This window comes from Sapajus apella, unplaced genomic scaffold (genome assembly GCF_009761245.1).
Source record: "Sapajus apella isolate SASKATOON/1434 unplaced genomic scaffold, GSC_monkey_1.0 scaffold5, whole genome shotgun sequence".
Taxonomy (NCBI): Eukaryota; Metazoa; Chordata; class Mammalia; order Primates; family Cebidae; genus Sapajus; species Sapajus apella.
The window spans coordinates 14,436,332-14,580,510 of NW_022436945.1; the positions used below are offsets into that span (position 1 = coordinate 14,436,332).

Here is a 144,179-nt window from a genome sequence, read left to right on the forward strand (position 1 = left end):
CCCACATCCTTCTACTTGTATGACTTAAGGAACCAAAGACTACCTCTTCACCCACTTTTCTTCTTAAAAACTTCCCACTGCACTACCTGCTGAGATGGCCTTCCTACCCAACTTGGCTGGAAAACTCCTACCCATCTTGTGGAATCCAGTTCAAAAGTCACCACCTCTGAGAAGCCTCCCAGAGGCCCCCAGGGAGATGGGTACTAGGTACTACCTGCTCTGTCTTTCTCCAGCACAGGCCCCATCCTCACTCACTGGATTGTGCTGGAATGACTGCATGCCACGTCTGTCCTTCACTGAACTCCTTATGCAACAATCACATATTGTATGTCTCCTATTGCCAGGTGTGGGCCCAGGTGCTGGGGATACCGATGAATAAAACTGAGTTTCTGTCTTCAAGAAGCTCCAAGTCTACTGAGTGTAGCAGAGAACGGGGAGAAGTCACTTCAGGCAGAAGGCGTAGCACATGCAAAGCCCAAGAAGGCAGGACGGAAGCCTCAGGGATGTCTGTGCGGGAGGATGGAGGAAGAGGGGGACAGGAGGCCAGGCGAGGAGGGGAGGGGCTGGTCCGGAAGGGCCATGAGACACCCCTCATGCTCCCTGAGACCCCTCCCCGGTATGGAGACAGGACTGGAAAGCACCATGATCATTTGTGACTCAGATGCCTGTGGGTGTCTTCAGAGTGGGTCTCACCCATTTTTACAACCACAGCACCTAACACAGTGCCCGGCCCACAGCAGGCCTTGGACAAACGTTTGCAAGAATGCATATCCACTGGGTCAGGAAGCCCCTTGGGGACTGGGGGGAGGAGTTGGCTCTGCGACGATGGGGTCCCTGAGATTTCATGTTTCAAGAGACTAAGCCTCACTCCGCCCCCATCTCGGCGGGGGCGTCCCGCAGGTGCCCGACCAGGCCATGCTGGCGCTGCTGTGTTCCTGCCTGCTCCTGGCAGCCGGGGCCTCGGACGTCTGGATGGGAGAGGACCTGGTGGAGCCCAGCTTTGACTTGGCGGAGCGGATCCGAGACATGCACGCCAAGGTCTCGGAGATCTGGCAGAAGCTCACGCAGCGGCGGGACGACGACGACGTGCTCCACGCCACCTGCCAGGTGCAGCCCTCGGCCACGCTGGACGCCGCGCAGCCCCGGGTCACCGGCGTGGTCCTGTTCCGGCAGCTCGCGCCCCGCGCCAAGCTCGAGGCCTTCTTCGACCTGGAGGGCTTCCCGGCCGAGCCGAACAGCTCCAGCCGCGCCATCCACGTGCACCAGTTCGGGGACCTGAGCCAGGGCTGCGAGTCCACCGGGCCCCACTACAACCCGCTGTCCGTGCCGCACCCGCGCCACCCGGGCGACTTCGGCAACTTCGCGGTGCGCGACGGCCGCCTCTGGAAGTACCGCGCCGGCCTGGCCGCCTCGCTCGCGGGCCCGCACTCCATCGTGGGCCGGGCCGTGGTGGTCCACGCCGGCGAGGACGACCTGGGCCGCGGCGGCAACCAGGCCAGCGTGGAGAACGGCAACGCGGGCCGGCGGCTGGCCTGCTGCGTGGTGGGCGTGTGCGGCCCCGGGCCCTGGGCGCGCCAGGCGCAGGAGCACTCGGAGCGCAAGAAGCGGCGGCGCGAGAGCGAGTGCAAGGCCGCCTGAGCGCGTGCCCCCCGACGGCGGCCAGGGACCCCCGGCGCCCCCCTCTGCCTTTGAGTTTCTCCAACAGGCACCCTCCACCCTGGGGTCTCACCTTCGCCTTTGCTGAAGTCTCTCCGCAGCCCTCCCCAGCCAGGTCTCCCTTCTGTGCGCTGAGACCCTCCACCCTTTCCATCCCGAGAACCGCCCAACCCTCGGGGCCCCCCACTCAGTGGGTCCAGGGCCTCCATTTGTACTGAAACACCCCGTCCACGCTGACAGCCTCCCAGGCTCCCGCAGGCCTCTTTCCACCCGGACCCTCCTCCCCCAACCCTATGAGACCTGAGTACCAGCCTCTGACCCTCCTCCCTCCACCCCATAAGGCCTGAGACCCCACCTCTGACCCTCCTCCCTCGCCCTAAAAACCCTGAATCCCCGCCTCTGACCTGACAATCTTCTCTCTTCCCGCCTTCAGATTCCTCCTAGGCGCTCGCTCCTAGGCCCCTCTGGGGGGTTACCTAGAGTCCTCCTCCCCCTCCCCACCCACCACCGCTCCGTGGCCAGCCGGCCGGTGCAGCGGATGTCAGGCCAACTGCCCGGCGTCCTTAGCTGTTTCCCATCCACCGCCACCCCACTGAGAGCTGCTCCTTTGGGGGGATATTTGGCGGTCTTCATATTGCACATTAAAAATTCAGCAATTCAGTACTGCGTCGGGGCCTTGGTTACTTTTTTGTTTTAGGCTTCTCTCCCAGGCTCAGTTTTTTTTTTTCTTTTTTCTTTTTTTAAGTGGCAAAGCTATTTCCCAAATCCCTGCAGGACTTCTCCTGAACCTCTGCCCCCACCCCGCTAACCCTACTGGCAACAACGCTCAGCCAGTTTGTCTTGCCCTTCAGTGTGGCTCCAAGAGGAAGGTCACCAGAATCACTCAGGGAAATTTTTAAAAAATACAGCTTCCTGGGCTAAATCCCAGAGCTGTGGAATCCAAAGGGAGAAGAGAAAGTTTATTTGCAACAAGCTTCCAGATGATTATGACACGGGAGACTCTGGCCTGAGTGGAGGAGGCGTTCTATGTCACCTGGGCTGGTGGCTTGTCACATCTGCCTCTGAGTACAGCGTTAGGTCCATTTCCCAGATGTCAGAGACAGTGCCAGGGAAGCCACGTGACTGGAATGGTGGGCTTGGAATGTGACTTTGTTAGCATCCAGCAGGACCAAGATCAGAGGCAAACGGAGGCAGCGGGATGAAAAGGCGGCTGATTTTGATGAAGGCTTGTTGGGAGTTCAGCTTTCTATCGAACTGTATAATCTATAACCAAGCTAGAACAGTCTTGCGTATTCACCTTCATTCACGGAATAAACGTACTTGTGATAACTTTTTACCTTCCCAGGGTAGCCTCACTTCCTAGCCTTGGCTTTTCTGCCCCGGTTACTGGGAGGCAGCTTCTATCTCTCCCAGACTCCTAAGGCAGTGCGTCAAACTGAACCGCAGCCAGAAACCTGTCCCCAGGAGCTATTTTTACCTCTAACTAGGACTAACTTGTTATTTAAAAATTTTTCCTTGAACCCAGGTGACAATGGGAGAGAAAGGCTATTGCCTGGTGACTTTGCTCCACCAACTGGATCTTACTGGTTTGAATACTAACTTGAACTGTAGGCACCAGCACTGAAAGGGAATGAGTTAACGATGTCTCTAAGTCTTCCGATCCTGATCTCAAATATCCCCCAATTACAAGTTGCCACGAGGCAGCAATTACATGGGGGCTCAGGATGGAGAGGATTAAAATCCCCAACACCCACCTTCTACTCTGCTGCCTGGATTATGGTGAATTCAGGATCATCAGGAAAGGTGTGGATCCTTTTTTTTTTCTTTTTCTTTTTCTTTTTTTTTTTTCAGAAGGAGGCTGACGCTTCTTGTCAATTGCATTCGGTTCTTAGTGTCTCTCTTCACAACCCTTGACCCCCTAGACAGGGCTGGAGAGACACCCTAGCAGACTCACTCGATTTCTGTTCCAGGAATAGGATGGATAAAATATCCTATGGGCCTCCAGAGCCAAAACCAAACCAAATAAACAAAACAAACTCCCAAAACAAAACAAAAAAAACAAAAAACAAACAAGAAAAGAAAAAAAAACAGGAAATAATAGGAGGACAAATTACAGTTAATTGTAAGGGCAAAGATATGCATATAGCATGGTGGTTAACAGGTCAGATTCAGGTAGAGAGCTCCATTTGAACCCCAGCTCTGCCACACTCACAAGCTGTGTGACCTGAACAAGTCCCTTAACCTCTCTGAGCATGGGTAAAATAAGATCATCATACCAGATTGTTTTGAAGATTAAATCAAGCATTATTCATAAGAGGTGCATAACATAGTATGCACAACAAATAAGGACCTAATAAGTATCTAATTAATAACAATGATGAAGATTTAAAAAAATAGCTACTACTAATAAATAGATGGGGCTGCCTTGTAAGGTGGTAAGCATCATGCAACCAGGATTCAAATGAACGAAAGTTGCTACCTCTGAGGTTCCCGTGAAGGATCTCTGCATCCATTGAGAGACTGGATGACATGAACTCTGCGATCCCAGCTCTCGTGGGGAGGGGATCTAGGATGAAGGGAGGATTGTGGGTCATAAAGGCAGACATCTGGTTCTTGGCACAGAACCATATGTGTGCCACCAAAGCCACCCATCGGACCCCACTTGGCCCCTGGAGTCTATTTTTACTTCTCTCATCTTACAGATCTATTTTGTTAATGTCCTTATATTTGCTGTTTTGACTTCACAGCCAGCTTGCTAATCAGTTTGCCTGTTTGACTCACAGGGTTTGCATTTGTCACTGGGACTGAAACACACACTTGTTTTGATTTCTTTTTGTAAAATTAGAAGCGTTTGATGTAATGACTCTACCTAGACACAGCTGGTAAAGTGAGAATAATGCTCAAGTTTGCACAGTTTAAACACAATGTAGACAATAATTAGAAATGCTATCTTTGGATGTTTAGGATAAGCTTTTTCTCAGAATTGCACTGATTTTTTTTTCCGAGTGGGGCTTTTTAGTGCATATATACAGAAATACTAAAAACGTAAGAAAATAGAGCAAATCAGTGAGTGCTTTGGTCAACTTGAAAGACTGCAGGAAATAAACCAACTGATTTTAGATCTGCCTTTTTTTGACTGAGTGCATAAAATCTTTACATTCTCCATATTTTTCATGACTACCATATGATCAAATAGTTTTAGGTGACAGATTGCAACTGGTAAGTTGCTGCAATATGTTAGCAGTCATGGTCAGCCTCTGCTTGCTCTGTGCTGAGGGTGGAATATGAAGCAAATAATAAAGATAATTAATCATCTCTACCAGGAAAATTGCCACATTTTTATTTCAGGTAACAAAAAAGATACAGTTATGATACACAATGACCAAAGAATCCAATAAAGCGAGTTCTGCAGATGAATAGAAGGTACTCTTTCTTTAAATGAAACTACAAAATAGCAGCTGGTTTTAAAAACAAAGCCAATTGTTGTTTTACATTTAATAGGCTACCACTGGCCTCTGCTAAGATCCCCAAATATATTCCTCAGCTCACACAGATTCCAGAAAGTCAAACTTTTCAATATTATGCACACTTTCCCTTTGCATCCAAAAAAATTCACATTTCATAAAGCGGTGATATGAAATGTAAAGCAGCATGTCCAGATCTATCATTTTAAATTGCCTTCATGCTGTATCAACTTGTTTGGTGTTGTTTTTGGAAGCGACCATAATATTGAGAGACAGGTCTTTCCTATTTTTTCTGCTTCTCATTTCTAACTAGATTCACTATGGAGCTCCCAATTGCATCTCTCTGAGCTGTAAGTTTTTCTCTGTTCAGGAAGACACCTGGAAAGAAGGGAGTACATTAAAGTAGTGAGCTGGGGGCAATGCTTTGGCCTTTTGACATCCTATCTAGTCTGAAAGGACTCTCACTATTGCTAAGGAGGAGGAGTGTTTTAAATGGAGTCTTCAGAATGAAAGCAGAGGAAGAAGGTGCTCTCTTTTTCAGAAAGAAGTAGGGTAGAGGTTGGGTGCAGTGACGGCTCATGCCTAGAATCCCAGCACTTTTGGAGGCTGAGGCAGGCAGATCACGAGGTTGGGGGTTCAAGACCAGTCTGGTCAACATAGGGAAACCCCGTCTCTACTAAAAATACAAAAATTAGCTGAGCATGGTGGCACATGCCTGTAGTCCCAGCTACTCAGGAGGCTGAGGCAGGAGAATTGCTTGAACTCGGGAGGCAGCGGTTGCAGTGAGTTGAGATCATGCCGCTGCACTCCAGCCTAAGTAACAGAGTGAGACTCTTAAAAAAAAAAAAAAGCTGGACGGAGTGGCTCATGCCTATAATCCCAGCATTTCGGGAGGCCAAGGCGGGCAGATCACAAGGTCAGGAGATCAAGGCCATCCTGGCTAACACAGTGAAATCCCCTCTCTGCTGAAAATACAAAAACTTAGCCGGGTGTGGTGGCATGTGCCTGTAGTCCTGGCTACTCGGGAGGCTGAGGCAGGAGAATCGCTTGAACCCAGGAGGCAGGGGTTGCAGTGAGCCGAGATCATGCCACTGCACTCCATCCTGGGTGACAGAGCGAGACTCTGTCTCAAAAAAAAAAAAATTAGTAGGGTACCAAGCCACGTACAGGGCTATGGGAAAACAACAAAGCCAGGAGGGCACCCCATTTTTTTGGAGTGAAAACCAAGAGGGGCAAAGGCATGCTGTAATTTTAAAGAGACAGGGAAGATCACCTCAATAAGTAAGTAACTGGTCTTTGCCATTCCTTAGAGAGGAGACAGAACTTTTCATGCCATATGGTGAACTGGGGTGCAAAGGCTACCAGTAGGTATAACACATCAAAATATTTACTCCAACATGTGAATAACTGATAGCAGAGCCCTTTTCTAGAACTTTGTGTCGTGATGGTGGTGCATGTTTGGGAGGGAGGTCCCTGAAGAGGAGCAATGATGGGCAAACTCATTTTGCTTGCTTAAGATTGCCAAAAGGCGGAAGGGTCCAGCCAGCATTGAGCTGAAGCCATCAGGAGCCTCTCTGCCAAAGAGGCTTTGGGAATAGCTGCGGGAGCAAAAGAAGGAAGGGGAAGAGGACAGGAAGGCGGGCAGAGAAGGTGTGGAAAGAGGAAGAGCAAGACTGGGGGATGAGAAATGCCTGGTTAGAAAAACCAATCCATTTCTAGGGCCTTAATTAAAAGAAGGACAAACGCTCATATGTAAAAATCCACACCTAGAGGCTCTCAGGTACAGAGCGATCACAGGAAAGGCAGGGTGTGCAAACAAGCTTTCATTAAGAGACCTGTCAGCTCTGTTTCATTTCTCCAGACTGCTCTGCATTCTGCTGGCAACCCAGCTGGAAAAATAATGGAAGGACAAACACGCCTGAAGAGACAAACAAAGGTGGGAACACTCCACCTACAAAACAGGACAGTTCAGAAGGACGCCAGGGAGGGGATGAGATGGCATTTTTCTGAGCAAACAACCACAGCCCCTCCCCTTAACTCCAGACTCATTAGAAACATGATTTTCTGGCTTTTCATGCAGCAAAAAAACAACAACAAAAAAACCCCACAAAGACATGGGGTTCAGAGACAACACACTGCTTGTCTATTCCCAGATCTCTTACACATCCCAAGATATGATACTGTTTTGGTGTTCAGGCTTTTAAAGTCTGAATATCTAAGGACAGGGCCCTTCTTCAGTTCTTAAGGGTGAATCTTGGTGAACCTAAACGGATCATGGTAATAGCATCTCCCTTGCTAAGGATTGGTTAAGACATCATCATGTGACATCATCATGTTATAAGGTCACGTGGGACAAGCCCCAGGTGATCATTCTGGCCAATCAAATGTGATAGGGGCTGGGTTTTTGCTCTTGAAACACACACACACACGTATGTGGGAGAAACTTCCTTCTGTCTTTGAACAGGTGCATCCATCTCATTATCATGAGAAAGCAGCTGACACAGCAGGAGAAGCAAGAAGACGAAAACTAGAACCTTGATGACTTTCTTGAATGTACAGCCCTGGAATGCCCTACTTCCGAAATTCCTGTTATGCAACAGAATTCATTTTCCTACTGTTTGTTTCTATAAATGTGGCTTGGAGCTGGGAGGACCATGACTGATGCAGGGTTATCTAGTGAAATAGGGGAGAGAATGCTGCCCCCTAAACAATGATCCTAAAAAAGACAAAAGACAGCTGTAAGTGATTGCAGAACTCCCTTTTAATGTCTATGGAAAAGAAGAACCATATTGGGCCGGGCGCAGTGGCTCACGCCTGCAATCCCAGCACTTTGGGAGGCCAAGGCAGGAGGATCACTAGGTCAGGAGTTTGAGACCAGCTTGGCCAACATGGTGAAACCCCGTCTCTACTAAAAATACAAAAATTGGATGGGCATGCTGGCGCGTTCCTGTAATCCCAGTTACTCAGGAGGCTGAGGCAGGAGAATTGCTTGAGCTGGGACCTGGAGGTGGAGGTTGCAGTGAGCCGAGATTGCACCACTGCACTCTAGCCGGGGTGAGAGAGCGAGACTCTGTCTCCAAAAAAAAAAAAAAACCACATTGGATGGAGAAAGCAGGGGCAGGACACATGTGTCACATATCCATGGGGTGTTATCATGGTTACATCTGTGACAGGATCAACTTACTCACTGGCTCTCATTTCATCTAATAATATAAGACCCTCCCAGCTGACTACATGACTACACACAGTTTAGGTTATAGCTCCCTATGAGTGCTGCTCCTGCCCTCACCCCAGATCCTCTGGGACTCACTGCAGTTTTCCTGACACTGATGGAATGTGCTGGAGTCTGTTATGAGCCCTGCTTTTCAGAAGGTGCCAAACAGGCCCTGAAGAGGTGCATCTGGCCGACAGTGTGTCAAAACCAGAGTTCTGCAGGGTGAGTTGTTCCTTCTATTATTATATTAAATTTGGCTGTGTTTTCCTTTGGTGGCTCTGGTATCCTATGCAGTTGTGCTGAACATTTGCAGGCAGTTAAGGCCCAGTCCAGCAGGAAGAATGATTTCTGTGACTGCTGGTCTGTGCAAGCCCTCCAGCTGCAGGAGCAGCCTCCCCTGAGGAGAGGCTGTCGGGGTGGGCCTGGTGGGGAGGGAACGGGCTGGGACACAAAAGGATGAAACATTAGAGCCGGTGGTAGGTGGGGTCAATGGTATGTCCTTCTCACCAGGAGCAACAGAGCCCGGACAGCAGCATGCTCCCTTTTCAACTAAAGTAGTGGGAGGCCCAGCCAGTGTGCATCAGACAAAGGCCTGGGTCTGTTTGGGCTCCACTTGGGCCTACTTCAGAGGAGCAGCACAGAAAGTGATAGGGCTACCATTCTGCTCGCAGAGGATTCCTGGAGATGCAATGTGGGAGGGATGTATCTGTGTGGCCGGCCCCTCGTGTCCAGATGTCACATCTTAGTGCCACAAGCCTGGGATAAACATCGAATTTCTAGGATGCATTTTCACTAAGAGAGGCTGCCGCTCTGGGAGCCTCTCTTTTTCCTGCAAGGAGGGTCTCTCAAAGGAGTGATTCTGGTTCTCAGAGGCATTCTGAGCTTTGGGATCTAGTCTCAGGCTTTCCAGGGAAGGAAAAAGCTATGGCTGGATGATCTTTCAATTTTCTGCAGTGCTGGATGCCATCTAGAAAATCTAATTTTTATCCGAAAGGAAAGAACCAGGTGGCACTGACCATGGCCTCCTTTCCCAACCCTGGACTGTGCCCGTGGTGCCACAGGCCTCCTTGCCAGGCTCCAGTGAAGCTGTTTTGTTTTCCTCTCTCTTTCCCTTATAAGGTCACAAACTCTGTGTCTGGTCTTTAAAATTCCAACACTTGGTGGCACAAATGAGGCAGCCTCAACATTGTTGAAGGAGTGAAGAAGGGTTTGGAAGTTCCAGGTGGTCCAGGAAACCAGACTGGCTCCCGGCAAGTAGATCTCTCCCAAACCTAAACTGGCCATACAATCCCAGTGTGAGACAGGTTGAATGCAGAGACCGAGCACTTCCAGGTTGTAGCTCTCATCTCATCTCACCTCACAAAAAACCAGATCACCACTGGGAGTCCTGATCTCCAGCGTTTATGCCTACCCCTCCCAATCACTTCAGATCAGTTAATTCTCCGGATTTACAAGCTGGAAAACTCAGCTCTGGCACTCACCACACAGGCCTCAACAGGGGCCGTGGATCAACCCAGAAGCCCAACCTTCTCAGCCTGCTCAAGGTCCCTTCCACCTGCCAGTCTGCCCCACGACAGCAGTGCCGTGGGCACAATGCCAGGCACACCCTTGCCAGGTGGTCCTACTGGGACCTAACTTGATGGGCTGCGAGGGCCCTCTGAACACATTCTGCTCAATTACACTTTCCTCTCCAGCTGCCTAACCTTGACCAAGTCAGGGACCTGATTAAAAACCCCATCAGTTTCTAGCTCTTCCTGTAATTTTGATTGACGACATGAAATGCTAATACAAAAACATCTTATCTCTGATAAAACAAAAGCTGACAGAAACACGGATGCTGAAAACCAGCCATACGGCGGACACAGTTCCTGGGCCTGGCCCTGTTCACAGTAGCGCTCTTCCGCAGAGAGATGCCATGGAGAAGCTTTAGGACCTCCATTTAATAAATCAAACTGTACCGGCATCATCGGAATATTCATAGTTTGCAACAGGATCAGAGCGTTTTCTCACTTGCAGACTCGGAGGTGTTTCAGAAGGCGACGTGGGCACGCCGTTCTGATGCTTCCTTCTTGACCCTCTCTGGGGCTTTCAGTGTGTCACTGCGTCAGATCCCTCTCCCCTTCAGGTTTTCACGGTGCTCCTCGTGCCTGTGCCCTCTGGGATCCCTTCGCCATCTTCCAGTGAGGGAGCTTCGGCTGCTGGCTGGCTGGCCTCGAAGGAGTCCAGGTGAGATGTGGGGAGCTCCCCGGGGGCGGCCAGGCCCTGCGGGGCGGGCCCCGTCTCACTCCTCTGACCCTCTATGGGACTCTCTCTTCTGACCTCTTCCAGCTCTGCAGCTGCCTGTTCCTTTGTCAGTTCAATTATTTCCCTTCCAAGGCTGTTTACTTCTTCCTCAGAAGGTAACTGGGGTAACGGAGAATGAAAGAGCTTGCTCTGGTCCCCGCAGCTCTGATTTGGTGGGGAGTTGACAGTGGGCCTCCCAGCATCCTCAGGCGCTGTCAACGCCTCAGCAGCGGCACAACTTTCATCTCCTTCTTGCCTCTGAGCCTCCCCTGGAAACAGAACGAGGACAGCGTTAAACCTCTGGCAGCAAGTCAGCCCTCACCGCCCCTCTTCTGCCAGCCTCCCGCCCAGCCTGCCGGCACGGGGGCCTCTGAAACAGAAGGAAGACTTCGTTTTGGCTCCCTGTGCAGGGCACTGGAGCCGGAGAGGAACATAGGACCCAGGCGAAACCAGCGAGCAGGCACTCTAGCGATTCCTGCATTATTAATGGAGGGCAAGGGAGCACTTGGGCCATGTCATAACCCATCCTTTCCAGACCCCTGGTCAGCTTCTGTTCCAGTCTCTAATGGCTGCTCCTTGTGCCCATTAAATATTTAAGCTGAGGACACAGGTTTTGTTGGTTCTGCAGCTCAGAGCCGGGGCGCGTTAGGAATGAAAAAACGTTCCGGCTGCATCGAGGGTGGGAAGCGGAAGGGCAGTTCCGGAAGGACTTCCGGCCACCCCTTCTCCGCGATTCTCCATCGGGTCTCATTCCTTAGTGCAGACGCCTGATGTTCCTCAATTTCGAATCGATTATATGCAAATGCAGCTTCAAGCTCCCTCCCCCGTTGAGCTGTTGTCCCTAAACCCCTTCTCTATAGAATGGAAATTCTAGCACTGCAACAGGAAGGACATGGGAAAGAAAGGGGAGCCCCAAAAGGGCTGATGTCCAGCCCTCAACGCCCTACTCACTTGCTTGGTGATCGGGACGGGACTCTCTGCTGCCCCTTCTGGACCTAACCAGCAATGGTTGCTCTGCGTGAGTGGGGAGCCGCGTGGTGGAGCCAGTGCTTAGTACCTGGGCATGTGCATTCCACAACAGAGGCTGAGTTTCCCCAGAAGCCAATTTCTCCTCAGCCCTAGGGCTAAGCAGTGAAGAAATGTATGATAGAGCCACAGCGGGGCTAGGTTTAGCCTGGGCGCAGGTCCTGGACCAGGAATGAGGGGCCCCCAGGAACACTTCCTGATCCCTGGATGGAACCACAGCAGAACCCTACTGTATGTAGTTGGGCTTGCCATCAGATAGGTGCAGGTGTGTTTTCAGGCTGTGAGTGGGACCATGGGGAGCTGGAGAACTGCAGCAGGTTAGAAAGGATGGTGAGCATCATCTGGCTATGCCTTTTTCCTGCTTCAAACCTTCTGCTGGAGCCTTGTCACTTTCAGGATACATTTCCTTTTGCTTAGGACCTGACAAGGTCTTGCTGATGTGCTCCTGTTTCACTCTGCAGCCTCATTTCCCACCGTTCCATCACACGTGTCTTCCCAGCCATGCCACGCACCCGTTAGGTCTCCATATGCACCGATCAGTTTCTCCCCTGTCTTAAATAAATCCTCCCAGCTAATGCTTGTTGGGTGCTTTTCCATGTTAGGCACTGCACTAAATATTTGACGTGTTTATCTCATTCTAAATTTAAGTCCATGAGAACAAGAGCCTCATCTGACTCATCCAGTGTCTGACACATTCTAAGCATTCAAAAATATTTAAAAAATAGTTCCCTTTCTTTTATAAATGGAAGTAGAATATACATGAAGAGAAGTGCACAGAACTGAAGTATCCAGCTGAATGAATTTTCACAAAGCGAATTCACCCACATAACCAGGATGAGAAACAAAATATTACCAACCTCTGCAAATACGTCCTAGTCCAATACTCCTAGACCCCCTTTCTAGTCACTTCTCTTCTGTCAAGGATAACCACTAGCCTGTTTAAAATGCCAAACTGCAGTCTGCCTGGTCCTTGAACTTTATATCCAGGAATCTTACTGTGCTGGGTCCTTTTGCTTCACATGATGTTTGTGAGATTTACCCACATTTTGAGTATAGAATTTGTTTATTTGAATGCACCACAATTTCCAACATGTATGTAAACATTGAATGAAAATGGGCAAGCCAGAAACAGAGAAATGGAGAGCAGACGTATTAAACGATTCACACCATCACTAAAAAAATGCAGAAATCTAAGTCACAAGGAGATGTAATTTTTCCTCTATCAGAGTAGCAAAAATGAAAAGGTTTGACAAAGCTCAGTGCTGCGAAGGATGCAGGGAAACAGGTACAGTCATGCGTTAATAGAGAAAATAAAAATTAGTAAGACTCTTTTGTAGGCCATTTGGTCACTATCTATTGCAACTTTCACCATATTTACCCTCTGACCCAGTAATTCCATTATTAGGAATCTACCTATGGATATTAGCCCAGATATTTGAAGACACCTTGTTCTTAGATACTCATTGCAACACTGTTTTTAATAACAGAAGTCTGGAAAAATCCAAGTGCCCACCAACAGGGAATTATGTATACGGATTTACTGGCCAAGTTGTGAGATTCTTTCTGATAACATGCACTAAAAATTGAAGGTTGTCTCTGGAAAGTAGATTGAGGACCACAGCAAGAAGCAAGGGTGGAGGAAGTCTTTAATTTTCCACCTTTCTGTGCTGTTTTCATTTTTTAACATGTGCTGTATTTCTATTTTATAAAACAAGATATGCAACCTCCAAGATTCTACCATCCACCATCACCTCATCTTTCCTTTGCTACACTGATCTGTAGAGCTAGGAACCCATATCCACTGCTTCCACTTCCCAGGGCTGCTTCACACATTCCATCCTTCAGTCTGTCCTGCATCCTCCCTGCCTGTGAGGTCTACGTCCCCCTCCCCAACCCATAGCATACTTTCCCATTGGCCACATGCTCCTCTCAACCTCTTTCCCCCATGGTCTCTGGTTTCTCCTTCAATCTAGTTCTGTGAGCATGTTGTATTCATTCCCTATGGCTGCTGTAGCAAATAGCCACAAACTTAGTGGCTTAAAAAAAACACGTGTATTCTCTTATAGCTTTGGAATCAGAAGTCCAAAAACATTTCACTGGGGCTAGGCACAGTGGCTTATGCCTATAACTCCAGCATTTTGGGAGGCTGAGGTGTGCAGATCACCTGAGCTCAGGAGTTCAAGGCCAGCCTGGCCAACATGGCAAAACCCTGTCTCTACTAAAAATACAAAAATTAGCCCTCTGTGGTGGCACACACCTGTAATCCCAGATACTCGGGAAGCTGAGGCAGGAGAATCGCTTGAACCCGGGAGGCAGAGGTTGTAGTGAGCTAAGATTGTGTCAATGCACTCCAGCCTGGGCAACAGAGTGAGACTCTGACTCAAACAAACAAACAAAAAAATTCTCTGGGTCAAAACCAAGGCTGTGCTCCCTTGGAGGCTCTGGGCAGATTCCATTTCTCTCCTCTCCTAGTTTCAGAAGGCTGCCAACATTCCTTGGTTTGTGGCTGTATCCTTCCTATCTCTGCCGCTGTAGTCACACTTCCTCCTCTTTTTCTGTGTGTGCAGAATCTCTCTCTTTCCTCCCTTTTGAAAGGATAAATGAAATTGCATTTTTGGCCCACCCGGATAATTCAGGATAATTTCTTTATCTCAAGATCCATAAATTAATCATATCGGCAATGTCATTTTGCCATATAAGGTAACGTTTACAGGTTTCAGGGAATTGGACCTGAAATCTTTGAGGGCCCGTATTCAACCTCCTATCTATGCCTTCCCAGTTTCCTTTGTTGACTCTGATACTTCCTTCTAGCCCCTCTGCAGGCACTTCCCCAGGGATCTGCCATCTGTTTCTCTTCACTTCATTCATTCTCACTCATTGGCTATCACGTGACCTTAATTCCTGCCTCTGAGTACAGCTCCCAGATCTATATCGATGGCTCTGCCCACTTCCTGTAAAAGATACAAACCCATGTTTCTGGCTGCCAGTGGGATCTTCCACCTGGAAAATCTGCTGGCACTTTCCAGAAGATAGTTTCCCCCATACAGTCCCTCCTGTTTGCAGTTTCAGTACTGCTTCATGGTCATACGGGCTTAAGACCTTGAAGACCAGTCAATGCCAAATCCTGTTTTTGTCCCTCTATATTAGTCTGTTTCCATGCTGCTAATAAAGACATGGGGTAATTTATAAAGGAAAGAGCTTTAATGGACTCACAGTTCCACATGGCTGGGGAGGCCTCACAATCATGGAGGAAGATGAAGGAAGAGCAAACGGGGACATCTCATGTGGCGGCAGGCAAGAGAGCTTGTACAGAGGAATTCTAATTTATGAAACCATCAGATCTCATGAGACTTATTTGCTACCAAGAGAACACTATGGGGGAAACCACCCCCATGATTCAGTTACCTCCACCTGGCCCCACCCTTGACACATGGAGATGATTACAATTCAAGGTGAGACTGGGGTGGGGACACAGCCAAACCATATCACCCTCAGTGCTATAGACTGAATGCTTGTGTCCTCCCAACATTCATATTGAGGCTCTAATCCCCAGTGTGATGGTATTTGGAGATGAGGCCTTTGGGAGGTAGTCAAGTTTAGGTGAGTCACGAAATGGGTCCCTCATAAGGGGATTTGCACCCTTATGTACAGAGGAAGGGACCAGAACCCCCCCCTCTCTCTGTTCTTTGAGGATACAACAAGAAGGCCACCGTCTGCAAACCAGGAAGAAGGCCCTCATGAGTCACAGAATCTCTTAGCACCTTGATCTTGGATTTCCCAGCCTCTGGAACTCTGAGAAATAAATGTCCACTTATTGTTGAAAACATTCAACATGGTAGTTGTGGAATGGTAGTCTGTTATAGCAGCCTGAACTAAGATACTCAGAAATGTTCCTTGCATCTGCCCACTCTTCTCCTTGCCCAGTACCAAACATGGCTTGGATTTCTAAGGTTTCTAGATAAACTGCTGAAGCATATTTCCCCAAGGTTCAGCTGGATGTGACTTTCAGACTATCCCCTCAGCCAATGAACAGGTAAGCATTCAGAAGGCAGCGGCAAACCATGCCCAATGTTTCTGGAACTCAGACCCTGGCAGGTGGCAATTTATAAGATGAATTTATAAGGATTATTTATACAATTTAGAAAAAATGTATATTAAAAACACATTAAGTCTAAGCATGTGGTTAGATACTTCAGGTTAAATACAACCTAAAAAGGAAATATAATCTAACAAGTTTGAATTAAAATGGAGCTTAGAATTTCTGCAGCATGTAACAGTGTTACTACATCTGTGATCTGTTCTAATTTTAATACAACATAAGAGTATTGATACGACATAAAGTATTGATCAATATGCACGGAATGTGGTGTTGAGCATTTCTTAATTACATAACTGAATAAACTTTTGAGCATTTATTTACATAATCAGATGTTTTTAAATGGCTGAATCTTGGTAAAAACTCTGAGAAGCTCTAGAAGAAATGAAAGAATGAAATCAGATGGACTTTAAGACTAAAATGAAACACCAAGATGAAGGGTGGGGCACAAGGAAAGAAGAGAAAATGATCACAGACAGAAGCATCGATGCGATAACAAACATCAGTATCAACAGACAAGAGTACTGTGGGTTTCAGCTGAGCAAGGCGGGTCTTGGCTTCTGTGACCACACCCCATAGGTCTCATTCTCCTGATACAAATTTGCTTTTCACATTCAAAATAAGTTTCCACTGTCTTTAGCCTTTTTGATGACTATAGACAAATCCCAGGGACAGAATTTTGACCAAATCTACTTTACAGTTTCTGAAGCCTGCATTTAGTCACGGACAACTATGTTTATTCTCCTAACAATTAACTGGCCTCAGTATTATATCCGCAAAGGAGACCATTACTTTCACTTACAATGAGTACATAAATGTAATAAAGCAAGCCTTGATTTAAAAAAAAAAAAAACAACAGCTATTCAGATCTGTTCAGCCAGGGTAAGGTATGTTAGTTCCTAATGTGCAAATATATAAATGAGTAAATCAAGCCTTGATTTTGAAAAACAAAAACAAAAACAAAACAACTATTCAGATCTGTTCAGCCAGGAGGTGGTATGTTAGTTTCTAATAGGTTCCTTTGATTCTAGTCTCCTCCTGCACTAATCCAACCTGTCGGGAGAGGAACTTTCCCTAAGGCTTTGCTACCCAAAGTGTGGTTCATAGACCAGCAGTGGCAGCATCACCTGGGGACTTATTAGACATGCAGGATCTCTGGCTCTACTCCAGAACTACTGGTTCAGAATCTTCACTTTAATAGGATCCCTGGGTGATAAGGTGTATGCTTCAGTCTGAGCAGCACAGCAAGTTGAAGCACAAATCTCACCATGACTTTCCCCAGCTATACATCATGTAAAGGCTGTCAGTGTCTCAGGAACAAAGCCTAAGCTCATAACCTGGCATTCAAGGCCTTCCATGACTCAACATCTATCTACATTTCTACCTGGCAAACCGACTCCTCTCCTTGTTCCCTCTACTCCAGCCACACTGAGACCTTCCTGTCGCCCACCGCTGTCCCCAGCACCTATGCTTAGAAAGTTGATTCCTCCATGACTGTCATTCTCTTGTATGTCCCAGGGATGAATGTTGGGTCAGCTCTACTTCCACCTCTTCCATGATGCCTACTTGATTACATCTGGCCAGAAGTAATACTCCCACCTTAAATATAGAATCTTGCCTGATTAATTTTTTAACTTTGTTCCATAGTAGGGATTCAATAATAAATAGCTTATGAAATGTTTGAATATATGAACAACATACATGAATCCATGAATATATTAGTACATCTCTTTAAATACCATTTGTTAATATATGAAAGCAATCCTTGAATTTATGGTAGTCATTTAAGGTTGTATTCAGGCTGCTACTCTAAAAGTTTTGAAAATGGTACTTTTTGATAAAGAAAGATAAAGATTTCTGACTTGCACAAACATTTATCTACATCTAAGGTAGCTCAGGGAAGCAATCACATAATTTTCATACTAACGGATGAAAATTTTTATAGTGGTCGCACAGAGGACATGAGAAACAGCGGGTCAAAATGAGCCAGTTTCCAGCATGGTGGGGAAGCTTTATTTAAAAGGAGTAAATTATGGTACTCTCAGCAGCTAAATTTTTCACCAACGTGAGACGAATAAACTCCTTCTGGAAATTACTCTTATGAAATTACTTCTTCCAGGACACTTAATAGTATATTCTGGTACCCCTGAAAAATTAATTAACCTTACTCGTAACAACCTAACTCCTAAACCATCTGCGGTGTGTTTTTACTGTAGGCCAGGTTAATCTTCTCTACCTTAATTTACATCTAAGTGAAGGTGGTCTAAATTACACAGGGGACTTTCCCTTGCTGGTATTTTGCCTTGTGCCATTTCGCTAGATGACATTCTGCTCATGTCCAAATGTATGAGTCTCTTTTAATATGGTAAACCTCTGAGATTAACAGGGAGAACTTTTTAAGCAGGGGGTGTGGGGGGTGCATGTGGGGCCGACACTGCTATCCTCGTTGGAGGTTAAAACACAGCCACAGTAAGGAGAGGAATGAGCTCAGGCTGGAATCCTACTCTGTTTACTTTTTCTGAGAAAGGCTAGATTTTCAGATCCAAAGGATCACAGAGCACAGGAGCCAGGATCTAGAATTGGACTGTAACAAGTCAACAGGAGGATTTACCAACCCACTCCCCCACGTTTTAAATTTTTTTTTTTTTTTTTTTTTAAGGCAGGATCTCACATTGTCCCAGGTTGGAGTGCAGTGCCACAATCTCAACGCACTGCAGTCACAACCTCCTGGGCTCAAAGGATTCTTCCGCCTCTGCCTCTGGAGTATCTTACAGGCATGTGCCACCATTCATGGCTAGTGTTTTAAATTTTTTAGTAGAAATGCGGTCTCGCTATGTTACCCAGGCTGGTGTCAAATTCCTGGCCTCAAGTGATCCTCTCACCTCAGCCTCCCAAGGTGCTGGGATTACAAATATGAGCCACCCCCAGCCTATTTTTTTTAAACCCAAAAGATACTGAAAAATTAGACTCAAGTCATTATCAGGAGACAAAAAGTAGTTACTAAAAATGTCACAAACGTTGAGCTGTTGGACCTCTGGTTACTTGCTGTGGGAGCAAAATCCTCCTTTAAAAATTCTGCAATCTTAACTCTTAAGCTGTGGGCATTTTATTTTTAAGGACAGACACATAGCATTGCTATTTCTATAAAAGATTTCTGAACCAACCAAAAGCGGGAAAATATTACAAATAATAGTAATTATTCTATGTTGTTTTAGCAAACAGAATTATCGTTAATACTTATTAATACACATATCAACGATAAGAAGGCAATCAACTGATACAAACACATTATCACACAAATAGTGTGGAAAGAGAAAGATATTTTCTCTAGAAGATAAAGAAACAGTATCTCTTTGTTTAAAAGATGGCTAATCATCCAAAAATGTGCCTCCCCTCCACCACTGGCCCGAAGGGGAGATTCATCTTCCTTCGTTAACTGCTTTCTGATAGGCTTTGTCCTCCCAAGTGTGTGCCGCTTTCAGTTGGAATTGATCATAGATGTGACAGTGATGAGGCCATCCCCGATGCTGACAGTCACGGTGTAAAGGCCTCCTTGTTCCCACCCAGCACTGTCGGCGGACGGGGTAGGAACAACGAGAGCTAATGATACAACTCTGGAAGCTATCATTTTGAATCGGTCCACTACTTACACCGCCCTTGTGAAAATCAAGCCAGGCTCATGCTCCATTTCAGGTTAGCAGGCCCAGGTCCACCCTGAGGCTCAGCAAGTCCAGAACAGACAGAACGCTTTGGATCTCCATGTGGACACTGGATCTCGGCATGGTATAATCACCAGCCAAAACATGTTCCAAACCACACAGTGGGCCACGGTGTTCCAGGCCAGCCTCACAAGCAGCCACATGAGGCTGGCTGCAAAGACTTGGCCTTGCTTTCAGGCCGATGTGGAATTCATTAAAGTCAAGGTCTTTCTCCAAAAATTCTCCCCACATGTACTTGGTGGGAGTAACATTTCTGTTCAAATTTCAGCTATGTCCTGGCTTCTACCACTCCATGCACTATTACGGCCTTATGTAAGATCAGGCTGTCAAACCTGTTTGTTGGCTCATCTGAGTCTTCTTACCCAGTTATAAGAAGTGGTCTTCTTACCACTCCATGCACTATTATGAGTGATTTAAAGCAACAATTATGTTTTATTTTTCATGAGTCTTTGGGTCAGATAGATGGTTCCAGTTCTGCTAATCTAAGCTCAGCTCTGCAGGGCTCCCTCATTCATATGCAAGATAGAGCCTTGCAGAGCCTCGCTTGGATTAGCAGAGCCACCCACCTGACCCAAAGACTCATGAAAACAATACATAGTTGTTGCTTTAAGATCTATATTTTGAGTTGGTTCGTTACCCAATAATAGTGAACTGATACAGCTGGTTAGTCCATTTAGATGAGAGCACAGTTTTTAGGGCAGACAATCATGAGGTGGAAAGGTAGGCTAGGCCAGGCTGCAGAGTTGAGATGTTAAGTGGAAGATGGTGGAGAGCCACTTGGGATTTTTGAGCAGGACACAAATGTGATGCAAACAGTACTCCAAAAGCTTTATTCTACGGTAGCAAGATGAAGATGGAAATAAAGCAAGGAGAGTCAGGGAGGATGAAAAACCAGGAGAGGAGCCCTCCCGACAAGAAAATGAGGGCCTGAACCATGCCAGAGGTGGCAGGCCTCCAGGTGTGAAAACAGGAGAAAGGATTGAGTGAAAGACCACATGGAGCTGGAGACGGAAGGTTGACAGTGGTTGATGGCTCCAAGGTTTCGAGCCCGAGAAGCTGAGAGGGTGACAAAAACAGAAGGAAGAAAGCAGGAAGAATTGGTGATGTTGTGCTTGAGAAGTCCACAGAGTATTCAGGGCAAGGCAAGTAGGGGCTCTGGGAAATGTGGGATGTAACTCTGCAGATGGAACCCTGTGGGGGAAAAGTACTTTGCGAGTATTTTTTTTTAATTTATTTTTTATTTTTTAAATTGAATTTTAGGTTTTGGGGTACATGTGAAGAACATGCAAGATTGTTGCATAGATACACACAGGGCAGTGTGATTTGCTGGCTTCCTCTCCATCACCTATATCTGGCATTTCTCCCCATGCTATCTCTTCCCAACTCCCCACCCCCGCTGTCCCTCCCCTATTTTCCCCCGACAGACCCCAGTGTGTGATGCTCCCCTCCCTGTGTCCATGTGTTCTCATTAACACTCGCCTATGAGTGAGAACATGTGGTGTTTGATTTTCTGTTCTTGTGTCAGTTTGCTGAGAAGGATGGTTTCCAGGTTCGTCCATGTCCCTACAAAGGACACGAACTCATCATTTTTTATGGCTGCATAGTATTCCATGGTGTATAAGTGCCACATTTTCCCTGTCCAGTCTATCATCATTGGGCATTTGGGTTGGTTCTAAGTCTTTGATATTGTAAACAGTGCTGCAATAAACATTCATGTGCATGTGTCCTTATAGTAACTTTGAGAGTATTTTTATGGAGGTAATGAGTAAATGCAAGAGTCTGAGCAAGAGAAGATCGAGAAGAAATGTGGATGTATATTGGTTATCTATTGCTGTATTACAAATTGCATCAAACCTAGCAGCTTAAGACTCAGGAGCCTGGGAACAGTTGAGCTGGGTGGTTCTGGCTAATGGTCTCTCATGAGGTACCCAAGAAATGCTGACCAGGGCTGTTGGCATCTGAAGGCTTGACTAGGGCTGGAGAATCTCCTTCCAGGATGGCTCACTCAAGTGGCTGATGGCTGGAGGCCTCAGCTCCAGGCCACATGAACAGTGTGGATAGCTGCTTGAGTGTCCTCATGACATGGCTGCCAGCTTCCTCCAGAGTGAACAACCCAAGAGAGAGCCCAAGGCACAAGTCTCTTGTCTTTTATGACCTGGCTGTAGAAGTCACATACCCTCACTTTTGTATTCTATTCATCAAACAGACCGATCCTGATACAACATGGAAGATGGTTACACAGGGGCATGAATACCAAGGGACAGGGAGAATTTGGTGCTTTCTCAGAAGCTGGCTGCCACAATTGGTGTGGCAGAAGAAGACAAACAAAGTTTCAGAAGATAAGAAGTTTGTTGGGGAGACAAGACTCCCACATGGGAAGAGATCAGGCTCTCAAACCTGTCGGCTCATCTGGGTCTCTATATGGGTCTTTGATCCCTTTCAGAACACCCTGCCTCCAGAACCGTCTGTTTGGTAGAGGAGGAGCTTTTCTCTATTCTACTGCTTCGCAGACTTCCCACGTACCAAGCAATGTGCAAGATTTCCCTGAGGTTGGCATGATCATGTCACTGTTTTAAAGGAAAGGAAACTGCGGCTGAAGTCTCCAGCCCAAGTTCTCATAACCAATGTGATGTGGAACTGACTGTGAACCCAGGTTGCTCAACTCCAGGGTCCTCACTCTGTATGTTATGTAAGTATTTATGTATTTACTTATTTGAGATGGAGTCTTGCTCTATTGCCCAGGCTGGAGTGTGGTGGCACAATCTTAGCTCACTGAAGCCTCTGCCTCCCGGGTTCAAGCGATTCTCCTGCCTCATCCTCCTGAGTATTTCACCATATTGGCCAGGCTGGTCTTGAACTCCTGAGCTCAGGTGATCCACCCACCTCAGCCTCCCAAAGTCCTGAGATTACAGGTGTGAGCCACTGTACCTGGCCCAGGGTCCTCTCTCTTAACCTCTCTGCCACCATGCCCAGAGAGTAGGGGCCTGCGTTTTTCAGTTAAAATTTCCCAACAAGATAAACCCATATAAGCAACAAGAGGAAATCTGAGGAATGTCCCAGTGATGCCAAGGCAGCGGCAGGAAGGGGAAGGGGAGGAGACTGATGTCCACTGAGTCACTCCTCTGTGGCAGGCACAGTCCAGGTAAAGATGGAGAAATCGAGGCATGCTTACCATCTTTGGGGTCCACTCTGTTCTCAGAGGGCTGCTCAACAAACTTCAGCAGTGGGGATCTTGACCTCTGTCCACTAGGAAGAGTGGGGTCACTGAATAGTATGGTGTCCTTGCTTCCTGTTGTGGAAAAGGGGGAAATGGATATCTTACATCATCAGTGGAGTCGGGTTACATTTAGTCCCACACACTTAATTGGCTCAGGCTACCACTAAAGGGAAGCCTGCTATGACTGCTGACACCCTCCATGCTTCCTTACACTTTTGCACCCACTCTAGCCCTAACCACTGCACACACACACACGCACGAAATCTTTATCACTAATTTAGCACTGAATTATAGGCCATTTTTCCCTTTCCTCTCACTGCTTGATGTGTATTCATCTTGCCTCCCTGCGTGGACTGTAGGCTCTTGTAGAGGGCGATAAGCATGTCTAGGATGCCTGGTACAGAACTGAATTCACAAAGTCAGTGCTGAAATGTTGAAAGGATACCAACGCATCAGTGGGCTGATTACTGGAAGAGACATGGATTCTTTCCAGGTGATGGTAAATGGGGGAGAGTTGGCAATTCTTTGATGTCATTGGGATTCTGCTCTCAAGTTGGCTAAACACTATGATTTGACTCCTACTTGGGGAAAGAAAGAAGAGGAAGAGGAGGAGGGGGAGAAAAAGATGTATTGCATCTTATTCTACGATTCACTAGTTTAAATGGAGTCACAAAAGACAATGAGCAGACAGAAGAGACTGATCTGATTTACACTAGAAGAGGCTCTTCTCCCTTTGCTTTCACCATGGTTTGAAAATATCCTAACACGATTCTTCATCATAAAATCCTTCATCACTGCAGGAGGGCAATGCTATTGCCATGACATAAGCTGTCTCAGATCTGGGGAGCTGCCACTCTTTTTCCTGTCCTCCCACTTTGTATTTATGTGGAGACCGGAGATTACAACACACAGGGCCATAGCATAAAATTCATTCAGCCAGGCCCCCAAAGCTAATTTCATCCTTTAATATTTGTTTTGTACTAATTGAATTCTCTATTTCAATTGACAATTCTAATCAGAAAAGTTCAAGGAAAGGTAGAGAATGCATTTCTACTTATTTACATGCAGAGACAACATAAAGCACTGCTGATATTCGCCACAAAAACAGAGATTTTAAACAGAACATACTCCCAAATCCTACTGAAACATTGTAGCTCAGGCCTTCAGGCAGCAAAAAAAAAGAAGGAAATAATTGTTATTGCATAATGGCCATTTGAAGTCGTACCTAGACCAAACAAAACCATAGAAAATTCTCAGCATTTGTTCACTCATGTAACTTCCATCTTTTAATATAAATTGTAGAAATGAAACAGTGAGAAATTTCACCAAGTCATTCTGAGAAAAAGAAAATCAAAATTGTACCCCCGTACATGCACAGAAATGGCAGTCTGACTGTACAAATACATGATCAAGTTACCCAACTGTGTTGCAATTCAATGCAATAAAAGAAAGGCCTTCATAGAAGATGAGGTTTTAACGGCATCAAAAGATTCTTGTGCAGAAATGGATCATTCAAATGCCCAGGACTGTATCTGGCACTAATTAGTTCTGTTAGGTCTTTTGACATCAAGTTCAAGGAATCACTGCTAAAAATTCCAATTTATGAAACACATGCCAGGTGCAGTGGCTCACGCCTGTAATCCCCAGCAGTTTGGGAGGCTGAGGCGGGTGGATCACCTGAGGTTGGGAGTTCGAGACCAGCCTGACCAACATGGAGAAACCCTGTCTCTACTAAAAATACAAAATTAGCCAGGTGTGGTGGCGCATGCCTGTAATCTCAGCCACTTGGGAGGCTGAGGCAGGAGAATCACATGAACCTGCGAGGTGGAGGTTGCGGTGAGCCGAGATGGTGCCATTGCACTCTAGCCTAGGCAACAAGAGCAAAACTCCGTCTCAAAAAAGAAAAACACACATAAAGGCAACTTAAGGCAGCGATTCAGGTTTATATTTCAGAAAACATGTCGTCCGCCTACCTCCCTGTGCTAATTTTTACTTATTGTTCACTCCAGGGAAGCATCCATATGATACAAGAAGGAAGGAGACTGGTTTGTGCAGAAGGTTAAGTAATTAAAAGTATATGTACAGCATGGTTTCCAGGGAAAGGGGAGATGGTGGAAGTGGTAAATATATGTTTCTGAAGAGTAAAATATCAACGGGGAATGGCTGACTGGGGTCTCACAAAAGGAGTAGTTTACCAAGACAAGTGAGATAAATACAGCTAATTAAAGTGGAACACCAGAGCTTCCAAACACAATGTACAGCTGAAAAAAAAATCACAGAAAATTCAGATTTTCAGGCTAAGTAAAAAATGGGATGGGGGAAGGGAAGAGAAGGAGGTGGTGGGGTACATTTTGGGTTAGAAAAATTGTTGGTTTTTATCTTCATTTTTAGTACTGGTGATTAAATTGGACAAATCTCTGTATGTTCTTACGTTCAATTTCAGGACTGGTGATTAGTGTGCACAAATCTTTGTTGAGTTCTTATATTCAGTTTTAGGGCCAATAATTAAATTGAACACACTGAATAAATCCTTATAAGATATCTACAGATTAAAAGAAACAATTCACTACATTCACGAAAGTTAAAAAAAAAATACAGACACAGTGACCATTTCAGAATTCAGGTTTGCAAAACGTTATCGTTCCACAGATGAGATCCTGAATATTTATTGCATTTTTCCGATTTCACCCCCACCCCGCCATGTCAATTTCTAAACTTAGAATACTTATAGATCTTTTCAGCAATGATCTACAAATAAAAGAATTTTAAAAAGGTAGCATATTCTTATAAATTATGTGGGGACTTCATTTCTTTACAAAAAAAAACAAAAAGGAAAATAGTTTTCATAAAGTTCTGTTTACCTGGAAGACTCCACAAACCAGAAACTTCCAGAGTTCTTAACTTTTTTTCCAGCTCAGCCACCCGATTCCCTAGGATTCTGAAAGAAGGGGAGAAAATGACAATCAATTATTGAGCATCCTGTCAGCCCACAGCTCCAGGAATCCCACTAGTGCCCTAATAGAAAAGTGTTGAGATTTATGATATATGCTAAGGGCAGAGAATTTGTATGTATATGTGTGTAAATAATATGTGCTCTACTGAAAGTACATATGCAGATAGAAAGTACAGTGAATGATTAAAAACAATACTAGAATGCCATGAAAGTGAGTCCTCTGTCCTAAAAGGTAGTTCACCTGGGAAACTAAACAATGACTCCATTACTGCCCAAAGCATTAGATGGAATTTCTATTTGAGAAATGCTCATTGCAAAGATGACAATAAATGTTGAATACCCTTAGTAGTACCACACCTTGATTCTTTGAGGGTGGATCTGATTTTTGGAAAAAACCAGGTCTAAAAAATAAGATGGATGGGCATGCTTGGTATTGTTATTTTGAGTCAATAAATAATACCATCAGCCTTCTTAGACCCCTGTCTTACTGATGTCCATATTCTTGATGTTTAGCACAATGCCTGATACATGGGAGGTGTTTGATAAATATATTTTATTAAATAAATGCTTTTCTTTTTTCATGACTCATAATTAGCTATGAGAAGAATGAAAAAGCAGTATTTCAAAAGAGTTTTCAGTAATTGCAGAATCGTTAGAATAATTACATTGCTTTCCAAGGTGACCATGCTGAGTCGCTAAGATACATCAGTTTTAGAACGTGTGTATTTGAAAAGACCATACTGTTTACTTGGAAGTCAAACTTTCACTACATGCATGGATAGACATGTGGGCATAATACTCCCACTTCACTCTATAAAAACTTAAATATAGTTGAGAAATGATTTAATAGTCATCTAAAACTTCAATCACTTTCCACTGGGCTGGAAATTGAAAAACCAGTCTTTATTTTATTTGGGGGATTTTCTTGGCACTGCTGTGCTAAAACAATGTGGAATTCCCCTTAATAGCAAAGTTTCAATTCCTTTCAGCAAGATAAATCAGAACACTAGAATTATTCTCCTACCTCTCTTTATATTCCAGAGATAGCTACACACACCCACATACACACAGAGACATGAATATGCATATATCTGCACATATATATGGCTGTGGCTTCATCCTTGTTTTACCTGAATTGACTTGTACCATCTTAATTAATATTCCCTTTGAGTTCACAGAAAACTCTGGAATTACTCTATGTGGTTTTCTTCCATCTAGGTACTTAGAGCTTTTCTTTTGTTCTTTTCCCTAAGTCTTAAAATTATGCATGGTCTTTATCAATTACTTTCCATTTTCATTCCATTGGTTGGGTCTCTTTTGCTTTCATGTCCCTGACCCTTCAATAGACACTATCCTTTGTAATCTTGCTTTCCATATTTTGCTCAGACCTTCTGATCCAAACTCCCTTTTCACCAGTTGATGGGTTTGCGATGCAATCACAATAGTGTTCAAGTTGATGCCTGTTTCCTAACGAGATCAGATCATCTGTAGGTGGTTGCTTCTTGGAAACAAAAGATAAGGCTTAACTGTTCCGTGGAGACTGGGGGATGCCGTCTGAGCTGCATCTGAAGGTGTGGTGAAGAGATATTGGGTTATATTTTTTTCTGATGTTTTGGGATAACACAGACATTTCTCTCAAAAATGTAATGAAGTGAATGTGCCGGTGTCCCCCTCAATCTACTTTTAGGGCCCCTGCCTACGTTTGTCAGCTTTCTTCTCTGACCTGACACTTATCAGCATCTGATGCAGGGCTGAACGTAGTAAAATGGACTCGGCAGTAGTTCTGATAGTAGAAATAATAACAATAGTACCATTGACAACAATAGCAACTGCACTACTGTCAACACAAATAGCCAGCTAATCTTTCCTGAGTCCTTAATATGCCTCACAGACCACGCTGAACACTGACCTGTTATCTCATCTAACCTGACAAAAATGCTGTGGTATACATGGTGTTGTTACCTTCCTTTTACACATGTGGACTCTAAGGAACAGAGAGGTTAAGCAACTTGCCCAAGGATGCACAGTTTATCTCAAAGTTCTGTCTTTCCCCAGACCCTAGCAATCTCATCCACCATACGCCCACCTTCCCATTAGGAAGCTGAGGAACAGAAGTTAGTTAACTTGACCAAAACCACATGCAAGACTCAGCTGGTGGTGAGGCTGTATTGGAATGTAAACCTCGATTTCCTTCTGATTATGCTCTTAACCAGTAACTTGTAAAGGCACTTTAAAACAGACCTTCTCAGCTGGGCACGGTGGCTCACACCTGTAATCCCAGCACTTTGGGAGGCCGAGATGGGCTGATCATGAGGTCAGGAGTTCGAGACCTGCCTGGCCAACAAGGAGAAACCCTGTATCTACCAAAAATGCAAAAATTAGCTGAGTGTGTTGGTACATGACTGTAGTCCCAGCTACTCCGGAGGCTGAGGCAGGAGAATTGCTTGAACTTGGGTGGTAGAGGTTGCAGTGAGCTGAGCTCGCACCACTGCACTCCAGCCTGGGTGACGGAGCGAGATTCCATCTCAAAAAACAAACAAATAACAACAAAAACAACAACAACAACAACAACAAACTTTCTCATCTTCTTTTTCATGTCTGCATGGAATGCTCCTTAGAAACTGTTCAGGTTGAAATATGGATGTGGCCACAGGTGACTTGCAAAATACAAGCCACAGTGCTTCACATGGCAAAGAGAGTCTCTGTTAGCAACACACTGAAAGAACATGGCAGGGGGCCCACTGAGCCTGGTGTGACGCAGACCAGGGAGAAAAGAGTGGCTATTTGCGTCTTAGCGGCCAGCAGCACAGATTGGTGGAGAGAGAAGAAGTAGGAGCCGAGTCCATTCAATTCAGTTTGACCAATTCAGCAGACAATTCCTGAGATCCAACTCTGCAAAGCACTATGCTACAGGCTGTAGAGGATAATGGGGAGGAGGGTCTGTCCCTGCATCGAAAGCCTGTCCCTGTCTGGTGGGAGACAGAGCGATGCAGATACACAAAAGCATACAAGGACAGTGCGGTGGAAGGCTTTAATAACAGCTGGTACGTATGAATCACTTGTGTACCAGGTATGCACACACACTTCTTGGTGCCCTGCAGCAACTGATGCATTGGTTGTAGATGAGAAAACAGACTCCGAGAGGTTACCTAATTCACCCAGGCTTACACAGCTGGCGAGCAGAGCAGCCAGGCAAGAACACAGGCTTGAAAATACACACATGCTTATTAAAACTGTAGAGCAGAAATGAAGAGCTAAGCGTAAGATCAATCTAGAGAGACTGGTAGGAACCCAGACCGTGAAAGACCTACCTACTTCATTGAGAACATTCAGACTTTTCTATACGGGCAATGGGGAGAGAGTGAAGGGCTTTTTGTTTTTTATTATTTTTTTATTTTTTAAGAGACGAACTCTCACTCTGTCACCCAGGCTGAGGTGCAGTGGCATGATCTCAGCTCACTGCAACCTCTGCCTCCTGGGTTCAAGCAATTCTCCTGCCTCAGCCGCCTGAGAAGCTGGGACTACAGGTGTATGCCACCACATCCGGCTAATTTTGGCATTTTTAGTAGAGACAGGGTTCACCTTATTGGCCAGGCTGGTCTTGAACTCCTGACCTCGTGATCAGCCCACCTCGGCCTCCCAAAGTGCTGGGATTACAGGCGCGAGCCACCGCACCAGCTGAGTGAAGGGTTTGAAGCAAGGAAGCAGCATAAGGATGTTTAGGCAAAGTATTCTTGATGCCTAGTTGGAATGGAATGGAAGGAATGTGAGTAGAAACAGATTAGTTAGAAGAGCATCGTCCAGGTGGGGGACCATATGGTCCAAACCAAGCCAGTGTGGATGCAGGGGTGCTGCAGGAATGGGGCAATAGCAAGGAGGTAGATGAGTCTGAGATGCCTGTGAGATATCTGTGCAGACAAGCTGGATGCAGGAAGAAAGGCAAAGCTCTGAGAGGGCAGGCTGGGGGAGCGGAGCCAGCAGCTCACCACCAGAGGGTGCGGAGTCAGAAGGAACAGGGGAGGGGGCAGAGGACAGTCAGGACAATGTGCCACCTTGGAAGCCAGGGGGAGAAAGGTACAGATGAGAAGGGATGATCCGTATCGTCTTATTCTAGAAAGTGGTCACGCAGGATGGGAGTTGAGAAGAGGCAGCTTAGACGATGTGCCTGACCTTTGAAGGAGACATGTTTCAGGACAGTAAACATCTGTCCTGGGATGAAATCCGGAACCCAAGGGACAGGGCTGAGACAGAAGCATACTATGGGAAAAGTGAATAGAGCCGGCTCTTCCAGTAGCTTAGCAGTGAAGAGCAGGAGACAACCAGGGCAGTAGCTTGAGGCATACTCAGGCTTCAGCGATTTTGGTTTTGTTTTCTTTCAGGACGAGGGAGATTTTAATGTTTTAAAGTTTTTATTTAGCTATGGGTTGTTCTGGGGGAGATTTTAGCATATATCTACCTAGTAGTCTAGGAAATCTCTCAGGACGCTAGGCCTCCAGATGGCTTCCCTGCAGTGGTTTTAGATAATAATGACATCACTGAAGGTGGGATGAGGAGTCTGCGAAGACAGAACTCACACAGAAACTGCGCTACTGTGCTTGCTCTCTGGACGACACAGACAGCAGGAGTACCTGAGCGAGGGTTTTTAAGGAAAGCTGGCTCTAAAGGGGAAGGAGGAAACTGTGTCTCTATACACCTGGAGACGCCCCCGCCTCCTCCCACCCCAGGTAGCCTCCTTTTGCGTTTCTGCTCTGAATCCATGACACCGTCTTGCTGCTGCTCCCCAAGATGCTGAACTTCCAAGCTCATTTACCATTGGCCAGGGAAAGAGAAGACGAAACAGTTTCAGGCATAGCAGGAAACATAGCAAAAGGCCAATATGTTCTCCTGTGTTCACCACCACCCCCAGCCATGGCGAGGCATGAGCCTGGGGGGAAGGTCGGGAGAACTAAATGTGGTGCGCAGTGAAATGCCACGTGAACACCGGCCTCTTCCATGAATGCTTTGCCACCCAGTTCAAAAGACAAATGAGCCTCACATCCGTTCTTTCTCCATCACCAGGCAACTGCCAACTCGCTGGCAAGAAGTATCTCAAGCAAATTGTCTATTAATTGAACGTCACTCAAGATGTAAAGTCCTAGGTTTCTTCATCAATTCGGTGAGATGGCTCCCACTGGCGCCTCTCAAGGGCGGTAACTGTCAGGCAGTGGAAAAGCAGCAGGGGAGCGCATGCTGCCAGGAAGGACACCTTCCCTACTATTTACAACACTTCAGCAAAACAAAGCCAGTTCTTTTCTTTTTTTAATTAATTAATTATTATTATTTTTTCTAAGATGGCAATTGGGACATGCACACAGAGACCAGGGTGGGTTCCAGTGTATTCCAAAAGCTATTGTATTATTTTAGTTATGTAAGGCTAAATCGAGGGGGAAAATGCACACAGACCAAGGTCACATTCTACTCAGCCCTCATTCCATTTGTAGTATAATTAGTTCCCTTACATGCCCCCAAATAAAACATTTATTAAAAGTATGAAACAGAAGACCTTCTAAGCATTAAAGATGGCACAATAGGCAACTTATATACTGATATGAAGCAATCTCCAAGATCCATTATTACAGGGGGTATAAAAATTCAAGGTGCAGAACAATGAAAACATAAACCTTTTTAAAAAATGAATGCTGGCTGGGTGTGGTGGCTCACACCTGTAATCCCAGCACTTTGGAAAGCCAAGGCGGCCAGATTGCCTGAGCTCAAGAGTTTGGTGACTAGTCTGGGCAACAAGGTGAAACCCGGTCTCTACTAAAATACAAAAAATTAGCCAGGCGTAGCGGTGTGTGCCTGTAGTCCCATCTGCTTGGGAGGCTAAGGCAGGAGAATTGCTTAAACCTAGGAGGCGGAGGTTGCAGTGAGCCGAGATCATGCCACTGCACTCCAGCCTAAGCAACAGAGTGAGACTCTGTCTCAAAAAAAAAAAAAAAAAAAAAGTTACTATTTGTAAAAAAAAAAAAAAAATATATATATCTATGTAAACATATGAGTGTATGTATGTACACGTAAATGTATTGTGCATTTGCTTACACTGTCTAGTCATCCTTGGGAAGAATACATAAGAAATGAGGAATGGATGTTTCCTCCAGGAAGAGGATTAAGGTAGCTGGGAGTCGTTTGGAAATACATTGTGGTTTAATCTTAAATTAATATTAAAATTAAAACTATAGGGGCTGGGCATGGTGGCTCATATTTGTAATCTCAGCACTTTGGGAGGCCAAGGTACGTAGATCGCTTCAGGTGAGGAGTTCAAGACCAGCCTGGGCAACATGATGAAACCCCATCTCTACTAAAAAAAAATACAAAAGATTAGTCAGGCGTGGTGGCATGCGCCCGTGGTCCCAGCCACGAGGAAGGCTGAGGCACGGAAATCACTTGAACCCAGGAGGCAGAGGTTGCAGTGAGCCAAGATTGTGCCACTGCACTCCAGCCTGGGCGACAGAGTGACCTTGTCAAAAAAAAAAAAAAAATACCCTGTCAAAAAAAACCCCAAAAACCGAGAGGATGGCTCAAAAATTATTTTTAAATAAACATGAAGAAGTGCATGGAAACAAAAATAAACATGGTCAAATGAAAATGTTGGTCTTTCTCAGTGGAGGGAGAGAGTGCTGTGAACCTGGGGAACACGCGTGTCTGCAGCGGGTACGGTTAGGAACATATTAGGAAATCAATCTGTCGGAGGAGCCTGGAGTCCTCTGCAGAGGCATGGCAGGCTGACAGCCTGTGGAGGCTGCCTTTGGCAGGCAATGGGGGTTCAGCTGCTTTGCAGGGAAGGCTCGTGGCATGCTCAGAACGGTAGCTGGCAGGTGGGTGAGGTGTGGGAGGTAGAGCTGGGGTCTGAGGATGGAGCTGTGGGAGTTCTCCCCAAGGAAGAAGCGATGTTCAGAGGGAACAGCCATATTTGAAACCTACTAGGGAATGGATGTTGACTTATGGGATTTGGGGAGCTAAAAGGATATCCAGAGAAACCAGCAACCAGAGTTGGAAATGTGGGTCTTGGTCTTGCTCTTGACGGGGTGGTGGGGACAAGAGATCTGAGAAGAGTCTGCAGAGAGTGAGACGCCAAGATGGAGACAGGGAATGAGGTCCCCAGGTGGGGGGAAAGCACAGGAGACAGAGAGGAAAGATGGAGTGGGCCTGGAGTGGGAGTGAGGGAAGAGGTAGGAAAAGGAAATGAGACAGTGGAGAGAGTTGGAGTTTCTCCCTTGGAGCCCATCTTACTTGAATTTCAAGATGAAAATCTCGACGTGAAGAAATTACATCGAGTTTGGGGATACTAGTGGTCAGCAAAGAAAGAATGGCATGGAACATGTAGGAGGAGGTCTTGGGAGGCATTAAAGCCCAGGTCGTCTTTCTGTACTGTGCAGGGACTCACCTGGGACTTACCAAAATCCAGAATTCTAACCTTCCCTCCCACAAATCCCTTTGAATCTGCATTTATAAACAAGTGCCCCCCAGGTCCCTGCACCCAAGCAATCCCAACATAAGTGACCTGGAGAACACACTTCGATAGGGTGGCTATTGAGGAAAGAGAGGGGGCCTTCTTCACAAACATCCCAGGCTGGTGGAATTTTGGGGAAGGCAGCAGGATTGAGGAAAGGGTTTGGAGGTTCAGGGTAAAGAGGCAAAAGCCAGAGGAAGGGAGGAGGTTGATGAGAGTGAGAGAGGAGGTCCCAGGGGAGCAGAGGCCCAGAAGAGGAAAGATGTCATGGACCAACAAGATGGTGGGCTGGTGTGTTTCCTGGAGGCAGGAGTGAGCAGAACGTGGGGAGACACTGATTTCAGGGCAGCCGCAGGTTGAGGGGCTCATGGTGAGAAGCCCTGTTTTCTCAGTGAATGAGGAACTGAGGTCACCTGCTCAGACGGACCAGGGTTTAGAAGACCTGAGAAGGCTTGAAAGATGAGGCATTCTGTAGACAAGGATGAAGCCAGCTCACGGAGGACGTTTCGTGCTGCGGGGGGTGTCCATTCCTTCTTCCTCCCCTGGGAAGCATCTGCATTTCAGCATCTGGCTTTTCATTCCTTGGTTAAGATTTCATTTTTTCAAGAATGTTTAAACTGTCTCCTGTCAATAAATGACCCTTGTCATCCCTCGAGATTGCCCTGCTTCCCTGTGCTGCTCTCCGCCTTCTTCCGCATACATCTTCATCTCTGGTGTGATCTTCCCTTCACTCCAGCTTCTCTTTTTTTCTGTTTTGTTTTTATAACACTTTCAATCATTTTCCACTTGCCTCTCTCCTGTGCGCCTGTGTTTGCCAGGCCCCCAGTTCTCTGGTCCCTCCCTTTGTCACTTGAAGCCTAGCTTTCTAGGCCCGGTTCAGTTCTCTCACACTTGCATTTTGGGAACCTTCTGGGTGTACATCTGTCTTGCAAACAAGACCAGCTACATGCTTTGCAGGGTCCAGTGCAAAATAAAAATGTGGGGCCCTGTTGTTAAAAAAATGACTAAGAATTCCAAGATGGTGACAGTGGAGGATCAGACCTAATGTGGGGTCCTTCTGAGCACAGGTTGCATGCCCACGAAGCCAACCTCATGTGTAGTACTTGCTACTTTAATTTATTGTGTATTTACCATTCTCTGAACACTCTTGATATGGACTCTGTCATCTCTAATGGCTGCTTTAACCGTCTTTAACTTGCTTGGTTTTACATAACATAGTCAACATGCTATAAAAACCAAATGACACATTCCATTTTAATTACTCTTCCTTTTCACCATCTTTTTTGCTGATCTGGAAGAGTGACATGAGATTCTTTTCTAGGCCCAGCAGCCTGTGGAAGTTGATGCTTGGCTGGTCTCTGCCATTCAAAGACCCTCAAAGTCATGTTGGGAGTTTCCAATGGCACTGAGGCAGTTTCTCCCATAAAAGGAGAGCTGGAGGAGAGGGGGGTCAAGTCACTCAGGTAATTATTTTACGGAACTCATCTGTGAAATGCATACGACTCAGTGAGTAGCTCAGAGGAAGCGTTCGATATGGCTGGTACTCTTTCCGTGCTTGGCTCCAGCTGATAGCCAAGACACTGATACAAAGCGACGCACCGTCCTAGTTTAATAAGTTTCCTTCCTGATTCGAGGGGTCTCACCTTCCCTGCAGTTCTGTGGTTCCGCCTGGTTGACATTCACTTCTGGTAGCCTAGTCCCACTTCCTTCGCGCCCACCCCCCAACCCCAGAGTTTGGCCACATACTTGTTGGTTTGCCGCTGGTGCTGAATGACCATGTTTTTCTCGTGGATTGTTTCCAACAGGGCTGTTGCCAGAGATTTCAGGTCAGAAATGGACTGCGGAGTAGCTGGGAGGCTGCATCCGTGATCCTCAGATAGCAGATCCTGAACTAGATAGGACATAAAATATATAACTCAGTCATCATTCTTCCGAAATGTGGGAATGCAAACCGGTGTCAATCCTTCCTGGATAATGACATGTCCCCTGCTTCAAAATGCTACCATGTGTATTGAGAGTCCACCTCAAGGGTCAACACAACAAAGTAAAATCCAGTGTGAGGACTAAACAGAAAGGAGGAAGTTCTCAGCACTTTTATGAGCAATTTTTAAGAGGGTAATATTATTTGCATTTGTCTAATATTTTAAACACTTTCATAATGAATGACTAACTCATAAAGTCTTAAAATTAGGGGAAAAGAAACCCTACAGAATATTGCTTTTTTTTTTTTTTCCATTTCATGGACAAAGCAAGGCACAGATGGGTTAAGAACATTGGCTGACATCAAAAACTATGAGTCTGTGTCCTTTGTAGGGACATGGACGAACCTGGAAACCATCATTCTCAGCAAACTGACAGAAGAGCAGAAGATCAAACACCCCTGTTCTCACTCATAGGCGGGTGTTGAACAATGGGAACACATGGACACAGGGAGGGGAGCACTACACACTGGGGTCAGTTGGGGGGAAATAGGGGAGGGACGGTGGGGGTAGGGAGTTGGGGAGAGATAGCATGGGGAGAGATGCCAGATGTAGGTGATGGGGAGGAAGGCAGCAAATCACACTGCCACGTGTGTACCTATGCAACAATCTTGCATGTTCTTCACGTGTACCCCAAAACCTAAAATGCAATAAAATAAATAAATGGGAAAAAAAAATTGGCTGAAGATCACACAGCCACGCAAATGACAATGACTCCTAGCTATGAGCGCCTTGTTTTATGTCAGAGTTTGCCACGGTGTGATACCCCTGGCAGGTGGTAAGATAATTTAGGAGATTATTTAAAGTGCAAAATATGCTTTGTATTTTAATAGCTATGCATTTGTTTGAAGGTATTCTAGAAAAGGATATAAATGACATAATGAACCAGTGATTTCACAGGTGCTACTATATAGGACAAGGCCCAGTAGAATGAGTCACTTTAAAATCGACTTAAAGAAAAATATTAAGCAAACGATAGCAAGATGGCACAACGATAGGGCAAAAAGTTCTATAGCAGAGTGCAAACACCTAAATATCAGGAAAGAGTACGCACAAAAGCTAGCTGTTCTTGGATGCTTGTTATTTCACAAACTGCCAGATCTCATTCACCGCCAAGTTCAAAATGAAAGCCAATCAACAGCCACAGTTCCACGTAATTGAAGGACTGAGACCCGTATTAGAAAGACCCACCCCTTGTGTGTATCCTGCCCTGGATGAGTCTGTTAACATCTCCAGTCATCTATGGATAGAAAATTATTTTTTTGTCCAGTTTTCAAAGTGTCTACTTTAAAGAAATTCCTAATTTGTCTGTATGCCACTTACAAATATATAAAAGAATATTACAGTGTGGTATGACTAGTTTAGCACACAGTAGGACTATCACCTCCTTTATCCCAAATTTCATATTTCTGTAAATAGAATGTAAGAGGTCCTTAGCTTCTTTGGTAGTAAAACACTATTAATGAGGAATATGACAATAGTACCTACTAAAACATCTGTGACTTTTTCAGATGTGACACTGTTACAACTATGCTTCCCCATTTATGTTTGGCTGGGCTTGAACTGGCTTAAATTGTTCTCAGAAGCCACCAGCCCCATCCATCTACAGCATGGCTCCAATCTACATCTGCAGCTTCTGCTTTTGCTTCCACCGTGTTTTTCTATGCTGGGTTACTCAGATGCTCCTGTGTATGCGTCCTTTCTGACTCTGAATGGCTGTTCTTCAAGTCTGCTTTGGGTTTTTCAAATGCACTCTTCAGGGGGAGACAAAGTAAGAGTTAAACAAAAAGACAACAACCACTGGTATTCCTACCAGACATAAAAAAAACAGTATAAATCTCACATTGTATATCTTCTCTACAAATACGCAACTTCAAACAATTGTCCTTCAAAATGGAAAAAGCAGCTTTTTTCACTCAATAATAATCATCATGAATATCCCTTAAAACACAAAATTAGATGGCTGCTTTGGTAGTCCATGTATAGATACAGAATTATTTGGCTGGGCGCGGTGGCTCACGCCTATAATCCTAGCACTCTGGGAGGCCGAGGTGGGCAGATCACCTGATGTCAGGAGTTCGAGATCAGCCTGGCCAACATAGGGGAACCCAGTCTCTACTAATGATACAAAAATTATCTGTGCGTTGTGGCACGCATCTGTAGTCCCAGCTACTCAGGAAGCTGAGGCAGGAGAATTGCTTGAACCCAGGAGGCAGGGGTTGCAGTGAACCAAGATCACGCCACTATACTCCAGTCAGGGTGACAGAGTGAGTGTCTCAAAAAACAAAACAAAACAAAAAACAGACATAGAACTATTTAACTACTGCTAGACATTTATGATGTTTCCAATATTTTTCATTATCAGTCACATGTGAAGAACTGTCTTGTAGCAAAATATTTGCATGTCTGTAATTGTTTTTTGCTGGTTCAAAGGGGGCCAGTTATAGGCTTTTCATAGCATGCTGCCATAGAGTCACAGATTTCGTTTACCAATACCAATAGATTGTTGATGGAATGCTTTTTATCACAGGTTTTCTGGAAAGGCTGTGCCAGATTTATGGTTCTGCCACCGTGTCTGAGTGTGGCTGGCATTCCCCACATCAATGATAACACTGGGTATCAACATTCAAATATGGTTTGCTATATTTGCTATCCAGAGCTAAACTTAGATGGGCTACTTCACATTTTTATAGAGTATTGTAGTTTTCTTTTTAAAAACAATTTTCGGGTGTTCTTTTCTGGTTGAGTGGAAAAAAGAAGTTGCTTGGAAAAGAGCCTTGGTTGTTATGCAGGCTGGAGACTCAGCACTTTTTTTTAAGCCACTGTAGTGCTGATTAAGACTGCCATATGATAGCTGCTGGTCTGCACTATCAACAACCAAAAAGTGGGTCAGCTGAGCATGTTCAACTCAAGACTTATGTTTAGCGCTGAATTCTGAATATTAAGTGTCAGAAGCCAGCGTGCTGCTATTTATTCTCCTGGACTGTTCCTGGAAGATCATTATTTTTCATTGGAATCGACGAGAAGGAGGAACAAAATTGCAATCAATAAAAGCTTCTTCGAAAAAGGCACATGTTATGTGAGAAAATCATTTCAGCAGCTAGGAGACTTTTCTGATCGTAGAGGCCGGGAAAAAAAGGAGAAATTCAAGGAGGCTGAAACATATCCTTGGAGACGCTGAGTTGGTGATTAGGAAAGGGAGAACATTCTGGAAAAGAGAGCACAGTCTCGGGGATTTTGCCTAAATGGGGTCTAGTCATTAGAAAAACCTTGAATGCAGTGGTTCCCAAAGTGGAGTCCCTGAACCAGTGTCAGCATCGCCTGGGAACTTTTTAAAAATACATATTCTCAGGTCACATCCCAGACCTATGAATCAGAAACTCTGGGGTGGAACCAGTCATCTGTGTTTTAACAGGCCCTCCCGGCATCTCCGATGCATTTGCAAGTCGGGGAGCCAACCTCCTAGGGATCCTCTTGCTTCCCAGTCCACAAAAGCAGCAGCCTGGATGGGATGCAGCTTCGCAGCTGTAGTACGCTCATGAGTGGTCTCTCCTGGAGCATGATATCCTACCTTGCTTTGCAGACAGGACTCCTGTCAGAGCACTGCTGCTGGATTTACCCTGGCCCTTCGAGTTTTTCCGTCTCTCGAGAGCATTCTAAAACAGGATTGAGATAGAAAAAAGCCCATCAGAAAAGCCAGCAATGGAAAAGTACCTAGCAGGTGCCTCCTCCCATCGGCACACAAGATCCCCTTGCAAACTCCAAGTGCTACCCTAATATTTAGAATTCCATGTCTACACCCAAGAGTTATAATTTTTATGGCCTGGTAAGTAGTCTTTTTTTTTTTTTCAAAGGTGGTATATGGCAGAATGATAGCAATTACAGTCCCCTGTATACAAAAAGCACTTAATATATGTTAAATAAAATCTGAAGCAAGAATGTAGTCTAATGTGAAGTCACTAGTAATGAAAATTCCTTCTGAATAGACTTGAGATGGTGACTAGGCTTATTTTCATGGACCAATGGTGATTTCTGGAAGGAAAGACGGCCATGATCAATTAGTGATGTCTGCCGTGGCTACAGATTAAGGAAGTACATATGTGCCACCTACATGTCATTTCTAGAACAGACTTACATTAAAATTGATATGTAAATCTAGCCAGTGCTTGGCACAGAGAACTGAATAAATGTTGTTAAATGAATGCATCCATACGTTTAAAAAATATGTATTAATTATACAACCTTAAAGGCTATATTCTTCTTTGGCTGAATGTGTATAGATAGATGGTATAATGCGTGGCCCCCACAACATGGAAAGGAAGAACAGCATGGAGACTTGCAAGAACAAATGCTAATGTCAAAAGCCGGGAAAATAGGTTCTTCCAAGGATCTAGACGGCTGTAAAACTTCACCCTCAGGAAGAGAAATCAATCTATTTTCCAGGCAGAGAGACCCAGGAGATTTTTCTAATTATAACACTTACAACTAACATCTGCAGAAATAGATATTATCAAACTAATGGTGCTGGAATTAGACTAAATAACAGTGGGGAGAATTTAAACACTCTGTCCTTGCAGTGTGACATGAACATTATGCTTTAGACTGTGACTTCCCAGTATTTGTTTCTTCATCACTCGGAAACCATTTTCTTATGGATGATTATGAGAAAAACAGCATCTGATGAGTGCACATGTTATAGAGAAAACGGATAAGAAACCTAATTGCAAATGGACAAAGGCTGTGCAGTAGGCAAGATTCAATGTCCAGATTCTGGTGGAGAGGCTACACCAGGTGCCAAAACACACCCTGGTGGCCATGCCTTGCCTGGATAACAGCCGCAGAAGGAGCTCTCGCGAAAAGCTGCTGTGGTTTTGTTTGTTGTTTGGGGTTTTAATTTTTGCTGGTTACCCCAGTTAAAGCTTTTATTAGAGTCTATCTGGGAGGGCAGGCAAGTACTAAAATATCTTTGGTACATAAAAGGGAATTAAAATAGAATGACATTTAGAGGCACAATAGTGAATTACCATCACTGTCATCATGATTTTGCTACCTTGTATTTGGCAATGTTTGACTTCAAGAGGTTGACCTCTTCATGGAGTTGCTTTAATCTCTCTTGAAGGTACCTGGAAAAGAATACATAAAGCTAGGAAGTGTTTGAGGGCTAAATAAAAAACACACACTGATGTATAAGAGGAAAAACAAAACCCACTTGCCAGAAGAGCTATCTTTTACACTTAACACCTTGCCTGCTCATGAGAAAGGAGAGCCACATGCATCTTCATGACCTTTTCTTAAATGAATACAGTCAAGGTCAAACATGCCCAAATCACAGACACCCCACTTTAAAACAGCCCTCGCAGAGCTCCCCTAAGGGATATCAACACGGTTTTCTCATAATTCTCATTAAGATGATTCCATGGGGAAGACAGGCAGGAAGAGGCAACACCAGACATAACATTAGGTTAGACACACACATACTGAAATTTGCCTCAGGGAAAAGAAACAGCTAAGGGAATTTCTCAATTTATTTTCTTATTCTTTTCTTTCTCCTTGATGGCAATAACAAGCAACTCTCCCAGGTTCCTGGCCCTTGTCGGCCTACCAAGGAAGGTGTGGGGAATGAGAAGGAAGATGAATGTGTGCCGCTGTATAGGTGTGGGCTGCTTTCTTTAACACATGTTAGCTGTAATTAGTTATATCACAACTCATAAATGGCATTGATGTCAACATTTGGGGGTGAATGAGTTTCTTTTCACTTGTAAGGCAATTTTCTCCAAAGTAAATGGGCCTGCAAATAACTCCCAGCCTGCAGGCCTGTACAGAGCCCTCCTCCTTCCCACACATAGGCCTGGGCCTGGCCACTTGCCTGTTCTCCATGCACAGGGCATCCACGTCAATGATTCGGTTCTCGTGCCCACTCAGGATATGGTTCAGCTCCTGGTTGAGCCTCTCCACTTTGTCCTGGTAGGAAGACCGTTCTTCCTTAACATCCTGAAGCTCATCCACAGAAGCCTGCAGGTCGTGCTCCAGAGACTCAATCTGAAACCACAGGGAGCGCCCTCACTCAGGATGTTCCTCAGGCACTGGCTTTACTGTCAGAGATGGAGCCTCCCACTTGGTTGACTGATTTTTACAAAACTTATTAATACCACCCGCATGCCCTGAAACCATAAGCTCCACACACTGGAATGCAGGAAGAGCTAAAAGCGAGAGGGCAACTTCCTGCCAGACGCGTATTACATCTAAGAGGAGAGGTGCAGCAGCTTGGAAAACCAGAACAGAACCCTCGCCTTCTTCAGGGTGCCCTGCAGCTGCCAGCGTCTGACAGATCCGCTCTTTTTCAAATCCGCTCTAGACCCAGAAATCTTGTTCTGCTCTTCAGTTAGTAAGAGGAAGGAAAGGAAGCCCAGGCTCTCTTAGCTGTTACCTAACTAGGGCTCTGCACTTGTTGAGATTTTGCCGAAAAGGCATTTGCTCAGCATTTTAGCAGAAACTTGCAAAGTAAGGCCACTTTGTCACGTGTTGTTCTCTCCTTGTCTATCCTGGCAGGAGGAAGGTTTCTTGTTGTGTTCAGAACAATTGTACCCAATGTCAGGGAGCAGACCTGCCTGCTGAAGGCGAGAAACCCAAGAGTCAGCTTGGGACCCTGGCGCAGTGCCGAGGAAGTAAAGGCATTCAACGTGCATCCCAGGCATCCCACACTCTGAGAAACGGGACACAGCATGGTCCACTCGTTTGTGTTGTGTCCAGCTGTGCAAACGCATCCCCCACTCTGAATAAATGTTAGTGAGAACCTGTTCCTTAGCTCTCTCTAGCTGCTGAACCAAGTCTTCACGCTCATGGGCTGCAAAGTGTCGCACACCGATTTCTTCATCTCCAAGCCTCTGTTTAGCAATCGTCATCCTCAAGAGCTGCATTGTCCATTGGTAGAAAAAGAAAAAGGGACAGAGAATAAACAGATCCAAATAAAAACCAAAGGACACTAAGAAACTTTTGGGAGATAAGACACTTTCAAGAAATACTGGAGAAAGTGCAAACAATTACTTGCCAGTGTCATCAATTATTTTAAAAATTAAAAATATAGATTGTATTTAGTGTACACATGCATGCACTCTTTAAGGCCCAGGCACTCTAAGCTGGATGTCTGGTGGAGTACTGCTATAGGGTTCCCATTAACATTTAGCCAAGATTCAAAAATCATAACCCAATGCTGGATGATCTGCTGAGATGGGCACACTCCCACACGCTAACAGTGAGGCGATGTTATCAAGAGCCTTAAAAATGTCCCCACCCAATGACCCAGTAACTCTACTTCTAAAAATCTGGGCTAAAAATAATCCCAGACTGCTAACTTTAGGAAAATATAAAAAAGTGGACTGCACTGTTATTTACAGAGTTAAAAAAAAACTAAAAACAATGCCTAGCAATAGTGTTACCCTAACTGGGTGACAGCAGAGGACATATTTATAATACCATGTTAAGTGGGGGGAAAAAGAATTCTAATGTTTCTATGCAGTATGACTAAAATTATACTAAGAATGAACTCTCTGTCTCTCTGTCTCTCTCTCTCTCTCTCTCTCTTTCTCTCTCTCTCTCTCACACACACACACACACACACACACACACACACAGAAAGAGAGAGAGAAAATGACCAAATGCACTCAAATATTTAAAATGTGTATATTTCGGTGATGGTGAGACTGTTATCTGCTTGTTACTTTCTAACTTTTAAAATATTTATTCACTTCATGAATTTTAGAATATACCTTTATTTATGTTTTAAAACCCTCAGGAGTAAAATTCCAGTCTTCCAAAACATAATTTTCCAAAAGAACCCTGCAGAACCCATAGCTTTCCCGGACTCCGGAGCCAAGACCCCACCTGCAGCTCCAAACCTTCTTGGTGGGGCTGCAATGGAAACGGTGTGAGAGGCCCAGGAAGACCCCAGTGGTCTCAGAGCATCCTACCTGCCCATCACAACTCCAAGGATCGCCACTGAAGAGTGACTTTCATAAGTTACAGCAGTGCTTTCCAATGTTTCTTTTATGGAGGTTTTAAGTCTGATTCCACACCTCCGTGTAGGGACGATGTGGATGGGTTTCATATATGAATGGGATGCTGGGGACAGTTTTTCACTGTCACACAGATCTGACCCAGCCGGAGTGCCTGCGGGGGGCATGCTCTTCCTTGTTCCTGCATGAATCTTAAGGGATTCGTTGCCAGTCGAGAAAATGGCTTAATTTTCAGAGTCTCTGAAGGATTTATGGGCAGGTGAGAGATAGGAAGTTAATTTAAGCCAAGGGAGAATATTAACTAAATTGAAATAATAAATAACAGCAAGGAACTTTGAAAGAAATGATGACTAAAGAAAAGTAAAGTGCATTTTCAAATGACACTTACTTTGGGTCCTTATTTGAAAAGTACGCAGTTGAACTCCACAAATATTTACTGTGCCCCTACCAAGAGCAACAGCACCACTGGGACTGGGTGGACAGTGTCCCAGGCAGGTGGAACAGACCGTGCAAAGGCAGGCAGAAGATGCAGGACGCTTAGATGTGCAGATGGCTGCACTTGCTGGAATCTGGTTACACTCGATCCTCATTATCCATGGATTCTGAATTTGTGAATCTGCTTACTTGCTGAAATTTATTTTTAACCCCAAAATCAATATTTGCAGTGCTTTCATGGTCATTGTCAGACATGCAGAGAGTGGCAAAAAATTAGAGTCGCCTGACACACACATTCCCACGGAGGTCAAACAAGGCCACGTTCTGCCTTCTTGTTTCAGCCCTTGGATTGCAAACAAATGTCCCTTTCCGGACCTAGTGCGTGTCACCACATTTGTCACATTTTTGTGCTTTGTACTGGTGGCTTTGCTGTTTAAAGTGGCCCCTATGTATAGTGCTGAAGTGCTAGAAGTGCTTGTACTTAGTGCTCTAAGTAGTAAGTACCTAATGGAGATAATAGGTGTGTTAGAGAAGCTTCCTCCAGGCATGAGTGACGGTGCTGTTGAACTCAGTTCACTGTTCATGAATTAACCATATATGTCAAATAAGATGACTTTAAACAGAAACACACATAAAACAAGGTTATGGCTGATCAACTGGAAAAAATGTTGTGACCAGAGGCTTACAGGAACCTCATCTTGCATTTCTCCTGGGAGGAATGGCTCAGTATTCACTAGTCTAGTCATTTGCAGTGACTTCACAGAACAAATTGGTAGTGAAACTTGCAATTCCACTGAAAGCTGATATGCAAAAACCGTATCACATCACACAACTCTTGGCTTGGGACATCAGATCCCCAAAAGTGGATACACAGGAAGGCAAACAGCAAGCCAAATAAAAAAATGTCTATCAGAGCCAAGGGTCTAGGAACAAGAAAATTCCTGCCTTTCGGTATGAGGCCAGCAGGAGGCTTAGGTTGTGTCTTCAAACGCAGGGTATTTTTCTTGGTCTATGAAAAGCCATACTGACCGCCTGAGCTTTAAGTAATAGAACACTGTGGTTTTCCATTCCCAATATGCTTCACTGAGCACTTAATTTAGAATCACACAATTATGTTTCCTTAATGCCAATTAATTATTAAACATGTTTATTGAAGTCTGACAGCCATATAAGAGAGTCATCTTTCACATATCGGATGCCTGTTAAGCTTCAATAAATATGTTAACAATCATTTGGTGTTTAATGTGCATACAGTATCAGCTGCTAAATCTCAGGGCTGGACTGGTTGAAACACTTATTGTTAAAAGCGAGGCCCAAGTTGGTAATAGCTAGTCCATTAGTTGGGTCTGAAACTCAAGTGCAGTAGCTGAGGGGGTCTAAGGAAGTCACTGCAGGGAGGACGGCAGAGCCCCAGGAGAGAGCTCCTGCCTTCCCAGCTGACAGCTGGTGTGCACTGGAGTTGGCCCAGCTAGGGCGTGCATCCTGGCTCCACAGTCTGTGAGCTGTGCAGTCTCGGGACGCTGTCTAAACTTCTCGGAGCCTCAGTCTCCTCCTCTGTAGAAACACAGCAGTAAAAGCGTAGCCTTGAAGAAGTGCTGTAAGTATGAAGTGAGAAAGTGGGGTTGCGTTAAAAGAACACTGAAGTCAGAGGAGTCCAATTCCTCGTACAGACGAGTTTGGTGATTAAAAAAGAAGAGGAACAAAAGGATGAGAGAGAAATAACCCAGAACACTGTGTGATTCTCCCAGTTCCTATGCTCAATATCCCTGCTGGGGAAAGAGGGGAGAGACAGACTGATAATACATTTATGCAAAGTCACACTGTTCTGTTTTTACACAGTACTGCTATTCTGAAGCATACACACACTCTGAAAGTTTTGGACAATTTCAAGGGACCATCGGGGGAAATTTTGGCTACATCCAAGTTTCTTCCTCTTCCATGCTGATTTCAGAATCGAACCCTAAGTAAGAGAAGATGGGACTTCTCATCAATACTTAGCACCGGCCCTGTAGCATATTATATGTCTCATAAATAAGCACTAAATGTTAGGGGCTCTTATGATTATTGGAATCATCATCATCATCATCATCATCCACGTACGTTTTCCCACACAGAAGCCCACTAGGGAAGCCTGACCTTTCTTCTAAGCTGGAGAAAGCAGAGCTCCCAAGCCAGCCTTATCTGTGTAGCGCAGGCAAATGATGTTGATTTTCCACCTTGGAAAATGGCTATGAAGCAACCGCTCAGGGCACTTAATTTCCTCAAACAGGGCCATGAAAACTGCGCAGCCAGCCTCCCTGCGCCAGCCCACAAAGTGGATCAGTGCCTTGCACAGCACCCGCGCCGCCACCAATAGATGCATTCAGTTGCTGATTTAGATAGAAATAAATGTTTATGAATGAATTATGGGTGTGAGTCGTCAGCTTGCGGATGAGGCGCAGCTGCAGCTGGGATGTGGCTGAGGGACAAGGCCTCAAAACAATGTGGTAAAATGGCTTCTGGGTGCCCTGCCCCCAACTCTGCCAAGGACCTGCTCAATCTGTCCTCCATGAGGCCTGTCCAGGCCTCCCGAGTCAGAATGACTTGCTCCCTCCTTGATCTCTTCTCAGCCTTCGTCTCTCGCAGCCCTCAACAGTCTCTACCTCATCCTATTTTCATTTGCCTGAATCTGTTTCACTCAACAGTGAGAGGCAGCCAGGTGCAGGAGCAGCGATTCTCCAGGTGTTATCTATGTTCACCCGGAGATCCAGCTTCTGCTAATCCTAGCTATGAGCCCTTGGCAAGCTCTCTAACCTTGGTGGGCCACATGTGACTTGTTTAAAAAAAACAAAAAAGGATAAAATCCATCTGGTAGACAGGACAGTCATGTACAGCTGCCCAGGCTGTGCACTGTACAACTCCGTCTGCGGAGATCAGATTCCCACCATGGGAAGATACAAGGCAATGACCACTGTCCATGGAACTCCACGAGCTTTCAAAGTGCAATCCCCAGTTACAGTTGGCAAGGTTACAATTCTTATACAGTGGCTGTCAATTTGCCAGGGCTATTAGGAGGGTCAGATGAAAGAATCATTAACAGGAAGTGGATGCTGGCCCTTCCCTGCCCCCAGTCCTCGTGTACTGCTGCACATGGCACACCGGGGAGAGGTCAGCACCAAAAGGCATTTATTAAGCATTCATCTGGAGTGGCGCTGTGCAGGGCAATTCCATAAACAAGGCCCTGCCTATTATTTCTTTACTTTTCCTGTTGGTTTCCTCCACATCCTCTCCAAATACCCCCTGACCTTTTAGAAATACCTTCCATAAAACTGGACATGAGTGATTAAAAGGCTCCAAGTGGGCCATCTACTGTGTACACCAGAGTCCTGATTCTTAGATTTATATGATATTCCAGTTCTAGTTTCAAACAAAAGAATTTGTCACTTAAAACAAATCAAAACAGTAGTTTTCATCCTGGAGATCATCGGGCACACACTCATTAGTGTGGATATGGCTGTCTCCCAGTTCCCAATGTGGTCCAAGCGAGCCATGTGCCAGCAGCTTTCCTTACACCATCGACAGACACCCCCAGTGGCTCGTCACGGCACTGAGCTCCACACAGAGCCTCTACCAGGGCTGAAGAGGTACAACATGACTGGCTCCCACCTGCCTTCTGACCCCATTTCTAACCGTCCCCCTATGTCTGTGCTCCAGCCATGCCGGCTTCCCTCCCTTGTCCTAAACATGCCACTCTCATGTCTGCCCCTGGGCGTTTGCACTCCCTCTGCCTTTGGAAGAGCCTGCTCACAGGTCTGTCCAGAAGCTGTTTCTTTTGTCTCATTCAGGTCAGATCAAATCCCCCCTCTCTGAGAAGCCTTCCCTGTACATCATCGCTAGAGGCATTCATCCCCACGCCACTCTCAACCCACACTGCCCTGCCTCCCTGTCTTCATTATACTTACCAGGAATAATTGCGTTCATCTGCTTGTGTCCACCCCACTGTCAGCTCCACCATGGCATGAACCTCACTTGTCATATGCACTGAAACACCTTGGGCTCCACAACTGTGTTTGGTATGCTTCTTAGATCTAGTAAACAGGAAGCCCTCATTGAGTGCTCCGACAACTCTCAGAGGCAGACACTGTCATCTCTTTACAGTGGAGAAGCCCCTGAGAGGTTGGCATAGGGCTCTGAAACCAGTGTTAACTGGCCCAAAGCTTCAAGGTGAGGGCACTGGGGCCCACTGGGAACCATGTACAAATCAGTGGGCCAGGTTGGGTGTGGCACCTGTAATCCCAGCACTTTGGGAGACTGACAGGTGGATCACTTGAGGCCAGGAGTTCGAGGACAGCCTGGCCAACATGGTGAAACCCCATCTCTACTAAAAATGCAAAAACTAGGCTGGGCATGGTGGTGTGTGTCTGTAATCCCAGCTACTCGGGAGGCTGAGGCAGTTGAATTGCTTGAACCTGGGAGGTGGAGGATGCAGTGAGCTGACATCACACCACTGCACTCCAGCCTGGGTGACAGAGCAAGACTCCATCTCAAAAAAAAAAAAAAAACCTCAGTGGGCCACAGTACCCTTGCCCCGAAGCTTTTGGCCAGGTAGCACTTAGCACTAAGGCGCCATTCCATGCACAGTCCTACGTGCCGATTCCCATCCACCCATTTAAGCACCCTAGTGGGTATTGTTGCTACCCTTATTTGCACATGAGAAGCTGAGACATAGCGAGGTAGAGGAACTTGCCTATGTCGCAAATCTTATAAATGGCAGTCAGGAATTGAGCCTGGCAGTTCAGGGCTCTGAAGTCTATGCTGTGCTCCCTCTCTTCACAACTGCAGCAACAATCCCCACACAGCAGTTCCCCTAGAGAATGTGCTCTATGCTCGGCCAGGCGTGGTGGCTCATGCCTGTAATCTCAGCACTTCGGGAGGCTGAGGCGGGTGGATTACCTGAGGTCAGGAGGTCAAGACAAGCCTGGCCAACATGGTGAAATCCCATCTCTACTAAAAACACAAAAAAATTAGCCAGGCGTGGTGGTGGGCGTCTGTAGTCCCAGCTACTCGGGAGACTGAGGCAGGAGAATTGCTGGAACCCGGGAGGTGGAGGCTGCAGTGAGCCAAGGTCTCGCCATTGCATTCTAGGCTGGGCAATAAGAGCGAAGCTCTGTCTCAAAAAAAGAAAATGTGCTCTGCGTCAAGTGCTTTATAGAACTTTCCTTATTTAATCCTCACAAAAGGCACACTGCCCGCCTCCCTCCACCACCCCTCTGACATCCTAAGCTCGCTCCCCTCCAAGGGTCTTTGGATTTCACATCCCTCGTCCTTATATCTGACCCCTCCCACCACACTTCCTTCAGGGCTCTGTGCCACACACATGAGCAGCAGGCCTTCCCTGACCACCAGATCCACACGGCATCCCCTCCCACCCGGGCTTCACTCTCTAGCCCCTCTTCCTGCTTTAGTTTTTCACTTAGCACTTATCACCTCCTGACGCACTATACTCATGACATATTATATTCATCAAACATAAGACTCCATCAACTTTAAGAGCGAACACTGTGTACCTCTAAAAAGAATAAAAGTGCCAATCATAACTACCTAATACCAACTGTATCAGAGACGTCCAAATGTGAAAAACTGCGCCTCTCAGAGTCTGTGAAATATGATTTATTTGCTTACTGTCCATCTGCCCCACTAGAATGAAACCCCCACGGGAGCAGGGACTCATTGGTAGCGTTTGCTGCTAGCCCTAGACCAGACGGTCCGTCCTCAACAAATACATGTTGAAATGAATTACACCAAACCAACCTCCTTGAGGGAGGTACTACTGCTATCTCCGTTGTACAGATGAGAACAACTGAGACACAAAGAAGTCAAACAATTGTCCCCAGATCACACAGCGAAGAAGCCCCTGGATTACAGATAGAGAGTTCAGCACATGTTGCTGCCAGAGCCAAAATCTTTATAGTGTCCCATCGTTTTAAAGAAGCTCTAATTTATTTTTATTTTAGTGTGTAATTTGGACATGGTGTGTGATAAAGTAAGTCTTGGGCGGAGCTATCTTTCAGAGTCAGTTCACTAAGAAGTGCGATGCTCCAGTCTATGGGATGAATATCTGAAAGCCCAAGCTGTTTCGGTCACTTGGTCTACCCATACTATGAGCTCACGTAAGCCACGCCAGACTCAAATAAGGTATCCGAAGACCAGGTGTATCCGATTCACTTAAGAACAAACATTAGAGACTGCTGAACGAGACTGGCCGCTTGCTGGACGCACTGAGCACTGCCTATAGTTCATAATCAAGATTCCGGGTAGAGTAAGACATGATGGGGCCTAGGGGTGGGGGCGGGTATACAGTGAAGGGCCCTTCTCCCTCATTGTAATTCCTCATAATTAATTTCTATAGTGCCTCAAGGCGAGAGCTTTTCATTAGAGTGCCGTCTTCATTTGAGTTTCTTGCAGGCTAGGACCTCTCTCTGCTCCCTTTGAAGCATAAATGAAACAGCTTCCAAAGAGCTCTCTGATCCCTCATGCTGGACCATTACAAACATCCACAGCTGAGCACTCCTTTTTAATGAAGTGTACTTTAATTTGTCACCTGCACACCCATTGGTCTGTCTTTATTGGCTTGTAGCTGTTTGTTAATTGGTCTGCTTGCCAAATTCATCCAAAAGTTCCACGTCAACTGAGGTATGTTCACTGAAGGTCTCCAACATTTTATGACACCAACGCCAGATAAAACAGAAGTACCTAAAGACCTTCAGCTGGTGTCACATAAAGCTCATTATTAAGGGCAAAACCCTGTGTTTATGCAATATCACAACAGCTAAATTTAAATTTGCCAGCAGGGGCCCAGGAAGCGTAAATGTATGACGCTGGTAGGAGCATCCGCCTCCCGAGAACTTCCCTGCTTTCGAACACATTACACCATATTACTGGTTCTCTGCACGAAAGTGCCATAATCTTTAAAGCAAACAGACAAGAAGACCAACTGTCATCCATCCCAGTGGGAACCCGAGTTGCAGCTTCTGATGTCTCCTATTAGGTGCTTATTCCACAAGGGTCACACAAAATGCAAGAAAGTTCCCAGGGGCTTGGCACCAAAGCAATAACGCCCGACGCTGGCGAGGTCGAGGCTGGTGACGAGGAGGGCTGACTTTTGGGGATCCATCTGCCACATGCCAGGTGTCTCAGCAGGATCATTGTCTCTACTGGGAGGGGGCACATATCTAGCTCACTGGAAATAGCTGATCCATAAGGAAGAAGACCTTAAGATTTCTGGTGGAATTCTTGCACAAGTGGATTCTAAGTCAATATGGGCCTATGTTGTGCTAAAGATAACAGCAACACTTACCTTCTGTTAAGTGCTTGCTGGGTGTTAGGCACCGCGCAGCATCTTTTACAAACGATATTGCATGCATGTCCATCCCTAAATCGTTCAATCTCATTGTCCCATTTTCTTTTCTTCTCAGTACTAAGCACCGTCTGATGAAATTACTTATGTATTTTATGTTCTTATTATCTACTCCCCAACTAGAATGTAAGTGCCATGGGAGCTAGTACCTTGTCTTTCTTATTCCTTGATGCTTCCTTAGCTGCTAGAATGTTTAATTAGCATGTAGTAAGTCCCCAGTAATGTGGGGTAGAAATGATGTGGAGGATAAATGATTAAACAATTCTATGAGCGGTATTATTACTGCCATTTTACAGATGAGTAAACTGAGGCCTGGAGAGAAAATTGACTTGCCCAAGGCCACAGACAACAACTGGCAGAATGAGAACATAAACCTGGGCCTGACGATTTTAAAAGATGGAGCTCCTGGGCTACACTATACTCCCCGCTTCACAGAGACAGCCTGGAGCTGTCTTTTTCTGGAGTGCAAATCTTTCCAAGTACAGTGAGTTCACTTTGGTAACCTGACGTTTGTCATGGTACCAGTATTTATCACACAGACATTGGCAAAATGTTACACGTCAGGCTTCTTCGTTCAGAGAGCTGGTTCGTGAGCACGCTTCTGGGTACAGTGGTCCCTCTAATCCTTGGTATCGGTTACCTGTGGTCAGCTGTGGTCTGGAAATACTAAATGAAAAATCCCAGAAATAAAAAATTCATAAGACTTATATCGTGTGCCGTTCTGAATAGATGACGATGAAATCTCATGTCCTGGTCCATCCCACCCAGGCACGCCGGAGACATGCAAATGCTTCCTTTGCCCAGGGTCCCTTCTGTCTATGCTACCCATCCCTTACTCACTGGGTAGCCATCTTGGGTGTCAGATCAACTGTCATGCTTGTGTTCAAGGGACCCTTACTTTACTTAATAATAACCTGGCTGAGCGCGTTGACTCACACCTGTAATCTCAGCACTTTGGGAGGCCAAGCCGGCTGGATCATGTGGTCAAGAGATCGAGACCATCCTGGCCAACATGGTGAAACCCTGTCTCTACTAAAAATACAAAAATTAGCTGGGCGTGGTGGTGCATGCCTGTAGTCCCAGCTACTCAGGAGGCTGAGGCAGGAGAATCACTTGAACCCAGGAGGTGGAGATTGCAGTGAGCTGAGATTGCATCACTGCACTCCAGCCTGGCAACAGAGCGAGACTCTGTCTTAAAAAAATAAATAAAAATAAAAAATAAATACTGACCACAAACACAAGAACAGTGATGCTGACAACTTGGACATATAGAGACATAGAGAAGCCATATAGTGCTTTTTTTAAGTGAAAAGGTGAAAGTTCTCGACTTAAGGCAAAAAAATCATATGCTGAGGTTGCTGAGGTCTACAATAAGAACTAATCTTCTATCCATGAAATTGTAAAGAAGAAAGGAGAAATCTGTGCTAGTTTTGCCGCTGCACCTCAAACTACAAAAGCTACGGCCGCAGTGAGGAAGTGCTCAGTGAAGATGGAAAAGGCATTCATTTGTAGGTAGAAGACAGGAGAGAAATGGGCTCTGATTGATGGCAACTGGGTTCTGCACTAACCCAGGTTTCAGGCATCCACTGGGGGTCTTGGAAAATATCCCCCACAGATAAGGAAGGACTGCTGTCTTTGTGATTCAGATGTCCTCTGCTAGTTCTGCTGTTTGACTTACTAATCCTTAAGTTCTCCGAGACCCCTTTTTTCCTCCTGATCCCTGTTCCCTGAATCCACTTTTTTCTTAACGTCCAGAAGAGGAAGCAGGCCAACTTCTGGGGCAGGCCAAGGGGAGCTGCGGCTGTCTCCGTGGTTCCAGCACTGCCTGAGTCTCTCCTCGTTCCTCATAGACTGACACGCTGAGAGCCCTGGGCAACATGCAAAGCTTTTCCAGGGTAATGTGTGGCTTCGTGAGCCCTCCCTTCCCTGAAGGCCTCCTCTTTCCTCATTAATCTTTAAGAACTATAATTTTTAAGGAAGGGAGGGTACCAGGAGGCTTCCCTTTTCACATCTCTCGTCTGGTTTGGCTTGGGAGTTTGTGTTAGTTTGGGAGACTGAGAAATTCTTGGGAACTAGACAGAGATGGCAGAAGGTAATCGATCACACAGGCCCCCCCATCACAGGACGCCCATGCTGGCACAGGAAGCCCGCCCCTGCCCCATGTGAGAGCTAAGCTGCTTGGAAGCCAGGGTGGCAACAAATCTTTCAAGAGGCTGTTTGGAAATGCTTTATGGCCCGTAGGGTTACAAGGCTCTAGCTGAACAAATGGAAAAATTAGTCTACCCTAAAATAGCCAAGGCAAGTAATTTCCTATCACCTTGTTTTTCAAATGTACTTAACATCTAGAATCTGGGCTTCCCAAAATATGGATAAGGGTCATCAGTTAAAATGGCAACTCGGAGATAAAAAATCTTCCACTTTAACAGTCACTCATAAAATGACACCATCAGCCCTGCTGTTTGGCCTCAGAGTTAAGAGTCCAAAAACAACAATGATTAAGTATTCGTGAATTTAACAGACTTGAACCAGCCAACGAGCAGGACACTCATCCTTTGTCCCCCAGGGCTCAGCAGCTGACCCTCCGCTCTCTCCGTAGAAGCTTCTCAAAAGCACGTATCTGGGGTTGGCTCCACCCCTGTGCAACAGTTTGCTTTTCTAGTTCCTTTCTCCAAATGTCTAAACTACTTATTCTACAAAGTACCGATGACAATCAGATGGCAATCGGTCTGTTTATGTCTTGCATGCTTTTCTTCTTTTTCTCTTTCTCTTCCTTGAATCCTTTTGCTCTTCTCATTCCCTTTATTCATTCATTTCATTCATTTATTGATTCTATTCCATTCCTTCAATAGAGATGATATAATATCTATATATCAGGAACTAAGAATACTAATTTATAGGATACAGTTGGAAATTTGGCCCTCAGAGATCTTACCCTTGGGGCTGGCGGTGCCACATAAGTGTGAGCAGAGGGGCAGAGCAGGACATTGCAGGCTGCACGGGACTGATGCCTAAGAGCTGGAGAAGGCTGCTTTTGACCTATGACCTGGGAGACGAGCAGATGCTTACAGGGGAAGTAAAGGAGAAGAGTATTCAAGATTGAGCAAACGGCAGGTGCAAAGGTCCTGTGGCCATGGGCAGTGTAGCACAGCAAAGGGGCTGAAATTCGCACTCTACAGTTCAAGTATGAGGTGACCAGCAGCAAGGAGGGGTCAGTCTATGGGAGCCTAACACACTGTGATCATGGAGGCCTAGTGTACCCGGAGGTAGAGCTGAATGCAGAAAGTGATGGAAGTGTTGGAGCAGAAAGTGTCACAATTAATTTTTTAAACAAACGGAAGGGTTAACTCGTTCTCTACCACACAGTCACAGCTACCTGGGAACAGGGGCTTCTGAGGTTCTCAAGCAAGCCTGGTATCATTATGGAATGAGTAATCTGGCCTCCAGGTGGGGGTTGGGGGAAGGATGATCATGACTCACACGAGCCTGAAAATAAACCAGCCCTGTAACTTTACAGGCAAATGAGAATAAATGGAATCTCTGGGGCTCACTGCAGTTAGCCTTTTTTCCTTTTTGAGGGAGAGAGGGCAGACACTGAAATGGGGAGGTATGCTCAACAACAGAACATCCTCCCCTACCCCTTTTGGCAGGCAAATTTCTTCACAGGCCATGAATAGGAGTCACTAAATTCTAAACCTAAGGTGAGAAGACAAAGGTTGATGAATGTGCCCGGGTACTGGAATCCAGACCCAGAGAGCACGCAGATCACAAAGTTCAGACTGTGACAATCTGTGAGCAACACGCTCGCACACACGCTAACCCACACACAGGCCCTCCCTTTCTTTTTTTTCTTTTTGAAAGAGATGGGGTCTCACTCCGTCACCCTTGCTAGACTACATTGGCGTGATCATGGCTCACTGCAGCCTCAACCTCCTGGGCTCAGACAATCGTCCGGGCCTCAGCCTCCTGAGTAGCTGGGACCATAAACGTGCACCCCACGCCTGCCTGCTCTCCCTTTGTTGTTGCTGTGAACTATCAGTTGCAAACGTCAGTTCCTAAAATTCTCATGCCTAAAAGGCAAAAAAAAATTAAAAGTGACCAAAAGATGAGACAGAAGCATATTTAGGAAAGTTGGGGGAGGGGGGAGCTCAGGAAAAAAAAAATAGAAAAAGTCTGTATCAGTCAGTCAAGAGGAGTCACAGATCCAAAAGTCACATCTTAAATATGTTTCAGTATTTCATGGGTTTATAAACTTCTCCAGTATTTTCATGGGCTTAAAGAAAACTATTGCATACATTTTGTTTAATTCTCTAGAAAATCTTGCCCTGCTGTTATCACTTGAGGAAGTGACTAAGGTTGGTCCTTCATTGACCAAACACTTAGGTTACAAAGCCTAAGTCCTTTTAATGATGCGTAAAACCACACAAGGGGCTGGATTAGCTTGTCCAGTGTTAATTAGAACCTTTCCTGGACATTCTTTCTCACCCTCTATTTCATGACCAGGAACAGTAAAGCCTAATTTTCCAAATTTATGTTAAATCCAAGAGGTTAAAAAAATTTAAGGCTAGTTAAGTGGAGAAGAAGCTGTGTAAAGAAGGCTGCTAGATGCATATATGCCCTCAAGTCAGGCCTCTCAAGCCAGCGGTATGCAGGGTCCTCTCTGATGTCTTGTTATGGAAGAGTTCTCTGGACAACCCAGGCAATTCTATGCGTTGTTTAGAGTAAGCATTTTTCAAAATGGCTCCTTCTAATAACCAACAATTCCAAGCAATGATGAAAGTCACCATCATTTGTCAAGCAATTTGGTAACATCTAAAAACATTTCCCCAAGAACTACTCCCCCAACACACACACACACACACACACACACACACACACACGTGCACATGCACACACGTGCACACACACACACACACACACACACACACACACTATAGTTTTCTTGAGTCACCTTCCAACGCCATCTCTGTAGCAAAAGCTGTCTCTGGCAAGGAGCTGGAAATGAATCAATCCTGGCAAAACAGCAAACGATTCTGGGGCACAGAGTTAAACTTTGGTAGTTTTTCTTTCCTTTCTCAATTGTACTTTTATGCATCGCTTCAGCTGGGAGAGGGAATGCACACATTTAGTTGGGGGTTTATGAGTTCATATTTTATAATTAACGTTGCCAACAGGGGAGTTTGATTAATATCAAGCAGTGGATTTTGAGTAATGTTCCATACAAATTGCCAAATTTAGCAATAAAATAAATTGGTTATGTGAACATAATTAGTAGGATGACTACTTAAAATTCAAAACTGAATGTGAATAATTCCAATCATCTGAGCCACAAATCCATTATTTGTATAGAAGGGGGAAAGTATAGCAATTGGGTTTTATTTTGCCCTCCACCACAGTGCTACTCACCAGCAAGCTGAACGAAACAAAACTTCTACAATAGGTTGTGGCAATATTTTATAGCCACTGAGAAACACACATATACAGGCATGCACACACACAAAGGGAATGTGAAAAGATTGCTAACTGCGAATTTCCATTATAAATTAAAAAATCTATAACAAAATTTTCAACAAATGCTGCACTACATTTTTCCAATGTGCAATACATAAACCGCTAATGCACAGTTTTGCAGCAGAGCTGTTTCTCTGTAAATACTCACAGTACCTTGTTGTCACCCTGGACTTCTCCGAGCCTTTGCTGAAGTTCTTTAATTTCTTCTCCCAGATGTTTATTTCGGTCCTGAGACTCTCTCAGCAGTTGTGCAAGATTAGCCTAAAAATATCAACACGTTATGAAATACAATCAGAAACGGAGGCCTGGATAAATGCCGGGTTATCGGGCTTGCTGATGCTGGTATCCAAGCCCCGCTGAGCCACACAAAGCCCATTAGAGGAAACGCATGTATGAATCCAGCCAGTATGCGAATCACACCACTGCAATGGCATGGAGGAAAGTGAAGTTGGCCGTGAACCTCAATGTGGGGATATTCGTTGTTTCCAGAATGGCTCACAGAGGTGGTACTTGAACAAGACTGACTTGGAAGAGTCAGTGTTATTTGCCTTAAAAAAAAAAATGTGAGGCTGAGGCAGGAGAATTGCTTGAGCCCAGGAGGCAGAGGTTGCTGTGAGCCGAGATCACACCACTGCACTGTAGCCTGGGCAACTGAGCGAGACTCCATTTCAAAAATAAAATAATAACCTGAGAGTTTATCACTAAAAATCCTGAAAATGGACACAGAACTAAATTCTAAAAATTGGGCCAACAATATATTAAAAGAAAGCTTCATTTTCTTGTTTAGATAGCTTCTTTTTTCTTCAAACACATGTTGCCTCATAAGCTTTTGTATGTGAACTCAATGTTCAAAATTTGGATTACATTTCTAGGGGGAGCCAGAAAAGAGGTCGGTGACAAGTAAGAATTTTCAAAATCAGGATCTGGAAAAAATGCAACAGTTTTCTGGACTGGTTTTCCCTTCTTTATTTTCTTATTCTACCTCACACAGTACTAAATATCCAGGATAATCGCTCTCTGTTCCCATCTTCACGGCATCATCCTTTCCTTAAGATCTACCTCCTGTCGCGATCCAGGTCTCTTGGGTCTCCATGGCTGGTCCATTGGCCTGCCTCCCCTTTCGGTGTGGCTCCGTGTCACAGCTGCTTGCCCCTTTCCCCAGAGCATGCAGACACCTTTGGCCGTATCCTCGCCCCTTTCCCGCATTCCCTGAACCTGGAATTTCTGACTGCCCCCGCCAATGCAGCTACCTACTCCTCCAGCCTTTCACTCACATTTCTCCTCTCTCGAATGGCTTCTTGTTCTTCTGTACTGTTCTTATTTTGCTAATGGACTTTTCCTAATTCTCACCTGACTTATCACCTTCTTATTGAACCTTAGCAAGGAAAGACTGCAAGCTATTGAAAGGCAGAGATTCCGCTTTCTACTTCCTCTGCTTCCACGTGCTCCGACAGCGCTTGGGTAAGGAAGAGTGTTTTAAAAGCTCATGATGAATAAATGAAGGAAGAAAGGAGAGAGGGAAGCAAGGAATCCAACAGGCCCTCAGGAAGGGGGAAGCATTCCAGGAGAGTCAAACAAGGGATATTAAAGATGATCTAAATAGTAAAGGATCCCCTCCTGCTACAGCTGCAGAAATCCAAATCCAGAGAGGTCAGGGAACGAGCCTGACTGGAATGGCTACACTTCCAAAGACTTCACTGCTAATACTTGGAGGAATATGTAACTATGCTGAGTACTAAAAAGAGAATGAAAGGAAAAGATGACAATTCCATGTTGGCTCACGTCCCGTATCTCACTTGCTGGGATATCCTGTTGTCTCACTTACACCTACCAAGTCTCCCCACTTCGTGCTCTCCTCCCTGTGGTCCCCCACACAGACCAGGCATGATCCTATCTCAGGGCCAGGGCCCTGTTCCCTCTGCTGGAAATGTTCTCCCTCCAGAAAGCCTCTTGGTTCACTGCCTCACCTCTTTCAGTCTTTGCTCAAAGGTCACCGTCTCAACAGAGTCCATCTTGACCGATCGATTTAATACTGAAACGTTCCCCCGTGCTACCTTTTCTTTGATTCTGGAGCACTTGCCATCGTTAATACACCATATCATTTACTTCATGGTTCATTGCTTACTGTGGACTTCCTGTCTCCCTCTTCTTACTGAAACATAAGTTCCATGAAGGGCAAGGGACTTTGTTGTCTCTACTGACCTCTCCCAAGCACCTAGTAGATGCTTCATAACTATTTTTAAAATAAGAGGCAATAAGCTGAGTGTGGAGGTTGCACTCTTCCTAGGAGAGATTGGGAAAAATAAGAGCGAGTACCAAGACTGAAACCAATGCCTGGCATGGAGCCTTGCATAGAAAAACATTCATCCCCAGCCGGCCACTGTGGCTCATCCCAGCACTTGGGAAGCCAAAGCAGGTGAATCACCTGAGGTCAGAAGTTCAAGACCAGCCTAGCCAACATGGTGAAACCCTGTCTCTACGAAAAAATACAAAAATTAGCCAGGCTTGGTGGCACATGCCTGTAGTCCCAGCTACTCAGGAGGCCAAAGTGGGAGAATCTCTTGAACCCGTATGGTGGAGGTTGCTGTGAGCTGAGATCACACCACTGAACTCCAGCCTGGGCAACAGAGTGAGATTCTGTCTCAAAAAAACAAAACAAAACAAAACAAAAAATCTACCATTCATCCCCATTAGCTCTGATCATTTAATCAAGCTCTGATCTCCACTCATTTATTTGAGAACATTGCTCAGTAATTCCATCGAATTTTTCAGCCCCCTATTTGCAAAGCTCCTATCTTGTAATATTTGAGTTCTAATTTTCCCAGATTTCTGTTCTCCAAAGACAAAAAATTGGTGATGGATGAGGAAAATTAAAACCTATTTTGTGGGTAGGAAAACAAAGAAACAAATGAACAAATGACTGCTTTTGGAAATTTCCCTGAATGGGAGAAATCAGACGAGGCAGCATTCTGCTCATGCCACTTCCTGGGCTGGGTGACCTTGCAGGATTTTCTTAACCTCTTCAGTCACCCTATCTGTAAGATGGAGCTAGCAATACACAGTGATTTAATCTTTAAATAATGAACATGGAATGCCTACCACAGTGCCTGGCATCCAGTATGCGCTCAATAAAGGTGGGTTACGTCCCTCAGCTGTGCCCATCTCACGTCTCCTACTCCAACACTCAGTGAACAGAGCTGCGCGGATGCAGAGAAGGCATAGTTGGACACAGCTGACTCCTTTGCGATACTGCCCCTTCACTGTTGATTATTCATTCATTCATTTCTCTAACAAGTATTTATTGGGCACCTGGCATCTGCCAGGCACTGCTTTAGACCTGAAGATACGGCAGCAAACAATACAGACAAAACCCTTGCCCTTGGAAACTGCATTGAATGGCAGGCATCACATTAACTATATTATATTACAATAGAATATATAATGGATCCATGTGTTAGCTGATAACATGTGGCAGAGAAAAATAAAGCAGGCAAAGGGAATAGAATGAACTGGGGAAAAGGGCCACAGAAGTCCTCAGTAAGGCCTTAAGTCAAGACTTGAAAAAGGCAAGAGACAGAGCCTTGTAGATATTGTGGAAAAAAAGTCCCAGGCAGGGGAAAAGGCAAATAAGCTTCCCTCTCTCCCTCTCCCCATCACGTCTCAAAACTTCCATTTCAAAGTATAGTTCAAGGCCACAAGAGCAGGCTGACCCTTCCAGGGACTATAGTGAAGTCAAGAGATGACTCAATTCTTGATTTTCTTTTCCTGGTTCCCCCTTTCCATTCACAGCTTTCCTTCCTTAGCTCAAGGTGTCACGTGTGGGTGGCCTCTGCCTTTCCTCCATGGAACTCCAGAACGTTCCCCAGACATTAGCTCATTGATCCTTTCCCTTGGCAGCAAACATTATCCCTCCCTACCAGATGGAGGGCCAGGCCACCAGGCAGCAGTGACTGTCCCTGGGGAGTGGCGGGAGGAGCAGCCCAGCGCTTGCTCCGTCTGGGAGCTGGCTGCCAACTGCACATTCAGGTGACTCTCAGCATCCCCTTCTGGAGGACGTGAAGCAAAATTCACCTAAACCTTCATTTAGCCTTCTGCTAAATGGCAAAGAGTGGCCCAGAGAAATGTCTGTAAGACCAACAATGAAAATGTAACAAAAGACAGGGGGAAAAAGTCTCCAACTTCCCTAACTTTCCCTTTTTAAATCAATATCTCCTTAGTCTCTGGTGGGTGGGAAGACCCTGACAGTCACTGACAATGTAACTGCAGTGGCTCCATTGGTAGTTACTGTGTTAGTAAACCAGTACAAGTCAATCTATTGGTGGGGAAAGACCAGTTCTCTTTTTCCAATCCACAATAGATCAATACTTTTATAAAATCTAATAAAAATGAAGGACTAGGCAAATAAATTTAAGAAGACAAAAAGATAAAACCCTAAGTGTATATCATTAAATAGACATAAAACCATGCTGTCAAACTGCTATAAAAGTTTCTGAACACTTACTCTCAATTTCTGTATGTATCTTGTCGTGAACCAGAAACAATTAGGTTGCATCCTGGGCCTCACTTTAAAAAGCATTGAGCTCAAATGGTTTTCCTAGAAATGTGAAAACTAGAGTAAGGAAGACACTCAGTATAAAAGTCGGTTAATAATTCCAGTGATGGCCAGGACAGACGGTGGGCTGCTTTGGGAAACATTTATTTAGAGATCCAGTGATGTGATTACAGAACATTATTTACTCTACAGCCTGGCTTAAAAGAAACCTACCAAAAGCCAGGCATTTCTATATTGGCTGCAAAAAATGGTTTATTAAAATCAGAATGCCTCCAAGAGTGAGTTCCCTGTAAATCTACCCCAGCTTTAAACTTGACCCCTGGAGTTCAGTGGGGTGGGGGTGGCACTGAAGCAGGTGACAGTAATTTTCTTTTACATGTAACAGGCTAGATTCCTTATCAACACGCAATTCTTTTCTATTCAGTCCCTCCACCTTCTCAACTCCAAAACAATGACTTTGAAAACTAGAAAATGACTACTCTGATAGGGCGCCTAATTCCTTGACATATACATTAAAGAAAAACAAAAAAAAGAAAGTAGTCCCTTTCAAAGTGCTCGAAATAGAGGAGGAAAGTTCACACAATTCTTTTGACCAAAAATAACACCCATGACTCACACGCATTCACTATAACAATCCATCAAGCTAACACACGGTGCCTGCTTATAATTTATCGGTTATGCAGAGTGCTTTGTCTCCCTGTTACTGAGAAGGACTCTGTGACCATCAGTTTAGAATAGCAGCACTATGTAAAGGAAATGTCAGAGAAAAAGTGGCAGCCCACCTAAGACCGGGTTTCACAGGGAAGGAAAACAAAACCAAGAAATGATTTCCTCTAAATCTCTGGGGGCAGGAGGCAGCATAAATAGCAAAACATAAAAAGGTTTACAAAGAAGCTTCTTTTAAATATTCAGATCAAGCCAGGGCCGACACTAAAGGTTGACATTTTTGCTCTGATAATAGTGGAATGTTGAATATAGTGGGATACACTGTAGAATCCATATATTTAAGTCACTCTTTCTAGCTAGGAGTTTATTAAAATTGTGATGGAAAAGGGAGGGAAGAGAGATTTGATGGAAACATAGCTGTGAGATTCAAGGCCGAAAGGATATGACAGCTCTCCATTCTGAAACACCTTCCTTTGTCAAGGAACAACTCAATCCCCAATTACAAATGATGTCTGCAGAAGCAATTCCCCAAAGCCAGCCCCTGGCGTGGGAACTGGGAGGCCCTGGAAATTCTTTCTGGACAGGGATGATGGCTACAAATATGGACAGTTGTTGTGAAGGTAAAGACCAGGGAACTGATAGAGTCATTGGATCTCACCCCAACCTCTTCCTAACTGTTTGCAGAAATTCTCAGCGAGGTCGGTTAGCCACCTGTGAGTGCGGAGCCAACTCACTACCTTTCTGTAAGTCCTGCTGCGCCCTGAACTCTAGCTCTTGCCTCTACCACCATTCCAATTCCCCTATAAATGCTGCAAAATAGGTCAGAATGGTTTATTCTACAGATGCAACATGTCTTTTAAACTTATAAGAACCAATGGGAGGTTTTAAAATATAGACAGTCCCTGATTTAATGATGGTTTGACTTCTTTCAACTTTACAATGGTGTGAAAGAGATATGCATTCAGTAGGAACTGTACTTTGAGTATCCATACAACTATTCTGTTTTTACACCTTCAGTACAGTATGAAAAAAAATTACACTTTATAAAATAAGTCTGAGATGATTTTGCCCAACCATACACTGATAATATATGTAAGTGTTCTGAGCATGTTTGAGGTAGGATAGACTAAGCTAAGCTATGATGTTGAGTAGGCTGGGTGTATTCAACACATTTTCAACTTGCAACGTTTTCAGTTTACGACAGGTTTATCAGAATGTAACCCCCTTGAGCATCCCTTTATGATTAAAGCCCGCAGCAAAATGTGCATAGAAGGGACATAGCTTAAGATAATAAAAGCTATCTATGACAAACCCACAGCCAACATTATGCTGAACAGGGAAAACTTGAAAGCATTCCCGCTGAGAATTGGAACAAGACAAGGATGCCCACTTTCACCATCTCTATTTATAGTACTGGAAGTCCTAGACAGAACAATCAGACAAGAGAAAGAAACAAAGGGTATCTAAATCGGTAAGGGGGAAGTCAAACTGTTGCTGTTTGCCAATGATATGATCCTATACCTAGAAAACCCTAAAGACTCCTCCAAAAAGCTCCCATATCTGATAAATGAATTCAATAAAGTTTCAGGATACAAAATCAATGCACACAAATCAATAGCACTGCTATGCACCAACAGTGTCCAAGCTGAGAGTCAAATCAAGAGCTCAACCCTTTTATAATAGCTGCAAAAAAATTAAGTACTTCAAAATATCCTAACCAAGGAGATAAAAGACTGCTACAAGGAAAACTACAATGTACTGCTGAAAGAAATCAAAGACAACACAACCAAATAGAAACACATCCTATGCTTTTAAATAGGTAGAATCAGTGCTGTGAAAATGACCATACTTCCAAAAACAATCTATATATTCAACACAATTCCCATCAAAATACCATCATCATTCTTCACAGAACTAGAAAAAACAATCCTAAAATTCATATGGAACCAAAAAGAGACCATATAGCCAAAGAAAACCAAGCAAAAAGAACAAATCTGGAAGCATCATGTTACCTGATTTCAAAGTATACTATAAGGCCATAGTCACCAAAACAGCATGATACTGACATAAAAACCTGCACATAGATCACGGAGCAGAATAGAGAACCCAGAAATAAAATCAAATACTTACAGCCAACTGATCTTCAACAAAGCAAACAAAAACATAAGGTGGGGAAAGGACCCCCTATTCAACAAATGGTGCTGTGATCATTGGAAAGCCACATGTAGAGGAATGAAATTGGATCCTCATCTCTCACCTATATAAAAACCAACTCGAGATGGATGAGGGACTTAAATCTAAGACCTGAAAGATTAAGACATAAAGATTCTAGAAGATAGCATCAGAAAACCCCTTCTAGACACTGGCTTAGACAAAGACATCATGACCAAGAACACAAAAGCATATGCAACAAAAACAAAGATAAATAGATGGGACTTAAATAAAATCTTCTGCACAGCAAAAGAAATAATCAGCAGAGTAAACAGACCACCACAGAGTGGGAGAAAATCTTTGCAAACTATGAATCTGACAAAGGATTAATATCCAGAATCTACAAGGAACTCAAACAAATCTGCAAGAAAAAAACAGATATTCCCATTAAAAAGTGAGTTAAGGACATGAATAGACAATTCTCAAAAGAATATACACAAATGGCCAACAAACATATGAAAAAATGCTCAACATCACTAATCATCAGGAAAATGCAAATCAAAATCATAATGCAATAACACTTGACTCCTATAAGAATGGCCATAATTTAAAAATCAAAAAATAATAGATGTTGGTATGGATGTGGTAGAAAGGAAACACTCTCACACTGCCAGCGGGAATGTAAACTAGTACAACCACTATGGAAAACAGTATGGAGATTCCTTAAAGATCTAAAAGTAGATCAGCAATTGATCCAGCAATCTCACTACTTGATCCAGCAATCCCACCACTGGATATCTACTCAGAGGAAAAAAGTTATTATATGAAAAACAGGCTTGCACATGCATGTTTGTAGCAGTACAATTCACAATTGCAAAAATATGGAACTAGCCCAAATGCCCATCAATCAATGAGTAGAATAAAGAAATGTGGTATATATATACCAAGGAATACTACTCAGCCATAAAAAGGAACAAAATAATGGCATTTGCACAATCTGGATGGAGCAGGAGACCATTATTCTAAGTGAAGTATCTCCAGAATGAAAAAACAAACATTATAAGTTCTCACTGATACGTGGGAGTTAAACTATGAGAACACAAAGGAAGAAGAATGATACAATGGACTCTGGGAACTCGAAGGGAAGGGTGGAATGGAGGTGAAGAATAAAAGACTACACATTGGGTGCAGTGCACCCTGCTCAGGTGATGGGTACACCAAAATCTCAGAAATTGCTACTAAAGAGCTTACTCATGTAACCAAACACAACTTGTTCCCCCCAAACTACTGAAATTAAAAAAAAAAATGTAACCCTCTTGTAAGCTGAGGAGCATCTGTGTAATCATGTATACTGTTTGGCAATGACCGTGATGTGAAGCGAACCTATTTTGGATGATCAAATATTTGACACTGGTTCACAAGAAAGGGATTTCAGGATACTAGTTATAATAAATGGCCCTAAATCTTTTAGATTTGGGAGAGAAGTTTCCACTGTATACCATTTCTATCCCTGCTGTCAGAAATGAGAAGATGGACACGAAGGGAATCAGGACACACCACCCTAAATGATGCCACTTTGGCATAAGGAGTCTTCTGAGCTGAAGGCAACTGACAATCAACAAACAAAGGAAGAGCTCTCTGCACTCCTTTTTCAGCCTAAAAGCGGGCATACATTTCCCTTTGAGCAGGTGTCCCCTAGTCCAGTAGGGGAAGAAGAGAGAGATTCCTACCACCAGAGACATGTCACTGATGACAAGTGACAGTAAAACTGTTGACCCCTCAAAGTGATAAACGTGTATAATGGACTGAAGTGATAATACCTGCTGTGGCCAGGCACCCCTGAGTCCTGACCAGAAAGTGAAGTCACATGGCAGCTGAGACAGCGAGTACACACCCTCCCGTGGAGGACCAACAAAACAGCAAAGCAGCTGGGCACGGTGGCTCATGCTCATAATCCCAGCACTTTGGGAGGCTGAGGTGGGTGGATCACCTGAGGTCAGGAGTTCGAGATCAGCCTGGCCAACAGGGTGAAACCCCGTCTCTTCTAAAAATACAAAAATGAGCCGGGCATGGTGGTGGGTGCCTGTAATCCCAGCTGCTCGGAAGGCTGAGGCAGAAGAATCACTTGAACCTGGGAGGCAGAGGTTGCAGTGAACCAAGATCACGCCACTGCACTCCAACCTGGACGACAAGATGGAAGTCCATCTCAAAAAACAAAACAAAAAACAAACAGCAAAGCGACTGACCCTCGAGAAGCCTGTGTACAGCTTCTGCCTGTGATAACACTGAGGTCTCCTCTCCATACCATCAGGCGTCACCAGAAGCTCTGCCCAAAAAGAGCAGCAAGCCCTAATGGTCAGCATTTTTAGAAAATTCCGGGCCTGTCTAGTTTGTGGGTGTGTGGGTCTCCCCAGCTACTCGCTGTGGCTTGTCCCCCTCTCTCTCATCACTGCCTGTGTATGCACTCAATATACTTACATGATTGCTGGTGTGTGAAACCGTCACAATAAATCGTGAATCTGAAAACATTTAGTTGGCCACTGATTCATTGTGAAACCTCTTGGCCCCTGTTGGAGTTAACACAACTAGTCTGATTCAAACCTGACACAATATTCTCCAAAAACAAACCTTACTAAAATAACCCTTATTTTTCATTATTTTCTCCCATATATTTCCTGGTTGCTTTTCCATAATTCATCATCACTCAAAGCCCAAATCCCCTTTCCTCTGTTAAAATGGCTTATAAGCCCCTGAGTCTGCTTCCTGAGCTGTATTTTTTTCTGTGAATTCCCATTGCATGTAAAATATTAATAAAATTGTATGCTTTTTTCCTCCTGTTAATTTGTCTTTTGTCATTTAAGTCTGTATGCCCCAGTCACTGAACCTAAGAGGAGAAAGGAAAACCTTTATTTCTTCCACAGACAAAACGAAAACAAAGTGATCAAAGTTTAAGAGAGGCCAGGCGCGGTGGCTCACACCTGTAATTCCCGCACTTTGGGAGGCTGAGGCGGGTGCATCATCTGAGATCAGGAGTTCGAGACCATCCTGACCAACATGGTGAAACCCACTCTCTACTAAAAACACAAAAATTAACCGGGTGTCGTAGTTTTGCACCTGTAGTGCCAGCTACTTGGGAGGCTGAGGCAGGAGAATTGCTTGAATCCAGGAGGTGGAGGTTAAAGTGAGCAGAGGTTGCAGTGAGCCGAGATCCCACCACTGCACTCCAGCCTGGGAGACAGAGCGAGACTCCATCTCAAAATAAAACAAAACAAAAACAAAAAAGTTTAAGAGACACCTTTTAACCTTGTGCTATTCTAGACACTGGAAATAGAAATCAGAAGGGTAGGCCACATATTTTCACCTGTGTCCTTAAATGTTTCAGACCAGTAGCCGAGAGAGGAAAATGCCAACATGCCAGGAAAAAATCCTGCAAGTTGAAACTGGCTTTGCAAAATTATGACAGTAAGAGAAATCTGACCTGGCTTCTGGCCTCACACTGGCTGTCTTCACTCATTCCCCAGCGTGGGCCAGGCAAACTTTGGGAGAAATTTAGTTTATAGTTTAAATAATAGTCCTTCTCAAAAACTAAACTGCTCTTGTAAAACTAATAAAAAGCCACCAAGTTAGAAGGACAGAGGGGCCTGAATCCTACTGAAAGACAGGTATCGTTAAATAATTACCAGCCATTATTCCAGAGATCACAAGATCGGCGCTTTCCCCAATCATTCCTGCTAATAATGCCACTATTATAGAACCTAAGATTGGCCATTTGAGATGTCTTTTTAGGTTTTTGCATTTCCGACAACTGGATAACCTCACTGGGACTAGCCAACAGGTCCTGAGGCCTTCATGCAGGAACCAACTTAGACCAGGAAGACAGCATTGACTCCTTTGATTATGATTTCATCTCAGATCCAGCCAATCAGCACTCCCACTCCCTGGGCCCCTAGCTGCCAAATTATCCTTGAAAACCCCTAGTCTCAAGTGCTCAAGGAGAGTGATTTGAGTAATAAAAAAAAAAAAAAAAACTCCTGTCGCCCATTCAGCTGGCCCTGTGTGAATTAAACTCTTTCTCTATTGCAATTTTTCTTTTCTTGATATGAACCCATTGGGCAGTATGAAGTCACCCAAATCTTCAGAATTTATTAAATACAGTTGATCCTTGAACAACAGGGGATTGAACCACACAGATCCACTTATATGTGAATTTTTTCAACCGAATGCAGTTCAAAAATATAGTATTCACAGGAAGTAAAACCCATGGATATGGAGGGCCAACTCCTACTCACAGGTTTTTCATGGCTGACTGGGGCAACTGAGAATGTGAGAATTCTGGTATACATGGGAGTCCTGGAACCAATCCCCTTTGTATACTGAGGATTGACTGTATATGTAACTTCACCAACCATAATACAGAAACAATGTATACCAGAAAGTCTGGTAACATACCTCTCAATTTGAAAACATATGAATGAGAACTAGAACTCAAGAATGAGAGGAAAACAAGAGAGAGAGAGATAGACAGACAGACAAGCAAGCCCTTGGCTTAGGCACTTTCTCAAGAAAAATCAGGAAAAAGAGAATGAGAGAGAAAAAGAGACCAGGTTTGTACATGGTATTAAAAAGTCTGGTACTCTGGGACCCTTTAATCTATACCTTCAATATGAGAAAGTACTAGATTAAGCAAGAATACATTTAAAAAAATGTTTGATGAAACATCAAGTGTTCTTGAGAGGTATGATTGATAGCAAATTTAATTGCAGTTTCCACTCTGCTGCTTTGGTCTGATGGTGACTCCTGTGTTAACAGGAACAGAGTGGAACTTGCTTTGCTTAGCAAGGGCCCCCTATTCACAGCAACTGCCAAAGTGATGACCTTTGCTACAGCGACAGCTTTCTTATTTACAAAAAAACAACCACCGGAGAGCTTATTCGTACATATTTTTTGGCTATGCAAGGAGACCTTAGCAGCCTACTGCCACTTCTAATCTCAAAACACACACTTGTGAATAAATGCACTCCAGGCCTCACAGGCAAATGCTTTTGAATAGGCTTGGGAGGTTGCTATTTAAATAAATGTTTGCTTAATCTTGGCCATTATGATTCTGCATCTGCCACTTAGTGGCTCCATTAATAGCTCCCAAGTTCTTTAGACTCACTGAGCCTAAATTTCCTCATATATAAATTGGGGGGTGCTTCCACCTTCCTTACAAAATTGTTGCAAGGATTCAAAGGGATTATAGCAAGGTGCATTAGTCCTCACAATAAAGTTGCTGTTGTTATGATTTGGGAGTGTTCTAAGGGGCTGGACCTGGGATTTCTTCCTAGTTTCCCTGGTGTAATGAAAAAGTCATACCATTCAAAGTGATATAAAAAGAAACATCTCAAAGCACTTGAGATCTTTGAAGGAAGTTTTAGGTTCTGAGGAACAAACCAGGACAGATATACAAAGTCACTGTGATTTGTAGTCACAGGAGACTAAAATAAGCTTGACCAAGGAGACTTTTCTACTGAAATGAAAGGCTCCTTCCTATCTCACAAAGGGCCACTCTACGCTCTGATTTTTTGAGAGTTGTCATCTTGGCGCATGTCTCCGTGTAAATAAGCGATCACTTTTTAGAGGCGAGAAAGCAATAGATCCCTCCTCAACCAAGAGAGATACATTTCACGGTATGTCTGAATGAAATCAAAACAGGAAAAGACAAAGATCTTAAAGATGTGTTTGACTATTTATTCAAGGAGTTTTCACAGGGAAAATGTACCTCTGTGACCCTGAAGAATCCCGTTTATAAGAAGATTAACCCAAGATAATTTAAATTCCCCTTTGTCTGCTTTACAGGAACTGCTTATTTAGCAAAAGAAAAATATTTAAAGGGTCGTTTGAGATCTTTTGGTGATCTCGCACTGCAGTGCAAAGGGGCGCTCTGTGTACACTTCTGCCTGAAGTCACAAGAAGAAATTTTCATTTCAATATCCCAAGAGAAGCTATTAGTGCAATCACTGTTGTCTCAATTTCTTCACAGCTTCTTTAACGGATGATTTGCCATTGGAAATTGGTTGTTTTAAAAAGGATTCTGAGTTCCAAAAGAAAGCCCCAACAACTATATTTCTGGAACTACAACTGTAGAAGTTCTAGTCTGTCCTTTAATGCAAAGACCCAAAAAGCAAAAAAAAATACGGCGACGAAAAATAAGAAATAAATATATATATATATATATACATATATACACACACATACACAATATATGTACACACACACACACACACACACACACACGCGTGTATGTATATAAACCCAGATATTGGTTGCCACAGGAAAGAAGATTGGCTTAGCAGGTAAAAGTGCCTAGTTCAATTTCTGGTTCTCCACCACTCCTAAGCAGACGGCTTTGAACAAGGCACTTAATCTTAAGACTTCCAAATGGGCTGGACTGAACATTGACTATGGTTCTTCCCAGCTCAAACAGTCTAACAATTGAATATAGAACAAAAAACCTGAACTATGACACTGAACTATAAGCTAGTGAGGTCTGGATTCTAGGCCTTCTCCATTAACCTGCTCTGTGTTCTTGGATAAGTCACAGGAAAAATTTAAAATATCCAGTATTCATTGAGCACTCTCCAACTAACAGGCAAGGAGCATCACAAACATTGCCACCACAATTCCTCCTAACAGCTTTACAAACACATCTCAATATTATGCCCATTATGAACAGGAAGAAATTGAGTCTTTGAATGGTGTAAGGTTTGACCACACTGTGGACAGCATGGCAGCCCCATGAACCTCACATAAACCTCTGGAGGGCCTTCCGGAATTAGAAAACCTGAAGTAGCCGGAAGGAAGACCGATCAACCCCTGCGACACCTAACTAACCTGAGACATTCCTCTATTGTTTCTTATTCCGGCCTCAATTGACAAGGCCATTGGACTTTGTAACTGACCTTGGCCCAACCTCCTGACTCCACACCCTACGACCCCCTCCCAGCTTGCAAACCTATGACCCCCTCCCAGCTTGCAAAAATCCACCCTAAAGTAACTTCTGTAACTTTCCACTGCCAACCCCAAACCTATAAAACCAACTCCTAACCCACCGCCCTTTGCTGCACCTAGGTGAATAAACAGCCATGTTGCTCACACAAAGCCTGCTTGGGGGTCTCTTCATTCAGAGCACACGTTTTAATAAAAGGTGACACAGTTTGCCCAGTCAGCAAGTGTAAAGGTTAAACTTGAATCCATGCAATGCAATTAAATGCCAGAATCTAAGCTCTCTTTTTATTTATTGCTAACTGATGCTGCCTTGTGACTTTATGAAAGACATACCTCCCTGTGTGACCTCACAAGAATGTTAGGAGATTACATGCAGGCATGCATATATACATGGACTCTGTAAAGTACATAGTGTTTCAAAGACTAAGAATGTGGTATTGTTTTCTATCTATAGTTGAGAAGAACCATCAATACATTTAGAGCAGTGGGTCTTAAATGTGGTGCATGGAACACCAAGGATCTGTAGATATGTAGATTTCAGGTCTGTGACTCCATGAAATTGAATGCAATTTTTTTTGCGCACATGCATCCTGTTTTAGAGCAAAGACCCGTGACTTTCAACAGATTCTCAAAGGTATCTCTGATTCACATCACAAGAGTATAAGAACCACTGGTCCAGAGAAATGGAACTGAAACAAGGAGAAAATCCAACAAGGAGTGATCATTACAATCTTTCCCTCTGAGTCAAGAAACAAACAGAAGAGACCAGTAAGCTCAGATCACAGAAATTCAACCTTCTGGGTCAAGAAATCAAGGTCACAGCTTCGAGGCCAATAGTCAACAATATGCTCATCGTGGCATCTTCTCCTTTTCCTATACATACATCTCATGACCTCCATGTCACATCTGTTAACTCAGCAGCTGGTTATTGTTCCAGTGCCTTCTGCTTATATAAGGTGTGTTTGCTTTGCATCTGGAGGGGTAAATACTTCCCCTGCTGTGCTGCCTCTGGCATAGAGATTTAGCAAAACACAGGAGACCCCAAGTCAGGGTGTGTGCCTCGATCCCCGTCCTGCTGGTGACACGGTTTAGAAACTAATTGTGCCTCTCCTTTCCAAGACTTGCCATGTACACCAAAGCTTTCTGCTTCTGGCTAAATGGAAAGTTTCATGACAACCACCCCTAAAAATTTAATGCTGCATTTTCCGCCCCATGCTGAACTATGATGAGGACATCTTACCACCAAGCCTAAAACCAATCACATGCTTAAATTAACAGTAAATAAAAACGTAAAATACGTTAAATGGGCATGAGTCTTCTTTTTTCCAAATCCTAGAGTCATTTCCCCCACTGTTTTGCCCATTACTGAGTGAGAATTTCCTCCCTAATTTTGGACTATATGTTTCTCTCCTTAGCACTGATTACCATTTAACAACCTATATATTATAATTATTTTGTGTGTTATCTGCTCTAAACAGATATACTATATACTAACTATATATACATCCCTATATACTAACTATATTATTGACTGTCCAAACCAAGACACCTTGTGGAGTGAAAGGAGGCACTAATAGAAATGATCCCAGGATAAGAGGCGTCAGTGAAAATGATCCTGGGTAAGATGAAGGGGCGGTCACTTTCACTACAATGCAAGTTCCAAGCTCAGGAATCTGGGTTTGCCTTTTTTCACCCCTGTGTCCCACCTGTCTAAATTACATATGAACACCTGTGAGAGATGGGAAAGTTCTTCTTCAAAGTTCATATCTTCGACTACATTAAAAGGCATTACAATCTCTTGCTCTATGGCTATTATCTGTTATTAGCATAAACATATGTATATATATTCTCTATTTTAGCTGCCTTGACTTGCTCCGGCATGTCTGAACAGAACTGGGCAAGCTCAATGGTGCATGCCATTCCTTATTTGGAAACCCTCCTGACCTTCTCCTGACTAGCTTCCTCTTCTTCCTTGTCTTCTTCCTTGTCTTCTTTCCCCATTATCTATTCAGGACATTTCCAAGTTTTTAGCTAATCGGATCAAGCATGGAATGTGAGGTCTCATTCTGGCCAATGGAAACTGGACACAGCAGTAGGGCGATTGCATCAGGTGAAAATTATAAATGTTCCCATCTCCCTTGTTCAGGTGTGTTCTTGCAGCAAGACTGCCAGCGAGTTGCACCCTTCCTGCAGGAAGTAAACTAGCCTTGCTGAGTGATCCAGTGTCTTGGTGTGGATTTTCCCGGCGTTAAAAACCCATTTCCAACAACTCCCATGGGTGCTCACTGAGTCATGGTAGTTACCAGCATGAACCCTGAGTGGACTGTAGAGGTTCAAAGCTCTGGCTCCATCACCAGTTAGTTGTGTTATTTCCTTGGGTAGTTTCCTTGAGCTCTATATGATTTAATTTTCTCCTTTATCAGATGGCAATAACAATAATAGTACCTACCGCACATGGCTGTGTGAGAGTTAAATGAGATCACCCACAGCAAAATGTCCAGCACAGCAGCTGGAACTTGGTAAGAGTGAGCACCCAATAACGTCGGCTGTGATTGCTATGATCTGTCCTCCTACGACTGTTTTAAGAAGGTGTGTAAGGCAGATGGCTGTGACACTGTCTACCCAACAGCCCTCTACATGGTGGTGGGAGGAGCTGCCTTTCATCTGCAGGATGCCTGACTGTGCCCATCTGACCCTGAAACGGGCCCCTGGCCCAAGCCTGGCCTCTGGGAGTTCTCCCCAGGAACTCGGGAGCCGCCTTTTTCTAGAGTGGGGGCTCCATCCCAGCTGTAGTTGGCAGCCACTCTTCTGCTTCTGAGGAGGATGCACGTGCAGAAAAGGAGATGAGAGCTCAGGAGAGGCGTGGGCTTCTGGGCCCTACTGTGGCTATTCCTGGGGCCCAGCTGCACTTCTGTTGCCCATGGAGGCTGCTCAACCGATTCTTCCCATAATCTATAGCCGGGCGCGGTGGCTCAAGCCTGTAATCCCAGCACTTTGGGAGGCCGAGGCGGGTGGATCACGAGGTCAAGAGATCGAGACCATCCTGGTCAACATGGTGAAACCCCGCCTCTACTAAAACTACAAAAAATTAGCTGGGCATGGTGGTGCGTGCTTGTAGTCCCAGCTACTCAGGAGGCTGAGGCAGGAGAATTGCCTGAACCCAGGAGGCGGAGGTTGCGGTGAGCCGAGATCGCGCCATTGCACTCCAGCCTGGGTAACATGAGTGAAACTCCGTCTCAAAAAAAAAAAAAAAAAAAAAAACAGAACAATCTATGAGCTGGAGCCTCCTCCATGGAGCAAGCTACTTTGAGCGCCAACTGCAACTAAAAGGGTCCCATCAGTGGCAGTGTGTCCTGTTGACAGCCAAGAGCTGTGCTGGACAGAATCAACCTACTAACATACAATTGTTTAAAAAAGAGATGACAACGAGGAGCAGCAGGTGAGAAACGCTGATGGATGCTCACCTTGCACCAGGCACTGTGCTGAGGGCTCTACTCACATTGTTTCATTTGATCCTGACAGCCGCACCATGCAGTGGATGCCATATTTATCCCCATTTTATGGATGAGAAAGTTGAGACTGAAGACACTCAAAGGAGCCTTCCTAAGGCCTCTCAATTAGTTTAGTGGGCTTCATTGTTAACTCCTAACAGCCCTTCCATCCCAAGTGACAAATCAATGCCAATGAAAGTATAGCGGCCCCCTGGTGCATGTTTTTAGACCAGGAATGGGAGCAAGTCTTACACCAGCCCAGCCAAACTGGAGAGGAGAACGTTTTTTCCATGGCTGCATTTTCTGCCTCTCCTGGGGGGAACCAGCCATAGAAAGAGGCTGATACTAAATGTAAGAGGAAGTTGATGTGCTAAAGTTGGCAAAATGGTGGAGTTGTCAGGTAAAATACAGAATGTCCAGTTAAATTTGAATTTTAGATAAACAATGAATAATACTTTAGTATAAGCTTATCCCCAAAATCACATGGAACACACTTTTGCATTTAAAAAGAATACAATTTTCTACATTCCTATCTGAAATTCAAATGTACCTGGGTGCCCTGTATTTTCACTTGCTAAATTTGGCACAGTGGAGAGAATGAGTACTTGACAACTTCATGAAGCCATAGACCATCAAGTACCTAAAGCCCACATTACCTCTGAACTTCTGGCTATGTAAGGTAATTAATTCGTTTATTGTTCAAGCAGTTTAGAATTGCTGTCGCTTGCACTCTGAAGCATCCTATCTTGTGCAGCAATCACTGGTTTCAGCCCAGACAGGAGGGCTGCAGAGCCCAAGCTCCCACCACTACACTCAATCCTAAAGGGACAGAAACTTAATGCCATATGAAAAGCTACAAAGCCAGTGTTTAGGGCATTGAACTTGTATTTTTAGAGCTGTAAGAATGCAGCTTAACAGACTTACTGGGATTCATCAGACTCTCCTCAGACGACATAAATTTTTTATTATAAAGTTGTAGAATGTGAATTCCCTAAAACTCCTTCATGAATACTAACAAACTCTAAAATAACAGCAAAAGTGCTGCTTATAACCACTGAAGCCACAAAACCCAAAACACCTGGCAATTCAGAATTAAGAACTCCAATTTTAAAACATTAAAGATAAATTTCTACATTTTATTTAGAAAAAAACGTGAATGTGCACCACAGAAAAATGTGACTTTAGATCAAACCTGGAGCATTATAAAATAACCCTGCAAGATAGGAAGGGAATGTATAAGTAAGCACACTGAATGAATGAATGAATGAATGGGTACCCATAGGACTGAGTTGCTCTCTGAGGATAAATGTGAGTGTGTTGGGTATACTGTTCACAAGCATAAAAAAAATCTCAAGGTAATGGCCCTAAAGAATCAAGGAATTTACACGTGGTTCTGGTACACCATCAATGAACAGAAGTAGGATGCTGGGTTAGCCATTACAGCTGGGAGAAGAGCAAATCGCTCTGGGGTCGCTCTCTGCATCCACCCATTTCAAAGTCCTGCTCAGGCACAGAGGCTTCCCTATAATGGGAAACACACAGCATTAACATCACCATCATCTGGACTCCCTTCAAGTCCATAAAAAGCCTTCATTTAGGGCATGTTAGTACAGAAAATTATAAAGTTAAGGAAAGTTCTAACAAAGGTATATATGAAAATAGCTTGCTCTCTCACTCTCTCTCATAAATACATGTATAAGAGAGAGTGACTCAGTGGTTCCAATCCAGGCAGAAAGGCTGCAGAGCCCAAGCTCCCACCACCACAGTCTCAATCCTAAAGGGACAGAAACTTAATACCATTGTAAATGCTACAAAGCCAATGTTTAGGTCATTGAACTTGTATTTTTAGAGCTGTAAAAATGCGGCTTAACAGACTCACTGGAATTCATCAGATTCTCCTTAGTCAATGTAAATTTTTTAAATTATAAAGCCACAGAATGTATCTATCTATGAGAGAGACACCAAATTAATCTATAAATTTAACAAAACCCCAATCAAAATACCAACAGGATTTGTGTGGGAGAGATCAGAGGAGAACTCAATAAAATGTTTCTAGGTTTTATCTGAGAAAAGTAACAAATAAGAAACTTCTGAAAAGGGAGAGCAAAGTGAAGGAGATTAGCTCAAGAAGATAAAGTATTATAAAGCAAAACAATAAGAATAATGTGGTAGAACCACAGGACTTTTCAGGAAGCTCAAAGGAACAGAACAGAGAGTCAAGAGGCAGATCCACATAAGGATTTGATGATAAAAATGTGCATCTAAAGCCATTGATTTGGCCAATAAAGAGTGTTGGCCACCATGCAGGAAAAAAGAAAGCAAAGGCATGTGAATTGTGACGGAAGATGGCTTTTAAGAATGTGAAGTGGCAAAACCTGTTAAACAGAATAGTACGCACCCACAGAATGGCATGCTCCAACCAAATGTTATGTATCTACAGAATGTGACACCCACTAAACATTATGTCCCCACAGAATGGTATTTACCCACCAAATGGTATCACCCGCTGAACAGTATGCATCTACCAAATGGTATGCACCCACAGAACAGCATGTACCCACAGAACAGCAGGCACCCACAGAATGACACATACCTACTGAATGGTATGCACCTACTGAGCCATATGCATCCACTCAACAGTATGCACCCACAGAAGAGCAGGCACCCACAGAACAACATGTACCCACTGAATGGTATGCACCTACTGAGCCATATGCATCCGCTGAACAGTATGCACCCACAGAACGGTATGCACCCACAGAATGGTATGCACCCACTGAACAATATGCAACCACCAAATGGTATACACCCAATGAACAGCATGCACCTACTAAATGGTGTGCACCCACTGAACAGCATGTGTCCACTGAATGGTATGCACCCACTGAACAGCATGCATCTACTGAATGGTATGCACCCACTGAACAGCAGGCACTCACTGAATGGTATGCACCTACTGAACTATATGTACCCACTTAACAGTATGCACCCGCAGAATGGCATGTACCCACTGAACAATATGCACCCATAAAACAGCATGCACCCTCCAAATGGTATGCACCCATAGAATGGTAGGTACCCATAAAATGGTATGTACCCACTGAATGGTATGTGCCTACTGAACAGAAAGCATCCACAGAACGGTATGCACCCACAAAACAGTATGTACCCACCAAATGGTATGAACCCATAGAACAGTATACAGCCACAGAATGGTATACACCCACCAAATGGTATGTGTCCACTGAATGGTGTGCACCCACCCACTCAACAGTATGTACCCACTGAACAGTAGGCACCCACCAAATGGTATATGCCCACAGCATGTGCCCACTGAATGGCTGGTAGCTCAAGTGCTGTGACCATGTGCCCTCAACTCTATTTCCCATCACAATTCCAACAAGAAAGGGAATACAGTGAACTGGTGTACCTCCTCCATCCAGACTTCACTGAGTTTCCTTCACTCCACTCCCAATTTCTCTCTGCAGTTGAAATCTCTACCCACTCCTCCCAATAACAGAAAGAATTCCAGGAAATTAAAGGAGATTCTCTACATTTCGAGATTCCCTGATCCTCCCAATTGTTGCAATAAAACAATCTGAGATCAGAAATAAGTCTTACCTGTTTCCTTTTTTCAGGAGGAAGTGATGGATCGCCATCCTACAAAGAAACAAATGCTGCATTTTACTCTTTTTAAAAAAACAGATGTTCTTAGAATTAAAAAATTGACTATATTATGAACATAAATGTAGACTTTCCCCACTCTCTCCACCCTGCAGCCAGTAATGTGCTGAAGCAAGCTCAAATATACTTTAAAAAAATTAACTACAAACTTAACCAGAGTTATTTTGGAAAAACTTCTAGGGAATCAGTTCCCATTAGGACCAAATCTATATATTTTCTAAAATTATGTGAATAAAAAAAACTGGATTTGTCAAAATTATTTTTGATTAGAGTGTAAGCTGAAATAATATTTCATTTGGTTTGAGTTCCTCTTTTAAATAGTTAGAACCAAAGGAACAGTGATAGGGACACACATACACACAGATAGATACACACACAGAAAGAGAGAGAGAGAGAGAGAGAGAGAGGGAGATTTCTCAAAGTTAAGAGGACATTGAGAACTTCTAGTCCTATTAGGTTTGGTTTGGTTTGGTTTTGCCTTAAAAGGATTCAGGCCAGGTGTGGTGGTTCACACCTGTAATCTCTGTAATTTGGGAAGCTGAGGCAGGCAGATCACCTGAGGTCAGGAGTTTGAGACTAGCTGGGCCAAAATGCTGAAATTCATCTCCACTAAAAAAAATACAAAAATTAGCCAGGCATGCTGGCAGGTGCCTGTAATCCCAGCTACTAGGGAGGCTGAGGCAGGAGAATCACTTGAACGCAGGAGGCAGAGGTTGCAGCGAGTGCTCATACCACTGCACTCCAGCCTGGGCAACAGAGGGAGACACTGTCTCAAAAAAAAAAAAAAAAAAAAAAAAAGATTCAATTCCTCTCCCATTTGTGCCACATCTGGGAATACCAATATCTCAGGTAAATAAGCAAATGCTCACTAAATGAGCACTCTTATAACTGATGCTGTCCACACATAAGTCAATATGATTTTAACCTGAGGAATCTATTCTATTCTATTTCTACTCCAGGGCAGTTTAACAATGCCGGCACAGATAGTTATACGTCAGTAATGGTGTCCCACTTAAAAAAGAGATTGCCTGAAAAGCAGCAAGAATGAAAACTAGGATTATGCAATTGGCATTCTCCATTTCAGTATCATTTGCATCTTAAAAGTTTTGCCATATAAAAACCTAGAGAAAAACAAAAGTCCAGGATACAAGAAAGATTACAAAAATTATGGATATGTCCATACTGTGGATTACCATGCAGCTATTAAAAGACTGAGTTCAATCTGCATGCCTAGAAATCTGGATGATTCAAATCTGGATGAGTTGGATCTGTATACCTAGAAACACGTCCAAAATAAAGTGCTGAGGGAAAACAGCATGTTTGATTATTTTTATTTTAAAAAATAATCAAATATTTTATTTTTCCATGAACTTTTAAATTTTTTTTTTTGAGAGGGGTTCTACATTGCTCAGCTTGGTCTCAAACTCCTGGGCTCAAGCAATCCCCTCGTCTCAGCCTCTCAATGTAGTTGGGATTACAGGTGTGTCACTGCATTTGGCCTAATAGAGCTCTCTGCAATGATGGCAGTGTTCTCTATCCACACTGTCCAATACAGTAGCCATCAGTCACCTGAGCCCATGAAATATGACATTGAGATGGAAGAATGAAGTCTCTTATTTTACTGAATTCTGATTAATTTAAAATTAAGCAGCCAGCTGTAGCTACTGGCCTCTGTATTACTGCAGACTTAGAATCCTCTTTTTAAAGAACTCTATGTAATTAACAAGTAAACAGCCACACGTACAGTAGTCCCTATTTATCCTCAGTTGCAGGTACCTGAAGTCAACTGTGGTCCAAACATGTTAAATAGAAAATTTCAAAAATAAATAATTTCTAAATTTTAAATTGTATGCTGTTCTGAGTTGTGTGATAAAATCTTGCACCATTTCCCTCCATCCCACCTGGGATGTGAATCGCCCCTTTATCCAGGGTATCCACGATGTCTGTGTGGCCCACTTGCTAGTCACTTAGGAGCTGGTTTGGCTATCAGATTAAAAAAACAACAGTATATATGGGGTTTTGTACTATCTGCGGTTTCAGGCATCCACTGGGGGTCTTGAAACATGTCTCCCTTGGATAAGTGGGGAGTGCAAACACACATGTATGGATTCACAGATGGCAGAGCAAGAAGCACACGCACACACACACACGAGAGAGAGAGAGAGAGAGAGAGAGAGAGATTAACTTGTGAATGGGATTGGGTTGTAAAGGAAATAGAGGTGGTGACTTTCACTTCTAAACTTTTCCACTTTCATCTGTTTGCATTTAACCATTTCTAAAGAAACAGCATGCGAAAATCTCTTTATATTATAATTTGGGGTATAGGAAGGTCTCCGAACAGGGCAGCCTAACACCTACAATCAGTTCTCGGTACTTCTTCTTCAGTGACTGGTGGCGCTCCCGGAGCTGATTGGCCATGAGTTTGTACTGGTCCCTCTCCTGCTGACAGGTGTCCAGCTCCTTGGAGAGGATCAGCAGGGCTTCCTTCTTACTCTCCAACTTCCTCTTACACACCAGGTACTGCAAAGCAAAAAAATCCAGGGAAGGGGTCAAAAATATCCACGGGCCTCCATTTAACACACGTTGTGCTTCACACACCCTCCGGGGAGTTTTTGTCATTCTCATTTTTAGAGCTCACATGCCCAGAGAGACATTTTTCAGCAAATGACATGTGTACGTAAAGGCTTCTACAGTGCTAACATGCGGCACCCTCATGACTGAACCTAAACCTTGGACAAATAAATTAGAAAGCAGAACGTTTCAAAAAGTTGCATAAATGTATCAACAGGTAGACAGCTGGACCCCAATTTTGTTTAAAAATGACTTATATACCCAAATAAGATTATGTAAGCTTTTACTAAGATACTCAATAAAAATTTTATTAAAACATTGCTAACAATAATTTCTTGGTAGTAAAATTATTTACCCAGGTTTTAAAATTTTTCTTGATATTTTTCTGTGTTTTCTGTTTCCAGAGTAAATCCATATAGTTTTTTGTTTGTTTTTTGAAGTGGAGTCTTGTTCTGTCATTCAGGCTGGAGTGCAGTGGTGTGATCTCAGCTCACTGCAACCTCCACCTCCCAGTCTTCAAGCGATTCTCCCGCCTCAGCCTTCTAAGTAGCTGGGATTACAGACGCGAACCACCATGCCCGACTAATTTTTGTACTTTTAGTAGAGATGGCCAGGCTCTGTTGGCCAAGCTGGTCTCAAATTCCTGACCTAAGGTGATCTGTCCACTTCGGCCTCACAAAGTACTGGGATTACAGCCATGAGCCACCATGCCTGGCCCATATGGTTTTTATTGTTAAAAAAAAAAAAAAAAAGCTCCCTAAAATTATTAAAAATAATTGAACCATAAATTACTGCCATAGATTGCACCTGCCCACCAAACTTAGCAGGTATTTTCTCACTTGCAAATTTGTCCAGTAACGGGCTCCTGATGTGTTTAACTTTTCCTGTGATTCAAATGGAGGCACTCCCCTGATCTAGAGACTAATCTTAAGAGCGAAGTATTTTAGCCACATTTTGAATTCTCCCAAAGCAGTTGAGTACACTCAGTTGGAACCCTTGCCTCAGAGTGACAAGATTTCTCCATCCTTCCTTCTGCTCACTCTCCTGTGCCGTGAACCACCCACGCCTAAGCCTGACCCACCATACTGGCTAGTGTGGGCCTGAATAGGACTCTTCACTTTTTATTGGATATATTGCACCGTCTGGTGTTATTCACATATGTGAAATGTGGCACTAAATACCTTTTGAATTTGCCCTGTAAAAGACCAAATTCAGAGCATTCATGAAAACAATTTATAGTTTCATTATACACTCTGACATGAGTACTTTGTCATTATGGACGCTCACACAAAGCGGAGCGAGAATCAGCACTCCCATTCCACTGGAGTCAATGCTCTTTTATGGACAAAAAGCATTACTCATATATAGTGCTTGCTCGGAACTGACTTTGTTAAGTTCAATTTCAAATAAATGAAAGGGGGAAAAAAGAGAGTTTTGTGCATTTGCACAGTTTTTTTTTTTTACCTAAAAAAAAAAAAAAAGTAATTGGCTTCAAAAACAAAGGGGAAAGAAAAGGCATTCTGAGACGGATTTGAGTTCTAAAAAAGGACGCCTCCACCTTGGATGAATTTTATTCCTGGCAGTAATGAGGTTGGAATTCTGCCTTAAAACATCCTGGATTTTGAGACGTTGACATCGTCTTCATGGAGGCAAAATGGTTCCATTGCCACAGTGATTTCTCAAGAATAAAATCCCCAATGAGTAAATATCAGAGGAGAGTGGCTCGGAGACCCAAACTGCAGTGTCCTCCGGGCCGTATTGAGATTTCACAGGAAAAATACCATTTATACACAATTGAACACATCTGCCCTTGTTCCTCCATTCTTTACCGTAATCAGCAGCCTTGGGTGTCAGCACTGTGAGTATCAGTGACGCAAAGACAGTCACCTTTATCCCTTCCATTTAGATTCAAACTTGAGGCCCCAAAAACACTCGTGCCTTCCGATGTAGGGGACAAAAATCGTCAAGCATGGAGACATTGGAAGCTGCAGGAGGTAAGCGCTGAGGGAGCAGCTTGTCTACTGAAGGGGAACAGGTAAGGGCCGCTGCTGACTGCCAAAGTGGAAATTCAAGTTCCCTGACCTTGAACAGCCCTCTGTTAGGGTCCAGGAGAAAAGCCGTTTCACTCACAAGGCACAGTCCAAATAGAGCTGTGAAAGCTGTGAAGGGCAGTAAAACATCTCCCTTGCTTCTGGGTCTAAGGTACCTGGTAGAAAACAGGCACAGACGCCTCTGCTGAGACCCATTAGCCTCGGATTTGAAGAGCAGAAGCTCTGTAGGTCCCAACAATTTTACTCCATGTTACTTATTTTTATCAGCAAGACAAACCTTAGGCTGAAGCCTCATTTATAGAGTAGCTTGAAGCAGAGCTCTGGCTGAGGGCGAGACACCTCCCCTGTAGCTCTGCCATACCCTGGCATGACGGTCTTTGGAATCTATAAGGAACCCTAGAAAACACTGCTCTCTGCTGGGCATAGTGGCTCATGCCTGTAATCCCAGCACTTTGGGAGGCTGAGGTGGGCAGATCACCTGAGGTCAGGAATTCAAGACCAGCCAGGCCAAGATGGTGAAACGCCCTCTCTACTAAAAATACAAAATTAGCCAGGCAGGGTGGCGTGCACCTGCAATCCCAGCTACTCAGGAGGCTGAGGCAGGAGAATCACTTGAACCCGGGAGGTGGAGGTTGCAGTGAGCCGAGATGGTGCCATTGTACCATCTCAGCTGGGCAAAAAGAGAAAAACTCTGTCTCAAAAAAAAAAAATTAGCTGGGCATGGTGGCAGGTGCCTGTAATCCCAGCTATTTGGGAGGCTGAGGCAGGATAATCGCTTGAACTCGGGAGGCAGAGGTTGCAGTTAGCTGAGATCATGCCCCTGTACTCCAGCCTGGGTGACAGCATGAGACTCCAGCTCAAAAAAGAAAAAGAAAACAGGGCTCTCTATCACCTGGGATGCTTGTTAAAATGCAGACTCCTGGGGTCCAGCCCAGACCCACTGGATAAGAATCTTCGGTGCCTGGTTCAGGAATCTGCATTCTTAGTACGTGGTCCAGATGATTCTCCTCCAGTCCGAAAAGCTGCACAGTGCCTCAAAAGTTAGAACCAACCAAAATGGTCCAGAGGGACTGAGAGGCCACAACCCACGAATTCAGGGGCAAGGAACAGTCTCAGAGCCATTCCAGTGAGTGTCTGTGCCACCTCGTAGCTTTTGGGATTCTAAACAAGTACAAAATTGGAAAATATTTTACTGCATCTAGCCAAATATCTTATACAGGCATGTAGCACATAATGACCCTTTAGTCAATGACAGACTGCATATATGATGGTGGTCCTACCATAGAACGGTGGTGGGACCTTTTCTATGTTTAGATACGTTGAGATGTACAAATACGTATCATTGTGGTACAATTGCCTTGTATTCAGTACAGTAATGTGCTGTATAAGTCTGTAGCCTGGGAGCAATAGGCTAGATGTATAGTAGGCTGTGCCATCTAGGTTTGTGTAATACACTCTATGATGTTCACACAATGACAAAATCGCCTAGCGACACACTTCTCTGAAAGCATCCCCGTCGTTAAGTGACGGGACTGTATATGCGTCTCATCAAAACAACAACAGAAAACTCTAGGAAGTGGGGAGAAGGCAGTGTTGGAGAATGAGATGAACTTTCTTGGTCTCATTCTAAAAAAGTAAAAGTTTATTCCCTGTAATGACAGCTGTTAAAATGTCCCATTTCTTATCCCTCTGACTGGAAATGAACAACAAAAACATGGGAGAGAAAAGGATCATGAAGATCCTTCTTAGTGGGCAGCTCTGAAGAACCAGCAGATAAAGGGCTGGGGCATTAGAAGGAACCAAAATTCGAATGGAAAACCAGACAGGCTAAGTCACTGAGCTCGGGCTGCTTAGGCACCAGAGGAGGATCAATAACCACAAATGGCAGATCCAGCAATGGCTCATCATGAACTGCAGGTACCTTGTGAAAGCCATAAAGCACAAGGAACCAAAAAGCACACACCACCTGGGCCTCATTTCCACACCTGGAAGATGAGGGGGTTCCCTGGGTGCTCTCCAACTTGAGGAATCCACGATTTCCACACCACTGTCCAATATCACTGGATATGAAGACCGCAAGGAGGTAAGGGCTCCAGTCTAGAAGATACGACTCAATTCGAGCGCCCACAACTTGCTTTCTCTGCCTTGTCTAAGACAGAGCTGGCTCAGTGATTTCCAAAGACCATCTGTGGCCAGGGTAGGTCCAGAATCTCCGGCAGCAGGGGCTTGCGGACAGCCACCTGATGGGACAGGGTGCTGGGGCTGAAGCTGCGTTTGTAGCAGCAATTTATAATAGGGGGAGGAAAGGCCAAATGTCTATTGGGTCAACATTCATGGCTCTTGCTAATATTTCTAGCTATCCTTTCCTTCCAGGCATGGGCAGGACTGTCCATCCCCACTGCTTTTGGGTAAGACAGAAACATGGAACCTGCTTTGCCCGATAAAATGGGATTGGAAGGGATTGAGTTGCTTCCAGGGGGAAGGCACTTGAAAGGGGAGGTGGGAATTGATGGCTTCCTCCTCCCCTGCAGCAACAATGATGGAAGCACAGGTCGCTATGGGAGCACTGCAGGATAACAGAGCCTGGAGGGCCAAGCACAGCGGACACCTGCCTAGAGAGCCATTCAGGTCCACAGAGAACTTTGTGTGATCCAGAAGAAAAATATTGGTGTGTCAAGGTACTGAGATTTGAGGGTTTGTTACTGAAGCGTAACTTAAACCATTCTGACTCATATGGTCTATATCAAAGAGCAGGAATGTCCGGGGTGGAGGGAGGCTCTACTTGTCCCTGTGCTGTGTGTCTAGTGAGTCACCACACTGAGGACAAGGGTTCATGTGATCACTATTAGCAGTGCTACTGATGACAAAAAGCAAGGTTTTGTAACACATGCTTTACCTGTGTAATCTCCTTTTATCCTCACGATCATGCAATGAGGTTACTGTGTTATCATCTGCATTTTATAAATGAGGAAATGAGGCTTAAATGAAAGTGTTTGCATAATGTGCCAAGGGACTGCAAAGCCAGAATTTGAACCCAGCTCACTACAGAGCCAACCTGTGGAACCCCACCTCCTGACAAACTAAACATTCTGTGCCCCACCCCCCAAAATCAGAATATTCCTGGAGTTGGTTACCACATCTAGTTGGTATTCCTGGTACAAGGAAGGAAAGAAAGACACATTTTGAATTTGGCTACTTTTCTGAACCTAGAACCAATGGTAATAAAGGTTTTATTGATCCAACCAACTTTTTCTAAAACTAGAAGGTCTGCCACTTATTTCCTGAGATGCAAAGGCTGAAGGAAGACGGAACAAAATGTTTACAAATCCACAAGCCTCCGTACTCTCTCCCCTTCGTGACAGAGCCAAGTGGAAACAATAAGGTTTCCATTCACTTCACCTCTAAGAAATGGGACAAACCAATGGGCCTCAGAAAGGATCTAGAAGGTTCTTTTCCCAAAAGCAGTTTGATCGCAACAGGAGTTTTCTATAAGCTACAGTTGGTCTCATTACTCAGCTAAATATTTTCTGGATGCCTTTTATGTCTGGGCACTGAGCTATGATATATGGTCTATATATGGGATATACACGGGATAAATGGTATCGTTAAATTTTGAAAAGGAAAGCCATGACACCTGGATACAAGATGTTATTTCCTGCTCTCTGGAATCCTGAAAGTTCTGAAACCCGAAAATGCGCTCCTATCTTGTTAGCGACCTGAGCTGATGTGAGGGTATCTATGGTCTTTAACCCATGGAGTGTGATATTCATATATTTGCTGAAGAAAAATCAATGTGTTTGATCCCTGGCTGCTGCCTGAGACTCTGCTGGGGATGACATATAATATACAGTATGTGTATTGCATTTCATTTCAGATTCTCAAAATTCCTGCATAAGAAACACATCCGGGGGTCCAAGAGCTTTAGATACGGAATCTCTCTTTTTTTTTTTTTCCTTGAGATGGCGTCTCACTCTTGTCAGCCAGCTGGAGTGCAGTGGCACAATCTTGGCTTACTGCATCCTCGGCTTCTCAGGTTCAAGTGATTCTCTTGTCTCAGCCTCGTGAGTAACTGGGATTACAGGCACCCACACCACACTTGGCTAATTTTTGTATTTTTAGTAGAGATGGGGTTTCACCGTGTTGGCCAGGCTGGTCTCGAACTCCTGACCTCAAGTGATCCATCTGCCTCGGCCTCCCAAAGTGCTATGATTACAGGCATGAGCCACTGCACATGGCCGATATGGAATCTTCTATTGGAGTCACCCTTACAAATCTCCACAGTCTCAATGACATATGTGTGACTAAAATCAAACCTTTCTCCAACAGTAATCTCCCAAAAAGCTAAGCATTCATTAGATTTCTACTTCCTCACATAGGCCAAGAAAAACTAAAAGTATATTAAATGCAGTAAATATTACAGCTTCCATATGCTTATGCGCCTGTTCCCCTGGCCTCCCAACTTCCTTATCCTTTAGAGTCCGCACTGGATGCTGGAGGTGGAATAAACCTCACCGATAATCCAAGTGACTTGCGCAACTGCAAGGAACAAGGATCCTGACTTCCTGCATCTTCCAAATTGTGGGTCATGATACAATCGTTGCAACCCTTATTTTCTTAAAAAAAAAAAAAAAGATACAGAACAGAGCAGAAAATATCAGGATGTATCCCCTGTAGTAAGGGTAATTATTGTTTCCTGAAGCTTTTCTATTTGAAAAGTCTGTAGGAATAAACACACACATATGCCTATTTTCACATATTTCTTATGGACTGCCATTTAAAAAGTCTGAAAACTACTTTTCTCTAGGAAGCCACTCTGGACACTCATCCATTCATTCAATAAATATTTGGTGAAAGGAACGGAAGAGAAGCACAGGCGGGTGGGGGTGGGGCAGGGAGGAAGGCCTCAGAGGAAGTGATGCTTGATGTGAATTCTGAGAGGTGAGTAGGCGTAAAAGGCACCTGAATGGAGACCATTACGTCATGGGAATCATTCTCTGGTTCTCTGGGGCTGAGTCACAGCTCTGCCCACTGCCTGCTCCCCTCCACATTGAGGTTCTTGTGAGCTCGAAAGGAAGTGTGCTACGTTAAAGGCCTTGTAAACTTTAAAAAAGATTGGAAATATTATTTTAGGATCATTTAAAGCATACAAAACACCTTCACAGACACTCTCCCATTTGATAGTCAATGCTGTATGACAGGTGGGACGAGAACTGCTTTCCCCATTTTATGAGCAAAATAGTTGAGATTCAGAGAGGTTAGTGTCTTCCTAGAGACACGTAACTAACAACTGTCAGCTCAAACCAGAACCTTCCATTGCACATTCCAGGTTCTTTTTACTATTCTATGTTGACACTAAATTAATTATAAGTGGTACACCATATTACCTGTGTTGAGCAAAACTATATTTTCAACAAGACATTCCTAGAGGTAACCACACAGCTCAGAGGAATACATTGTAACTCATTTCCAGGTCCTGTTTGGGAGAGAGGCAGCTCTCCTGGGGCCTTAGGTCAAATTCCGCATGGCTGAGGTCCAAGAGGCTACCTATAAATTAACAATGTCAACAACAACTGCATACACAATGGTGGTCCCATAAGATTATGTGGCCATATTTTTACCACCTCTTTTCTATATTTAGATATGTTTAAATACACAAACACCACTGTGTGACAATTGCCTACAGAACTCAGTACAGGCACATGCTGTACCAGTTTGTATCCCAGAATTAACAAGCCGTACCATGTGGCCTCGGTGTGTGGCCGACTATACCATCTAGCTTTGTGTTAGTACACTCTAGGATGGTCACACAATGACCAAATTGTGCAACAAAGCATTTCTCCGGCCATATCCCTGTCATTAAGCAATGCAAGGGAATAGACAATAATAGATGGTAATGAGTAGCTGATTATCATTCACTAATAGTTGCTAAGCACAGTATACCAAACACGATAAAAGAGACACAAAACTCCCAGAAAAGAGAGAAAAGCAGTTTAGACTAATGGCTGGGAACACGGCAGGAGGAGCCAAAAATGCCTGCATTCAAATCTCAGCTTTGTCACTCACTAGCGATGTGATCAGTTACCTAGCCTCTCTGTGCCTCGGTCTCTCCATTTTTAAATGAAGACATTTATGGCACCTTCCGAGGGTTGATGTGAGAATTAAAAGTTGGTATATGTAAAACATTTAAAACGGTGTGTTGTATACGTGTCCATGATCATGGCTACTGTTGTTATCATGGAGGAGAGAGTGATCGCAGCTCAGCAAAGAAGGTGCTCAAGGAGTTGGAGGACGATGAGGTATTTGAAATGGATCGGGAAGGACAGGTAGAGGGATTCATCATGGTTGGGGATAGATGGAGTTGTGACAGGTGGCAGTGACAGGGAAGATGTTACTCCTGGCAGGGAAACAGCCATAGCAAAGCACAAAGGTGAGAGGCCAGAAGACGTGTGGTCAGAACAGTAAGTGACACCCTGGGCTAGCCGCAGTGGAGGGTGGGAATACCAGCTGTGCGAGATAAAGCCGGAAAGACAGATGGTGGTCGGGTCAGAAAGGGCCTGCACGTGGTGCTGAGGAGTTCCGATTGTATTCTTCCAGCAACCAGGAGCCCCGAGGAGCTCTGAATGGGGGAGTGTCATTAAGACTCATCTTAGGAAGAAACTTTCATCCAGACATCCTGTGGTATAAATTATATTGGACAGCACAGTGTGGGTGGAATTTGTTGCCAGGCTTGTGAAGAGAAGAGAAAGTGATTGCGGTTCAGGGCCTACTCTGCTGCAGACACACCTTTGGATCCTGCAGTTTGATCTGAGCTGTCAGGCCTACAAAGAACACACTGGCTTTGCTGTTTCTTAATGCAGCCTGTGATCACAGTGTCTAACGTAGTATTGTTCAACAGGGTGCTACCCAGGCAACCAGACACATGCATGGTTTCAGCCTCTGCCATGACAGCTGGTGCCAGAATCACAGCAGTGGGCGAGTGGGTCACATGGCTGCCCAAACACACTCCAAAGGGCCAAGCTGAGCAGGACAAAACGGGGAAATACCCCACCTTCTGGTCACTAGGAGGGGCCAAGAGACACACACTTTATTCTCCTAACGCCTCCACTTTCACTCTTACGATGAAATTCTGCTGGTCAAGTTCACGTGTAGAGTAGGGACCGCCAACATTCTCTCTCTGCTTCTCAGCTCAAGAGCTTTCAGTTTGTTTTCAGGAGAAGGGACAGAGAAATGAAATTAGTATTTTTTTTGAACCTATTATGTGCCATGTACTCTTAGGAGGAATAATAAGAGCTGGGTGCAGTGGCTCACGCCTGTAATCCCATCACTTCGAGAGGCTGAGGCAGGTGGATCACCTGAGGTTGGGAGTTTGAGACCAGCCTGACCAACACGGAGAAACCCCGTCTTTACTAAACATACAAAAATAGCTGGGTGTCATGGCACACGCCTGTAATTCCAGCTACTCAGGAGGCTGAGGCAGAAGAATCGCTGGAACCCGGGAGGCAGAGGTCATGGTGAGCCGAGATCATGCCATTGCACTCCAGCCTGGGGAAAAAGAGCGAAACTCTGTCTCAAAAAAAAGGAGTAATAATAAGAAGGCCTTCATTTGATTGTAACAGTAACAGTAGCAGCCACTGTCTAGTGAGCATTACTATTTTCCAAACAGCTAAATGTTCTACTTGAAACACCATATTTAATCCATATGGCCACTATGAAATAGGTCGTAAGATTAGTCCCAATTTACAGAGAAGAACAGTGAACCTCAAAGAGGTAAATTTATCCTTCATCACAAAGGTAGTAAGTGGCGGAGCCAGACTGTTGCCTGTGTGTATCAATTAGGATTCTTTGGTTGTAAGCAACAGTAACTGACACTCTAACAAAGGAATATATTGGAAGGATACCAGCACTTAGAGACTTGGAAAGAGGATGCAGAGCTAGACTTAGACACAGTTGGGCAGCAAGGCAACTCTGAGCAATGGAGACAGGAACCAAGAACTACCAACCACCAGGTCTTGTTGCAGGAAAGGTTGAGTCAGAGGATGCCCAACAGGATGAACTGGATTCTGTTACATTTCAGTCTCTTTGTGTCTCTGTTCAAGGATGTCTCCAGCAACTTAAAGCAGATCATGGGAAGCCTTTGCCTGGGCACCTCTCTGCAGTTCTTAACGCACACAGACTGTATCCAACAGTAATAACCCTCCACTTTGAAGTGCTACTGAGAAAGATAAATGAATGCTGGGAAGTGAGAAAACAACGAATGTGCATTGCACCAACCTGGCGAGGATTCATGCTACTGAGTGTATTTCTCAACCTTGCTAAGGCTCCCCTTCTTGTGGTTTTTGGATAAAGATTGAAAAAGAAACTGTGATCAGTTAATAATAATCCTTTCACTTTAATTAACCTCTGAGTCTCTATTAATCATACACGGAAACACAGGAGTCTCTAGAAGCTGCAGGAACACTCAGGGCGAGGCTCACGCGGTTGCCCTTAGGTACACACCTACCAGCTGGAGAAAGAAAGAAACCACCTGGTATATACTAACGCCAAATATACTGGGTATCCAGTGACACACGGATGGAATAAGCGCAGTAAAATATGCCTGGTTTGGGGTGTGAATACTAGACATCATAAAATATTTTTATTATTCTCTCAAAATATATTTCTCTGGAATTGCATTTCAATTACACTTTTAAAGCAGAGCTCATAACTCATTTGTCAATGTTAATTCATGCCCACACACAAACACCATGAAGGCAGCCCTGTGCTCGTCATCCTAAGGGCCCAAACCCTCAGCCATCAAGGGGCTTTTTATCTGCCCGTTTACTGTTACCTGCACTAAAGCAAATCGTAATTGCTACAACAAAGATCAAAAGGTCATAATAATTAAATGACTATCTGACGTACTACATTACTATTTGGGTGGCTTTAGAGCCGGATAACTGCTGCTGAGAGATGAAGGTAGCTGAGGTGTGGTGGCAGAAGGGGGAATAGGGCGGAGTTACCTCTCACCAAACAAAGACTCCTGGTCCTTGGCAGTTTTTACTAATGGGATCAAGCTAGCTCTCATTGGCTGCTGCAAGGACATGCCCGCTAATCAGACAGGCTTCTCAGCAGATGATAAACAGACATGGCCAAAGGGTTCATGTTCAGGAATAATTCAAGAACTTCTCAACTGCAGACTCATTCTTCTGTAGAGGTACCTCCTTCCCTGGCCACCCGCTACTCGTAACTACCCTTGCCTTCCCCTCTTCTCCATCGCCGATCCAGCAATACCTCACTTCCCACCAAACAAACAGCTCCAAGTGAACAGCATTCAACAATCAACATCCCTTCCCCAGCCTCCAACAAGCTATCCCTCCATGCCTGGAACCTCCACTTGGCTTTGCCCTGTGATCTCTGGCAGGGACCATCACGGCAGCCTTCTTTCCCTACCTGGCTAGTCCAGGTACCAGTCCCTTTGGGGAATGTAAATTAGGCCCTGCCACTCTTCTTAAAAAAAAAAAAAAAAAATCTCTGATGTTAAGGAGATTTGCAAACAGGAGCCTTTCAGTATCTGGCTGCAGCCACTTCTCTGACTTCATCGTCAGCTTCCCTTTCCCTGCCCTCCACGTTCCTGTTCAGCCCACCTGCTGCCCCCATGCTCAAGCTTCCTTGCCTCTCTCTTTTTCTATACTGTCCTCCACTCTGCTCCCGAGTCCCTGTCAGGGAAGCTTCTGCCACACACCCAGGCAGAGTGAGAGCTGGCTTCACAGCATTGTGAGTGCACTTAGAGCAGCGCGCACGTACCCCGCACTGCAGCACATGCCCGCCTGCCCACTTGTCTGACTGAGGCCTCTTTGCAGCCAGGGCCCATCTTATTCATCTTTGCACCTCCAGAGCCGGGCACAGCTCCTGGTCCACAGAGTGTCCTGAATACATACTTGAGAAATAAGTTTCAGTTCCCACCAAGCTGAATATACACATAGATAGATAGATAGATTTACATATTTTAGTCAGATAGTCATCAATTTATCATTGTGCCTAAAGGTCTAAATCTCATTTAGCATCATGCTTTGGGTAAAAAAAAAAAAATCCAGCTACACAAACTCAGTGTGTATGGAGAGGATAAATAGGAATGTTCCTATACATTATCAAAACAGGTTGTTTTGATGGGGGCTCACACCTATAATCCCAGCTCTTGGAAGGCCGAGGCAGGTGGATCACCTGAGTTGGGAGTTCAAGACCAGCCTGACCAACATGGAAAAACCCCATCTCTACTAAAAATACAAAATTAGCCAGGTGTGGTGGTATATGCCTGTAATCCCAGCTACTCGGGAGGGTGAGGCAGGAAATCTCTTGAACTTGGGAGGTGGAGGTTGCGGTGAGCTGAGATCGTGCCATTGCCCTCAGCCTGGGCAACAAGAGTGAAACCTCATCTCAAAAAAAAAAAAAATCATCAAAATGACATTTGTGTGTTGACCTCATTTTTATTGCTTAAAAGGACCACTTCCCTGCCATCACAGGGGTATGCACTCCATTCACCACCTTCATTCTTAAAAGTCCTGCAGATTCACCAATGCTAGACAGGCATTCAGAACTGCCACTTGGAGATACACGTACATTTAACCTCTCCAGACATGGGCGTGGGCATCTGTGGAGTACAGTGCCCTGTGGGGCTGGCCACACGCTGATGTTCATTTTGCTGCAGTCCTCTAGCCTGCGGCAATCCCTAAGCCAGGCAATGTGAACTCCCTCACATACTGGGTGTGAGCCTTTCTCGCCCATGTGTATCTCCATCTTCCAACTGTAAAACTCCCTGGGCATTTCCACAGCCGTTTCTAAATCTGTATTCACCTCTGTAATTTTTAGATAACATTTCAGCAATTTCAAGTTGGTAGCTTAATGATTCTAATGCCATTCTCTAAGATGACTTTCTTTTTATATGATCTATCTTTCTCAGGCTCACCATGGTGTTTTCCCCTCTCTGGTATTACTTTTGACAGGCAAACTTTGATTATTTGAATGCCCCAGGGGATGTGCTGAAATTTAAGTGAGATTTCAGGTAATTGGAAGAGTTTATAATGTGAACTATAGTAGCTGGGGGGCATGTGAAATTCACTGACAGTCTTGGTTAACTGAAGTTTTGAATAACGAAGGTTTGCCTGAATATCTATTTCAATCCTTTCACTTCTCTTATTTCTCCTTTCCTCCCTCTCACCATCTTCTCAGTCTCTGCATTCTCCACTGACCATGCCCCTGTCCTCTGCAAGCCTATAAAGAAAAGGAGGAAGCACATGGAAGAAGGATTGGCTCTCTTTCTTATTGGAAATAAATGGACTAGGAAACCCTCTCTCACTTGCTGAAGAGAGTATCTGCTTCTAAAAATCATTGCTTGCCTAGAGTGAATTTGCTCTGTCCCCAGTGCTAGGCTGATCCGACCTTGCCTCAGGCCAAGATGCTGCCCGTGTGGCTTGCAGTTCTGGTTTGTTTCAGAGATCACGGATGTGTTCAGGATGAAGCACTAAAATTCCCCATGCATCTGAAACCCTCTCTTTGCCATCCAGGTTACCAGGGGCCTGAGGTCTGCTGGATACAGTTGATAGCTTGTATCACCAGCCCTCACATTCCGCAATTACATATTATGACATAGAATTATCACATATGGGATATAATGATAGAGTCACTGGTTACTTCATTACAGAGTAGTAATTCAATTCAGTTGCAGAGAGTGTTTCCTGTGGGCTGTGTGGCAATAAAAAGTCAGCAAAGCATGTACGATAATTTGGTCAGACTGACTTTAAAAGCTGTAAAACTGCTATGGTTCATTTTATCTGTCTCAAAAGAAATCCTTAAAAGACCCTAAAAGCCCTTCTCCTGATGAGCCCCAGTGTACCTTTGCATATTATCAGCTCTTAACTTCTTAGACCTGCTCCCGAACCCTGGGAGGCAAAGGAGACCTGTAATCGTGCCTCCACTTTATAGATGAGGTGCTGAGAGTGTTACAGCGTGGCATTTGCAGAACGAGGATTGATTCCTTGACTGTCCTTTAACAAAAGGGAAACTCAAGAGATACAGACCGGAAGGCATCATTAGTAGAAGCAATGTAGCACCTGGGCTTGAGAATGAAATGATGTGGGTTCTGCCACCATCTCCTACCACAGGGACCACAAAAAGGCACCCCCCAACTCTGTGCTTCAGTTTTCTTTTCCATAATGATATGAACAGCCAGCAGCATTTTGAAGCCTACTCAGTACTCACAGATGATTCAGCATTTCACATACATGCATCACTAATCCTCATCACAACCCCAAAATGTAGACATCATTACCCCCTTTTACAGGTGAGCAAACTAAGGCTCTAATAGTTTTTTGAAAAACAAAAAACAAAAATCATGACACTTGTAAAAAGCGGGATTTGAACCCAGGCCTGTCCCATGCCCTTTCTGCCACAGCACCCCGTTCACTCACAGGAGAGTTGGAAGGACTCTATAAACTACACACGTGAAAAAAGCACTCAATAAACTCTAAAGACACCAATCTTATTATATGGTAATCAAAAGAACTGAGTCTGTCCCATTTGAAGACAGAAAACATTCTCTATTCCTCAATTTGTCGGCAGATCTTGCCTTCTGAAAAATCTGATTCCCCTGCTGGGATGAACAGTCCCATAAGAGGGCCAGTGTGTTCAAGATGAAGCTTCAACTCAAGATGGAGCATGTGTGAGAACAGTCCCTGGCTCCCAGCTCTCTGATACTTGAGTCAGGTGCACATACTCTAAAGCAAGGAGGTGTTCTATCCCAGTCTGCCCCAAAAGGCAGTCGTCTGCAGACTTGAGATCTTGAAATCAGCCTTGCAAATCCATCACTACTTTAATTATCCAAGTAAATAGAGCTCTTACCACCATCTGCTGAGATTTCAACCAGTCATGATCATCACAGTCTTTCTCCCTGGATGAGAACCTGAGAGTCATTGCTAAAGGGCCACTTGGGCTCTGAATTTCTGCCTATAGCATGCAGGCCTCCCCAGCCCAGCCCTGTGGCTGGGAGCTGTTTTCTCCCTGTCACTGTGCCTTGCTCAAATTTTCCTGAGCACTGTTAATTTGCTCCTGCACTTCATCTTCATCGTTTTTATTTTCTTTCCATCATCTCCAGACACTACTGATTAGTGAGAAACATTCCTCAACGAGAACTGTCAATTCAGAACTCAGCCCCCCAGCAAAAAGTCAGGGAGAGATTTATTCTGGGACGTGGGTGAGTGTACAGTCCTGGTGATTCGAATCACTGACGTTTTCAGAGGGCAAACTAAATTGTAAACACTGCTTAAGGTGGGGACTCCATCCAGGTCTGTTTCTCTGGCTGATAACTGCCATGGGTTGATTATGCTAGCAAAAGGTTCCCATGGGTGACCCAAATTAATTATGGCTTTCAGGGAAAATGGCAAAATCTTCTCTGGCTGCAGATTGCCAGTGGACTGCAAGCCAATGATGGGCATTATTTGACTTGCCTTCCCTAACAGTCCATTGACCACCACCATCATCACCTCTGTCATCACTATTGATCAGGAGAACATTTAAATGACAATAAAACAGGTTGTTCGGTTTACTCTTTTGCATGTGCATCTATAAGATCTAATATTAAATAAAAAATTTCTTTGGAGAAGTGCACTAATTAAGACATCACTAATTCAGGTAAGCTCAAGGTTTGAGCATTTCGCTTTCAATAAAAAAAATTTGCCAGGCACAGTGTCTCACGCCTGTAATCCCTGCCCTTTAGGAGGCCAAGGTGGGAGGACTGCTTGAGCCCAGGAGTTTGAGACTAGCTTAGGCAGCGTAGTGAAATCGCTTCTCCACAAATTCTTTTTTTAAGTGGCTGAGTGTGGTGGTACACATCTGTAGTCCCAGTTACTTGGGAGGCTGAGGCAGGAGGATCCCTTGAGCCCAGGAAGTTGAGGTGCAATGAGCCATGATCATGCCACTGCATTCTAGCCTAGGGGAGACAGTGAGATCCTGCCCCAAAAAGAAAAAAAAGGTCAAAAAGAAATTCAGTAGTCATCAGGATGATCGTAAATAGTAGCATCAAAATGGACTGTTAAATATATGTCCAGGCTGACCATTCCAAAAGGAGACGAAATTCAGAGCCAGAAAGACTTCAAAAGATGAAAAGCAGTGGATACCTCCAAGTAAGACCCTGGGTGTGAGTCAGTGTGGAATGATGAACCAGAAAAATGAAAAGTGGCTGGGTCTCTAACAGACTGTAAGCCAGCATGCCAGCCCTAAACTGCCTAGCTCCAAATTTATTGCACTTGAGAAAGAAATAAAGTTCAATATTATTTAAGCCATTATTCCTTCTGGTATTTCATTAAAATTTATCCTAAATAAAATACCAACATACCCAAATAACTGGTTTGAAGAAATTGGGCACCCAATATTGTAAGATTTGTAATCCACTTCACAATCAGAACTCTATGTCACCACTGACAGATGACTGGCTATCCAAGACACAAAAGCATGTAAGCACTACATCAGCACATTATGAAGTTAGGGTTTTAAATAAAAGAATATTTCCCTTCTAGCACAATCTAAAATACAGACTTTTTTCTTTTTTTTTTTTTTTTTTTTTTTTTTTGAAGTCTCACTCTGTGGACCAGGTCGAAGTGCAGTGGTGTGATCTCAGCTCACTGCAACCTCTGCCTCCCAGGTTCAAGCGATTCTCCTGCCTCAGCCTTCCTAGTAGCTGGGATTACAGGCACCACCACCAGGCCCAGCTAATTTTTATATTTTTAGTAGAGACAGGGTTTCACCCCATTGGCCAGACTGGTCTCAAACTCCTGACCTCACATGATCTGCCTGCCTTGGCCTCCCAAAGTGCCGAGAGCCACCGCGCTGGGGCTAAAATACAGACTTCTTCAATGTGAGTGCTGCAGCACTAGGTTGGTTGGTGCAATCACTCACTCATTCATTCCTTCATTCATTCGTTTGGTGAGGCTGTGGTAGGCTAGGAACAACACAGACTTCAGAATCAGAGAAACCTGGAGTTCAAATCCCAGCTCTTGCTTTCCTTGCATATCCCTCCATGTTTACCTGTCATCGTTTAGCAGTACTGAAAGTCATACATCATGCATCCAGCACAGGACACAAAGCATTAAAAAGTGCTCAGTGAATGTCTCCTTTTCCCTTCAAACAAGTTCCTGAAAATTACATTTAAAAATCTTCATGCGGTGCCTGGCACACCGCAGACGGAAACTTAATATAATTGTATTGCCATTAGTAATAATAAAAGAGTAGTGGCAGCAATCAGCATAGTGGTTGTAGTGATAGTGGTAGTAAGTTAATCAAAACCTAAAGTGAGCGAGGGTGAAGAGAGGCAGGTTTCCAAGCGTGCACAGTTAATGCCTACATAATCAAGACTCAGCTGTTCAGCACTGAGTAGGAGGGTGTTTCTGGGAGATGCGTGGAGCTTTTCTCTTCCTTGTCAGTGTCTCCATAAATAATTCCTGTAATCAAAATAGTCATTTGCTAGCTTGCCAATGTCATCTTAAAAGAACCTCTCTCTCAACCCAGGTGCTTAAATTGTCCAGTGAGTTTCTCTCCTCTTTAAAAACAAAGGTTTAAGAAGAAGTTGAGGAATGGGACAAACTAGCACCTTGGTATTTGTTCTCCTGTAAACACCAGGGCAAATGTATGTTCCAAAGCGCATCTCACACACATGCTAGGATGTAAGATGCCCTTTCGAACACACACAGCAATGGTTATTAGTATGTTTAGCATAACATGTGCATATTCAAAAAACTAAACAAGCCACAGAAGGCACAAGCAGGCCTTAAAGAAAAAAAAATCTTGAAGTCACTGATACCCCTGCAGCCTGTGCTAGAACGAAATAGAACCCCTGATGCCAGCCACATAGGCTTTCTGATAGTGGGAAACAATGCAGTGGGTACTTTTATTTATTTCTTTATTTTCTGATGGCGTCTTGCTCTGTTGCCAGGCTGGAGAGCAGTGGCGCAATCTCAGCTCACTGCATCCTCCATCTTCTGGGTTCAAGCAATTCTCCTGCCTCAGCCTCCTAAGTAGCTGGGACTACAGGTGCGTGACACCACACCCAGCTAATTTTTGTGTTTTTAGTAGAGATGGGGTTTCATCATGTTGGCCAGGATGGTCTTGATCTCTTGGCCTTGTGATCTGCCCGCCTCAGCCTCCCAAAGTGCTGGGAACACAGGCATGAGCCACCGCGCCCGGCCTACAGTAGGTATTTCTAAAACATAAACTTAAAGTCCAACGCAGGCATGTTTTGTCAATACTGCAGAATCCCAAGCTGCCGATGTGGCGATGATGATGATGACGACGACAATGATGGTGATGATGAGTTAGTGACATGGAAACTATTTACTGCTTACTGCTGACTAGGAATAAGAACATGCCGTAAAGACAGCATATGGTACTGGAAACCAGGATAATGGTTACCTATGGGTGAGGCAAGAGGAATATCTTGGCTCAGAAAGCCACAAGAAGCCTTCTGGGGAGCTGGGAATGCTCTAGAACTTGCTCTAGGTGGTGGTTACACAGCTGTGCACACACGTAAAAATGCACTGAGCTGTCCACTTAAAATGCGTGCATTTGCTTTCTACATGTTAGCCTTGATACAAATGAAATAGCAACTAACAGCATATACTATAAACTCATTTTTAGAAATTACAGCATGGAAACATGGACAATTACAGCAGTCAGCTCTGGGTAGTAAAACTGTAGGCGGCTTTTTTTCTTTTATATGTATTAGTATTTTCTAAATCTGGAGGATACAGTGAATTTGCATTGCTCAGTGTTTAAAGTTAAAATTCACTGTTACCCAAGACATTTATCATGTCGACACCTTCAGTCATTCACTTTCATCTCAAACCTTTCCTCATTCACAGGCTCAGGCAGTCTGGGGCAGGCCCCTCACAGCTGCCTGAGGACATTCTCTACAGTGGGGATGAAGCAGGCATGAGGTGGGAGGTGAGTCGGAAGCAGGCGTTACTAGATCATCTCACTTCCTCAGAGCCTCTGCTCAGACAGGACTGTGTCACCTGGGGCACCTGCCTTCAGGCTCCCACAGCAGAGGGACTGTGAGACCGTCCCTTCAGGATGACCTGACCCCACTGTGGCTGACTCCTGATCCCACTGTTGTTCAATTTCCAGCCTATACTGAAATCTGGGCAGAAATCTAGAACCAGACCCCAAAAGTCTCCTTTTCAGCTCACATGCTCAGGCTTAGATCAGGTTAGCACAAGCAGAGATGAGGAAAGCAGTCTTGCAGCATGCAAGGGCTGCTGTCTCTTGTCTGGAGGTGGGCGTGCAGGGGGGCCTGAATCCAGGGTTCCCAGCACAAACCCGGGTGCAGCGGGGAAAAACATCCAACAGGAAGTTAAAACCAAGCTCTACCTGCTTGCTTCTTGCTGAGTGACCATAAACAAGGATGCTGAATCTCTGAGTATTTCATGAACACTCTGAACTGCCATGTCTTTGTCTACATAATGAGGTCACGACCACCTGCTCAGTCTAATCCACGAGCTTGCTATGAGGGCTCCATAAGGAAATGAGGAGGAAGGTGATGACATCCTAGTGGGCTGTGGACCCCAACTTTTGTCAGAGTGCCTGAGACACAGTAAATCCTTGTAAATATCAGTTGAAGACAGGCAAATGTAAAGAATTATTATTTTTCTTAATGAGGAAACCATAGGGACCAAAGAAATTGCATGAGTTTTTTGCAGGAGAGTCAACCGTGGGTGGCAAATAACCTTTGGAGCAAGCTTGAATTCTAGAGCAGAAGAGAGTTAAAGCCTGGTGTACGTTCAGACACAATATAATACAGGTCAGATCCCATTATAGAACGTAGCTCTTTATAACCAAATGATTTCCCACCCACAGCCTCTGCCTGGCTTTTTTCAAGCAATATATCTGAGATAATAAAATTCCAGTTTGGAAGGAAGGAAGGCAAAGAAAGGAGGGAGGAAGGAATTGACTTATAGTAAGTTCATAAATCCCTTAGAGCTTATTAAAAGGTGATTTGACTTGCTACCTTGAAAAGATCACAATCTATATTTTGAAAGTCATGTCTGTGGGATAAAAACGGATACAAAGGGACTTTGAGGAAAGAAACAGTTGAGAATGGTGTTCGGACAAAAAAAAAATGAACGTTCTTGTGTTAATTCAGTAGTTTTTCAATTTGAGCCTTAACTGAGAAACCATGAGGTCTGTCATCTCTTTGAGATTTTTCCACTAAATGCAGGACATTGTGATAGGCACAGTGGGAGATTCAAAGATGAATTGGTCAGTTCCTGCACTGAGTAACTCCAGGCTGGCAGTAAGGCACAAACACATGTAATTCCAACCCACAGCGGCCAGGGAGGCACGCGGTCAGTCGGAGAGGCAGGGCTAGAAGCTGTGAGATCACAGAAGGGGAGGAGGGCTTTTAGTCTGGGGGCAAGAGAGTTGTGACTGAACCTGGAGAGAGAAGTAAGAAAAAGTAAGAGAACAAGAATTCCAGGCAGAGGGCACGGCCTGATCAAAGGCTGGGTGTGTGGCAGCATGGGCTTCAGACAGAAACGGAAGTGGTTGTTTTCCAGGAGCGCAGGATGTGTGAAAAGGAGAAAGTTGAAATGAGGCTGGAAAGTTTAGTTTGGATGAAAGAAAGGCCTTAAATGCCAACAGAGTTTGAGCCAACATGAGAACTGATGGGAGCTATGGAGGACTGTGAGTGAGGAAGGGTCACGGTCAGAGTTTTGCTTGCAGACACTTGATCAGGCAGTCATGAATGCAATGGAGAGGTACAAGGAGACAAAGGAGGTAGGGAGGCTGCTGTGGAGGCCCACAAAAAATCCCAGAGAGCGGTTGCTGTGAGTTCTTTGTGAACAATTGCAGTGTTCTTTCCTAAGCACTGAAATCAGCTTAATAAAAGGCTTCTTCAAACCCAAGCAAATTAGCAAAGGAGAGCAGCCAGCAGATGCTCTGAAGGCCAGAAAGGGGTATGAATGAAGAGAGGCAGAACAATTTGGGCACAAGTTTGGACTTGGGTACAGTAAGAGGTGTAAGAAGTCGGAAAGTAACTAGGAGGCCGTGGAAATGGCAGCTGCCCAGGCTTGACTGAGCGGCCCACATGCACGCTACAAAGTCTGGCGAAGCCGGAGACTGTTGGGAAGGAAGAAGAGGTTACAGATTGACCCCAGCAGCACTCACCAGGCTGGAGCAAATTAAAAAGCAAATTGGAACTGGCTAGTGAGAAGAGTCCCATCCCTGCCACCTCCAATACTGCCTTGGTCGTGGTGTCTGCAGATGGCAGAGCAAGCAGGCACAGCAATCTGCACCCCATCAATGTGATTGTTCCATGGCGTCATATCGACAGCTGACACCGCACCTCCCTCTGCAGGAGCATCTCTGAAGCTCCGGGAAAGGTTTTCCCAAAGCCCCGCCTCATCTGGAGAGGATCGGGGGCTTTATAACACACTTTCACATACATCATCTCACTTTATTGATGATAATCATCTTAACTGAGAGACACAGGTAGGTACTATTATCCTCACTGAACAAGGTCCAGAGAAAATAAAACATTGGAAAAGTCAGGAGATTTGCTCAAAACCAGGTAGCTACCCATTGGTGGAGCTTGGTGACTTACAAAACCCACTGTAACTTGAGCCCGGAAGCTGGCCGGGACACTGGGCATGTTCTGCGGCACGTCAGACACTCCCAGCTCTCTTAGGGCCATGACTGGCTGGGGGAGAGGCTGGAACTGGGGCACACCAGCAGGCCTGGCTTCAAAGACAAACCTGGAAATGGCAAAGTTAACTGTCTTTCCTTCTTGTTGCGTCCCTTCTACCCGCTACTGCTGAGTGCCTCTCCTGTGCCTTGCCTTGTGCTAGACATTGATGACCACCCACTACCCCATCCTCAGGAACCCAGTGGCCCTGCCAACAGTCCCCCACACCATCTTCCCAAATGCAATGTGCCATTCATTGCCCAACTTCTTGGGGCCCAAGGGAAGTGGGAGACCCAGGGGAGTCTGTGATGTTTAAGCTGGGCTTTATCATATGAATAGGAGGTCACCTTTGGACATAAGCAAGCCTTAGAGATGCTACAGGGCATGGAGTGATCTGTCACAGTCAGGAGTTCTACGAAGAGTAGGGGAGGTGGTGGAAATACGGGATACAGGAGTTATCAGAAATGTGGAGTGGGCAGGGCCCTTGAAGGCCAACTGAGGGACATGGCTTTCACTCTGCAGTCCCTGGAAAGCCATCAGAGAGCTCTCAGCAGTAGAGTGTTAATGTGACTTCAACGCTTAGATGATGACTCTAGTAACTGCATGGAGGAAAGATGATCCTAGAAGCTATTCCAGGGAGAGGGGCTGAGAATCTGGGCCACAGTGAAAGAGTAGGAATAGTGATATGGAGGCCCTGTTTCAGGATTTGTTCAACAGCCGAAAAGATGGATCTTAATAATTAAATTGGGTTGGGAGGTGTAAGTTGGGAAGAAGAATCAAGGTAGATTTCACAGTGATACCATTGAGACGGGCTGGAAGGAGGAGAGATAGGAAAAGTGTGATACAGAAGGAGCAGGAGTTCCACTTAGGGCACACTGAGTAAGGTGTTTAGTTCCTGGGGACATGGCCAAGTGCCACATGGAGGGATGCAGAAGCTCAGCGTGTGGGAAAAGGAGAGGAGAGTGGCAGAAGCTGCAAAGCCAGGGACTGAGTCCTAGAGAAAGACCACTGGGTGTGGCAGTTAGGAGGCTGGTCTTAAGCAGTCTTGGCAAAAGCATTATCAGGGTCAATGAAGCTGTGAACGAGAGACTCAAGTGAGTTGACAGTGGATAAGGGCAAAGGGACAGACAGACACAGATGGGCTCCTGTGCTCTCCCCAAGCCCCATCCCCGTCCAGTCCCTCACATATACTCCTGGCAGATCAGTTCCCTCCCCAATCCATCCAGGCAACTTCTTCTGTGCAAAGGATACCATTGTGCCAATTGTTCACCTCCAGAATGAATGCCATACTTGGGACCCTAGCACCCTCTATACAGTTAACAGGGCATTCAAGGTCTGCCTAACCAATACCACCTGATGCTCCACTACATGTGCCCACCAGAGACCAGATGATCTGGGACTTCCCCTACAAGTCTTTCATTTTGCTACCTCTGCACCTTTGCCATCTCCATTCCTTCTGTCTAGAATACCCTTCCTTTACATCTCCATTTGCTGAAATTCTGCCCAACCTTCCTGGCCCAGGTGCCACCTCCATCAAAAACCCTCCTTAATCCTCAAATCTGAATTAGCTTCCCCTTAACCTGAAGAACCCTTATCACAATGCACACCATGGGGTAGTGGCCTCATCCCCATTCTCTATCACCACTGGACTATAAACTCCTAGAAGGCAATTGTCATATGCAGAAGGCTTTGCACATAGCAATGCTCACTATATAACTGGCACACTGAATGCTGACCTTCTCCTCTGCTAGGCATCCTGTCCTACTGACATATGAGGGCTGTCCTTCACTCTTCCTTCACATCAACCAGCCAACCCAGCACAATGGTGGACCTCCCTGACATCACTGACCCCTACCTTTGTGCCTGCCATTAATAAAGCTCTAAGTGGGCAAGCACATCCATGAGCTGCTTTCCCTAAACGAGGATGTGAGATCAAAGTAGAGGCTCTGCAAATGGGCCAGAACCAGGTTGGTTCCGTATTCTGTATCAGTGCCCCCGCTCCCGTACCACCTGAGCCACTGCCTGATGCCTCTTCATTCCAGAACTCCTGGCTCCTGCCCCAACACAGATGGTCACAGTCCTTTCTCTACGGAGCTCATCAACTTATATAGGTGTTAATATCCACACAGAGAGAAGGTTCCTTTCTTTCTTAGGTAGCATGTGAGTGTGAAAGGATCACAGTTTAACCAAGGCACATAAGGCAACAGGACAAAGAGCTCACTTCCAAGACTGGAGTCATGGAGGATTTTAGGAGGGGTATAGGACTGGTGAAGGCTGTGGTCAGAGGAGAAGGGAGAGGGCCACCTGGATGAGGTCAGGGTGTGAGATAGATGAGGTGGCAGCCAGAAGGCATGGCAGATCATTCCGGCTGAAGCAGCCAACTTCTGTGGGGAGCAGTGAGACAGAGGCAGAAAGACAGGTCAAGGCCAGCATGAGGAGGCTTGAACACCAGACGATGGGGAACCACCACTGAGGATTTCTGAGTAAGAAGACCTTGTGAAACATGTTCTTTCTTAAAGGTGGTTTAATTGGCTAGCTGTACAGAGGATAAACTGACTTGAAGAGAATCTGATACTCTGAACAATATTAGGGTGCTTGTGGCAATAAAATAGCTTCAGATAATAAAAAGAGAGTGGACCAGAAGAGGTGAAAGTGGAAAGACTTCAAAGAAAAATCAACCAAAGGTTTGTGTTCTTTGGGAACCATTTTGCCTGATGGGCCAGAGAGAGGTGCAGACTCTCAACCTAAGCAAGTTCTCTGCCCAGAGGTACCAAAGCCCCAGGATGGTTTTATTGGTGGAAAACCAGACAGTGAGTAAGAAATGTCATTCACTCTGGTCATTTTCATTCAGGGACTGGCCAAAGTTCTCTTCTCATCTTCAGTCAACGTATTTTATTCAATGTGAAACTCACTATATTAATTTTTTAACATAATGAGAGTAGAAATTGTCAATTTTAGGAGCACATATGCGAATTTCCCCGCACAGGAGAGAACATGAATCCCATCAGTTAAAAATAGCAGTTGAGCTCACTTTCCCCCACACACTAATTTTAATAAACTTACTCTGAAATTAGCCTGCCACTATGAAGATAGCTGCTCATCGAAAATGTTCCCAGTAAGCACTAAGCTTGCTTCCCAAGAGCTCAAGTACTCCCAGGAAAATCTGAACGATGCACAGTTCTGAACAGAACCCATGGTCTTCTCACCAGACTCACTTCCCCTGACCTCCCTCCAGCCAGGCAGCAAGGGCCATCTTGGACTCATTCTATTCCATCTCCCCAGTCCTGCTAGCCATGACTTGCTGTAGGGGTCTTCCTTTAGGATGTTTTCCATAGCCACCCCTTTTTCTCTGTTCCCACCAATGCTGTAACCTCTTCACACCTCATTCATTCAAACATCCAAACATCCATATATTCTGCATGTATTGAGCACCTGCAATGGGCAAGGTACAGTGCTAACTGCTAAGGTTATACATTAATAACATATGGTCCCTGTTCTCAAAGAGTTCCAGATCTTTTGAGTCCAGTGGAGAGATAGATAAGTCAAGGGTTAGGTTGAAACCCACAGGATAAGTGATATGACTTAGGTGTAATGGGAATAATTGAGAATGCTGATGGCAGCAGAAAAGGCTAGATTACTGGTATCACTTCCAAACTTGTCCTTCCCTGATTCCTGGCAGAGTCACCAAATTAGTTTTTATATCATCACGGCCTGGTATAGTATCTTGCAGACAATACAGCCTCGATAACTGTTGAGTTCAATAGAAACAAACCTATCCCAAGTATTTTCCTCAATTTGCACTCCAGCTAAAAAAAGCATTCAGTATCTCCCCATCACCAGCTACATCAGGGCACATCCTGCTGCCTGGCTTTTGAAGTCATTCACCATCTGGTCCTCCCTGGTTATCCAATCTCATTTTCTGCTGTACTTCAACCCAGTGATTTCTGCCTTTATCTGTAGCATTGTTGCAAAGGCCAACTTGGCCCAGTGCTCATGCCTGCTCATAATCTCCCTTGCCCTCTTCAGCCAAAGCAGAGGGGCTCAGTTCAAGCTCAACTTCTAAGAAGCTGTTCCCCACTTCATCAAGCCTCACCAACTGCCTACATTAGTGTCTAAGGTCTATTGTCCACTACTGCACATGGTGTTTTCATCTTAAAATACCAGCTAATAAGAATATTTTAAGTCAAGCGTGGTCGCTCACACCTGTAATGCTGGCAGTTTGGCAGGCTGAGACTGACAGACCACTTTGAGCTCAGGAATATGACTGGCCTGGGCAACATGGTGAAACCCTGTCTCTCCAAAAAATACAAAAATTAGCCAGGCATTGGTGGCTCACACCTGTAGTCTCACTACTCAGGAGGCTGAGGCTGGAGAATCACTTGAGCCCAGGGAGCGGAGGTTGCAGTGAGCCGAGACTGTGCCATTGCACTCCAGCCTGGGTGACAGAGTGAGATCCTCTCTCAGAAAAAAGAAAGCAAGTGTATTTTATTAACTGACAGCCTATCTATCTTCCCACCTTGCCTCCACTTCCTGCAACCCCTACCCTAATTATCCCCCACATATCCCTCTACATTTTTAAGAAGCCAGACATTCTGCCTTTATGTCCAAGAAACGCATAGCCCAGCAGAACACAGGTAACAGCTGACTGGCTTTTCCATTTTGAGGGCCTACTCCTGAAGATATGAGGGCACAGTGGAGTCTCTACAATGGCGCCCTTGACCATGACTCCTCAAAAGACTAGAAAGGACCTTCCAAGTTGAGAAAAGGGCAGAATCAGAGTGCAAAGGAGAGCTTGGTTATCAGTTTCCAAGGAGGAACACTGAGCTTGACCCAATCAGCCTCCAGTCGGGAGGGCAGAGCAAGGACTCGGGGCTGAGGTTTGAGGGGCAGAGCTAGTTTTGGTGGAAACCTGATCAGCAAAGGAATGGAGAGGTAAGGAGTAAAGCTCTCTGCAGCAATGGCTAACTGTCTTGAATATCCATTCACCAACTTTTGAAAAATACTGAGTTTACTGAGGTATAATTTAGAGAAAATTTTAGCCCTTTTAGGCATAAGGTTCCATAAATTTCAACAAGCTTACACAGTCAGGTAATCACCACAATCAAGACATAGAGAATATACATAAATCCAAAAGATTCCCTCACATTTCTCTGCAGCCCATTTCCTTACTGTACCTTCAGGCTCTGGCAATCATCGATCAGTTTTCTGTCTTCTTAGCTTTTACTTTTCAAGAATTTCATGTATACCTTGATTGTGGGGATGGTTACACTAGTGTATGCACACATTCAAACTCATCAAATTGTATACCTAAAATATGTGCACATTTTTGTATGTTAATTATACCTTAATAAAGGTGTTTTTAAAAAGATTTAGCATTAGTTCATGAGTACAAAATAGTCACTCATCACAAATGCTAAAACCATCAGCTTTTATCCTGTACACATACCCTGTATCCCACTTTCCCCAAATGAGTTATTTCGTTGTGGCTGCTCTGGACACAGTGCTTATGGGGAAGCCCTGCTCCACAAAGAGCAGTACCTCTGCTACTAATTTTTTTTTTTTTTTTTTTTTTTTAAAGAAAGTTACTGCCTGTGTAATCCCAGCTCTTTGGGAGGCGGAGGCAGGTGGATCACAAGGTCAAGAGATCAAGCACATCCTGGCCAACATGGTGAAACCCTGTCTCTACTAAAAATACAAAATAATTAGCCGGGTGTGGTGGCACGCGCCTGTAGTCCAGCTACTCAGGAGGCTGAGGCAGGAGAACTGCTTGAATCCGGGAGGCGGAGGTTGCAGTGAGCCGAGATCGCGCCACTGCACTCCAGCCTGGTGACAGAGCGAGACTCCATCTCGAAAAAATAAATTAAAAAATTTAAAAAAAAAGAAAGTTATTTAGTTGTACACTGTTTGAGTTACATACATAGAGTGTAGACAGGTGTGGACATGTGTCCTCATTCTCTTCAATCTTACCTAGGAGAAGGATTGCTGGGTTGTTTGGTTAAGTGTATGTCTGACTTCATAAAAAAACTGCAAAACTTCTATACCTCAATAAACTCAATATTTTTCAGTTTTTTTAGAAGAGTACAGAAGTGACTGTACTACTTTACATTCCCTCCAGCAAAGTATGAGACTTCCAGTTGCTCTGAGTCCCTGTCAGCCTTTGGATAATGAGTTTTGTAACTTGTTGCTTTTCCATTCTAACAGGTATGTTGTGCTATCTCACTGTGGTTTCCATTTACATTTCCCTGATGCCTAAGGATGCTGAGCCTCTGCTCATGTGCTTATTTACCATCTACGTCTCTTCTTCAGTGCAGGGTTTATTTATTCCTTTTGTCCATTTAAAAATTCAGATTGTTTATTTTGTTCTTATTGAGTATTGAGAGTTCCTGATATATTCTGGATATGAGGTATCTGTTCTACACATATTTTCTCCCAGTCTGTGACTCCTTATGGTTTTAACAGAGTCCTCTGAAGAAAATGACTTTTTAATTTTGATAATGCCAACGTATTCATTTTTTTCTTGATAACTTATCTGTTTCATGTTCTATATACTCTTATTCTTTCTTTTTTTTGAGACGGAGTTTTGCTCTTGTTGCCCAGACTGGAGTGCAATGGCGCAGTCTCAGCTCATTGCAACCACCACCACCCAGGTTTAAGCGATTCTCCTGCCTCAGCCTCCTGGGTAGCTGGGACTACAGGGGCATACCACCATTCCCAGCTAATTTTTGTATTTTTAGTAGAGACGGGGTTTTGTCACGTTGGCCAGGCTGGTCTCCAACTCCTGACCTCAGGTGAGCCACCTGCCTTGGCCTCCCAAAGTGCTGGCATTGCAAGCATGAGCCACTGCACCCGGCCTACTGTTATTTCTTAATAGGACCCTCCCAAATTTAACTTGGACACATCCTGCTAAGGACTACATTTACAGCCTCCTTTATAGCTAGGAGTGGCCATATGACTATACTCAGACCAATGGGATGTGAGCAGATGTGATATGTACAGCTCTCCATTCATCCCTAATGAAAGAAAAGCCCCCTGCTCTGGACTTCTCTCTTCTCCCTTTCCCCATTCCTATGGGCTGGGACACAAATGTGGCAGTAACAAACTTAAGCCACACAGACGAGGACCCTAATGGTGGAGAAACATGATAGAAGAAACCTGAATTCTGAGATGACTCACAGAGCAGGGCTGCCCTCTAGGCCTGGAGTACCACACTATCACATGAAAGAGACACAAATGTCTACCTTAAACCAATCTATTTTGGAGGCAGGCATCTTTCTCACAGTGATTTAGACTTTATCCTAACAAACACACTCTTATTTCTTAGGAAGTAGAAAATAATCTTCAATTCCCTGGGCCCAGCCTCGGTGCTGTGACATGTGTGTGCACAGCAGTTTCCCATAAGCCCCAGTGTGATTTGAGGGCAGCATAATAATTTAGCCCTAGAGTAACTCAGGGGCAGCAGAACAAATTTTATTTATTTATTTTATTAGGAGGGGTTGGGGGACAGAGTTTCACTCTTGTCACCCAGGCTGGAGTGCAGTGGCACAATCTCAGATCACTGCAACCTCTGCCTCCTGGGTTCAAGCAATTCTCACGTCTCAGCCTCCTGTGTAGCTGGAATTATAGGCACATGCCACCACGCCCAGCTAATTTTTGTATTTTTAGTAGAGACAGGGTTTCACCATGCTGGCCAGGCTAGTCTGGAACTCCTGACTTCAGGTGATATGCTTGCCTTAGCCTCCCAGATGCTGGGATGACAGGCCTGAGCCACCACGCCCGGCCAAATTTTAAAAATGAATAAACCTTGCCCCACCTTGGCCAAGACAGCAACGTTCACCATGCCCAAGAGCAGTGAAAATCAGTTCATCAATTTGTTCTTCATTTACCCAAAAGTAGCATGGATGTGGTGCAGACAGCCAAAGGGCCAGAGGACACCTGAGTGGGGATGAGGGAAGACACAACAGTGACCTAGAGTGACCAAGGGTGAGATACAAGACTGAATTAGGAGAGTGTGGGTAGGCAAAACAGCTCACCCCAGCACCCCAGCCAACACTTAGCCTCAGTTTTAGTATTTTATAAGTCCCCTAGAATTTAAATACAAATTCAGGAAAAGGGAGTGGTGTGGCTTCATATGCAGATTACATTTCCACTACTCAAACCACAAAAACTTGTAATCACAATGAAGGCATTATGGCAAAATATAGTTTTCACACACCAGAGTTTCTGTCGTGAGGTTCACGCTCACTGTTCCACTGCTGCATTGCCCGGCAGAGGCCTACACACTAGCAAGCATGATTATTTCATTTGATCTTCACAATTAGCAGCACTAGCAGGTAGGTACTTTTATTACCCTATTTAAAGCCGAGAAAAATGAGGCTCAGAGAAGTTGCATGGTGTAGTCATTCCCTCAACACGCGTTCTCCCTCCTCTGGAAAATAGCCCCCCAGTTTTACTTGGGGATCTACCCTAGCTCCACTCATAGTCCGTGTGTCCTGGGGCAGGGTGCCATGCACAACTCTGGGCCTAAAACAATCAGATCACTGCCTGCCTGAGAGATTTCTGCAGGATAGGTGAGTGATCTCAATGGCTTTAAATGGAGCTTCCCAGGGTTTCACGGGATTGGCTAGAGAAGGATCTCGCCTTCCCCTCTGGACTTGAACTTGAGAGGATGCGAGGCTGAGACTAAAGCCAGGCAGCAAGCAGACCCAAAGATGGAGAGAAACTGTCTGAGTGTTGAATCAGTCAAAAGCCAGCCCTAGCATGGAATTACTAGTCATGTTAGTTATATTCACTTCCTGGGGCTGCCATAACAAATTATTACAGTCTGGGGGACTTCAAACAACAGAATTCAATTGTTGCACAATCCTGGAGGTTAAAAGTCCAAAATTAAGGTCTTGGCAGGGCCATGTTCCCCAGTGAGGCTCTAGGGGAGGGCTCTTCCTTGCCTCTCTTCCTTGCCTCTTCCTAGTTTCTGGTGCTGCCGCAATCTTTGGCTGTCCTTGGCTTGCAGCTGCATAACTCCAGTTTCTGCCTCTGTTGTCCCATGACTTCTTCCATCTGTGTCTTCACATTGTCTTCCCTTTGTGCATCTCTGTGTCCAAATTTGCCTCTTCTGATAATGACACCAGGTCATTGGATTAGAGCCCACCCAAGATGACCTCATCATAACTTGGTTATATCTGCAAAGTTCCTACTTCCAAATGAGGTCACATTCACAGGTGTTTGTGTGGTGGCAGTTGAGGGGAGGGTGTTAGGACTTGAACACATCCTTTTGGGGACACAATAAAACCTGCAACATCAGGCAGTAAATTCCCTCTAAGCTTATCCCCTTTGGTTTGGGTTTTTGATCTTCTGTATCAAGAAAAAAGCAGGGTCAAGACATACCCTGACGTCTCTTATTAACTTTCGGAGTCTAAGTCAATGACAGAAACTAAAAGCTGGGTCTTTACCTTAATTAACCACAGAGCCTGTCTACACCTACTCAACCTCTCCTTTCCAAATATCAGTGGCTAGGCCAGACACAGTGGCTCATGCCTATAATCCCAGCACTTTGGGAGGCTGAGGCAGGAGGATTCCTTGAGGCCAAGAGCTCAAGATCCGCCATCAAAACCCCATCTCTAAAAAAAAATTGGCTGAGCATAGCGGCACATGCCTATAATCCCAGCTACTCAGGAGGCTGAAGCAGGAGTATTTATATTTAAATTCTAGGGGACTTATGAAATACTAAGACAAAGGCTAAGTCTTGGCTGGGGTGCTGGGGTGAGCTGTTCTGCCTACCCACACTCTCCTAATTCAGTCTTGTATCTCACCCTTGGTCACTCTAGGTCACTGTTGTGTCTTCCCTCATCCCCCCTCAGGTGTCCTCTGGCCCTTTGGTTGTCTGCACCACATCTATGCTGCTTTTGGGTAAATGAAGAAGGAGATGTAGGCTGAATTAAGCCAGGATCACACCACTGCATTCCAGCCTGGGCAACAGAGTGAGACCTCATCTCTAAAACAACAACAGCAAAAACAAAAAATCATTTTTACTTTGGGCAGAGGTCCACTGTTAACTTTCTTCGGCCTCCTGACCCCTGCATACAACATGCTCAAGGAATAGGAGATTGATTGTTATTTAATTAACCAAAATTCAACTAGTGAAATGAAATTATGTATCATTTATCATAGAGTGATGGGCTGAGCGATGACCAGGATTTTTATCTTGGAAATAAAAAGTTATTGATTGCCTGCATGGTTGCACTTTCAGATATCTCCAATTTTGAAAGCTCACCTCAGGTGGTAATAAGAACATCTGCCCCTCCCCAGACATTTAATTTCCCAAACAGAACACCGGCCATGCTTCTTTCACACACATGGGTGTGTTTACTTCAGGGCCTGAGAGAAGGCTGAAATTTCAGCTTATTATACCAAAAATATGAAAATAAAACTGATCTCTCTAGGATCGTATTAAATGAAAACAGCTTCTTAGAGGCAACTGGAGGAAGCAAACTGAAAGAGAGGACAGGGCTCTGGGCAGGAAGGGTGACAGAGAAAGGATGCAGAGTGGGAGGCAGCACCCAGGACTTCTGCAGAAATAGATGCAAGCCCACAAAAATCCCATATGGTCCAGATTAGCTGTGCAGTCATATCTTCCTCACGTTCTTCTGTCAGGTCCCCAAATCACTGTGTGACACCACAGCTAATGAGCACACTCTTCCCTGATTCCTACTTGGCTGGTACCAGACCCAGTCACACCCATGGAAACCCTGCCAGTCAAACGTGACTGGGTAGGGGAATCACCTGGGCAGCTCAGCTTGTAAGAAAGGCAAATCAGGGGGCTGCATCCCCAGGCACTTTTGAGCAGTATTATCACAGACTGGGAAACTCCAAACAACAGAATTCAACTGTTGCACAAGTCCAAAATTAAGGTCTTGGTAGGGCCATGTTCCCCAGTGAGGCTCTAGGGGAGGGTTCTTCCTTGCCTCCTCCTAGTAAATTCCCTCTACGCTTATCCACTTTGGTTTCCTGTGGCTGCTTGTTATGGTTTGGCTCTATGTCCCCACCCAAGTCTTACCTTGAATTGTACTCCTGTAACTCCCACGTGTTTTGGGAGGGAGGGAGCTGATGGGAGATAATTGAATCGTGGGGGCAGTTCCTCCATGATGTTCTTATGATTAAGTCTCAAGGGATCTGATGGTTTTATAAAGAGGAGTTCCCCTGCACAAGCTCTCTCTCTTTACCTGCTGACATCCACGTAAGATGTGACTTGCTCCTCCTTGCCTTCCACCATGATTGTGAAGCCTCCCCAGCCACATGGAACCATAAGCCTATTAAACCTCTCTTTTATAAATTGTCCAGTCTGGGGTATGTCTTTATCAGTAGCATGAAAAGGGACTAATACACTGCTGTAATAAACGATCACAAATGGGCTGGCTTAAAACAACAAGCGTATTTGCTCACATGATTGATAGAGGCCAGAAGTCCAAAATCAAGGTGTCAGCAGTTGGTTTTATTCTGGAGACTTTGAGGGACAATCTGCCTCTTCCAGTTCCAGGGGCTGCCAGTGACCCTTGGCATGCCTGGGCACGTGGCTGCATCACTCTAATCTCTGCCTCTGTCTTCACATGGTCTCTTTCATGCATCCCCATCTTCCCGTAGCCTGCTCCCTTGTGTGTCTGTGCCTTAAATCTCTCTGTCCTCTCTCTTCTAAGACACCAGTCATTAGATTTAGGAACTACCCTAAATCTAGGGTGATCCCATCAAAAGATCCTTAACTTGGTTATGTCTGCAAAAGCCCTATTTCCAAATACAGTCACATTCGCAGCTACTAGGGTTAGGTCTCAGGCGCATCTATGGTGGGGGGTACACAATTCAGCTCATTACAATAAATTTGGGAAAGACCCATAAACTTGAATTTTTCACAGGTACCCAAAATGACTCTGATGTGGGTGATCTGTAGGCCATACTCTGAGAAACACTGATCCAGTTGCTGGGGACTCAAAGTTGAACCAGATATGGTCCCCTTCCTTGGGGAGCCTGCCACCCAGCAGAAGATACAGGCAGATGAGCAATGATTACAACAGAAAGTGTGGCCTAGCGACGCTCAGACAAGCAAGGCTCAAGCAAGGAGTCAGACAGACCAGGATTCAAGTCCTGCCTCTTCCACTTACCAGATGTGAGGGTCTGAGCAAGTTCCTTAGCCTGTCTGAGCCACTGTTTCCTTATCTGTAAAATAAGAAAGAATTCCTGCACTACGTCATTGTGAGTACAAGGCCATGTAAAATGTTTCACATGAACAATCCACTCAAGAAACAGTCATTGGTTATTAAGGTGGGAAGTAAGTTAGACCCATTTTCATCCCCCTCATGGCCACTGGCTATGTGCTCACCTCATGTTCGTGGAAGTTAAGGAGGTGTTACTCTGGAAAAACTCTGCTGGAATGGGCAGGAAAACTCCTGAAGGACCTAATTCAGGATTCACTGACTTATTCAACAAGCATTTATTGAGCACCTGCTGCATACAGAGTGCAGTGTATAGGCCCTTGAAACAAAGAGCCAAACAAAGCACACAGCCTGGTGAGGAAACCCATTGGTACAATAATGCAGTCAGCGCAAAGTGGGGGAAGGCCCAGCCCACTGTAGGACATCCCATGCCATGTAGCTCTTGAAGACATTCCATCCTTTAGTACGCTCACGCTCTTATTGTCTATGGTATGACCTTCCTCCCAGACTATATCATGAAAGCCCCAGGAGATCTTTGAGGGTAGGGAAATTCTTTGTCTTATGCATCACTGAATCCCAATCCCAAGCATCTAACAATGTACCTAACTCCTAACAGGCATCTGATAGGCAATTGTTGTAGTGACAATTCTAATGCGATTTAAGGGCCTAACACTGGACTTCTAAGGGAGAACTACCTCCAGCCTCCCTGACTACTAAGTATCTTGATGGGCCCAGAAACAAAGTCCCCAGAGGATCTGTCCCTTGACTTAAAGCCTGACAGTTTGAGAAGATAGAGCCAGGCTGCAATACACTGGATCATAACACCAGACAGGAGAGCTTTCAAGTACTAGACCAATGCTGGGCAAACTAAACTAGGGCAGAAGCTACCGCTTGTCATTCCTCTTCAGAAACACAAGGCTCTGCACACACTGGGCATGAAGCACTATTATCAGACTGACCTGGAGACCCAGAAAACGATGAAAGGAGTGAGACAGTAGAGGGTTTCCCTTCTCATACCCCACAAGGGAAGGAAAAGAGCAAACCCATACATTCCGCATGGAGTGCATAGGAGTAAAGAAAAGGAAGCCCCAACCGGGCGCGGTGGCTCACGCCTGTAATCCCAGCACTTTGGGAGGCTGAGTTGAGTGGATCACCTGAAGTCAGGAATTTGAGACCAGCCTGGTCAACAGCGTGAAACCCCATCTCTACTAAAAATACGCAAATTGGCCAGGCGTGGTGACGCGCGCCTGTAATCCTAGCTACTTGGGAGGCTGAGGCACGAGAATCGCTTGAACCTGGGACGCGCAGCTGAGATCGCGCCACTGCGCACTCCAGCCTGGTTGACAGAATGAGACGTCTCAAAAAAAAAAAAAAAAAAGGGAAAAGGGGCCTTGGGCTGGAGCTTGGTTCTCAGAAGGGAGAAATTCCCCAGTATGGCTAAGTAACACCGGGAACTGCCAGCACAAATGGTGGCAAATCAGGGCAGATTACCTGTGAGAGGGAGACATCCGCATTCCCTCTCACCTGGAGAGGCCAGCAGCTTCCCCTGGTCAGCAAAACTCTTAGTGGGGACTAAAGAGCAAACAGCACAGGAGCCTGAAAGTGGGCCCCCCGCGTATGTTTATGACAAAAGAGTCGCGGGGCAGGGGACACGGTGTTCTGTGCTTCCACAAATCGAATCACTTCTGCACCTGTGTTTCACTTTTTTGATAAATGCCCCTCCCCACCTTACACATGGTAGGCCCGCAGTAAACACGTGTTGACTGGATTGAGTTAGTGAATCAGTGAACGGCTTCGGGGGACACCCGAAGTCCCCCAACGCGAACCACCACCGCCGCAGAGAATTCCACCTGGCCCAGGTGCCACCCCAGGGCTCGGATTCTCCCCCATGGCACCACCTTTCCGCTTCAGTCCCAGGCGTCCAATCGCTTGACTCCACAACAGTGGCGAGCAGGCAGGCAGGTGGGGCTTGGCACCTTCGCCTCCCGGATCCCAGGGCTGCAGCCTCCAATGCAGGGCTAACCCCTGCCGGGGGGAAGGGCCCTCCCCAAAGGCTGGCACCAGATGGCGCGGAAGAAAGTGGCGCCCGCGCAGACCCGAGTGCGGGAGGAGCGGCCACCTGGCGGGGTCGCGCGGGGGCTGCAGCCGCGGCCACGGGGGGTGCGCGCCCCCCGCCCGTCCCTCCCGGCTGGGCCTCTCCGGGGGCGCGGGCCCGGGGCCCATCCCGCCTGGCCGGCGCCGCGGCCTCACCTCGCTCACCAGCCCCTGCCAGTCGCTCTCGGTCCGGTCGCCGTTCATGGCCTCCTCCTCCATGCGCCGGCCGGCCTCACGGACCCCCGCCTCCTCCTCCTCCTCCTCCTCGCGGCGTCGCGCCGCCGCCGCCCGGGCCCCGCGCGGCCCTGAGAGGGCCCGGAGCCTCCGAGCCGCCGCACCGCCGCCTCCCTCGGCCGCCCGCGCTGTTGACTCCACGTCAGCCTCCGCGGGAGGAAAGGGAGGAGGGGCGCGGCCGCCGGGGCCGCAGACACAGCCCGGGCCGCAGCCGAGCCCCGCCGGCCCGCCCCGCGCCCTCCGCCCGGCGACCCAGGCTCCGGGACCCCCTGCCCGGCCTCTAGGCAAACGGAGGCCGGGGTCTCAGCCCACAGGACCCTCGGGACCCCTCAGCGCTCTCCGCACAGAAGATGGGACCCACGGACCGGCCTGTGTCCTGCGCAAGAAGCACATCCCCAAATCCAGCCCTTCCGTGACCACCATCCCGACTCTCGCCCCTAGAATGTAAGCTCTCCGAGGGCAGGGGCTTCCTTGGTTCGCTGATGGCATGATCCTGGCACGTAGGAGATGCTCTACAAATCTTTGTTGAACGCAAGAATGAATGAACCACATATTATTGTATACTTAGCACTATTTTTTAAACTGTTAATGTTTGCTTGTATCTATTTTTTTTTTAACGTATCAGCTATCATAAATAGAAAGCAAATGTAAACACTGAAAATAAAGCATTCAATTCTAAATAGGGCCAAAAACCCTGAGGGGGGTGGTTAGCATGGCTTGAGAGAGGTGTTAAAGACAAGCTGGCATTGGTGGTATCCCATGGCTCATGCCTGTAATCCCAACACCTTGGGAGGCTGAGGTAGGAGGATCCCTTCAGGACAGGAGTTCAAGACCAGCCTGGGCAACGAAGCGAAACACCCCCTTTCTACAAAAAATAAAACAGCAAAAAGAAAAGACATTGGCATTAAGCTGAGACTTCTACTAAGAGCAAGGACTGAAAGAGAATGACAGAGGAAAGTTGAATCTCACACGTAAGTCAGTCTTATCCAAGGTGGTGTTCCTGTGACACCTAAAATCCCCTCATGGACAACCACCTATGGTGAGCCCTCTGTACTCCCAGAAACACTATGCGTGGAGATGAGCAAGAAGGTTGAGAAGTCGTGAACCCATTGTACAGTTGTGGAAGCATCATAGACAACATTTATTTATAGTTTCACCCCTGTTGATTCTGGATCAACTTTGTGAAATGAATGTTATCCCCATTTATCAGATAAGAAAACTGAGGCATGAAACATGGAGAAACAGGGACTCAACTAGGACTTCTGGCTCCAGCATCTTGGAAATCTAAGGATGAAGTATCACGTTGGAAGTCTTTTCTTGGCCTTGTTTTGCACATGATAGATTGTTTGCAAAATGGTAGCAGTCATTCCCCTTCTTTGTTCATTGCCTTGCCACTGTCTCACTCTGTTCTCAGTCATGTGACTTGCTTTGGCCAAAGCAACGTTTGTACATGTGGTACCAGAAAAAAAGGCTTGTAAAGCACTTGTGCAGTGGGACTTACTCTTGCTTCTGCCCTTGGCAACCTGTGATCACCACCATGTACACAAGCTCAGAATAGCTTGCTGGATAAGATAGGACTCCCAACCAACAGCCAACAATCACTAGATGCGTGAGTGAGGCCATTGACCCCCCGCAGCTGACGACAAGCACATGATTGAGCCCAGCTGAGGCCGACAGAAGAACCACCCAGCTGAGCCTTCCTCAATTAGCTGACTCATAGCATCACATACTAAATAAGTAGTTGTAGTTTAAGCCACTAAGTTTTAGGGCAATATGCTAGGTATCAAAATGGATGGTGACACAACTGATGAAGGGCCTGAATGGCTTGAACTCTCCCTGGCAGCCCTTCAAAAAGCAACAGTCCCTGAGATCATAATCTAAAGAAGATTCTATAACAAACTGGCTGGCCAGGCTCTAAGAAAAGGAACCAGTGTACTAGTCAGCACATTGGTTTTCTGCCTGTTGCATACAACTGCAGCACTCATCCTGGGGAAGTTCAATAAAATTGCATACAATGGTCCCTGTCCTAGGGGGCTTGCAAACTAATGCTCTAGAGAACAGAAGGAAAAAAGGCCGGGGCGGGGGGCGGGGGCTAGAATGCAGCTAAAGCTTCTGGTCTTCTGACCATTCGGGACTGCCTAACTCATTATCTTTTGAATCCAAGGAGGTAGAAAGAAGGTCATCCTTGAGCTGAATGTCTGGAGTTAATTAACTCAGTGCCAAGCACTTGTTCCTAAGCCTGACGTCTCATGCCTAAAAAGCAAGGTACTGTCCGCCAATATATTGCCCTTTGGCAAGCCATCTAGTTTCATCCTGACCTGTGGATGAAATAGACTGTAGGAAAAGTGGGCAGAACTTGGTCCATCTGCCTTTCAAGCCTCCTTGTCTGCACCTTGCTCTCTGCCTGAGTTCAGGTGGGAAAGCCCATTCCAGTTTCCACATTTAACTGATCCCTTCAAGATGTACCACTGTTCCTTTGGCGCCCTCACTGGTATTTCAGGCAGCAGGACAGACAATGAACCATTGAGAGCCAAGAAATCTTCACATTCCAGACTATGTACCTTTAAGAGTACTCTCCCTGTGACTCCATTTCCCCTATTTGCTTTCCTTCTCTGAAATAAGTGAGATAGTTATTAAGATATTTAAAAATAAAGCTGGGGAGGAAAATCAAAGTGTGGCAAACCTCTACCCTCCCCAGCATATGGAGAAACTTTCAACTCAGTTGAAACGGCTTCTCTAGCTGCCTGGGTTTTCCTTAGAGGTTTCATGCCCCAAGTGCCAGCTCAAACCTGCTTTGCTTGTGAGATGTGATGAAATCACAAACCAAGGCAATGTAGCTGCAAGCAATTCTTTTTTATCTCTTTTCATTTATGTAGCCTGACATTGAGTAATAATAATAATTAAATGCAGTTTAAGCTTTTAGGCACCTATACCAGAAGGCCTCTAGATACCTCATCAACAGCAGCCCAGATTGACAAAAAGAGAGCTAATTATTTTGTGGTTAACTTTTTTCAAAGAAAAAATAAACCCATACACCAACTATCTTTATCCCTATAAAAGCAGTACATTAAATGTCCCATCCGACAGTCCACTGGCACAAGACCACTTAAAAACCCGGTGCCCTTGTCTTAAATGTGCCACCCCGTTGCAAAGTATTGAAACGTTTGCTTTAGCCTCCATTTTCACATCCCCTTGTTTTCTGAAAACTCATCTCCAGAGACCTAATTTTTCCATATATATTCATAGCCCCAGGACCAGTTTTATTGATTTATTTATGTGCAACTATAGTGTTAGAAGAAAGTACTTAGATGCTTTTGAGTGATGCTTTTCACTTTTAAAAGTTTGAGAGGGTTTTAGACGCAGAAACTCCAAAATAGCTTAATCTAAAAACTTGAGCCAGCACAGACTGATGAAAACAATCAAAATCTCTGGGGAGATTGGGAAAGAAAGGATGATTTGAACTTATTGTTAGCAACCTAAGCTCTCATTATGGGTTCTATACCGACTTGCACGAAGACTCTGACCAGGTCTCAGCAGCCCCAGACACGCGGGAAAGCCCTAAAGCTTTTGATGTGACTTCTCCAGACAGTATTTCAGTTCAAATGCTGGTTGCCCAAGCAAAATTCTGGCGGTTGGAGTTCTCATTAAAGGAAACTAAGCAAATCTCCAGTAGAGATTTTGGCCGGGCTTCTCTCCGAAGCCTGGCAATATCAGTTGGGGCAATATTCATGGCCATTTTTTTCCCCAGTGACTTTTCTCCTGCCTGAATTAAGAAACTCAATCTGGGCAGAAAATGATTCATAATGACTCTTGTTTATAATGGGGTCTGTGTGTGTGTGTGTGTACATACATATATTTATTAATCAGCTCTATATGATCCAAGGTCCCCAATTCTTGCTCTTCTCAAGGCAGGGCCATTTTGACAGGTCCTGCCAGGAGCCCCTATACCCTGGCTGCTGAACTACTTCCTTTGCTCTTGATTTTAAACAGGGTCAGGAGACTGTGGGTCCTGGTGTGTGCTGCAGCCAGGCCTCCTGCAGAGTCCTGAGACCCGAGGTCCCCTGAACCACTGGCCTCAAATCTGTAGAAGATAAGCGTCTCTCTCCTCCCCCTACATAGAGGGCCTCTGGGAGGGACCTCATCTATCATTTCCCTACAGAGGGCCAGCAGCCAGACCCCAGAGGGGCAGATGGGAGATTCTGGCCAGGTTCCTGACTCAGGGCATCCTCTGTGTCTCTTAGACCTCCGAGCTCTCAGGTCCTCTCTCGGCCACCCCCCTACCAAGCCCTTCCTGCCCAGTGGCAAACGATCAGCACGAGCTGCTCCGCTCCAGCCCCGCTGGCTGCCAATCAGCCAGGCAGCAGGGGGTGGACGGAAGTTGCACTCCCTGCTGAACTGCCTCCCTCCTAGGCGCTCAAAATGACTGAGTGGGTCTGATGATGGCCTGGCAGGCCGGGGATGGCAATTGTCATCCTAAGGGGACACAGGCTTGGGTGTGATTGGCTTGAGCATTGCGGGAGACAGGGGTTGGGAAGGAGTGGAAGCAGAAAGGCCACTCCTTGGTTGGTGGATGTGTTCCCAGAAGCAGGGCTGAGATGTCAGGAGGAAAGGAGGATGACCTGAAAGGAGCAGAGAGACAGAGGGAGAGGCAGGGCCTGGGGTGCCGGAGGAGAGGCCCAAAGATCAAGAACCACGGGAGGAGAGCTGAAAACCGTGGGCACCAGCTGGGTGGGGAGAAATCCAAACCCAGGCTGGAGGGGGAAGCGGATCGAGATGCAGCCCACGTAAGGAGTTAAATGGAAAAGAGACAGGAAAAGTCATCTGCTCTCAGATTATTCAAATTTGTTGTACTTATTGATAATGTATTTCATTTCTTCTGCATGGGGGGGATATGATTCAGCACAAATTTGATGTAAATTTATGGAAATGAAAACACAGAGAGGCAGCAGGCCCCGTGCTGCCGGCGGGTTAGCAGCCTGGCCCTTGGCAAGGTGGAGGTTACTGCTCTCTGGACTTGGGGAGCTGAAAATAGAAACGTCTGACTTGGGGGCCACTGGCCTCTCCTGCAGGCCAGAAGAGGGACTGACCCTGTCGCTCTGGAAGGCTTATGAAAAAAAGAAATCTGATGAATATCTAAAATAGGATCACCTACATTGCCCTCCTATCTAATTTTTGTCTTAGGGTGGGGGACAATCTTTAGCCAGTGGATATGGGTGGAAAGGGAGAAAAAAGAAGAGAATAAATATGACCAAGGACCTACTGTGTACACAGAAATTGCTAGTGAAGTGACAGAAATGTTTTTTCTTCTGTACTGTAGAAGAATAATGGGGCTTGGGGAAGGGGGAAATAAAAGAAAACAATTTGAGAAGGTGAAAAGGTGGCATTTCATATAAATGGCCAGTGCTGGTAAAATATTTATTGTCCATTAGGCTGTCCTTCAAAACATCAGACACTGATTTTTATCCACTTCCACCCCCACACCAGGTCATGGCATTTATCTAATGACGTGGCTCCCCCAGTTGGTAGCAGCCTCTCTAGCCTGGCTGTGACCAAGACAGCACATCAAAGCTTTCACAGTATGAGAATTGGCTCCCTGGGCCAGGCCTTGCTCTGCACCTTACAATTGCATTGAAACAGGAGATTCAAGACACTAAGGTGCAAAGCCAGACCAAAGAGTTTTATTGTTCCTCCACTCCTGTTAGACACAGATTTTACCAGCATTGGTTCCTACCTTTGGCCAAAGCTGTGATTCCTTTCTTTGTCCAAAACTTTCTGGATTCCTGAGTTGCTGGGGCTCCCTTGGCCTGGCAATAGAAAAGAGGAGTTGATCTGTAGCTCAGAGCCATGGTGTGTGACTGTACTGGGGCAACTGTTTCAAAGTGGGAGTGATCTGATCACTTTTATTATATCCGTAGGGCAGAAATTGCCAGCCCTTGGCGATATTCATTACATTGCTTTGACCTCATTCAGTCAAATTTCTCTTTGTTCTCCAAAAGAAACTCAAAATGGCAAGTAAACGTGATTTCTAGACAGACACTGTCATCAAGGGTGTTTGCCAGCGTATCATGTTCCCTGCTATTGCACCAAGCAGCTTACCTTTGGGAAAGAGTTACATGGATGCCCCCTCTGTGTCCACATATGACACATTGGTTGCCACTTATTGATTCCATTTGTTTCCCCGAGACAGAAAAAGCAATCTTAAGGTACTATAAGAGAGTCTAAGCAGGGTCTCTAACATACCAGGCCATTTACTCACTCAATAAGCCTTTCTTGAGCTTCTCTTATATGCTGAACTAGGCTGTGAGGATGACCACCAGGACCCAGACCTCTGTCCTCCAGGCTTTTGGAGTATGATAGCCATGTTCTCAAGAGCTTAAGACTTCAGAAACACGGAGAGACACCCCAGAATTGGACTCTAGCTGTGGCGTGAGACACAAAAAGCCTTTTCGATAACCGGAAATGAACCATAAAACTAGATCCATTGGGTACATACAAAAATGCTTAAAATGGAAAATTTTATGTTATGTATATTTGATTGTTAAACAACGACAACAACCTTGATGGGTGGGCAGGAGGGTACTGAAAGGAAAACCAGGTCTATTTGGAAAGCTGTGGGAGGGGCAGGATTGAAGACTACCAAGATGCGGAAAGCATGAGTGGGTGATTAGACTCACCAATTCTCAGGACATTGGAAAACAAGAAGCAATTAACTCTCCAAGGTGAAGGAAGTAGTAACTGGACAAAACGTTTAAAAAGGGAGCAGTGGGTTGAAACAGGAAGTGTGACACCTTAACCTTTCTGTGACTTAGTGTTGTTACCTACACCATGGGCGGATTGGGCCAGATGATCTTCATGGCCTGTGACTCTAGGAAATTAATTTTACATTTGAGTGGGGACTCTGTATGAAAGGTTAGTGAAGGTGCTGTTACTACTATCCAAAAAAGATTATAATAACTTCGCACATAGAAATATTAAGAATCATAGAGATCTGGATCCCTTGCTATACAAGAGAAGAAATAGAGGGCAGGCGCAGTGGCTCACACCTGTAATCCCACCACTTTGGGAGGCCGAGGTGGGCAGATTACAAGGTCAGGAGTTCAAGACCAGACAGGCCAACATAGTGAAATCCCATCTGTACTAAAAATGTAAAAACATTAGCTGGGCATGGTGATGTGTGCCTGTAGTCCCAGCTACTGGGGAGGTTGAAGCAGGAGAATTGCTTGAACCCAGGAGGCAGAGGTTGCAGTGAGTCGAGATTGCACCATTGCACTCCATCCTGGGATGGAGTGAGACTCCATCTCAAAAAAAAAAAAAAAAAAAAAAAAGTAAAGAAAGAAAGAGAGGCCCAGAGAGAAAAAGCAACATGCCCAAGGTCACAAAGTACGTTAAGGCAAGGCTGTAGCTATGACCTGGAAATTCTAATTCCCATGCCCTGGCTCCCTCACAATGCTTATGAGTTGAAGGTATTTGAAGTTCATGAAGAGCAGAATTCTGGTTGTCTATTGCTATGTGACAAGCCACCCAAAACCTTGTGGCTTAAACATCAATTTGTTACCATTTCTTTTGGTTTTGTGACTGGGCTCAGCTGGGTGGTTTTCATGTGGAGTTTCCTGGGTGAATGTCAAATGATGGCCATGGCTGTGGTTATCTGAAGGCTCAACTACACTGGACATTCAAGATGGCCCACTTACATGGCTGGCCATGGTCTGGGAGCGTAGCTGAATCTGTCAACTGAAGCCCCCATCCATGTCTTTTCATGTGGGGCTTCCCATAACATGGCAGCTTCCCAGGGGAGCTTCTCAGAGCATGGCAGCTAAGTTTCCAAGGGAAGCTAGTGTTCTAAGGGAGAGGAAACAGAAGTTACCAGTCCTCTTAAAGTCTAGCCCTGGAACGGGCATACAGTCACTTCCACCATATCCTATTAGTCAAAGCATTCAAAACCAGGCCAGCTCAGATGTAGAGGGGTGGATCAATAGACTCCACCTCTAGATGGTCATAGAAAGGAACCATGTCTGTACAGGAAGGGAAGGATTTGATGACCTCCGCCTTTGGAGACAAGCTACCATAGCAGCAATTCTGATTTTTACCACAAATTCTGATTTTTATCATGTCTTGTTTGGAAAAAAACATATTAGACAAGTATTAACCAAACTTGACATTGTTTATCTTAGTGGAAACAAAATCAATTAAACTCAGGCCTCAATACATATATATTTTTAGAAAATACCAGTTCTGGGGTCACTTAAGCCAAACCATGGCATAAGAGGGTTCCTAAACTAATTGTTATTGAGAAATGTATGAGAACATCTAGCATGGAAAAGAAGGTGGAGCTGTCAGCAACAGGTACTGAAACACTGGAAGACCCTCAATTTCCCTTCATCAGGAAAAGCAGCGGAATAGAAAAGAGTGTCTCAGCTTTGCTAAACATAAACTCCTTGAGAGCAGTGATTGCACCTACAGTGCCTGACACATATTAGGTGCTTAAAAATGATTCTTGAGCTCAATTTAGGTACTAGTCTTCTCATTAATACTATAAATAGCATTTAATGAGGACTTGTCATACACCAAACACTTTTCTAAGCATGTGACATGTCCCTGCATCTAATCTTCACAAAACCATATAATTATCTGTGATGATCCCAGGCCTGATACTCAGCAGGTGAAAGCCAGGAAGGCCCTATTGGTCATTGAAATATCAAAATACTTCCACATAGATTGGTAAATTACGGCTATTCTGTCTCCCTTGAATTAACCCTACACTTACCCCTCTCCCCCATTCAACTCCCCAGCCCAGGAGAGGCCCAATGCGCATGGCCGAGGAGCCTCCCTCGTGACTGAGGGCTCTCTATGGCTCTCCTACAATGGCTCCCGTTCCTAAACCAAGTTGACAAGACCTTAAAGAGGTAGACAAAGCCCTGATGCAGGTGGTGCGGGTACCTCAGCAGGTAAATGTTTGGTGCCCGTCTAGCCATCCAAGCAAGACTGGACCGGGTCTTCCAGAACTAACGTGCCTGCTGTCACCCCTCAGTGCCCATGTATGGGAATGGCAGCCTCTGCCCTGCACTTCATGGGCTGTTGACTATTTGGAGTCTTAATTACCCACATATGTGAAGGAAAAGGAAACTGAGGACTTTAAAGAGTTTTTTTTTAAAGACTTGATGAAAGTCACATAGCTCATAAGGAGGGGTGGATCCAGGACTACACTGCCCCCAAAATCACACCCCCAGCTCTCCAGTGCTGTGCTATGCTAGGGTGTCAGTTTGCTAGGAGTGACAGAGGACCACAGACGGGGGTGATTAAACAGCAGAACTTATCGTCTCAAAGTTCTGGAGGCTAGAAGTCTGCAGTCAAGGTGTCGGCAGGGTTGGTCCCTTCTGAGGGCTTTGAGAGAAGGATCTGTCCCAGGTCTGTATCTCTTCACATCATCTTCCCTTTATGGATATCTGTCTCTGTGTCCAATTTTCCCCTTTTTATAAGGGCACCCATCATATTGGATAAGACACCCACCCAACTCCAGCATGGCTTCATCTTAACTAATCACATCTGCAATGACCCTATTTCAGCATACGAATTTGGGAGGAGGGCAGGATCCAGCACTTATAGCGATTTTCTTCTCGATGACACATCCCCCCACATTATAATAAAGTTAATTAGGCTTTTACAGAAGTTATCCCCAGAATGTTCACATTGTGTATGTCCACTAGGTCCTAGCGAATGCTTCACCATTTCAAGACTTCCTCCTGCCCCACCAACTTCAGTCAAAGCAGTCTGAACTGGCACTCACTCAGTAATATTTGCCCTTCCTCCATGCAATTGACATCTTTCTATTGTGCCAAATCATTTTGATACCTAGTTGAAGGCTGCAAGATGGGGCATTTTGGACTCATTTTTGTTCTTTTTCATGCTTCTCCAACGTCCTGAAGCTCACTGCTGTTCGTACAATCAGTGGCTGGTATGTGAGTCAGCTCCTGTCCCTTCAGTTTAGTGAACTCTGCAGCTGGCAAGATCCTGGAACTGCTGCTCTCAAATGATGAATCCCTTCTTAGTTCAAGGAGATTCTACAAAGGCTTTCCCCAGTGAGTGCTATAGGAAGGTATTGCCTTTGGAACTTTTCTCTCGCTGGGGGCTTGTGCTATATTCCGAATGTGTGAGATGGTTGTCTGGTTTTCTTGCCTACTCCTTTGAAACACACAGTAACCTTGGTCTCAGATGCAGTGTCCTCAGACTTGGAAAAATCATTGGACCAAAAATGTCTACAACTTATTTTTCCCCTGAGATTTTCTTTTTTTTATTGATTTTCCATTTTTAGCACAAGATTGATCACCAGCAAAATACCAATTTACATACAGATTCTGCTAAACTCAGCATCCTATATACTTGGGACTTTTTCATCCATAAACCAATTTTTTAAAGAGAGAGAGTCTATTATCAGAAGCGTCCCTGATGACACTCAAGATGGTCTATAGGGAGCAAGCTCAGGAGGGTCACAGCCTGGTGGGGTGAGCTCAGCTGATTTGTGAGCATAATAACCATGGGGACAAGGTCACAGGCTAATACTCATGGGGGCAGGTTAATATTTTGCTTACTTCTGTGGCCACAAGCCTAAACTGCAAACCTTGGTCAGCTATCTTACAAGTTCGTTAAATAACATTCAACAAATACTTCTTGAGTTCCTCCTATGTTGAGTTCCTGCTGTGCCAGTCATTGTTTAAGTACTGGGGCTAGTGGGGGAGACAAGAGGACGTAAATATTATCTACATGATGTCTACGTTATAGTGGGGAAGCAGACATCTAACGATCATGCAAAAGTTATTTAATCACTAAGGTGATAAATGCTATGAAAGAAAAAAAGCAGGTTTTCTTTGAGAACTCTAATAGGAAATCTTAGCGAAGTGCCATTGAAAGCAAGACCTGAAGAATGTATGAAAGTTAGGTAGGCAAGAAGGTGGACTGAGGAGTAGCACGCGGGCAGAGAGAACAGCGTGAGAACAAAAGAACTTGAATGAAGATTAGTGTGACCAGAGAACAGAGAGGAGGGAAGACAGTGACAGGAGATCAGTCTGGAGGGAGGACCAGAGCCTTAGCCATGGGTTAAGGAAGTTGGAATTTAGCACACAAGCGCTGGGAACCTTTGAAGTGTGTATTAGGATTAAAGCTAAGCTTCAGTAACAAAGACACCCAAATATACAGTGGCTTGACTAAGAAAGAATATAATTTCTCCTTTACAAGACAGGTTGGCAGGGCAGCCCTGCTCCCCAAGGCCACTCTGAACCCTAGATTCCTTACATACTATGAATCTTCTTCACCTCAGATACTGCCCTCAGATGCAGGTTTGAAGCTGGGTTGCAGCTCGAGTGTGTTTCAGCACGTGGGAAGGGAAGAGGTCCAGGCAACATCCTTCTAAGCAAGCGACAGGGAAGTAGCATAGGTCACTTCCACTCACATTTCGTTAGTGAGAACAGTCATATGGCCACACACCACTGCAAAGGAGGCCAGGAAATGTACTCTCTAGCCGGGTGGCCAAGCGCCAAGAAAGATGAAAACGGATTTGGGCTAAGGGGAGCAGCAGCAATCTGACCCAAAAGATCTTAAACCATAAAGTGATGAGATCAGATATTCAAGCCTTTGTAGCTGAAAAAATGAATCTTGGAAGTCACTTAAGCCAAACTCTTCATCTTACACATGTGAAAGCCAAATGAGGTCCAGGGCTTCAGTTACCATATCTGCATAAAAAACCATCCCAAGTTTCGTGGTGTGAAACATAACGAGATGAACATGTTCAAGAATGCAGAAAGGGCACAGCAGGGTCAGCTGGCTCTGCTCCATGAAACATGAGGCCTCAGCTGAGAAGATTCAAAGACAGAGGGTGACTCAGTGGCTGGAGGCTGGAGTTATCTGAAAACTCATTCTTTTGCATGCCTGACACCTACTTTGGGAGGACCCAAAAACTAAGACTGTCAGCTAAAATGCCTTACGTGTGGTCTCTCCATGTGGCGTTTCTTCCTCATAACACAGCAGCTTCAGAGTAGTGAATTTTTCTCATGGTGCCATGGAGTCACAAGAGTGACTATTCTGATTAGCAAGGTGGAGTCTATACTGCCTTTCATCATCTGTTCTTGGAAGTCATTCAACATCATTTCCACCACATCATTTTTCGGTTATGAGTGAGTCAAAAACTTGTCCAGATGCCACCTCTTGTGTATGGATCAGTATCAAGGTTTCATTTTGAAGGAGCTTGTGGGATGGAAGAAATTGTTGCAGTCACCTTTGGAAAATACAGTTTACCACTGTGGCCACATCCGCTGGCTACAATACCCATCATGTATACAAAATGAATAACCTCTCTCCTAAGACAGCCAAAGTTTTCTCCTACTACTATATCAGTTATAAGTCCAGAATCTCAACTAAATCACTAAATCTTGTCCAAGTGTGGTTGAGGCTCCTCAGGTACAGTTTTTTTGGGGGGGTCAATCTTCCCCTTGTTCTGTAGATCCATGATCTAAAGAGATGAGTTATCTATCCCTCATGCCAGCAGCATGCCACAGTAGAACAGCCATTGGATAACTGCTGTAGACACTCCTGTTCAAAAGCAGGGAAAATGAAAGACATTGGTGGTCAATGGTCCATAGCAATTCTGAAATGTGGGGACAGCTTAGTACTCACACTCTCTGGGAGTTTTTCTTCGTGGTTCTTGGTTCAGCTCTCTGAGTTATCCTTCTTTTTCCATAAGAGATACTTTAGTATGTAATTGAATAGCCTTTTTAGCCTGCTTCTTGCCTTTAAAAGATTGGGGGTGGGGGATCAACAGGATTCTTTTCATTTGATTCTGTACCTGTTCCTGTCCATCAGAGCTGAGCTGACATGCTTCCTTTTAAAAAAAAAAAAAAAAACACTTTGTGGCATTTTGTTTTGTTTTGTATCAACGTATAATCCACTTCATAGACAAATATCACACTTTCAAATCTCTTTGAGTCAGGCCTTTCCCTATATTGGGTCGTTGTGTCACTATTGTGGGACAGTGCCCTCAAGATTCTTTGGAGTCTTATTGTTTAATAAAGAAGATCTATAAGGCAAACACTATAGATTCTTGGAGAAGGACTTTTATCTTCCTGGGAGATTCTCTTTTTTTTTTGAGACGGAGTTTCACTCATGTTACCCAGGCTGGAGTGCAATGGCGCGATCTTGGCTCACCGGAACCTCTGCCTCCTGGGTTCAGGCAATTCTCCTGCCTCAGCCTACTGAGTAGCTGGGATTACAGGCACACACCACCATGCCCAGCTAATTTTTTGTATTTTTAGTAGAGACGGGGTTTCACCATGTTGACCAGGATGGTCTCGATCTCTTGACCTCGTGATCCACCCGCCTCGGCCTCCCAAAGTGCTGGGATTACAGGCTTGAGCCACCACGCCTGGCCCTGGAGATTCTCTAAAGTAGCATGTAAGATACTTCTGAGACTTAAACAAGGGATCTTACAGTCCCATTCTGAATTTATGTTTTCCCAGAGCCTATGTCCTAATCTGGGACACTTTCCTCATTAAGGTGACCATTTTGAGGCTTTATATATCCTTCCAATTACACTTGAAAACTTAAGAATTCATTCTTTAGTTTCTGTCACTCCTCTCATTTTGTTATAGGGAGCTGAAAGAAGTTAGCACCCTCAATGCTTTGCCTGGAAATCAAGTTTAATAAATATGTTTTCTATTTTCTGCATTATCACAGGAAACAGTTTTGCTGAACTTTCTTCTACTGCATAACAAGGATGTCCCTTTCCTAGGTTTCTGATAACATATTCCTCAGTTTCCTTTAAACCCTCATCAACACTCCCTGTGAGGCCCTTCCAGCTTGTCCTGCCTTCCTTCACGAGAGGCTTCCCCCCAACTGCAACTGCGGGGTGTCCCAGTGCTAACGCTACATGTTTCCGTTTTGTTGTTGCTGTTGTTGTTACAGTCGACTCCCACTTCCAGGTTCCAAATTTCTGTTTCAATGTTTCTATTTCTGTTGCTCCTGATTCTGTTTCTATTGCTTCCAAACTTGGTAGCACAAATATTCATCTTATCATTCTCAAGGATTATGTCAGTCAGGAATTCAGACAGGGCATAACAGGGAAAGCTTGTCTCTGCTCTGTTTAGGGTCTCAGATGGAAATGCTTGAAGGTTGGGAGTGATTCTCCGCTTGGGACTGTGGATTGTCTGAAGGTTTCTTCAATCGCATGTCTTGTACCTGGGCTGGGAGAACTCGAAGACGAGAACTGTTGACTGGAGCACCTACGCACCTACGCGGGGCTACTCCGTGCCACTCAGCTTCCTTGCGGAATGGCAGTCTCAGCATAGTCACACTCCTTAGAGGCAGCACAGCTCCTAGTGTGAATGTTCTGGTGGACAAAGCAGAAGTGGCATTGCCTTAAGACCCCCAGCCCCAGAGGTCATCCATCGTCACTTCTGCTACATTCCAGAGGTTATAAGGAAGTCTCAAGCTCATCTGGATTTTCGTGAAGAGGACATAGACTTCTCCTCTTGATGAGAGGATATCAAGGTCATATTGTAAAGGAGTACATGAGATGTGAGATTCTTGCAGCCATCTTTCAAAAATATAATCTCCCACATCCAGGAAGGTTACTACTGCCAAAGCAGAACTGAAACTCAGTTGTGTTTATGGCCAGACCCCTGTTCTTTCACTATACCATGCTGATGAGTCAATAGCATCATTTGCATGAATGAAAGATCTTACGTTATTAAAAAGAAAAGCTGAAACATAAGGCAAGAAGCCAAATTCAGTCTCAATTGAACATTCTCTGTATTACAAATGCAGCATAAATATATGTTTTCCATAGCTCTTGCAGAGCAAACAGCTGCATTTATTTGCGTCCAAAAACATGGAAAAAATCCAAACTATAAGCAAAGGGAAGGAACTCAAGAAAACAACTCAAACTTCTGTAAGTGTAAATCTTCATAAAAATAGTTGTAAGGTTGATTAAAGCAGGTGCTGAAACCTTCTCCTAGCCTGAAGTATTCCACTTACAAACAACCTCCTTCCCATATAATGATGTAGTTCTCTAGGAACTACTTGTACATTTGGCTAAGCAGTCAAATGCCTATTAAACTTCCTTATATTAACTTAATCTACCACCTCCTCCCCCATGTCCAACATACACCAACTCTGGCTCTCTCTACACTCATGCACACCCACACACACACACACGCACCCCCCCACACACACACACACTCTTTCCTGTATCACCCTGGAGTCCTTTAGAGTTCCTTAGATCCTTTACAGGGTGTATATATTTATACATATATGAATTGGCTTGAAAAAAAGTCACGGCGCTTATACCTGTGCACATCCATGAAATCTAAGTGAATTTCCTCCTTTTGCCCTGATAATAAAGATGGAGTCTGGAAGAAGGATAGGAACCAAAAAAACCTCTATAAAATGGCTCACCCCTTTCCCTCCCTCTATCATATTCTATGTCTGGTCTGGGAATCTGAAAATGTCAGGCATTGTATTGTTCCCTGTGATTGAGCATTAGCAAGAGAGCTCTTTGAAAGGATTCTATTATATCTTTATGTCTTTGCACATAAACTTGGACTTCTCTAAAACTCAGTTCAAATTTGATTTGCAGTGAAAATTCTTGTAGTTGTGGTAAGGATTTTAGGAGATAAAGAAGGAAAACACTATTCAGGGATTACTGTGTGCAAGGCAACATGCTAGGTGTTTTTCTAGAGACACGTACATTGGATGGTGGTGGCACAAAAGAGGTTAAGATTAGTACTATGTGTAGATGGTGCAGATGCTCAGGAAGGAGAAGATGGTGAAGGGGAGGAGAGGGTAGGGCATAGTGAGGGAAAGTGGGCACAAGCTTGTCCTGAAGGATGCCTAGGAATTCCGACAGAATGGATGGACGGTATGCATAAAAGTTGAAGGCTTAACATGGACCACCAGTATTTCTCATTTTCTTCAATAACTCCTGACTCCTCATTGCCAATATGTGAACCTGACCATGACTGGATGATCCAAGACTCCCCTCAGCGCATACTACTCTTGTTTTTGCTTTCTTTGCTCCAGTCACACTTGCCTAGCGCTCTCCCACCTCAGGGACCCCCTGCTTGGAATGCTCTTTCCAGAACTGTGAAAGAGTACATATCTGTTGTTGTTTTCAGTCACCAAGTTCGTGGTGATTTGTTACAGCAACCCCAGGAAATTGATACAGGTGCTGTCATGATCTTCACAGGGCAGAGGTGCCTTCTTGTCACTCCCTAATGTATCCAAAAGCTGAAATGAGTCCAGAAGGTCAGGAAGGCAAAGAACAAGAGGAATGGGTGAACTTCAAGTGACAAGGCTGGGCAGCACACTTCCCGTTTTCAGGTGACATTTATGGTCAACTGAAATAATCTTGCATTATTGCTAAACTTCATCTGCCAGGTTGCTACAGTGTCATGCATTGAGCTATCTGTCCGCCTAATTTAAATGAAGAATCCTTTTTGTAGAGTGCTTTTATCCACTGGTTCTTTTTTGAAAGGCTGAGGTGTGGAAATCCAGCCTCAACACCTGGGGTTTGCTGCCCCAGGGTCTGGTGAAGATTCTTGGTCCCATTCTGAGTTGGCCTAAATGTGCTGCTTTATGACTTCTGTGTTTCCTAAACCGATTGCCAAGCAGCCCTGTTCTGCTGATTCTCACAAACAGCCCATCGTCTGCAGCACTCTTTCTCATGTGGGCTCCCAGGGATTGGAAATTGGCTCTCAGTGGCTCATGAATCATGGTCTCAAGGATTCTTCTTAGAGTGAGGCAGAAAGATTTCTGGTTAGATGAGGACATTTTACAAAATCTCGTCTCCCTCCTAATCATTAGCGCCACCACCACTATAATTTCCATAATCATCTTTATAATTATTTGAAGTGGAAAAGGAGCAGGGTACCTGCTTAATGAAAAATAGGTGGGAAAAAATAGAAACTGTGGAGATGGATGATTGAATAGCCTCTCTCAGAAATGCACATCGTGTGTGATTAGGGAAAGTTTGAAAGATCAGACCCGAACACCGTCTTCCAACATAAACTCTCTCTCTTCTCTTCTTACACCCTTCACTGTAGTCCAAGTGAATCTCTGACTTTCTGTCATAAAGACTCCCTGATTTCCTCCTTCTGTGCCTCTGCTTATGTTTTGCCTTGAGCATCCACTCCCATCACAGAATCTTCCAGCAAGCCCTGCTTTTGAACTCCCGAAAAGTCTTATCTACGCCTCTTTTGGAGCTCTTGTCATTTTCTGCTTTATATTTTATTGATTATATACATATTTTTCCCTATTTGATTATGAACTCTAGACTGTCTCTCTGACTCTCTGTGCCTCCCCCTACCAGCCAACAAGTATGCACTTTGAATGCAGATGCTCGACAAACGGCTATTGAAAGAACAAGAAACTGTAAGTTTACTATCATTCTTTTCATACACATGTGTTGACAAGAAAAGTGTTTAGCAGGGCCTACTATGATTCCCCAAACACCTTTACTCCTTTCCTCTTTTTTCTGAAAAAAGGAAATTTGTACAGACAAATGATATTTACTTGCCTGTTTTTCAGTTGGAGGAGACCCTGTAACTGGGTTAGTGAAAAGGGAACAGAAACGATGTGTACCACTTTTAGACCTGCATTAAACCTCCAAAGGACCTTCCATTACCTTTCCCCTCTGCCAGCTTGATGCAGATAAGCATGGTGACCTTGGAAACCACAGCTAGGAGCTGGCAAAGCCACAAGAAGAAAAGACCTTGCATCCCTGAATCATCACATGGAGGGAAGCCACCTACCATTCAGAAGCACCATTTTGGAACTCTGTGTAAGAAGTAAGTGTGTCCCATGTTTCAGCCATTGAGCAATTTTGGGTTTATGTGATTACATAAACAGAATGATTACAGCAGCTAGGATTACCTTAACCAGTGTAATATGTTGGTTATATGTGTGTGTGTGTATATATATACATACATATAGATATATACACACACACACACACAGATACGTGTGTGTGTGTGTGTGTATATATATATATATATACATACACACATATCAGGACAGGCAAGGTTATGCCACAGTGCAAAATTAAGCCTAAACTCCAAGTGCCTTAGCACATGATAGGTTTATATTTTGCTTATACTGCATATCCATTGTGAGGTGTGTGTGTGGGGGTTGGGGGATGTGTCGCTGCTCTACACCAACACTCAGGCACACAGGCTGATGGCCTTTCTACCATCTTTAGCTGCAACATCTGGGGTGAGTGGCCTTCTCATTCACTGCAGCAGAAGAGAAGAGAGGTTAAATGAACCCAACACTTTTATACACATGTAATTGGCAGGAACTAGTCACATGACCCTAACTGTAAAAGCCTTGAGAAGCAAGAGGGTGGAGCTAATGCAATGCATATTTATGAGCACTATTGTCTTTGCCACTGCATCTTCCAGAAAGCCTTCCTGATTTCCTCCAGCTACAAACAATGTTTCTTGCCTCTGAATTCTGGCAGCACGGTCATATGTTCCTCCCTATATTGCATGGAGAGTATATCTATATAGAAGTATGCATAATCCATATCTATGTAAAATATAAATCACTTACTACATGTCAATAACATGTCAGTAACCACTCATCTGTTTATATTTATTAACTCATTTAAATCCTCATAGTAACCCTGTGAAGTAGCTACACTTATGTGTCCAACTTACAGATGAGAAAACTGAGGTACAGAAAGGCTAAAGCTTCTAATTTAAGCTCTTAAATTCCAGACAAAAGACTTTAGACTTTATTCCACAAGGCATCAGGAAACCATTAGGTATATGTTTACTGAAACAATTACCCTAACCAGGTAGTACAGGTGAGTATCCAACTTACAGATGAGGAAACTGAGGCACTGAAAGGCTAAGTGTTCTAACAGGATTGTAGCACAGTCAGTTTAGTTCCACAATGCTTGCTCTAAACTACTGTACTATATTGTGGCTTCTCTTTTTAACTTCCTTGTTAACAAAGACTAAAATATAAAATTGATTTGTTTCTGTATTTCTCATAATGCCAAGTACAGTTTTAAGCACTTAACAGGTTTCCTGAAAGACACTGCATACAATTAGTACCTTTTCTAATGAAGATTTTCAACAGATCTGATCTTTTAGTAATTTAAGTTTCAACACTGCTAGACTGCTCCAGTTGTACCAGGAATCGATTTAGGAGACGTGATTGTTTCTACTTTAAAAGCGAGAGGTCTTTACAGAAGATAGAATGGGGTCTTTGGGGACACCTAGGGGACAGCAAGACAGAAGACAGGAGAAGTTAAGGTAAGACACTCAGGAAAGAGTCAAGCCACTTTATTTATATTGTGTTTGATTTTGTGCTTAAGAGACTGTTAAATTGAAGCAGGGAAGTGTGGCTGCTAAGTCTATTTGGTCTTCTTTTGAGTCCTCAAACTCCGTAAATAAATCCAGATCCCCAGAGATGACTCTCCTTTGCTTTAAATGCGGATTCCTGGTAAGCTGTAATCCCCTCCCATTGGCCGTGAGTCTTCTTCAGACTAAATTTAGAAAAATTAAATTGCAACCTAGTACTGGCTTCCAAAATGAAATGAATAGGGCAGACTACCTGAAAACACCAGGGAAAACGTTAGTCAGAGGGAAGTGTCAGGGACCTGGTGATCAATCTCACATGTCCACAATCAGAAAAGCAAAGGTCCTGTTCATTTAGAAAGAAAATGGGACTGTGCAAACCAATTTAGAGCCATCAGAACAATGATCTGGGAGAGGAGCCTTGTTCTAATTATGACTCTGTGTTCCAACCAGGCATGAAAGAAATCACAGCAAACCTATTTCAGAGAAAGGCATTCCTAATGTGGCAGCGACTGATGTCTTACACATGGTGAGGGCCAGTGAGTCAGGGAGGAAAAATACCAGAAAATGATCTTCTTCGATGACTAACAAAGAGGGGGTTGTTCTTGTGTTGCCCTGATGGAAAAATTGGTGGGATTTCAGGAATTAATAAGGAACTGCAGCCCCTGCTTGGATGTGCTATCTTAAAAGTGAGGACTTGTATGTACTTAAATGGGAGGGGCTGGGTGGCACTAGAAATCTATCCTGGAAGATAGGATACTAAGTGGTACTTTGTCATTAACCTACCCACAGGATTATTCAGTGAATGGTAATAATGTCCAAGTTATCTTCAAATGTACTGCAGATCTTGAACCAAAGTATTTTCTGCATTTAAAAAAAAAATGCCTGGTAAGTTTTTCTAGCAAATTGATAGAGAACTTTGATATAAAAGGGAAAAGTAATTGGATGTGGAGATTAAAGCAAAAAATGTTTCTATGAAGAAGGGTGTCATTTTTTATGGAAAATTAAGGCTTATGTTAGGGTTCTTAGTATTTAATTGATTCAACAAATATTAAGTCCTGAAATAGGCCAGGCATTGTTCCAAGCACTAGGAATACTGTGGTGAACAAGACAAAGTCCTTTCCTCACAGAGTTCACATTCTGGAGGGAGAGAGAATCAATAAGCTGTAGACAAATAAACTAACAATTGTGTAATTTCTTATTGAGATAATTGCTATGAAGAAAAATAAACAGAATGAAGAGTTGGAGAGTATTTCAGTTATCAATTGCCATGTAGCAAGCTATCCCAAAATGTAATGGCTTTAAACAATGACATCAATTTTTCATGATTGTGGGTTAGAAATATGGGGAGGGCTCAGCTAGATGGTTCTTCTGCTCCATGTGACACGAGGTGGAATCAACCACTTGTCAGCATTCTGTTGGCACTGGACAATGCTGAAAGATCCAAGAAGTTATTCATATGTTTGATGCCTCAGAACTCCTTCATGTGTCCTCTGTCACCCTCTGTGGTGTTAATCTCACCATTTAGTAGTCTAGCCTGATCTTCTTTGCAACACGACAGCTGGCCTTTCCAGAGGAGACCAAAGTGGAAGGTGCCAATCCTCTTAAAGGCTAATCTTAGGACTGTGATATGATTTGGCTGAGTCCCCCACCCAAATCTTATCTTGAATTGCAGCTGCCATAATTCCCACATGTTGTGGGAGAGACTCAGTGAGAGGTAATTGAAACATGGGGGTGGTTTCCCCCATACTGTTCTAATGAATAAGTCTCATGAGATGTGATGGTTTTATAAGGGGTTTCCCCTTTTGCTTGGCTCTTCTTCTCTCTCTTGCCTGCTGCCACGTGAGATGGCTTTGCTCTTCCTTTGCCTTTCACCATGATTGTGAGGCTTCTCCAACCATGTGGAACTGTGAGTCAATTAAACCTCTTTTTCCTTATAGATTATTCAGTCTTGGGTATGTATTAGCAGTATGAGAACAGACTAATACAGACCGGCACACTGCTACCTCTTCTGCATTCTCTTGATCAAAGCAGGCCACAAAATTGGCCCAAACTCAAGGGTGGAGTTACTGACTCAAACTTCTAATGGCAGAATTTGTTATCTACCACAGAGAGTGACTGGGAACAGCGGACTATGTTAGCTATTGTAATCGCAGGAAATGACATTTGAATGGGGACCTGAATGAAGGGAGAGATTGAGTCACAGCAAAGATGGCCTAGATGCATACTCTAGACTGAGGGAACCATAAGGACAAAGGCCTTGAGCTAGAAACACTTAGTGTCTTTCAGGGTTAATGAGGAGGTCAAAGAGAAGAAAGATTGGGATGTGGTTAAAGAGGACCGAGAGTAGGGTAAGTAAGTGGTTGATGGAGACAGAGAGGCAGTCAGGTTATCATGAGACTTGAAGGTCATGATTAGATCCTTGTATTTTATTACAAATGGGAGGAGAATCTCTCATAGAAGAGTAACATGAAATGGCTTATATATCGAAGGATCACACTGGCTGCCATGTAGAGAATGGATCAGAGAAAAGAAGGAGGATAGGTGGGATGAGGGAGACCAGATAGCAGGCTCTATCAGTCACCCTGATGAGAGATGATGGTGGCTTAGACCAGAGCAGTAGCAATGGAGTTGCAATAAATTATCAGATTCTGGATGTGTTTTTAAGTTAGACCTAGCAAAGCTTGCTAATAGATTGGATGTAGACGTGAAAGAAAGTGCATACAAAACTCATTTCAAGATTTTAGGACTAGACAGCCGTGTTAATCACGGTACTATTTTCTGGAATGGAGAAGACATGAGAAGAGCAGATTTGGGGTCATAGTTAGTAAAAGTAAAGACTTATATTTTAAATACTTCAAGGGGACTATTGTAAATCAAAATAGAGATTTTAGTTTAACAGTGTACTGTGATCTGAATGTTTGTGTCTCCCTTAAATTCATGTTAAAACCCAACCTCTAATGTGAAGGTCTAAAGAGGTGGGGACTTTGGGACATTATTAGGTCATCACAGCAGAACCCTCATGAGTGGTATTAGAGCCCTTATAAAAGAGACCCCAGAAAGCTCCCCTGCCCCTTTCATCGTATGAGGACCCAATGTGATGGCACCATCTGTGAACCAGAGAGCAAGCCCTTACCAGACACCAAATCTGCAGGGCATTGATTTTGGATTTCCAGTCCCCAGAACTGTGAGAAATAAATTTCTGTTGCTTATAAACCACCCAGTAAATGGTATTTTTTCATAGCAGCCAGAAAAATACTAGACACAATGAATATATGAATCTAAGGTTTAGGGGAGAGGGAGAACCAAAGTTAAATATTTGGCAGTCATCAATATATAGATGGTATTTAAAACCATGAAACTGAACAGAGCTAAGAACTCTCAATTTTCAGAGGTCAGGGACAGGAGAGATCAGCAAAAGAGACAGAAAAGAGGTGGCCAGTGAGGAAGCAGAAGAAACAAGAAAGAGAATGATGTCCAGGAGGCCATGGAAAGTGGATGTGTCAAGAAAGAGGCAATGCTCGCCCAAGCTGCTATTAGTCAGCTCAGATTAGAAGTGCTCATTGGTGTGGAAGTCTTGGGCAACCTCATCAAGAGCAAGTTCAGTGGAGTAGTAGGGAAAAAAGAACTAACGAGAAAGTGGAGGCAGCTCATATATACAACTCTTTCCAAGACTTTGGCTTAAAAAGACAGGAGAGAAATGGGTCAGTAGGATCAGTGGGGGTATAGATAAGAAAGGTTTTCAGTTTTGCTTTTTGAGATTTTTTTAAGACAGGCAATATTACTGCATATTTTTATAATGATTGAAATATACATCATTGATGGAAAGGAATTTATATTGCAGAAGAGGAAGGAGATACTTGCAGAAACCAAGTCTTTGAGTAGATAAGAGAGAATGGGATCTAGTGCCCAAGACGAAGAGTTGCCCTTAAAACAGAAGAGAAAATGGGTGCAGATGCAGGTGGATTGACTGATATGGTGTTCACAACATGAGAAAGTTTCAGCTGTCTTGGTTTCTTAGTGTAAGGAGAAACAAGGTCATCAGCTAAGAGGTGGTGAGGGATATTCCAGATGAATGAAGAGAAGAAGATGCTTTAAAAACAGAATGGGAGAATGTATTGATTAGGGAATGCAGTAGGATCTGAACCCACGTGAGGTATGCAGTCGTACATTCACAAATTTAAAATAAAATATGGCTATATATTTTTTACCCCACGTGTGGAATAAATGCAGAATTGGATTTATCCAAGCATATAGTTTTTTCCAGGAAAGTAAAAAAGAATGAATAAGATTTTTTTTTCTAAAATGATTGAGGAGTTTTAAAAACTTAACACACTTAAACAGTGGGCCAGACACAATTCTAAGTACCTTCCAAATATTAACTCATTTAATCTTTACAACAATCCTGTGAGATAGATACTATTATTTTCCCCATTTTATAGATAATGAAACTGATGTGCAGATCAATTAAATAGCTTATTAAGGGCCCGTAGCTAGTAAGTGCCAGAGTCAAGAGGTGAATAGCAGTCTGCTCAGAACCTGTGCTGCTAAGTGCTGTGAGGTTTTGGCTGAGCATGCGCGCACAAAAGTGGTTGTAGCAATGCACCTTGGAAATAAGATGGTGAGGAAGAAAGCAGAGGCATCAGGTCAGTGATGGACAGCAAGAGTTTGTAGGGTCAGTGGAATGGAAGATTTTGGCTGGAGTTAGGATAGCAAAGGGAATGAGCTGGGAAGATGGAAGGAGGTATTATAATTAGAGAGTAGGCTGCTAACTGAAACAGAGATTTTGAAGGAAATGGAGTCGTTGATAATGTCAAGATCTACACTGTGATTCTGGGAATAGGTAGCTGAGATGGGTGCGAGAAAAGAATTGGAAGAGAGGAACCAAGAGCCCAGAGTGCTGGATAGGCTGTCTACATGAATTCTAAAGCCTTCGAGAATGCTGACAAGTAATGGTGGACAGAAAATACTATGAGCCAAGCCAGCTGCTTCACTCTTCACTGAATGGGGAGGGGGTCTTTGAGGCTGGTAGGCAAGGGCATTAGGAAAGTAGCATATATGCTTCCAAGGAGCTGCAAGGTTTGCAGGATGGGGAGGCGGGGAGAAGGGTGGAAACAGTGGTCTGGAAGGAGCAGTGAGGAAAGTGCCCCTGTACCTCCTCCAGGAAGAAAGCCAGTGAAGACTGCAGAGGGCTTTAGGGAGACTGTTCTCGGGGAAAACCAGGCTTTACTTTCTTTAAATATTTTTAATTTATTTTTTAAATGTATAATTGACACATAATAATTGTCCACACTTACTGGATATAACGTAACGTTTCAATGCATGTGTATATAATATCATGATCAAATGAAAGTCGTTACCATATCTATCAATTTAAACATTTATAATTCCTTTGTGGTTACAACATTCAAAATCTCTTCCAGCTTTCTTGAAATATCTACTACATTGTTATTTGCTATAGTCACCCTAGTATATAATGGGACAGCAAAGTGTATCCCTCCTGTCTAACTCTTTGTTCCCGTTAATCAACCTCTGCAGTCCCCCACTAGGGCAGTGGGGATGTTACCACTGGTGGGGAACAGGGGTTTTTGAGGCTCACTGGAAGAACCTGAGAGTGGGAAGGGTTGGCAGCTTGACTCACATTAGGAGATGCCCAGAGCTGCATGGGAATTGGGTCAGCAACAAATGGCCTGAGGGGCTGGCAGGCTTTTGTGATGTCGGAGTTAGTGAGATCAGTCCTGAAAGTCTCTTGGGGGAAAGGGAAAACCAGTTATAATTACAGTCTCCTTTTGGAGCCTGGTTTCTGAAGTACTTTTTGGTGGTGCAGTGGGCAGTGCTGATGAAAGAAGAATGGTAAATGTCTTCAGGGGCACAGGTGGATTTCTTTTACTTCCCATTATTGGTGGTGCCCAGGCCAAGGAGAAGAGAGTCCTATCAAGGCCAACAGAAGCAGACCTTGGCCTAAATTAAGCAAAAGTGAATTTATTAGAAGGTTATCAAGAGAACCACAGAACTGACAAAAATCTGGAGAACCTGGCTGGGGAACAGACAGGAATAAATGGCACTCAGGAGGGGTGGAAGGAGGCGCTGTGGTGTTAGATTTGCAGCAGAAATACTCTGATGAGCAAACTCATCATGATGGTCACGATGAATGTCCTCCAAGCATTTATTCATGAATTGAGGTGCTCACTGAGGACTCAAAGTCTTGGGAGAATAACCTATTGACGAAGTTTAGATCAGCATCTGTATTAGTCACGACAGACTACGCTGCAATAGCATATTAAAAACCCACATTTCTGTGGCCTAACAAATAGGTTATGGCGCAGTGACATATTAAAAACCGATATCTCAAAAGGCCCAATCAAAAAAGATTTTGTTTTTTGCTCAGTCTTTGCAGTTAAGCCGGGGGCTCCTGCCATGTGGTCACTCAGAGATGCAGGCTGTTAAAGGTTATTCTGGTTGTACTGCCGCAGCTGACGGCTTCAAAGCTTGCTGAGGGGGAGGAGGAGAAAAGCTGGAGAGTTACACGCTGGCCCTTTAATGCTCTGGCTTGTAAGTGACGTACATCGCTTCTGCTCACACGATTGGCCAGAGTTAGCCACGTGACTCCTCCTAACCGCAAGAGGTTCAGGGACTTGCAGAAGAGCACATGGAGGACGGTGAGGAGTAAATGCCCCGCTGTTCTGGAACTGAAGAGGGAGGTTGGCAATACATCGGAGGTCTTCTGACACCAAATTCACACTCTTTCCTAAATACTGCACTGCCTCCTTAAGGATGATATGTCAGTGTGGCAGGGGAGTGGTTGTGTAGGGGCTATTTGATATTTCTGTATGTGCCTTTCTATTATTCCTCTCTAAACATGCTTAACACAGTGTTGAAGCACAACACTTGAAATTTCTTCTTTGTTGATGGGTTGATTGATATGTGGAGTAAAGTTTAATCAGGGTGAAATCACCATAGTTCATCAGGACCGAGATGTCCAAATAGTGTAAATTTATTTCAGCCAGACCCTGAGAATGAATCTGTGTCATGCATCAGTTACGGGCATTAAAGAGAAATTAATGAGAGAGAGAGCCCTGATCAGGAGGCCTCTGAGGTTAGAAATCCTAAAAGAGAAATATTATTTGTTTTTCCTTTGGCTATTAAGAAAAGCCTTCATTTCCCTGGGGAGAAAATAAAAAACAGCATTAAGAACTAAAAAAAATAAATAAATAAAGTAATTAAATAAATTGCTAGGGTAGATGTATCATTATTTGACTCCAATAAATAAATTCTGAAGGGGGAACAGGGGAGAGAGAGCATTAAGAGAAATACCTAATGCATGCAGGGCTTAAAACCTAGATGATGGGTTGATAGGTGCAGCAAACCACCATGGCATGTTTATAGCTATGTAACTAACCTGCACATTCAGCACATGTATCCCACAACTTAAAGTAAAATAAAATAAATTTTGAGAGCTTTTGTGCAATGACTTGTTTTCTGCCATGTATAATTGGAAAGGATAGTGATTATGGTAGTTATTTCTGGCAAGTATAAGTGTTAAGGGAATTCACAACACTGGTAAGGCCATCAGAGCTCAGGTGCAGGTTCGTTTCTGCTTCACGGTCCAGCCTCTACTCCCAAGTTACCTCTCCCATCAAAGCCTCCTTTCTCCTTAAATGGAAAACTACTGGTATATTTTATATGAAAACTGAATGCTGAAGTGGGAAGATGGCTGTGTAGCCCCTTCTAGGGCATAGGTCCTCATGCTTTAGAGGATTCCAAATCTCTGAGTGGGCTTTTTGAAGCACGGTTTGCTGGACTGCACTCCCAGACTTGATAACCCCGTGGGTCTCAGGGTGGGGGCTGAGAATTTGCATTTCTTGGAATTTCCATTACTCAGGTGTACTGAGTTGAATAGCACTCCACCCCTGCTCAAATCCAAATTCATGTCCACCAGGAATCTCCAAAAGTGACCTTATTTGGAAACAGGAGTTTTGCAGATGTAATTGGTGAAGATGAGGTCA

At 44.6% G+C, this 144,179-nt stretch overlaps 2 protein-coding genes across 4 annotated transcripts in view; one reads left to right on the plus strand and one right to left on the minus strand.

The window, feature by feature from the left end:
- SOD3 (superoxide dismutase 3) overlaps nucleotides 1-2,085 on the plus strand; it is a 5,520-nt gene extending 3,435 nt beyond the window's left edge. Inside the window, exon 2 of one of the 2 annotated variants that reach the window (XM_032273491.1) lies at nucleotides 345-874. In XM_032273491.1, coding sequence (XP_032129382.1) covers nucleotides 345-656 — 312 coding nt within the window. In that variant the 3' untranslated portion in view covers nucleotides 657-874. Of the gene's footprint in view, nucleotides 1-344; nucleotides 875-900 lie in introns of those variants that run through there. The other variant, XM_032273488.1, reaches the window with a different exon arrangement.
- A 6,494-nt stretch (nucleotides 2,086-8,579) lies between these two features.
- Nucleotides 8,580-116,906, minus strand: CCDC149 (coiled-coil domain containing 149). Of its 2 annotated transcripts, XM_032273494.1 has the most exons (13): nucleotides 116,750-116,906; nucleotides 80,337-80,498; nucleotides 77,916-77,954; nucleotides 56,601-56,708; nucleotides 41,891-42,007; nucleotides 40,963-41,135; nucleotides 40,147-40,219; nucleotides 38,668-38,752; nucleotides 34,864-35,008; nucleotides 25,537-25,613; nucleotides 23,804-23,836; nucleotides 22,631-22,747; nucleotides 8,580-10,886 (listed from the first exon to the last, which is right to left on the minus strand). In XM_032273494.1, the coding sequence occupies exons 1-13, from the start codon at nucleotides 116,810-116,812 to the stop codon at nucleotides 10,456-10,458; spliced, it is 1,623 nt and encodes a 540-aa protein (XP_032129385.1). In that variant the 5' UTR covers nucleotides 116,813-116,906; the 3' UTR covers nucleotides 8,580-10,455. The 2 variants fall into 2 exon arrangements, with proteins under 2 accessions (XP_032129385.1, XP_032129388.1); XM_032273497.1 differs by lacking the exon at nucleotides 23,804-23,836.
- Between the last annotated feature and the right edge of the window lie 27,273 nt (nucleotides 116,907-144,179).

What these genes read in the sequence shown, in the direction of transcription:
- CCDC149 (XM_032273494.1), bottom strand. Translation starts at nt 116,812, where the DNA reads ATGGAGGAGGAGGCCATGAACGGCGACCGGACCGAGAGCGACTGGCAG. An exon ending in AGTCCTGTCTGCAAAGCAAG is followed by an intron (nt 35,009 to 38,667) that starts GTAGGATATCAT and finishes TGTCCTATCTAG; the next exon opens with TTCAGGATCTGCTATCTGAG. An exon ending in TGTTTCAGTAGGATTTGGGA is followed by an intron (nt 22,748 to 23,803) that starts GTATGTTCTGTT and finishes TTTCCACAACAG; the next exon opens with GAAGCAAGGACACCATACTA.